The sequence below is a fragment of the Pezoporus flaviventris genome, unplaced genomic scaffold (genome assembly GCF_033815535.1).
Source record: "Pezoporus flaviventris isolate CSIRO_AGI_PZ_B2104156 unplaced genomic scaffold, CSIRO_AGI_Pfla_v1 ptg000029l, whole genome shotgun sequence".
Taxonomy (NCBI): domain Eukaryota; kingdom Metazoa; phylum Chordata; class Aves; order Psittaciformes; family Psittacidae; genus Pezoporus; species Pezoporus flaviventris.
In genome coordinates, this window is record NW_026892577.1 from 10,580,458 (window position 1) to 10,716,661 (window position 136,204).

The following is a 136,204-nucleotide window of genomic DNA, read 5'->3' on the forward strand; positions in this document are numbered from 1 at the left end:
TCCCTCTCATACCAAGCCATGATGACGCCATCCACAAGGCTTCTTCCCCACTGAAGTAACAACTGTGCAGTACTCTTCTTCTTCTAGGTGAAATGCTTGGTTCTGCAGACATTGCTGGTTACTAAAGAAGAAGTCCTTTAAAAAAGATTTGCTAGTACTTGCCACTTTTGATATACTGGCCTTCCATTTGTTCACTCACAGACATGGAACTTGGATAAAAATAGCAGCAAGTCAGTTTAAGGGGTTTCACTGACTGAGTGCATGTCTTGATTTTGAAATATAACAGTGTTTGCTCATTTTGGCCAGACATCAAATGTCCTGTCTCTGCTTACTTTTGATGGAGGCTGTGACTCTCAGTTCTCCTGTCCCAGCAGGCATTTCCCAATTAATTACTTTGAAGGCTGAACAACCTCCAGCTTCATTTGATCTCTGATTGCAAGAGAAAAATATTTGAGGCTAATGCAGGGATTCCCTCAGTCTTTGGAAAAGACTTTTTTAAGAGTTTGGTCACAGCAGAACATTGAGTGGAGGAAGGGCAGAGGGACCTGGTAACTTGATTAGCTAACTGGACTTACCAACTGAAATTTCTATGCATGTTATACTGAAAATAATGTGTTCATGTTGTGGAGAAAAAAGCCAGAGAAACATTGATAAGCTGTTGAAGAAAACATCTTTCCCTTGACTGGTGGCAGTTGAGGACTGCCCCTCAATGTTATTTGGTTTTGTTTGACCTTGTGTGATTAATCTTTGCAGAAACAATCAGCGATTAACAGGAGGTTTACAAGACTATAGCACTGCTCTTCTCCAAGAGGCAGCCTGCACAGAAAGGGATCAGCAAGGACAGGAATTTGCTTTGGTGAATGTTAACATGATAAATGCCTGCTGAAGAAGCCAAAGGTGAAGGCCACTTCCATTTTTAATTTGGTTAAGATGTAAACCAGGCTACTTCTAGTGGTGGTGACAGAGGAATTTTGTGTGTGTGGTTATATGGTTCTTGTCTATGCAGTTTGAGAGTCTTGGCACTCACAATTCTGGAAGGCTTGAATAATTAAAAGGTAGGGTATAGGAGAAGAATACGGGAAACTTAACTGACCTACACCGATTCAAAGTTTTCTTTGAAAATGATTGTGGGACTGGGTATGTATGTCAGGAAACTGGTTAGTGTGTGTTAAAGGTGATTATTAAATGTGTATTAATTTAGTAGAAATATTGACGTACACTTAGCCCTGACAGATGATACTTTCTGCACGTCCTCTCGACACATCAGTGCAATGCTTTGTCCAGTCAAAAGATGGAGCTAGTGTGTTAGGTGAGCTCCTGGTTAGGGATGCCAATTCCCTAGGTGAAACAGGCTTTGTAAGAGGAGCAGATACTTCCCAATCATGAAATGCGAAACCCCTCCACTGATGAAACTATAATTGCAGTTGAAACAGATACCATAAATGTTCTCTCCAGATGTTCACCTAAATGAAAATGCAGTCTACTCCTCCGTGAGCTGCATGACAAGATATTAGCGTCTGCTTGGTAAAGGAGGTGTAAATTAGTTCCTGGAATGCTCAGTAGGGATTTTGCTGAGCATCTGATCTGATAACACCTGGGAATTAGTGGGAAAGGGAGAGGTTCTCCAGAAAGATGGAAGAAAAGAAAACTGGGAATGCCAGGGAATGTCTGTATCTGAACTGTACTGTAATTTGTGGCTGTGCTGAAACCACACAGCAAATTGGTAGTGAAGGAAACAGAGCAGCCGAGGCAGGCAGAGAGAGGAAGCTGGGTGTGGAGGTGCCTGGAAAAGTAGTACATCAACTTGATGAGTTTACACAGGCTTAGCTCAGACATGCTTGTGTGAGCTGTAATGATGCTTCTAGCTATATGCTCAGGTATACAGCTCAGTCAGAGGAAGCCAGCCTAAATCTAAAGAAAACATTCTTGTTCTGTTTCCATGAACGAGTGGTTTTCTACTTGAAAAACAAACAAACAGTGTAGCACCCGGTGTAGTCCCCTTTACATTTTCAGTGCAAAAAGTAATAGCTGCCTATATCAGAACACTCCCACATCTGTGGGTTTTATCCCTTCCACCAGCTCCACAACTTTTTGCAGTATCTATGTTCTCCCAGGAAAATCAACGGAAAATCTTCTAAACTTTTCCTGTCTCTATCCATTCCTTGCCATATACACATTCAAATGTCATCTTTTTTTTCTGTTACTTCCTAGCTTTCCTTTTATCTGCCACATAAAATGATATATAAATGGATTCTGAGACAAAGCCAGTCTTCGCTTCCTGCACTTCCATCTCTGCTATTGCATGAGTAAAGCAAAGCAATGCTGTGAAGGACAGAAAAACTCATTATAGCTGTTAGCTGAAATAAGGTGAAGCTTGAAAGCATGACTAATAAACACCTAGGTAAGACTAGCTGTAGCCATCAAACATCACCTGTACAACATGTTGTACACCTGTACAACACCTGTGGTAGCATATGATGATAGTGTCTGGGATATAAAGCATGAACTGTTAGTAGCTAAGCATTAGGTATAGCTTGAAAGCATGATTAAAGCATGTGTAATGAAAATAATTGGTGGAAAAATGTTTGGTAGAAGAGGATCACAAGCAGGAAAATGCACCATGCAATGTGGAACGAATTGTTTAGATGTCTATAAAAGAAAATGATGGATGAGAATCATTTGGGTGCTGAGGAACTGAGGTTCCCCCCAGCGTGCATTATTATATTGCCAACACAGCCCATAGTAATTCCTGCTACTGAAATAAAACATGCATGAACAGAGTGGTGGCATGCTAATCTTTGTAGGGAAGCAGTGTTCTGGAAGATCCAGGTTTGGAGATGGATTTGGGAATCTATGCTGCAGATTGTGGCCAACTGTGTTCACAGTGGTTGGTGGGAGAGAGCTGCCTGTGCTGTGCATAGGAGGAACAGCCTACAGTGTACCTGGAGCATTTGTGTCTCAAATCCCCCTTGTGAATTGGAACAGGCTCTACAGGTACATCTAGATGCATATGAATGGAGAAATAGTTATCAGAAAGCAAGAAACTGGAAAGAGGAAAAATACATGCTGAGAGGTAATGTGCAAAAGTGTCTCAAAAAAGTGTCCCAATGTGCAAAAGTGGTAAGCTCCAGAGCCGGGAGATCCTGCTGAATCCACAGAAACTGATGATCCTAGGACATAGTCAGATGAATCTCTACAAGGCCACCAGCACACATGCATCAACAATGGTTTTGTAACCGGGGCACATCCAAGAAGAGGGTGGTGGTTAGATGCTGACAATGATTACAGGATTACATGTGCATCTGCAGAAACAGATGGACTTCCTGAGCATTGATCCTGGCTCATTGAGTATGAGCCTCTGTATCTGAGAAAACCATTCTGGTCAGCTTCTCCTTCCCTTCTTGGTAATGAAGGGTGTTTGCATGTGTGTGAATCATGAAGAATAATTAAATTTACTGTCTGGAGAGTGATCTGCTATTAATAAGTCTACTAAAACAACTTAATAAAATGAATGCTAAACAAATATTGGCTGATCTGTTTCTCCACTAACTTGATCCTGTCTCAGGGAAAAGGCAATTTACAACTCTTAAACTCCAAGGGGAGAAAACTTTTGATACCTGTCTTTGCCCTTACCTGTCACTCCCTGTGGTTCCTTAGACAAATCTTCCTTTTGCAGCCTCATTTACTTGTGTTGCTTCTGTTCTTGTACTTAATGTTCTAGGGGAGTTTCACAGTCCTCTGCCACTTCAAAAAACTATCTTCTATTTTCACTCTGATTCTCTTCAGGTAGCACAAGGTCAATGATTTTGAACGGCTTACACTTTTGCTGTGCTGTGGAAATGAACAGACATTATGAGATAGGAGGTCCCTAGAACTTAAAAAAAAATGTGGTCAGGGTATTTGATCTGGCGCTTTGCAACTGTCATGTTATAAAGTGGATGGAGGTTCATGGCTTATGATGGCCATCCATGGGCAATGTCCTGTGTGTCATATGCTGTGTGACTCCTTTGTTTAGGCCAGGGCTACAAATCACCCCGTGGAAAACTGTATTCTTATCACGACTTGTTTGAAGAAGAAGTTTGAGTTAATGGTTGAACACAGGTTATAGCCTCTTCTGGCAGCTGAGGGTGGTCTCATAGCTGTGAGTGTCTGATGTCCCATATACCCAAGCATACTTCTCCATGACTGATCTGCTGGTGTTTTGTGCATCAGCCGTGCACGGCCACTCCGGTTGTTCCTTTGCACCAGGGCAGAAAAGACTAACACAGGCGGTGGCTGCAGTCGCTGGGAGGGATGGAAACTGGAGTGTGTGTCTAAGAAGGTCATTTCTGCCAGAAGATCAGGTATCTATTATCTCCACAGAACCCCTTGGGTGAGGGATCTACAGGGGGAAGGAACAACCTTCTTCCTCTCCTAAAATCAAATCTGAGGTATTAACTATCTCTCGGGCTCCTGAAATTGAAAGCAAACCAAAACGGTTCAGGAAACTGATGTGTTGGGTTTTTTGTTCATCGGGTTAATTTTCCGGTATAATTTCAGCTGCCATTTCAAGACCTCAGAAATCCTTTGCTTTTAAAGTACAGTAATTCTGCAGTAATGGTGGTCTTCTAGAAGAAAAGCTGAAAGTAGTGATGTATTTAGATGAAAACTGGACAATCCTGAAGTCCAGCTGTGCTTTCAAAAGCCTAAAGACAATTTCTTAGAAATGGTGCTTTGATTTTGCTTCTTTTCTTTGACAAAAGCCTATATGCCCTTTCAGATTTGGGGCTTTTAACTCCATTTAAAACACTTAATTATTATAATAAAGATTACATGGTGGTGACTGATAAGTTTCAGATGGGCTGTGGCCAAATCACAGCTCTTCATCATGCTGTAGCTGTGCTGTGGGCAACCCGTTTCCCAGTGGATATTGCTTAAAAGCTCTGCACTCTGGGATGCTTCCTGCATTTGCTTGAAAGTGAAAGTATGAGTCATTCTGGAAGGCAATTAAGGAACATATGAAATAAATAGCAAAGAATGACTTGCATAAAATCCCAAGCATAATTCCAGATCTACTTGGAAAACTGTATCAAGTTTCCCAGATTTGTATTTTTTTCCAAGTTTCTGGTTATTTGTGGGTATTCAGACTGTGCAATGGAAAGACTGTTATGACTGAAAATCAGTAGCATAGAATTGAGCAGGAGGCAAATGGTTTTCCAACCTCTTTGAAGCAAAGCATGAGGTAAGTGTCTTCTAACTTTTGCTTCATTTTGACGAAGGGGATAATAAGCAGTGGAGTGCTTCCAAATTGCCAGGGAAAGTAAGATTTCCTCTTTCTTGGGCATAATTGGTATCTGTAGTGATAGGAATTATTCTAATTAAAATCACTTCAAAAAGTAGTTTGAGAGATATGATTACTTACTGATAGTTATACTTCTGGGCCTATTGATTCCTGTTGCCTATTTATTTGTAATTAGGGACTGCTGTAGGGCATGCATTAATTTAAACAGTAGTATGTGCACACAACAATCCTGCTGGGAGGTGTAGGGGTGGGAGAAATCAAACCACAAACAAGATGATACCATTACAGTTGTTGCACCTTTTTCTTACTTTCCCCACAGACCTCAGTGCCACAATACCTTACCTTCTGCAGTGATGTATTTCAGTCACTTACCATAAGCAGGTTATTACAACCAAATTATTACTTAGGTAATTACTACTTTTTTACCCTTGCTGTCTGCTCCAACTACTTCATCTTGACATCAACAGTGCTGGAACTGGCGTTTCTGTTGAAGCTGCCTGGTGTCTGCATTTTCTGCAAACTTACCAATGCATTCTGTATCTGACGCTTTTGTTGTCCTTTGTAACTGTTTACATCTCCAGGTCACATAACTGTAAAAATGCCTCTAGGTCTATTGAAATTGAAGTGTTAAAACCTTAACTGAAAGGTAAAGCACATGTTTCTATTACTTACATTTCATGTGCTCCTTCAATGTGACATAGCAATGTCTGGAATTTCTGGCTGACCCTGGGCATGAAACTTTGCTTTAACACTTACAGTAATTCAACTGCACACTTGTGTCTTTTCAAGCAAATCTATGTGACAGCAAGTCCAACTGTTCTTCATTGTTATTCAAGGAAGTTACACAACTGCTGTCCATATTTATGCTTGGTGGGTGGTGGGTTTTGAGGTGTGTTCTCAAGCAGTGAGATCCTCCCCTGGCAGGTTTCTTACAAACCTAAGGGTCAGAGACTGTCCCTGGTGCAGAGAGCTTGCAGCTGAGGACAGAATGTGTGCAAGATGGGTTAAAGCAAGAAAGATGAAAGGTACATGATGTGATAGCAGGCGATGTTGTACTCTTGAGGTTGGGTTTAAGACATCATAAACTACAGAGATGACAGCTTTTGACAAACAGACTGAGAAATAGGGCAGGATGAAAGGAGGTGGTTTGCGGTGCAAAGTACATCAGACTTGGACACTTCATGTGCTAAAATAGCTATTTCCTATTTTCACTTGTGCTTTCAGTTTTGTATTGCTGTCACTTCTGCTTTGCAGACTTTCCCTAGCCAGCCTACCACCGGTATGGCACAGAGAGAGACACCAGATGAGTCAGTCCTTTCCCTTTGAGTGAATTAGCTCCTGGTGTTTCTGGGTCCAGGTAAAACATCAGAAGAGTGGCCTTGGTCTTAGGCAAAGTGCTATGCAAAGCTTCAAACAAAATCCTTGCCAAACCCCAACAAAACCTGTTGTAGCATAAACTGTCCCAGATAACTTTCAGGGCACTGTTGTGTTATCTCTTTATTTCTGCAGACCAAGGGCAGGATGTAGCTTCTATCTGTGTACAGAGTCTGCTTTTAACTGTTACAGCAGCTAGTGTGGACACATTCTGATACCGCTAAGTTTTAGGCGACTAATTACCCAAGTATGCACAGCACATTGTGGGTAGCAGTACTGAGGTGCTCTAAACTTGCAGACCTGGTTCTTCAGGTTGTCTAGTCCAAGTTTTTGACCCGGGAGCACAATGTTTGAGACACAACAGTGGAAGCACACAGCGCAATTGCACAAAGGATATGTTTTGTGCGGGGGTTAACCTAAGGTATGCAGTTTGTGCAGCAGACTGAGTAGGAAGGCACAGGTCTGCGTGCTGTTTTGGTGGCAATGTGGGTGATTTCAGGCAAGTTACTCCTTCCTTAACTTTGCAAAGATGCAACTTTATCAAGCGGCCACGGTGACGGATGCGCGCTCCGGATTTCCTCACACCTGTACCACAAGCTCCACAGCCTGCAGCCCGCTGCCTGTCCCAGGCCGCTCTCCTCACAGGACACCTCTGCTCGTGGAGGAATCCCCTCCCTGACGCGAGGCTGCCCGGGTCGCGTCTAGCTCAGGCCCGACCGCCCCAGTCCGTTGGTCTCGGTGGAGCGGCTCAGCCGCGCCCATAAGGGACCCGGGCGGTGCCTCACGGTCGGGCGCGGGGTGGGGCCCACCCCTCACTCACCAATCAGAGAGCGCGAATGGGGTGGGAGGGGGCGAGCGGCACAAGACCAAGGCGCCAAAGAGCCGTTGCTCTACCGGCCGCAGAAGGACGTTCCCACCTCCCGCTCTCCTCGAGACCAATCACGGCCGCGCCCCGTCCACCGGTCCCGCCCCCCCGGGGAGAAAGAACCAATGGGAGGCTAGACTCCTTCAGCCGCTCAGCCAATCAGCGACGGAGCTCGGGGGAGGAAAAAAAAGCCACCGCAAAAAAACGGCCACAGCGGCCGCCTTCCGGTGCAGCCCCCGGAGGTGAGGGTCGCTCCGGCCGCCGGGCTTTGCTATGGTGCTGGAAGCCGTCGGTCTCGGCGTTCCTCTGAGCTCCGCGGGGCCAGCTGGGCGACCCGCGTCATGACCTGGCCGCTCGGTGTGGGCGTGCCCGTCATCAAGTCCCGACGCCATTTTACGCCAGAGGCCGCGACCAGAGAGACGTCTCAAGATTTAAGGTAGCGGCGGGGAGCGGCTGAGGGGCGGGCGGGACGGCGGGAGGCGGTGGCGGCCGCCGACAGGTACCGCGGCCGGAGGCAAATAACGTGCCCGCCCAGCGGGATGCCGCTGGGCTCCCGGCGTGCACCTCGCCGGCCGGAGCGCGAGGGGAGCTCCCGGCGTGCCCCGCGCCTCCAGCAGGGGGCGCCCCTCCGGGGGGGCTCCCGGCGTGCCCCGCGGAGTCGGCGGGGGTGTTACGGTCGGGGTCCGGGGCGCGTTGCTGGCGGTGGAGGAGCTCCCTGCTCCAGCCTTTCAGTCCCGGCCAAGCCTGGCAGGTGGGGTGTAAGACTGTCAGGGAGCACGGTGGTGTGCCAGCCGCGGGACGGCTGGTGCCCTCCTCCTCCGTTAGTGCGCGGCTGACTGTTATATCCCTGAGGTGGTTGCCCTTGTTTTTAGGTGGTGCCGGTAGTTTGTTGGCCGAGATGAAAGGGGTCTGATAGCCAGGCGGCCTGCAGCATGCAGAGAAACTGAAAAAAATCCCTGTCTGGCAGAGTACTGACAGACATCTTCCGCACATGTTTCAAAATATGTGTAGTATACATCTTCCTGTCTTACTTGTCGGTGTTTGTTAGCAGTCTGCTGTGGATCTCGGCAAGTTTCAGCAGTTCCGCTTTAAAGAGGGAACTTAAGTTGTCACTGATTCAGATTTCAAACTGGTTCCAGCTGTGAACTGTACTGATAACAATGCTAGAGGACAAGGTCAAAGGTCACCAGTGAAGGCAGTGGGAGGCAGTGTCATAATTTTCTTATGCCATTAGCGGTGTTTTATTCATTTCAGCTGATGCTCTTTTTTGATAGCACTGACATTTGAAGGAAGGTGGAAGTTCAGCTCCTCTTCTGTGTTGTTTCTCACCCGAGGAAGTGGAACTAATCTTTAGTTTTGCTGTGGTTGTATAAGAGTCTTGTGGTCTGAAAGACTGTGGTTTTGTGTGTGACTTTCTGTTCTGAGTTGTTTTGTTGTTTTTGTCTTTGGTTGTTTTGGTTTGTTGGTTTTTAATTCTGTGATGCTTTTCAAGATGCTCCATTTCATCAAAGATGTAGCAACATTTAGTAGTTCATTTCTTTGTTGCTTGCCTTTGCTTTCTCTGAGCTGTTTTAGTGTTTCTAGCACAGGTTTTTAAAAGTAGAGGTTTTATCCAAGCAGAGATAATCACTGATATGGGTGTAAATACTAATTACTATTAAAGTATACAAGGATGCTGGAGAAGGACTCTTCATTAGGGACTGTAGCAATAGGACAAGGGGTGATGGGCTCAAACTAAAGTAGGGGAAGTTCAGGTTAGATACAAGAAAGCTCTTTACAGTGAGGGTGGTGAGAAACTGGAATGGGTTGCCTAAGGAAGTTGTGAATGCTCCACCCCTGCAGTGTTCAAGGCTGAATTGGACGGAGCCATGGGTGACATAGTTTAGTGCGATGTGCTCCTACCTATGGCAGGGGGGTTGGAACTAAATGTTCTTCAGGTCCTTTTCAAATCTAACCATTCTATGATTTTATACTCAGGGATTTCTCTCTTTACACAAGTGGAAAAATTTCCTCCCTCCCTCTTTCATGCAGGTTGTGCCCTCAATTTTGAAAGATCTGGAAGGATCCTGCCATCTCCCAGCTAGGTAGCTTTTTCTTTTTTTTCCTCAAGTGAGATCATATTTATGGGTTTTGCCTTTTCTTCTCTGTGTTTTTTAAGTGTCCCTGGTGTCTCACTGAAAATGAGATTTCACAAAAAAACAGTTCACCAGTTTTTAGTGGGGATGAATATCTTTTGCTGAATTTATTTATTTTGCTAAAAAGTGCTAACCAGAGCTATGTAGTGGTTGACAAAGATATATGAAACAACTGTGACTTTCGTGTCAGGTTAAAAAGAGTGAAACCCGGTAATTGTTGTTGCTTCAGCAGTTCTTCATTCTTTTAGGGCTAATAATTTGACCTTTTATTGAAACAAGAGTGGAAATTCTTTCATGAATAGTTTGTGAACAGTTATGGTCCTGTTCACACGAAAATCACAGTTCTGTTTGTACTTTAATATATATGAAGAACAGGTTGGAAAGCCCAGTACTCTCATGTTCCTTCTTGTATTTTATTGCATACTTGCTTGCTTTTTTTCTTTGTCTTTGTTTGATTTTTCTAGTCCACTTCCTTGTCTGAGATTCAGTACAGCACTCGAGAAAATATTTTGCTTTAGCTGGATAGTTCCTATCCCTTGCACTCCCCAGAAGCAGAATTACAAATGCAAAGCAGAAAATGTCAATAGATAAGCACTTTAAAACAAATAATGTAAGACAAATCACTCTTCAGTCAAGTTAAACCTATCCCAGGAAGGGTACAAAAAAAACCCTTTTAGCATCAGTGTCTCCATCCTCTCAGTTACCTTATACAAGGCTTTGTATAATTATGGAAGAAATGTTAATTTTGTTAGAAAGCTCTTGCATTAGAATGCCAGACAACAATGAGGTAGTGGATGTGGGAGGGACATTAGCAGTCCTTCAAAATCGGTGGCTGTGCAAAGAAGGAAGAAGGTAGCTGAAAGCTTTGGTTTTGTTTTTTCTTCAAGAGAAACCAAAAGAAGAAGATTCCTCTTCTTCGGAGAGGAATCTGAGAGGTAACCAAAGGTGAGATTTGGACTGCCAGCAGTGTTTGGTATTGCAGATGGGGCTTTAACCTAGAAGGGAGAAGTACAGTTGCTTAATTAGGAAAATGGAAGAGTTTTGGAAAGATGTGCAATGTAGAAAGCTGTGGCATGGCATGGTTTTGCAGATGTGAGAGCAGTCACAAGTAAGCATCAGAGGAGTGTCCTGAGGAATGCAAGACTGAAAGAGCCTTGCTGTGAGAAGGTGAGGTCAGGGTGTCAGAGGTGGTAATAACAGGGAGACTAATCAGTCAGCAACAGCAGTAATAGCAAATAAACCTGCAATTCAGCCTTTTGATTCTTCTGTTGAACTGAAATTGGAGGATGCTGGTGCTTCGGCATATGGGAAGAACAGGCATCAGATTAAGTTGGGACAGGTTGAAGATAAGTAGTTTTTCTGTTCTCTTTGGTAAGATGAAGGGACACGTGTTCCAATTACAGATGTTTTTTCATTGAGTTACAGTATTCTCAACATCAGTGCTTGCCAGTAGCCTGATTAAAGAAGTATCAATGCATCATGAACAGCTTTTTGTATTTGGGCAGGTGCTAAAAATGCAGTAGCCATGTTAGGAAATGTGAAAGTGAAAGTAACAAGCTTAGGGAAGGATTGAAAATGAAATCCAAGTTTAGTTTGAACAGTTGAAGCAGTGGGTTCTTCTGGTCTGAACTTCAGAAATTATTACCAATTCTGTGAAAGCAGTCACTTAGGGGCGCTTAGAATCTGACATAAGTAAGTTTTGCCTTTGTAATCACCGTTACATAGACAGTAACGATAGATCTTTGTTTTGGAAGGCACAAATATTACAAAAGATGGAAAAAGTTCTTAAATCTGTATTATTCTTGATTTATCATACCTTTAACTGGAAAAGACACTTCCAAAACAGGCTTAAGTATAACCTTGAAGTTTTTAATGAACTTCCTTGCTATGTGGGAGAAGATAAAGTTTAGCAACTTCAGAGTTCATGCTGCATTTTAATGGTAAGATTTCTGAGTAACGTACAATGCCCATTTTTAGAAGTGCATTCTCTCACAGAGAAATGTCTTCATGTTCTCACATCCCACTTACCTCTTGCCGGAGAAAATACTTCTAATTTAAAGCTATTACTTATGTTGTGTATGTATAAAAGTAAGATGGTTGTAGACTGTAGTTTCTGTTGGAAGTCAGAAGGTGCCCTTAATGTGTGTGCTGAGAGGGAGGCTGCTAACATGTACTTTGTTAAGGGGCAGTGCTGGTACACGTTCTTGCTGAGGAGTCTGGTAATGGTGCAGGTAGGGATTTCCATCCGAGCCTGGCACCAGATGTGTGGAAAAAAAACAAAGGCTTTTGGACAACAGGGTATAACTTGCAGGTAGAACTATATGGTTAGACTTGATGGCAACTAATAATGCATTAAAGAGGGTTTGGTCACTGATGGTATTGATAAGGCTGCTTACCACTATTACACCTTGAGAAACAACCAGTAGGAGTTACCAGCTCGAAGTGTTGACAGTGGAGATGGGGAGGCAGTCAAAACCATCACGCAAGTGACTGGTGAGGTTTCCTGTGACATACTGGATATAAATGAGGTCAGTCCCATTTAAGAAAGCTTAATTTAAGCTGGAGGGGTGGTTAAGACTTACTAGGATGATAAAGGAAACGGTTTGAATGAGGAACTGACAGGTTGGCTTCATTAGCCAAGCAGAACAAGCTTAGAAGGTGATGAGGATGCTGATGCTTTCTCTGATCTATCCAGAACAGGAGCTGCTGGCATTAAAATCAAATCTGTAGAAATAAATTGCAGCATTTTAATTTTGTCAGTATTCACTGTATGGGTGTTTAGATTTTGTTCTTTTAAAATGATAGTTTTGTTTTCTCTTTAGAAACCAGACCATTACAGAGTTCTTCAAACCCATTTTAAACCAAGGTAAGTATGTTTTTTTTAAAACAGAGGCTATTATGTGAGGTTTTGTTATCCAAGTGTGCAGAAGTATAGTTTAATCTCATTCCAAATTGGAGCAGCAATGTAAGGAGTATAGCTTGCCAGCCATGTCAATATGTGCACATTGAATTTTTTTCTAATAATTCATTTTAAACCCGTTAATTTCCTAATAAAATGAATTTATTTAATGATGTAATTATTTAATAAGTTACTGTCTCAGGCTTGAGCTAGACTGTTTCTAACAACTGAAGATGTGACATAGATCATGCAGTTCTTTGATACGAAATAAATTGCATGGCACTAGCAAAACTAAATGATTAAGAAAATTAATTTAGAATTGCAGGTTTGAGAGAGATAAAATAGCAAGTAATACAGTCCAATAAGACTTCCTCCCCCCCACCCCAGTATTGCGATTGTGAATAATTTGTCTTGTCTTTTCTCTCTTAGACCTTGTCCATAAAGACAGAACTGTATTGTGCTCACCAGACAGTGGAAATGTAAAAGATGCAGCTTTGTGTGCTGAGCATTTTGAAAAGAAAGTGTCTTCTCCAAAAAAGGTCAGAAGAAAAAAGATGCCAGACCGAACACGAAACACAAGTCCTGTGTTAGATGCCTTTCGGAGGAGAATTAAAGAGAAAAAAGACAGTGCAAATGTTTCAGAGAATGGCAGAGCATGCAAGGCACTGGGTTCGTTGTACCCAAAAGTTGTGATTAAAAAACTCCTTGTTAATCCAGGGTCTCAAACCAGCCATTTCGTGGTGAAAAGGGATAAAACTGTCAAGTCAGATCAGGGAAGAAATGAGAAGTGTCTAGGAGTAACAAGAGCACCATTGTCTTGTGGAAATTGTTGGGAACAGAAAACTGACTGTATGGATCTAGAAGACACAAGTTCAGACTCTGACAAACGAGTTTCATCACCAGAAGCTGATACTCAAGCCTGTGATAGAAACAATGGCACTGTGAACAGCACAGCTCTGCGCCAAACCTCAGGGCTTCCCAGGAAACTGCCCTGCACACCAAATGACTCTGAAGTCACGATGTCACTGGGAGCTCTCTGCATAGAAAGGAAGTCATTCTCAGGAACAAGCGTATCACATCAGGTGTGTTTAAAAGGGTCATTAAAAGTGGAAAACAGTGATTTTTATCCTATCAGGATAGGGTTGCTAGTACTGCCTTTTTCAGCTGTAAAAAAGTTTATGCTCTTTGCTGTTCCTTCTTGATCTTTAGGTCATGCTTGGGTAAGCTGGTTCTTAACTATTTTACAATAAATGAGAAATCCTGGTTTAAAAGCAGGGGAGATACTCTGGATTAGATGTGAGCATGGAAATTGTAACTTTAAAATGTATTTTATAGAAAAAATGTCTTTATCTTAAATGTCTTACAACCTTATGTTTTCTAACAGTGTCATATAGAGAACGCATTTGGGGACCTCGTAGCAGCCTTCCGGTATCTGAAGGGGGCCTACAAGGGTGCTGGAGAGGGACTCTTCATCAGGGACTGTAGTGACAGGACAAGGGGTAATGGATTTAAACTTAAACAGAGGAAGCTCAGGTTAGATATAAGGAATAGGCTGCCAAAAAAGTGGTGAATGCTCCATCCCTGGCAGTGTTCAAGACCAGGTTGGACAGATCCTTGGGCGACATGGTCTAGTGTGAGCTGTCCCTGGCTGTGGCAGGGGGGTTGGAACTAGATGATCCTTTCCAACCCAACCCATTCTGTGATTCTATAATGCAATATGAATGGAGCAGAAAGAAAGATTTAGTTTGTGTTTCATTTTCTCCTTAGCAGCCCTTCCTCTGTATTTGCTTGTCTGTGCTTTCTGTCAGTTTGGTTTTTAAGTTCCTAATGACTTGTTTGAGGAAAGCCACATAGGGTATGTTGCCATATAACCCAGGCTTGCTGATGGCCCTGAATGTGGAGAGAGATAGAACCATAGGCCAATCTGAAGGAAAAGATACACAATTTGGGTTGTGGAGAGTCCTTGTGTTGAGATCTTTGCATTGTGTTTTAAGTTTTGAAATGAAGTATGTTGCCATGTTTCTGGGAGTGTGTGGAACTGCGGCTGTGCTGGATTTAACACTTGGCTCAAGATGTCAACATCCTGGTTTTAAAAAGTACTCAGTTAACTTTTCTATGTTCTCCATCTTTGTTTTTAGGGAAATGGATTTCCTTTAAGAAAAATACTGCATTCTGGTTCAAGGAAGATTGCCTCAGGTAGAAGCAGTGTTGATAATATGGACTTAATGAAACAATCAGGTTCATCACTTAGTGTCTGTGTTTATTGGCATTTTTTCTTGGAGTTATGTTTTTCTGTTTTCTCTCTCTTAAAAAAAAAAATAAAATGCTGTTGTATTGTCAAGATTATTTCCAATACATGGCAAGTCTGAAAAGGTGTTAATTTGGGGTTTTAGTGAAAACAGATTATTTCTAACTTAATTAGAAGTCATGATATTTCTTTGTTTTAAGCCCTTAGTACCTGACTATTTTTACAGTTTCTCTTGTATTTTGGAAAATCCACATTCCCTGTAGTGGTTAACAAATTTCAGCTTAATCCAGGAGGAACATTCTTGTTGAACCAAGCACTAAAATTTAGCTGGTATTCTTGTTGCTTGTTGTGTGTTTTTTTACCATGTAATTTTATTCTACAGTACGTGCAACTGAATAGAAAAAGCTCACATGAATAGAAACTTAGGCTTGGTCAGTAGGAGGATTTTAAAAAGGTGGAGGGGAGCAATGCTGCTCTGCTTCAGTTTCCACCTATGCTGCCACTGGGATTTGGCCAGCGGTGGGAGGAGGTGATCTGGCTGAAAATTGAGTTGGGAAGTTCTAAACCACATCAGCTCTATGAAGTAGCTTGGCGTGAAGTGGCTAAGGGCTGATGCCAGCTTAAGACAGGAAGCAGAAAAACATGATGAAGGTGGTGGGCTCTGGTGCCATGGAATAATAGCCTCAAAACAGATTTCTTTGTATTCTGAACGCTTTTTTTTGTGACTGCTGTTAAAATTATCCCAGAATACTTTTTGTACTGTTCATTCCTTATAAACATAATACATAATTACAGACGTTTTCTTCCAGTCGCATACCTCAACTGGGCTATCGTCTGTTTCCAAAGACTGACTGATTCTAGTATATAAGAAAAGTGTCGTACAGTGGCTACTCAGTTGCTTTAAAATAAAAGGATTTAATTTCATTTACAAGTTAGTTACAATAACATAATAACGTACAATAACGTAACAGTAAAGTATCAACTAAATCTTAACTGTGGTCTGCTGTGTTCAAGCAGAATGGAAGTATTTTTTCTGATAAAAAAAAAAATCAGTCATAGTTGATTTAAAACCAGTTATTTTTTAAGGGTAAGATGTTTTTTTGGAGGTTGTAATTATTTTTTTAAACATGACAACAGTGGTTTACCTTCTTAAAACACTTTTTAGATGACCCATCTCAACCAAAGCCAAAGCGGGTCTACAGACATGAGGCATCTTCTTCAAATGCACTGAGAACATCATCTGAGATGGCTGCTGGTGTGCAGAAGACCCAGTCTGTTCCTTCATGCTGCCTTAGAACTAAGATGTCTTCTGGGCGATCAAAACAAATAGACTTTCCTGGGAAAAGAAAACGTGCTGCCATGAGTGTGGATGCAGACAGTTCAAATCGGTCTGAAGTATCAAGTTTGAATGAACCTGCTTTTAGTAGATCACCTGCAAAATGCAAAAATAGAAAGTCTCACTTTGTTAAAAATATCCTTTTAAAGTCTACTTGTGGTGGTGTTCTGCAGCTGATGGAGGCTGCTGCTCTACCTAGACATGATTCTTCTCTCCCAGAGGAATACCTCAACTCAAGCCATGAAAATGAGAAAAATAACTGCTCCTCTGTTGGTTTGTCATCTTCATATTCTGCACACAATCCTGGTAAGAATAACCACATTTCAGTTGTGGATACCAAAGAGAATCAATTACAGGTGGCTAACTCATGCTTTTTCTTGGAAAAGTCCCCTCCTTTTTCTCAGGAAAAAAGTGCTGTGTTGCCTTCTCTCCATCACTTAACACATACAAAAGGGGTGAAATCTCATCCCCAGAACACTGGCTTATCTCAGGTATTGGATGCTAAGAAAGAGCAAGATGGGAAAATAACAGAAAGATGTGCTTATGGTATTCAATCCAGCAACAGGTTTTCACAAACAAAAGATGAGACTTCCGAAAGTGGTTCTGGTTCAGTGGAAGGATCTGGGAAACTGGCAGTCTCCAAAGGTACTGGTAAAAGTGTTCCCCATTCATTGTCTTTTAAGGAAGGGCCCATGGACAGTGGCTATAAGTCTTCACAACCCTCGAGGGATTTAAAAGTTGAAAGCACCTGTAAGTCCAAGTCCAAGCTGAGTGGAAAATCAAAAAGCAGCTTTGACAGCGAAGATGAAAGTTTGGAATGCAATCTAGATGACGATGATGATGAAGAACTTGTGCCACTGCAAGAAATCCTCTTTTCAAGTTCCAAGCCACAGGCAGGTAACCTGGAAGAATCTTCTGACAGTTTTTCTCCGGTCAATATGAGTCCATTACTGAAGCTTCATGTAAGTGGCTAAAAAAAAACCCAAACAAATCCCCAAGAAAGCATTGCATCAGATTTGTTCTGTTGTATTTTTTAGTGATTTTTTTTTTTTTCTCCTTTATTCATAATGCATGGAAAATTGGAGTTACTTGCCTGTAAAACTGGTTACTCAGCTGAAGGGTCCTATGCTGCACAGTGCAATGTAGTCAAAGAAAGGGAGAGTTCATTACTATGTATGTCCTTGGAATGGCTGAAAGATGGTTTGTGCAGCCAGATTACATTACCTGTATGCCGTCCAGTGGGTTTTAGGACTTCTGTTTTTGCTTTTCCCTCTAAAAAAAAAAAAAAGGCAGGAGGCTACATTTAGAAGTGTGGATTTTTGAGTTGAGATTAACTAGAGGAAATTGATTTAAATATTGAGAGACCTGTGTGCTAGACTCCAGTCCTATATCCTTGACCAGTCGGTGATTGTCAGAGCTCTGTGTGCAAGTTCTTGATCTGCGAGTGTGATGTTTTCTTTGAGGCTGAATTTCATGGGTATTGGAAGTATGTTAGTATTTCAAAAAGCCAAATGACTTCTGCTCACAAGGACCAGTGGTTCACAGCTTACAGGATATTTTGCTGATGAACTGATCTGTGTTTTTAAGACTTAACCTGTTTGTTCAGATAGCACCTTGTCAAATAGTGGGTTTGGAGTTTTACTGTAAAATAATGTTTTAATTAGGAAAGTACTGCAGTAGGACTGTGTGTGGCGTTCCTGACAAAGTTGGTACAGGTGGGAAATGGCTGTGTTTAAATAAAAGATTTAGTACTGAATGTGGCAGGGTTGGGGTTAATTTTGTTTAGAGCAGCTGTATGGTGCTGTGTGTTTTGGACAAAAATGCTGTTGATGAGAAACCAGTGTTCTGACTGCTGTGGAGCAGTATTTGTGCAGCATAGAGGCTTTCCCTTCTTCCCACTCTGCCTCTGCAGTGAGTAGGCTGGAGTGGTCGAAGAGTTAGGAGGGAGCAGAGCCCGGACAGCTGAGGAAAGGGATGTATGTATTCCATGCCACACAGTGTCATGCTCAGCAATAAAAACAAACCAGGAAGAGCTGGTCGGGCACATAGCCATTATTCAGAGCTGGGCATCCTTCTGCTTGTGGGATGTGCTGAGTGATTGCCTTTGTATTATTTTATTTTTCCCTGCTTATACTCTTTTTCTTCACTTATTAAACTTTGTCTTAACCCAGGAGTTTTCTTGCTTTTGCTCTTACTCATTCTCCTGCACCACTGGGTGGGGAAAGGAGCAAGCTGTGTGGTGCTGAGCTACTGGCTGGCGTCAGCCCACCACTATTTTCTAGAGTAGAAAACAAATAGCAGAATATCTGTATAAATACTGCCTTCCTCTCCTGTTTTTAAAATTCTGAAGTGGTTTACTTAAATTTTAAAAATGGAGGGAGATTTAGATTGGGTAGAAGAAAGAAATTCTTTACTGTGAGAGTGGTGAGGCACTGGAACAGGCTGCCTGAGGAAGTTGTGGCTTCCCAAAGAAGTTGTGGCTGCCCCATCCACAGCAGTGTTCAAGGCTAGGTTGGGCAGAGCCTTGAGCAATCTTGTCCAGTGTGAGGTGCCCTTGCCCGTGGCAGAGGGGTTGGAACTAGGTGATCTTAAGGTCCTTTCCAACCTTAACTATTCTACGATTATATTTGTTTACTAGGTACTGTTTCTGTAGGCAGATGTTGAACAGCCATAATTATTTTAACTGGCCTTATAATTCATTAAGCAAGCATGTCATAGATCAGAATTCTGTGGCTACATGCATATTCCACCGTATCAGCCAACATGTCCACATAATTAATGGTTAATACTGATAAACAGATGGAGACTAGATCAGATGTTTGTGAAACATATATGTGAACACAGCAGTTGGCCTATCCTGTTTCTGCATAATTAATGGCCAAGTAAGACAGCACAGTTAAGAACTGTCCCAAAATTTCCATGACCATGGGTTTGGCATATACTAACGTTCTTCCCTTGCCTTGTAAAAAGGGGCACATGTGCACATTGGAATAAAATCTTGATTTCTCAGTTGTTCACCAGTCATTTTAGACGTATTAACCAGATAGAAAGTAAGGTTAGAGGACTTCAGCTTTCCCACAAGATTTCCCACGCAAAGACATGCTGCTTGTTATGTATGAAAGCTATTTTCAAATACCAAAGTACGTGCTGTATTAAGTGGCTTTTTTTTATTAGCAGGTGACACTAGCTTTTGTTGCCTTCGAGTAATAGAAAATCCCCAGTTGAGAGGGAATGCTGTTATTGAATTGTGTTCTCCTAAAATGAATGAGCTCATAGGAAGAAGCTTTGTAACTGGTAAGAGGCTACCAATTTAAGAAGGTGTTGTCAGAATGGTTGTCCAAAGAACCAAATCATGGCCATAGAAGACTTAAAGTCTGTATTGTCTGCTACTGAATAAAACACTGGCTACTGAAAACCATACTAATTTTGTTAGTGGTTAAGACTTTCTTTGTGTGTTGTTTTGTTTTTTAATTCTATTTATTAGCTGCTTGATTTGGGTTTGTTTTAGGATTTAGGAAACTTTGTTTTGTCTGATTTTTGGTGATGATTTAGCCAACGCTGGTGCTTTGCCCTCTAGGGACTTCTGAAAGTAACAAAGGTACTGAATCATTTTTGGAGTTTTTTTGTCTCATGCACAAGAACGGGGATTCTCAGGGTCTTGGTGAATGATAATAAAGCAGTGAGATGAAAGGTGTGAAAAGCTTCTGATGCTGGTATTCCTTGTGAAGGTTAGCTGGAGGTCAGTCACAGGGAGAGAGGCAGGACTTGCTTTTCTGTTCCATTGTGAAACACAGTTTAATCACTGAGAGAGACTTGATAATTGTCAGGGGACCAAGAAACCTAAACTGTTAATTCTGCTGTTTTTAGGACCTCATGAAAAACTTCTTTGAGTTTTTATCTTCAAGTAAGATGTCATTAAAATTGGAGGCTTCTGTTTTGATCATGTTTATTGTCTAACACAGAATGAATTGATACCTTGTGGTACTTTCTAAATTTTTTTATTTCATTTGCAGTTGTCTCGGCCTCCTGTTGTTAGCCAAGTGTCATATGTGAACAGCCTAGAACACCTCTTGAAGGAGAAAGAAGAATCAAAAAGGTTTGTTTCTTAAAGCTGCTTTGAAAAATTTGGGCCAGAGTTGTAGAAGCTCAGAATTACCTTACCTCCCCAAAACTAACGGAGTTTTTGTAGCAGCAGGCTAAGCTTTGCCTGCTAATACCACCAGTATACGTCTGATGGGACCTACAAGTGTGGCTTAACTGTAAAAGCTGGATGACGTGCTCCTTCCAAGCAATAATGAGTGATTTGTTATACATCTGCTTACCCCTCAAAAGCCAGACTAAATTTACTGATGCCTTCATTGTAGGTCACTGAGCCAGCTAGCAGCTGCTGCACAGACATGAAATAGAAGGATTTTATGTAGACTGACTGTACTAATTTCTTCAAAGGCATTTGTAATTTAGTTGTGTTTTCCAAAGGTGTATAGACTCTTGGTATCTTGAGTAGCTACTGTTCACTGAACAGAGCTAATGAGTGTTCCTGCAAGAGATCTTTTGGGTAGAAAGTGTAATGTGCCTAATACCACTAATGGCAGGTGGTGGTGATGGGTATATATGTGTGTGATTAACTGTTTTTATTAAAGAATCTGACCCTATGACTAAGAATCTGAACTATGACTATGGAGTAGCAAATGCTCCTATAACTAATACTATTTAACAAATAAAATACTAGTATGATGCTGAAAAAAAAAAAACACCCCACAACAAGAAACAAACAAAGCCCCAAAATTTAAAAAAAAAACCCCGAGAAGTTTGAAAGTTTTGTGCAATTACAGCAAATTCTGTCAGAAGTTGGTTGAGTGTGTTTGTCTTTGACAAACTAGTGATTAATTGTGCTGTTGGAAATTTGTTAGGGTTTGGGAAACATCTAATTTGTATCTTGGAATAACAAGATGCTTAGCTTTTATACAAATATCTCACATGCTTTTGCCATACCTAATGCGCTACTGGCCCATTAGGGTTCATACTGGGTTCACATTCAGAGCTTCAATTTTGTTGATTTCTGTTGTAAATACGAAATGGTGATGATAAGTTCTGCTGCTGCTGTTATTTCAGGGTAGATGAACTAGAAAAGCGGTTGCAGGAAGACCTACAAGGAGAGGAAGCTGATTCTTCAGATGGAGAAAATGAGGAGAATACCACTGGAGATGAAGATCTCTCAGAAGAACACAGGTCCTTCTAGCTCCTAAACCAATTAAATCTAGTTCTTCACTTTCGTAGCCTTTTTTTCTAATCTCCTTCCATCAGTTCTTGGTATGTTTAATGTGAACCGTTTTTATTGCCTTCTAAGGTTGGGTGGGTTTTCTTGGACAGTGCTGTCTGAACAATTGAGCTTTCACATAAGGCTGATGTGTTCATCATCTGAAAATAACTGTCTCAACTTGCAGATAGCGTCTGGATATTTAAATTCATAAAAGCAATTCTGAATTTTACAGGGCATTTATAAAGAGGTTTTCAGTAGTAACTCATGCCATACCTGACTACCACCCTGGAGAAGATATATTTGATTTATCAACCTCTGGGAAAATCTTCAGTCAACACAACCTGGACTTCAGGAATTTTCATTTCATCCCTCAAAATCCTATAGAAAAGCTACTTTTTAAGTAAGAATATCTTCACTCTGTTGTGTTTACTTGCATGTTTTTTTCAGTGTTAGCAGCTTTTAAGATAAAATATTATCTCTGAAAGCAAATAAGCTCTGTCTTACTAAGTAGGCAAGATTGACTCCCTTTTCCTGGAAGTCTCCTTTCCAGGTTGGCTTTACAGAACAGTGAATTGTTACTTGAAGCTTCCTTCTTTCCTTCTCTGGAATTCTTGAGAAACATCTTAAGTGAGACATAAGAAAAAAAAGGTGTTCTCCCCTCTTCTATATTTCTGCTGTGTTGGGTTGTCATTGATAACCTGATGAGTTTGTGGAAGTGAAATGTTAAATGCACAAAAGCTCAACTGTCGCAAGATGGTGGTAAACTGATTTGTGGCCTACTAATGTTGCATTGTGTCTACTGAAAAACTCGGGTGTTTTCCTTCTGAATGGGCTTAGGACTTCAGGCCTCCTCCTCCACCTAATGAGGGCTGCAGGAGGTCATGGTTTCTGACATCTGTTAGATTTAGTCACTGAGCTAGCTGTGTGTCTGTGCGTATAGAAACAACAGTTCTGTAAGTCATAGGGATTTGAATTCAGTGTTTACAAGGCTGTCAGGCTCCAAATAGATGGACACATTCTTGCGTAATACCACAAGTGCAAATCCTGAAAAAAATCCAGTTATTTTGCTTGGGATTTTATTCCAAACTTGCATCAGTGGAAGAGAGAATTCATTTACTCTTAAAAGATTTTATGTACACATGTATGTGTTACTGTGGGTGTGAAGAGGAGGAGGGTGGCTTCTGATCTCTTGAGAAAACGATGTTTGTGATATACTCCTTTGGCTTCAGGCTTCTCTATTAACATGTTTTGAAGATCACAAAGGTATAAGCTTCAAAAGCATCTTATGACTGGAGGAATGAGAACTAAACAAATCATCCCTTCCAGAAGGCAATTACGATTTAATTGCTTTTCCATTCTGCCCGGTTGGCACATGGATGTCTTCCTAGCCACTTGCTCAGACAGGTCAAGGAGATGGGGGAAATTAGGACACAAATGTTTCAACAGAGCTACCTGTTCTAGTAGATACTGAGAACAGGGGAAACTGAAGGGTGTGTGGGAACCTGGATATCATTAATTCAGCTGCTTACGACATAACCTGACTCTCTAAAGGAGGCTAAAGCTAAAATAATTCAGGAATAAAAGTGATGTATTTTCTGTTCTTCTGACAGCTGGTTTTTTGTACCTCACAGACTTGCACAGTGAGTTTAGGCCGTTTTTGCTTTAGTTTGCCTTCAGACTTTATTTGAAAAGTTATTTTAAAAACTTCAAGCAAAGTCTTTTTTTCTCTTCTAGAAGTACTGGTAAAGGTCATTGGAGTTAAAAATCTCTAAAAATCTTTGTTTGCTGTTGATGATCTGAGGGGTGGGGAAGTGCTGAGTCAACCACTAGCTGATTTTTTTTCTTCTCTTTCCCCACCCCCATCTTTGTCTTACAGTTCCAGTGTAACACAGCAACTTTCTTTAGCTATTAATGGTTTTCTAAGTTCTGCTTACAGTTGTATCTTGTGTCCCATACCAATTCTGAAGTGGCTTTTCCAGGTAAGATTATACTATTTGTGCAGTTATACTCCGTTCAGGTATAATATTCTTCCTGGAAGCAGTAGTAGCAGGAATAATCAGAATAAGTTTGTGAATTTGTTGCATTATATTAACAACTCTTTTATATAAAGAAGTCTTTCTTTCTGGGTTCTGATTTGTTCTCCAGTCTGAAATACTTTGTCAGTAGGGGTAAAACGCTAGGGATGGATTTTTCTCCATGCTTCCAAATGACTGCAAAGCTCCACATCCCAGTCCATCTTCATATGTATTACTGCATTTAAAAAGGGCATAGTACGTGCTAGGTGAGAAGGGACTTCAGGATATAATAGCGTGGGACAAATCATAAGGAAATGTTAATCTTGCGTCCTTACATCCTTAAAAAAAAAAACAAAACAAACCCAGAAGGTACATACTGCAGTATACGGAAATGCAGAAGTACCGTTTCTACGTCTTTTGCCTTCTAAATCATCAGAGATAACTGTATTATCAGGTAATTTTCATGTGGAAAAGGTAGCTCAGGAGAAAGACTGGAGCTGTTGCCAAAGGAAATGTGTCTGTCTGCTTTTTAGATGTCTTTCTAGGTGTCTAAATCCTTAGGCATTTACATTGGTCTGTTACTCGCAAAAATGCCCCTCTCCAATCTCCATTCTATTATTATGTGTTCAAGGCCAGGTTGGACAGAGTCTTGGGTGATGTAGTCTAATGTGAGGCGTCCCTACCCATGGCAGGGCGTTGGAACTAAATGATCTTAAGGTCCTTTCCAACCCAAACCATTCTATGATTATTTACCACATTCCGACTGTGCCTGAAACAAAAAATAAAGCTGGACCACCTGTGAAACTGCAGCCTGGGTCTGACTGGCTTTCTGCTTTTGCCAAAAGGGAAATGCTTTGCTCCTCTGTGTCCTTCCCTCCAGCCAGTGAAAGAGTGCCTTCCACCCGTTCTGTGAGCCCTGGTGTTCCTCTCATGAGGAGGAAGTGTGAGCCAATTCAGCTCACAGAGCAGGAAACTATCCAGCACTTGTGGGAGATGAAGAAGGGTGTTTTGCTGGGCTAGTGAAGTGTTCAGGAAACTTGAGCTGTGCTTCATAGTCATGTTTTCGTAGTTAAGAGTTCTATGAAGAACTGAGAATTCATTGTTTGGGTTTAGTGTTGTATATGTTCAACTTGCTCGTGACTGGAAAAGGTTATAATTCACTCCATTGCCCCCATGTTTGATTGAGGAGTTCAGTTAGATCACAGATGCAGATGAGTTGCAAGGGGACATAGGATACTTTCCATTCTCTTAACTCTCAGTACCACCTTATGAAACAACAGACTCAACCTGCAGTTATGGCATTCCCATACTGCAAATACTCGGTTTTAATGTATTCAGAGCATCTTTGCACTGCAGATTGGGTTTTTGATTTTGGTTGTTGGGGCTTTTTGGGGGGTGGGGGTTTGTTGTTTTGTTGGGGTTTTCTTTCCTCCCTTCTGTTACTGTCTCTTTTTTTACCAAATAGTTGTTTGGTTTGTGGGTGGGTTTTTTTCCTTTTTGTTTTTGGCTTTCTTTTCATTTTATTTAAAAGCAGACTGATGCCATCATGCAGCTTGATGTTTGACATGTAGCATTTTTTTCTCTCCACAGGTGATGTCTGTTCATCCTGACTATTGTGTTTCCACCCAGGTTTTAGACAGATTGATGGAGATAACACTAAAAAATGGTGAGTGCTTGAAGAATTGAAACTGACCACCTGAATGAAGGCATTTCCCTTCTGTTAAGTGTAGAAGGTTTTTGGGGAGGAAGTAAAAGGCTCTGTCTCTGATTCTGGCATGAATTTAGTCTCTTTCTGTATGTTCTGCACAAATGCTAGAAGTTGGTTTTCACTGAGTGTGTGCAAGCTGGTACCACAGGATGTGGTGCTGGCATGTATTTGCAAAGCAGTGCATCTGATACAGCCTTTTAAACTCACTTCTGTTATTTCACAAATAGAGGTGACTTAAAAATGAGCCCAGTCTGCTCAGACGTTTGTTCCCCTTTCCATGTTTTACTTTGGAAAATCCAGACCTTAATTTCATAGCTTAAGGACTACAGGGTGTTTTTCACATAGTCAAACCCAGTATATAGCACTGCATAGTTTACTGCCCAGATAAATGGCAAAAGTGAAAAGAATCATACGCCTGCAAAAAAACCCAAAACATTTTCAAGGATCTGCTTCAGCCCGTGCTGCTGCTCATGTTTCGTGCATTTTGCATTCCTCCATCTGTACTCTTAAATACTTTTCAATACAAGTTCCTTCATATGTTCCTTATGTCTCCATTCAGATCCATGAAAAGTCACCAGTTCATTTAAGCCTGCCAGTTAACATTAGAAAAGTAATGGTCTCTCTTGAAGTGCTTGCTCAGGTCTATCCAAATTGCACCCCATATTTTGAATTTTGCTTGAAAACAGACTGTGAGCGTAGGAGGGAATGTAGCCTGCTTTATTTTGTACTTTACTGGCATTAAGCTTGGTTCTGAATGAACAGTTCAAACTGATGAAATCACATTCAAAGACTTAGGGCAAATTGTTAACTGTGTAATCTTTTAACCTGAGACATTCTATTCCAGTGCTTAACTGAGGAAGCATGTTCTTTGTTGTTGTTTTTACTAAATTAAACGTTGAGATGTGAACCTGCAGTGTCTTGCGTGTTATGTTCCTTTGTATTTGTTGTTTTCTTACAAACTTATCTCTAACACACAGAAATGATCCAATAATTCTGTAATTGTTTGGAAGACACTGCATCTAGTTCTGTTACTTGCTAGTTTAGTGTCCTGTAGAGAATCCTCTGTACAGTTTGCAGATTTTCAGGTACAAGTCATACAGATCAGCCCTTTTTGTCAGTGAGCATTGTTGCTATGAGGTGAGTGAATTCCACCTGTTCAGCACTTCTGTTCTAAAAACCTTGCCTGTTTTCAAACCTTAGTGAGCTCCATTTCCAGTCCCACTATGAAAATACTCAATGTTTCTCCAGCATAAAATACTATGTTAGACTACTCTGGTTTTTTTTCCACTCATCATTCTGAAAATAAGCATGTTGTTTGGTGTACCAACTCATCTGATACGAGAGCTGGTAGAATTGGTGCAGTCTGCTGAGCTTATTTGTTTCCCTGAAGAGGAACTTATGCTAAGAACTAAATTCAAAACTAATCCATTCCATGTCTTTTGCTTGTAGCTTCCATCAGTGATGAACAGTCTAAACCATGGATTCCTTCACTAGCCGATGTGTCAGCTGTTTTTGTCAATATGGGTGTTGCGTTTAGATCTCTCTTTCCATTGCAGCAGCTTCAGCCCAACTTTAACGAGTATGATATTTTGTAAGTGTCTTCCTTTTGATATTTATTGCTTAGATCCTGTGAAAGCAAGCCTTGTGCTTGGAATGTAGAATCAGAAGGTTCTTTTATTTCCCGTCCCTTCCACCAAGCCATACTCTTCTTTAAATTCTCAGCTCAGGTTTTATTAAGAGTAAATAAGCCAGTACTTCAAACAGTGCCTTCTAGGTAAGGATTCAGCAAACCCCACAGCATTGTCCTTTGTCCTGCATCTTCGTAATGGAGGTTTACAAGAATTGTTGCCAAATAGCTGAGCAGAATTACAATTAATTGCTTACAAGCTGGGATAGATGTGTGTGCTCTGTAACTGGGGAGTGGTTTGATTTGAAGGCGTTCTGAAACATGTAGGGGTTGTTTTTTTTCCCTTCAGTTTGATGCAGATAAGCCTTTGTGGACTTTTAAATTGTTGATTTACTGCTCAATTAGTGTCTCTTTTCTTAGAAGTCAGATGCAAGAAACAATGAGTAAACACCAGCCAGGAGGAGAGCTAACCTCTGCCAGTCCAGCCTTTTCCAGTCTACCAGAGAACAATTTAATCAATGTGATTAAGGTGAGAGAACTCCAGTTAGTGTGGAAGGGGTTTGGCTTTCGGGGGGTGGCTTTGCTTTGGTTTTTTAGCAAAACTCCTGATGTCCTAATCTAGGTCTGGGCATGTTTGGTGAGTAGATGCTATCCTGGGGTTTCAGCTTCACATTCAGCAGAGATTACTGAAGGCTTGTTGCAGACTTCAGAGCTTCCTGACTTCCACTGGCTTCACATACAACTGCACAGTTCTGCTACCTCCCTTTTCTAGCTGTGACATCTTTATCAGAGTTCGTTGCTCCCTCATGTAGAAGTGCATTTCTGTGTTCCAGTGAAAATGGGGAGTTGATGTTTGTGCTATGATTTATGCTACCTCATTGTGTTAGTGCAGCTCATGGAGGTATGCAATCAGTCTGTGGCAGCCTAGTGTGAATGAAAGTGGGAGCTCCTGCGGGGCAGGTGGAGCTGTGACTTGCTGTTCTGTGGAAGTGAGCTGTTGGATCCATGCATTAAGTCCTGTGGAACCATAGGCTGAATGAATGCTGGTCATACTTCACAGGCTACTTCTCTGTGATTAAAGGTTGTATGGTAAAAATACTGGCTTTGTAACTGATTTCAGTTCCTTGTGGAAGTATTTGAGGCATCCTAAAATACTTTTTTCTGGAAATTTTTAACTATAAAATCACTTGGTTCAAGAGGAGGCACTTGAAGCATCTCCACTCGAGGCAGAATACACATTTCTCGAGTAATTTTTGTTCTCATTTATGCAGGTGTCCCAGATTGTAAGTAACCCATGTGATAGTACTTGGGTGGGGGAAAATCTCTTGATATATCGTTTTCAGTATTGCATATTTAGTATATGCGGTATACTGCTATGTCAGTCTTTGATTCAGTTAGACAAGAATTACCTGCAGTGGAGAAAAATTGTTCCTACCCCTGTAATATCCAGGGAATATTGACACTGTTCAAAACACAAGCCTCCACAGAGTGCAGTTACTGGGAGATGGGGACATGTTAGTACACAGGTGTTGCAATTTGAGGTATGCTTTAATGTGAGGGTGGAAAACTTAGTAACTTGTCTTCATACTTTAAAATAAACTAAACTGATTTCAGATTTTAATGGTTTTTTTTCCTTCTAAAGTTTCTAGGTTTCTGTACAACAGTAATTCAAGGTGGATATACTGATCAAGAAATAATGCTGCTGCTTCTATTGCTATTTAAAATAAGCTTGGAGAAACAGTTAAAGCATGTTCCTTTGATAGATTTTCAGTGCCTTTTCCTGAAGCTTCTGATAAGAATAGAAGACTGGGATACAAAGGTAACTTCATAAATAATTTTCTTCTACTGGATTTATGAAACTGCAGTTTAATTTTCAAGAAACTTCTGCTTTGAAGTTTTGTTTGTTTTGGGGGTTTTTGTTGGGTTTTGGTTTTGTTTTTTTTTCCATATCAGAAAAATGCTGCTTGAAAATCTAAGCTGAACAAATTGGGAGCTTTGGATTTGTGCAAAGTTTAGGAGGAGGGTGGGTATACCGAGTTGGTTTTGTTGCCTGACATTTGCCTGTCCCCTTCTGCAAGGGGACTGTATTGAACTTGCTGCTATTTTAGCTAAGACAAGATTATGCTTAAAATGGCTCTGAAAGAATGACAAAATGATTGCATTAAGCTAACAAAACGTAATGAAAAGCTGATTTCAACTAACCTTTTTCAAAATGGTATTTAGCAGACTTAACTATAGGTGCAATGCAGAAATAATCTTTATGCACATCATCTCTTGTTAGCTCAATTTCTTTTAATATTCATGCTGCATATGTTTCTAGGGAGTAGATGTGTGCTTCTTTACAAATAAAACAAATGCCCACCATATGCATTCTTCATTGTTCTTTTAAAGATGCCTGAGCTCTGCCTGGCTCTGAGTGAACTCTCCAGTCATCACCATAATCTCCTATGGCTGGTTCAGCTGGTGCCTAGCTGGGTAACACGTGGACGGTAATGACACTGTAACAGCACAAATATGTAATAGTGGTAACAGCTGATCTATCTGTATAAGCTCAAAGTCTGGTAAATGCAATAGGTATTACATGCTGCTTTAAAAAATGTACGTGGGTTTTCTCATATGTTACAGAGGTATATGCAGTCAGTAGTGTGTGTGTGTATATAGCTTTTTGATCACCTCTGCTGTGGAAGTTCTTTTACATTTTATGTGTAGTTTTCTAGGCTGCAAACTTCCTGGTACCCTACAGCAAAGATAGACTTTAACTTCAGGTTCTGACATAGAATCATAGAATAAGGGTTGGAAAGGACCTTAAGATCATCCAACTCCAACCCCCCTGACATGGGCAGGGACACCTCACACTAAACCCGGCCACCCAAGGCTCTGTCCAACCTGGCCTTGAACACTGCCAGGGACTGGAGCATTCACAACTTCCCTGGGCAACCCATTGCAGTGCCTCACCACCCTTACAGTAAAGAACTTCCTCCTTATATCCAATCTAAACTTCCCCTGGTTAAGTTTTAACCCGTTACCCCTTTTCGTGTCACTACAGTCCCTAATGAACAGTCCCTCCCCAGCATCCCTATAGCCCCCCTTCAGATCCATCACCTACTCTAGTTCTCTCCTGAATGACCAAAAGTTAAATTTTTGGGGGGGTGATTCATATCTGCATTTAAGTGTCAATGTGTGACGAGTTCTGTGTCTTTGAAATGAATACATTATAATGTATCTGAGCAAGGAGAATGAATTTGGCCCTCGGTTTTCGGCTTGGATGCAAGCATCTTGTACTGTTTATTTGTGCAGAAGAAAAGCTGCCATGAGATAAGGGTACTTATATTTCACTAGTCTCTTTACTAGTCTAATAGCACTTATATTCAGAAAATCCAATTTAATAGTTGTAGGCAAGTTTATGTCTAGGGAAGCCATCCATAGACTCCTATACTATGTAGAAACAGTTTGGATTAAAGAAATTCTCTGGGAAAGAAAGGTCTTTGAATTGTGTTTCAGGGAATTAAGAAGACGTCTTAGCCTGGTGATAATTTCAAAGCTTCTCAAAAAGGATGTGGAAATACCTGAGGACAGTGACAAACAGGTACTGCATGTATGTGGTGTGTCCCAAGTTGAAAGTTTAGAAAACATGAATATTATTGTTTTACATTTTAACACTGTAAGCCTATTTTCAAGAACCTTGCAAAGTTACCATTACTAATTTTTAGTTTAGTATTAGAAGCATATTTGCATGTGTGTGTAACCTGCATGTTCTGCAGTTTTTTAAGCTCAGTATTGTTCATGTGCCTAAGCATTCATTTTGGATGTTGGAAAGAGGTCTACACTTTCAGTTTTCCTTTTATGCTCATGTAGAGTTGCTCTTTGTTTCTGTAGCATTGATCTTTTATTGAGGCAACATACTGACACTTTTTCTGTGAATAGTCAAAAATTACCCAAAGCATGAAAATTTTCCATTTTAATTAAAAATCCCTTTTATGTCCTGTTCTTGGGGGACACATATATGGTAGTGGCATTCGGTTCCCAAACCAACTGCCAGTAAACCAGTCCAATTTGTTAACATTTGTGTCTGTAGATGTCTCTTCTGCTTCAGTTTCTTGTCTACATGAAACCTTCTAATCTACTAAAGAAGATGAGGGAAAGACTGGAGCAGCAGGATGCTGATGGAGACCAGTGTCATGCAGAACTAGAACAGGAGGTACAGAGCTGGAAGTGGGGTTTTGCATTTGTCTTTTACATATTTTTATATAAATATTTAATTATTATTATATAATTGCATCTTCTATAATTTTGAGAATGCTTCTTTTAATTCCTGTTAAGTGAAGACAGTTCTGTACGTGGAACTGTACACACACTATTTTGTTGCTGCGTTCATCTGCATAATTCAATCTTATATCCTATTTTGGTTATAGTCATGGAGGAAGGAAAGAAGTAGCATGTGACGGAGGAAGCTGTACTAGGCTGTTTAACAAACGGGGAAAGGGTCAGATTTTCTGAATGTCTCAGTCACATGGATGTTTTGAGTTCTGTCTTCTGTAATCAGAGGACTGTCCTTCTTCCCTTCTCATGTAATCGGTGGGAACTGTTTGATGCTGAACCAGACCTTCATCTGCAGACTTCTGAAAGAGTTTTATGAATCTTTTATGAATCTTTTCTCATAAACAGGTATTAGAAAGAATTTCCATCCATACAAAAATTGAATATTGGTTTGGTTCTTTCAGTCTGCCATGGAATCTCTTAGCAAGTATTTAGATCTAGATGTAGATGATGGGAAAATAAAGCCAATGCCTGAATTTAATTTTTGGTAATTAAAACTACAGAAACTGTTGTAGGTTACTTAAGTAACTTAAACCAGTGTAATAGTGGTTAAAAATGTTTCTGATACATGAATGTACTATTTTAAATTAGATAAGCAAATGTGTAGGCATACTTGTCCATTGATATGGCTATTGGAGGAATTACTCCAAAAGCAAAAATTGTGCTGGATCTAGATGTGAAGAGTTATGAATGTGTTTTGACTGCTAAAGCTCTTTTGATTTCTCTCCAGGCATACTACCTAATCTACATCCTCCTTCATCTAGTCAGTGAAGCTAGTATCTTTGATCGTGTAAATTCTAATCAAAGGGTAAGTAACTTAAGTAACTCCTAAAAATCTTTGGGTTTTTATCAGTAGCTGTCATCTGATAGATCACCAGTGGAAGCTAGCACTGGGGGGAAACTTGTTCTGGGGCAAAGTAAATGCGGAAGAGCTTTCTCTGCACTTTTTGCGGAGAAATAAACCTCTTCTGCATTTCTGCAAATGGAGCAACCTCAGAACACAAAGCTATGGATCAGCAGATGATTATTTTGTTAATCTTTCTCAGAAAGTAACCGTAAGTTAACTCAAACAGACATTCTAAGAAGCCAAATGATTCTGTGAACTCTTGCAGTACAGCTGAAATGTTTCAGTATAAAAAGTATCTAAAAGTACTTTGAAAGTATCCAGTCAGATGTGTTCAAACACCCCATGGTTTTCACGTTGGAGTGCAGCCATGCAGCAAGTGAAAACTAGGACTGTATCTCTTCTGTTCTCTGTGGTGATAGTTCCTCTGTGCCATGTGATGCGATGTAAGCATCTGTTAAGTAATACCTTCTGCTTAGACTTACAGTAATCCTGTTCAGATTTCTGTGATCACTTGCTCTAGTTGCTCGCGGCAGGGTGTCTATATACATCCTCTATCATGTGGAATCACTGTTGGCTTTTAAGGAATCTGTCAAATGAACTGTTTGAGAGAGGTAAAGCAGTAATGTTTGGTTAACTTTTGGGGCTTAAGTGTCTCAATTTCCTGCTCAAAGCAAAAAAGATGATCGCAGAGTGTAATCTGAAACAATTTGGTAAAGAATTATATTGTAATGGTGTTTTGAGATTTGGGGTAGGGTTGGTTTCTTTGGGTTTTTTTTTGTTTTGCTTTTTTTTTTTTTTACATTGCCTTCCTGAAGATTGTGGAGAACTTGATCTTTTTTAATATAATTTTTAATGTTTCTGTATTTCTTAATGAAGAAAGAGTCTATTATTCACTGACCTGTTATAACCATCAAGTGGCAAGAGGGGTATGGCTGATTACTGTGCAGGCTGGGCTTTGTGTAAAATCAGTATAACTGTTTCATTCCTGGTCCTCTTCCAGTGAGATGAGGTAAATTGTCATGGTCTTGAGACACCAGCAAATGTTTATATTTAGAGTTTTGGGATGTCTCACCTGCTGTGCAGAGCAGAGCCTATTAGAAGCTCTTCGGTGAGAGATTGAAAACAGGAATCTTATAAAGGAGTTCACAGAATGGGAAAGATCTTGGGAGCCCATTATCAAGAGATTATGAAGTTACAAAACTGCTTTATTAAGTAATGAGGAATTTTGAGATAAATCAGAGGTCAGTGCAAAAACCTTGGCTATGTTTTACCTGCTTAGTTAATTCCTACAAAAGAAAATGACCGGAGTCATTGCTGAAAAGGTTATTTTTTAGCTATTGTAACTTCTGAACTTTTTTTGCTGATAAATGGCACTGCACTTGCTGCCTTGGGAACAGACAGGACTTACAAATTAGCTGGTAGAAACTGTAGCAGGCTACACATCACAAATTTTATACTTCTAAACTCTTTTTTTAAAGCTCTTACATCTGCTGTACCAGGGCCATGCCAGCAACCGACAGAGGATCTTATGGTCTTGTTTTCTTTCTTTCTTTCTTTTCTTCCTTCCTTACTGTATATTTCTGAGGAAAAAATCAACTTGATGCATATTGTTTTTAAATTGCAGTAATGTCTGAAGGAAGCTTTTAGTTTTGACATGGAGGATTTAAAGAGCTGTACACTTTTGTCTTTATTTAGCAACACTTACTGAAGCTTTGTGGTGCCTTAGATAAGCACATAAAATGTGATATTAGGGAAGATGCAAGGCTGTTTTATCGAACTAAGGTAAGACAAGAAAGTTGGAGAGGGGGTGTTTTGGGATGGTTTTTAGTGTTCTTGATGTGTGGTGTTCCCCTATCTCAGCCCTGTTTTCTCTGTCTGCATCCTGTCTTTGCATGTACATAAATATATGCCCAAAATACTCTTTTTGCTAACAACAGGACTATTAACAACTGCAAAACGTTAGCTTGTCATCCTTTTAACCAGGCATCTCAACTTTTAGAACTGCAGAGTTGCCCTGTTTCTTTTCCTGTCAGTCATTGGTAGCTGGCTCCAAAGAGCAGAGGCTACATGCCGAGCAGGATACAGAAGCCTGGAATACTAGCCTATCTTGCCATGTGTCTCTGGTTTATTTTCAAATTAATGAATTAGGTGAAACTGTTGCAGATTTAAGCCAAAGGTGTATGTGATGTAGCATCAAGCTTGGATAATTGACTTTCATTTGCTTTGTGGTGTGGGGTTTACTGATGAAATTGTAATTTTATGACTTTCGTGCTTTGCATGCTGTTGTAGCAGGCCAAATCAGAGCAGTGATAAGTGACCAACCTCAGCTTTGAAAAGCCTTGGCTTCTTCAGCTTTAAATCAGACATTTGCAGTTGTGTGCATCCTTACATTTGCATCCTCAAGATTGTTCTGTTTTATTCAGCCAGATGAGTAGAGCATGGATCCTTTTACCAAGTTAAATGTTCTTGCCTTGATTTTTGTGTCTGGGGTCTCATTCACTTTAGTTTTTATTTCCCTTGCACTGAGAAGGGAAAATCTTTCTCTGTTTTTTTCCTATCACTTCATTTGTGTAATCATACAGTAACTTCTAGAGGACTCCACTGTGCTGGGTTTTAACACAGCATATGAAGCAAATCTCAGTTCTGAATGGCTTGGATTAAACACCTGCTTGTGATTGGTTATGAAAAAGCACAGTTTTACATATAAGGAGTTAATTTTGGAAGCAGGCAGTGCTTGAATTGCTTTTGTGATTGCAGTTGCAGGCACCTTTTCTAGATACAGTCAGACTTGTGTAACAAACTGAACTCACCCGAAGGATGAGGTGGGTGTTTGGAAGCCAGAGGCTTGCATGCTGATTCCAAACACTTAACGTGGGGAGTCATGTGCCTGTAATGTGTTTGTGTGGAGTACATTACTTTGCATTAAGAGTCCCAAATTACAGGGGTCTGGTTGGAATTGAGGTGGTGATACTTTGGGCTGACTATAACATTGTCCCAGTAGACCTTGGGTGTTGGGTTTATCTGGGGTTTGGGGTGAGATGGGGTATGATCTTGGCTTTCTTAGCATAAATGCCTAAAGTAATCTGTCTGAACTTGCAGGTGAAAGACTTGGTTGCCAGGATATATGGCAAATGGCAAGATGTGATACAAACCACTCGGCCTACTCAGGTACTGTAATGAAACTTTCTTCTCTCTTTTCATATTGCAGGGTGCATTTAACTCATGATTTTAGCATTTGAAAACAGCATATTCTTTTAAAGAGTATTTTTTTCTTCGTAAATGGCATGGCTGCGGCATGCAATTAAATGTATTAGAATAGAGTTTAATTAAAATTATTACCTTGTTGGCTTCAGTAAAACCAAGATTTCATCTTTATCCTTAAAAGTGCTGCTTTTGTAAAGGGCTTGTATAATACACTAAAATGTTAGTACTGAGTCAAGTCACAGGGCCTGTGTCTGATTATAGTTATTAGCAGACACTTTGAGAAGGACATTGGGGCATGAACACAATGATGCACTTCCTGCTGTGGTCTGGCAGCGTGTGACTTGGAGCCTACTTGAGTCCAGGGCTCTATCAACATATGTTTAACAGCCCTTGATAACTCCCTCCCCTTCAAATGTGTTGAATTTCATACAGTGACTAGGAAAAGCCTTTTGTGCTCTATGAAAGCACCAGTAGTAATGATGTCCTGATTAGTCTCGCATTAATATTTGCCTTCATGATGCCTAGCTGTCTTTGGTGGAATAGGTGGATAATTTCTGCTGGTACCCAGAGTTCAGAGCTGTTTCTTCCACTCTAGGGTTGTAAGATTTCTTTTCTAATGTGATCAGGCCATCTGATTGAGTCCTGTCTTGGAAAAACATTAACTTTCTAGTAATGTAGTGATACACTTCTATAAAAATGAAATTATACGTATATGCTTAGTATTGATTTCAGTTAAAAATTGTGTCATTGACCATTTGTCTGTAAAAACTATTAGTGACTCCCAGCAATGCGCAATAGAGACATAGTTGTATGTGTGACATTTCTTCTTCTAGAGGGGGAAGGAAATTAGTAACACATGGCTGCAGAAGCAACTTGCAGCTTACTAACTGATGTAAGTTGATAATGATGCAGCTCTTTCAGAGATACGTGGGGTTGATTCACATATGTGAAAACTGGCAAGTGTTTCTGAATAAAATTCTAGGCACTTGCAACACATCATGGTGATCTCTGGCTAAACACTTGCCTACTTTACACTACTATCACTGTTTTTTTGACTTGTTTACTATTTTGTTTTTGCTCTTTAGGGAAAACTGCATGATTTCTGGGAGCCAGATTCATGAAATCTTGCCTAGTTCAGGGAAAAATAACAGAAAAACTCTTAAGGAAGATACAGAATGAATGGAGCTTCACCTTGATCAGAACAGAAGAAATCAGTCACCTGAGTTGGAACATGAGCTTGATACAGGCAAATATTAGAAACACGAGGATCTGATTTGATTAACATTGCTTTTCCTACAAATACACTATTTCTGAAAAATTGAAGTGGGTAAACTGAAAGAAAAAATCAGTTATTTGTTGGGGTTTTTGGTTTTTACAGTTAAAACTCCCCAACAAACCCAACCAGCTCTTTCTGTAGTCCTGTCTGAATTAGCTAGATATATTTTATCCTATTTAGAGCTGAGGAAAGTTTTCTCATTTCTGTTGTTAATCACAAGACATATTGGAAGCTGTATGACTTAGATTTCTTGCCAGCACACACCATCAAACATCCGTGTAGGATAGCTGTGAAAGAATTGCCCCATGACATGGAATGCAAGTTCAGAAACAGTGTTAGGCCTCCCCTGTTGTGATCTGGTAAGGAAGTGGTTCAGAACTGGGCTGGATAAACACCATTGCCTGCACATGTTAATCTGCAAAGCAGAATTGGTATGAGCATCCAGTGTTTCTAAAAAACTACAAAATACAGCAGTTGCATGTGAACAAGTGACTGCTGTTGTATTCACTTGACGGTGGAAGCAGACCTTAAGCATGGTTGTGCCCAAACAGGTTAAGTGGATGCTTCTTTGCTCTGTGGTTGTGTTTTATCAAACAACAAAATGGAATTTGTTATGTTAGTGATACATTAATTTAACTTTCTCATCTTCGGGTATTTATTTATGCAGTGAATGTGACTGCAAGGGAAGTGTTTCTGTAAGACCAAGTTATAGGTGAGATCTTATTACACCAGTAGTATTGTACTACTCTTTATAAAAGAGTATGTTTGTTTCTTACATACAAACATACATATTTGTTATCTGGCTTCAGCACTGTCCTAAATGGAGAACATACTAATCCTACAGTCTCAGCTCGGTGGAGATTTGGGGAGATGAGCATTTGGTCCGCCTATGTGAAAACTGTGCAAGCCACAGGAGGTCTGAATTCCTTTGTGTGAAGTCCTGCTGCACACACAGTGTGGTCACAAAGCTCCAAGAGCTGTTTGTGAAGTAGTCAGGTGGTGATCTCCTTTTGTGCTCTCCATGCAAATGCCATCGCTTAAATCTTACGCTGTGATTAGTCTGTAGGATCTGTGTATGTATGAAGAGAAAGTTAAGGTATTGGGTAGAAGCACCAACTGAGATTCCCTCAAGTGAGATTTTTAACAGTATCAACATGTGCGTTTTATAATACTGTTTCCTTTTTAAGTTTTGTAGATTGCTCTGTCTTGTATCATAAATCCCCTATAACTTTCCAAGATTAGAATGTATAAGGCTAAAAAACTCCCCAAAACACCACCAACCTTCACATTTAAGTATGTATATTACCCATAAAGGAACTGCTATAGAATGGACACATGTCTTGTGGGAAGGTATTTTAGTTGTGAATTCATGCTAAATGTTTTGTCTTTCATTTCAAGTGTTAGTTAGCCTAAGACTGCAGCTTCTCTGTGCCCTTCACAGGATAATCAGCTTAGCTTTGTTCAAACAGAAGTTATGCTCGTGGCATTGTTGGGAGGGAGTGGAGAGGAAGAAAATCCCTTTTTTAAAAATCTCAACATGTTATTTAAGAATTGGAAGAATCTACCTCAAAGGGTATCTTTGTTTGGCAAAAGAACGGCTTTAGGCTAAACAGAATTACTGTTGTATAGGAATAGCAACATCATCCTTTGCTCCTCCGCCTTTGATAGTGTGTCAGCCTTCCCTCTGATAGCAGTTGCTTACCCTGTTTAATATATTGTATGTAATTTTCTTAATGTTTATATTTTTTTTCTCACTAATGTTGTATAAATTGCAGAGTAAGTTTACTTATGTATGTAGTGTGTATATATTTTCTTACCCTGTAAAGTTGAAGTTGCTGTCTTGTATATTTTGGAGAAGAAAAGGGGAGGGGTTTAGATTAACAGCTTTTGTATTGCAGTTCAAAGCACACTGAAACTGCTGAGGTCTTTTTCCAGATAAATTAACCACTTTGATATTTACTTTTATTTAACACAATGACATAAAGAACCAGACATGCTTTTCTAGTTACGTGGCCCTGGATACAATGGGCACGCCTCGGCTCTGTTTCACAAGAAATGGCTGCAGGGCCTATTTTGGTCTTAGGGCGCACGTTGTAATTCTTAAGTTCACAGCTGATTAGCTTACTATAAATGGAGAAAGTCCTGAAATCGTTTTTGGCTCAGCCAGTCCTGTGTTTTCATGCTTAATGCCTGTGTATACATTCTGGCATTTTCTCTGTCTTCCCCTCCTGCTTTGTCAGGACTTCTCCTCCATCTGTTTTGTAGCTGTAGTAATTCCCCAGTTGCTAAAGTCTAGACATGGGTTAAATTGGAGCTCATGGTAGCCTTGCAGAGATGATCCCAAAGCACTGCTGCAGAGCCTTGACAAGGGACTGCTGAGCTGAGACCTGCTTCAGGACGTCGGGAAGCAAAATGGCAAACCCGCTGCCCGTTATGTTTTGCCAACTCATTTACTGGCCCCCAGCCAGAAGTTACATGTGTTGGAAAAGGCTGTTTGCACAGTAAATGTCTTAACTGCTTTGGTTGTCTTCAGATAAGCATTTTGCACTGAGGTTTATCTTTTGATGTTATGTTGGCTGTATTAAGAGCCATGTTATCTCATTTCATGTGAAATTAGGTGCACTTTATTGCAGTCATCACAGGCAAAAAATTAAAGGCTGACTATAAAATGTACATTTGTGGCTCTTGCCTTTTTCCCCTCCCCCCCCCCCCCCCCCCTTGTCCTCACAAGGTTCTGCATGGCTTAAAAAAAAAACAAATGCACTCAACAGCTTCTGGCTTTAAATTGAAGAAACCTGCCAGCAAAACTGTTTGCACTTCTCCTGTTCTCGCTGTTCCTGTTGTGGAACTTGGTAATGGATGGGGATTTCAGAAGTGATTAATGACTTGCAGGTAGGTCTGGCTGAAGGTCAGTAGGACAGGTACGCTCCATTGATGCAGTGGCTGCAGGAACTCTCTGAAGTCCCCAGAGTTGATAGTTTAGTTGAGAATATTGTTGGGAAAAGCAGATGACTGGAACAAGTAGGTGAACTGCACCATTACTGCTCGGGGACCAGCTGGTGAGATTGCTGTGTGATGGGATTTTAGAGGTAGCATTTCAGTGTGGAAAAATGCCTTTTTTTAACGACGAGGCATGGGTACTGCAGTGTTAATGTCCTGAGCGCTGACGAGGCAGGTCTGTCTGCATCAAAGGTGACTGTGACTGGGTAGCATTGTCTGGCAGCCAGCTCTGGGCCTGGGAGGTGGCCTGCCCCAGGAGAGGACAGCAGGAGTATGGTATCTGGGGGGGGATTCAGACAAGCACTTCTGGGTGGTTGGGATACAAAGAGGATTCTACTGACCTTGTTACTAGCAGAGGACTTTAAGCCACAATTATTAATGGTGGTCTTGTGTGTTTGGTTTTCTTTCCCAGGAGAACCCTATGTATAGCATAGCATCCCTGGCTTGGGTTTGTATCTCGCTTGGTTTTCTTCTGCTGATTGTGTGACTTTGTGTTCCACAGCAAATGAGAAAGGGTGCTGCTGGAGATGAGCCTCCTAATTCTAGGGGGTCAGTCCTTGGGCTTATGAGCTCTTGAGCAACTTCTTGTGAGAGTTCCCCCACAGGAAGCAGCCCGCCGTGCCAGAGGGGCAGTTGTTGGCACTGTGACCTATTAATGCTTGTTTCTGCATCCTGAGGAAGAGAAAAGGCTCCCGGGACTGGCCGATGTGAGGAAAGGAAGAGGCTCAGTGAGCTTGCAGGAGCCAAGGCAGCTGCTGTGGGATCCTCCAAAGGAGCTGCCCGGAGAGGGCAGACAATCATTAGTGGATTTAGCTCATTCCTTGTGGTTTAAGTTATCAGAACGTTCTTAATGATGTTCAAATTGCCATTTTCCCATCTTCCCCCCGGGCTGTGAAATACCTTGATGTTTTGCCTTGTGGATGTTTTGCCAGCTTTACTGGTGGGGCCCCTTCTTATCTAGTGTTGAAAAGGGCTTTCAGTGGTGTGGGCTGATGATGGGGAGGATCCTGGAGAAAGTAAATTCCTCAGAGGACTTCTTGCAGAGGTGCTTTTAGTTTTGCCTGGCTGCTGCTTTTTTCAGCCAGTGCTTCCTTGCCTTTGCAGTAAGGAATTTGAAAGGGAATATTTTATCTGGTATTCGAAGTAGGGCTGAGTGGTGAGAGAAGAAAAACATTCACATCTTCCTGTCTTGATATTTCAGTGTGGATGCTGAAAGCTGGTCCCCATACTTGAGGCTGCTGGTTAAGATGTATTTTCAGGTGACTTTCAAGTGGCATTCGGGTATGTTGAACTTCTCTGAATGCCTCCCCTGTTGCTGTGTGGCGAGTTGCTGCTGATGTTTCATCTCCTTCAGGTTGTCTCCCTGTTTCTGTAGGGAGGTTACAGGGGAGGAGATGGAAACTCCAGGATTGTTCCCCTTGTTGTCATCAAGGCGTCTTTGCCATCAGCCTGAGGGTAGACCCGAAGCTTTTCAAGGCAGGTTTGGCCTGTGTGGTGTGTAGGGGAGGGTTCCTGGCCCTTCTGCCAGCGCTTCCCTTTGGGTTTGTGCTCACTGCTGCAGCTCCCTGAAGCCGGACGAGTGATGCTCCTTCCCTCTCGCAGAGCAAGGCAGAAAGGGTAAATAGATTATTTTTTGCTGTGTTTGTGCTACCAGGCATGTCCTTCACTAGGGCAGCGAGTGCTGTGAGCTGGGCTTGCAGGCTCCATGGCTTTACCTCTGGGTCTGAGGCTCTCTTCTCCTAAAGCCTGTTTGCAGGTGAAAGCCCTGGCTTGTCACAGCACAGGCAGGAGCAGGGGGTCCCCTTCCTTTCCAGGCTGACCACCAGGCTGCAGCTGGAATAATAATAGCTTAAAGCTGCCAGGCTCAGCTGCAGGGAGAGGATGGCTGGGCATTAAGTTTCATGCTTTATTCACACTTTAGGCTTTTATAAAGGCAGCGTAAATCATGCAGGGCGGCTGTGGGCTCTTCAGACAGCACCATTTGGGCTCTCAAACACACTGGTCTGTGTGCTGGAATCAGAACTATAGAAGGGTTCTGAATCTGAACCTGTCCCCTTTGCCCTGACCCAAGCTGGGGAGAGAGACCTCCAGATGATGGTGCCGAGATGCTGTGCTGCACACCGTCTCTCCTCCATGTTTGTGGAGCACTGCCTACTTCCCCTGTGCACTAACCTATTTTTTCCCAGTATTTTGGGCTCCAGCATTGTCGCTGTGTCAGGTTTGTACAGCACAACGTGGCTTCTTCCCTCCAGTTGATTTTTCTCTTATTAGCCCATTTTTCCTCTTGCCCTCATTCTGTTTTCCCCTGCAGTACGTGAATGCCGTTTGCTGAGAATCTGTGTCAGCCTTCTTCGTAATTAAGAGTCTGGCAGGAGCCAACGCAACAGTCATTTTGGAGATGACGCCTCCAGTTTGGAGCTGACAGGGAGCCGGGCTGCAGCAGCAAGGGCTCGGCGCTGGGGACGCGGGGATGTTCTCTGGCTGAACGGGGCAGGGGAACCCACAAGGAGCCTGGCGCAGGAGCAGTGAGTACCCTGGGTACATCTCAGCTGGGTGTTTAAACTCTGTCCTCTTGAAAAGCAGCTCCAGGCATGTGAAATTTCAGGTTACGCCACAGGTTTAGCCCTTTGGGAGAGAATCTGCGTGTGTGTGTACAGGACAGGTATAAATTGCAGCGGCCCGAAGCCGGCTGTGTCTCTCCAGCTCGGAAATAGTTGTAGTGTTGGAAAGTAAGATGGTGAGCTTGACAATCAAATGGCCTAAAAAGGGGTAAATAGAAAGAAGTTATTCAATGGTGCTCTGTAATTCTGCTTCAGACTCTCTAGTTCTTTTATTAGCAGGAAGGCTCAAAGCAAACAAACGGAGACAGGAGCTGGGGATCTGCTTGCCTCAGGATGTTGTGGATGCTAAAAGCGTAGAGGTTCAAAGAGCATTTTGCAGCAGAAATATCCATCAGGGTCTGTGAAACCATCCCTGGCTGCAAAAGCTTCATCCTGCTGATCCATGTAACATGTGCTGGGGAGGTAGCCCTCGTGTCCATCATGGTCCTGTTCCCCTGGCAAGATGCTAGGATCTTGGTTCAGCTCATGTGCTGCGTGTGTGCTCGATGTGCATGACTGAGGGGGTTCATGGCCTGTCATCAACTGGTTTCCAAACTGTCTGTTGTGTCTGTGATTGCATCTCTCCTTCCACTCCTGAGACAGGAGATGCTGCTGAAGGTGCTGCCAGCCCTTGCTCTGAAGGAGCCTAGGGAGGTGTATGGCATCGAATCATCAATCTGAGCAACCTGGGCTAGTGGGAGGTGTCCCTGCCTATGGCAGGGGGCTGGAACTGGATGATCCTTAAGGTCCCTTCCAACCCAAACCATTCTGTGATTCTATGAAATGTCTTGTGTGACTGAAGAAAACCCAGTGACTTCTTTTTTATCTTTCTAATGACACTGCAAACGAGACTAGGAAAACAAGTCGTGTGGTTCAGGAGCTCCAGCAGAACACAGGAACACCCAACCAGCCACACACCAAAGCTCTTACTCTCTGCTCCTACCCCATCCACAGATGTTTTGAACTAGGGAGAACTGAAAATAAGAGTACATGAGGAGACTTAAAAATCCTTCCTATGCGGTCCCTTCAGAACAGAATTGAGCATTTTCCCTCTCTAGTTCGTCAGATTTGCCTCTTGGGGGCAACCTCACCCTGCTCCAGCTGGGAGCATGGCTCCTGCTACTGCTAAAACGGAGTTCAACATGCTTCGAGAGGATGACTCACTGCATATCTCCCCCTGCCTTTGCATTATCAGATCCCTTTTGGCAATCGAGGTCATTATTTGCTGAAAGGATTTAAGGAAAGCCCTCGAGGTTGAATGTTCAAGGCTTTTCAGAAGTGACGGGATTGGTTCTTGAATGTCCCTTTCCAGCCTCCGGGTCCTTCAAAGCTTTTCCTGCCCTGCTGTCCTTCGTAGAGAGGTGGGTGGCATGGAAGGACATGTGCTTTGCAGCTCTGGTTTAATGGACACAGCAGAAATCTGTTTGAGGGAGATTTACAGTGGTGCCCCTGCTCTTTAGGCTACGTTGGATGGGGCTGTGAGAAACCTGGTCTAGTGGAAGGTGTCCCTGCTCATGGCAGAGAGTTGGAACTGGATGAGCTTTAAGGTCCCTTGCAACCCAAACCATTTTATGATTCTTTTGCCTGGGATCCCTTGGCCCGTCACTAAGCCTGTCAGTCAGTGCTGTGGTTGCTCTGACTTGTACATAAGCGAGAGAGCAAACTTACTGCTCCAGCTCCATTTTAGCCCCGTGTTCCTGAGCAGGTGTCTCATACAAACCCTGTCCATAAATAATCATTTGCCTTTATTTAAAGGGCATTGAGGTATACAGTGGAATAAAGGAGGTATTATTCATGCTTCGTGCTGTGGTTCCTAATGGTACTTTACAGGCTGATATGACCTACAAAGCTTGTTGTTTTGTGCCTGCAGTGCTCTGATGTTCTTCTTACCCCGAGGGTCAGAAATGACAAGAATAAACTATCATGACGGGTGTCTTACAAATTCCCACTCCCTCGCCTTGGAAGTGTCCTTGCCAGGGAGCAGCTCGGTGATGTTGCTGATGCAGGCAGAGGAGGAAGCAATGGGTTTACCCAGTGTGAGATGCGAGGGCAGATCGATTCCTGGTTCACCTTCTCCTTGAAGCACAGGGATGCAGCTGGGGCTGGATACTGGGGTTGGACCAAGCCCAGTGGACACAGGAGCCCCCAGGGAAAACACTGGTGGAGGAGGCTGGAGTGAGTGGGTTTAACCACGGACCCCAGAGAGCAGGAACTACCCAAAAGAGGGATGTGGGATGTTGTTCCTGCTTGATGAAGGACTGAGTCAGCCCTGCTGGGACAGCAGCTCCTGGCTCCAGCCAGCCTGGGTGCTTGGGCAGCAGCGCAGCTCATTAACCTGGCCCTCCAGCACTCACTCTGCTGGCCTTGACACTGTCCTTCTTAATAGCTCCGTCTTCTGGTTTATTTTTAATAAAGGTAAATTACCTGTATGGATATGCAGGAACATGAATCAGAGGAATTCAGCTGACTCTCGAAGGTACCATTTGTACAGAGATGTGCTAAAGCACCAGGTCGTGATGGATGCAGCCTTCTCAGAAAGCACCTAAGGACAGAAACTGCGTGTAAGGCATTGCACTGCAGCTTCCCAAAATCTGATTATGTAGGGGGAAAAAAAATAAAATCCAGTTTTGGAATACATTAACTCGGTTGCACTGTACAGGGAGAAGGCACCAGCAAGAAGCAAATCCATTCCTGAAAGCTGTGGAGAAATTGCACTGACTTGGAGCTTCCAAGCGAGGCTGGCTGCACTTAGAACTGAGTTATGTTTCCCCTGAAATATTTAACACTGGGCATTTGAAATGCTCCGTGTATCTAAAGAGCCCACCAAAAGTCTGCTTCAGAGGGGATTTTTGAGGACCCTTGCATCATGCTTTTGATGGGGTTAACCCAGAAGTTTGGGTTTGGGTTTTTTTAATTAAAGCATGGAAAGGATCAGAGTCTGGCCTCTGTCACAGGGAAGCAAAAATTACCATGTAATGGATGCCAGGCTGCTTTTAGGACATGTGCTGATAGATCTGTTGTTAGGAGGGAGATGTTTCCATGGCAAACCCATGATCCTAAATGGCACTGTAACTCAGCAGAGATGCGGCGCTGGCCCTGGGGACTGTCTTCCCAGTCCGTTCCGAGCATCCTTCCAGGGAAGGTTGGAGCATGATGGCAGAAGGGATCAGCTCGCAGGGATGCTCCTTGCACCATGCTGCTGCAGCAGAACCAGGGTTCTGCCAGCCAGGCTGTTGGCTCAGCGTTTTTCAGTCCTTTCTGACTTTAAAAGAAAATACAACAAAAGGCAAGCTCGGAATAGCTCCTTTTATCTCAGCAGACAAATAATTTGCTTTGAGCGTCATTGTCACTCAGGCTAAATTACTTTTAGCTGTTTTTAATGACTGGGTAACATTTTTCAGCTGTTCATTCTGAGGTACCCTGCTGGGGGACAGTCCATCTGTAAAGACCCAGGACTCTGATATCATGGTTATTCTTCCTGACACTCATTTGGCTTTATTATTTGATATGTGATTCCCTGTGGTAGAGATGTTTTCAGCTAAATTCACAGCTACGAGCTCTTTTCTTTGCATAAGGGGATCTATTTCTAAATGGGGCTGAGAGGCTGCTTATGCGTGGAGCACTGGGAGGTCATGGATGCAGAGGAGAAACTCTGGGAGATTGAAGGTGACAGTCCAAATCCTGTGTGCGCTAAGGTTGACATTACCTTAGGGATTTTAACCTGTCATTTGTTGCCTCTACCTTCATTTCACTTGTAATGCACAGCACGGAGAGCTGTTGCTTGTCAAACGATCCCAGTGGGGACACGGTTTGCGCCATCGTCGGCGCAGGTCTCCCAGATCCCTCTTCCCAAGGCAGGCACAGCTTTTCACATTCATTCCCGAAGGCAGCTTTTAAGCCATTCGCCTTCGCCAGCTCCGGGTTTTGCAGTGCTTCCAGGAGATGTATTTTTAAATCCAAGCTCATAAATTTTGGAAGCTCCTTTCCTTCCCCCACCCCCTCGTCCCTATCAAAGTGTCAGAGCTGAAGAAAAACTGTGAGAGTGATGGATGCGCCTGGCTCTGCTCTGCCAGTGCTGTGCCTGTGTGCGGGGGGTTATTTACTGTGCTGCTCCGGTTGTTTCTTCGTCGGTGGCAGCATTGAGGTTCAGAGCCTGCAAAGCAGGGGCAGGCTGCCCATGTGTCAGCCCAGCTTTGGGCTGGAGCAGGCAGGGCTGGCAGAGGTCACTTGAGCACCAGGGCTCGGATGGTGAAGGTGAAGCCATGGGGATGCGGATCCTGGCTGGAGGCTTGGCTCAGGGGGGTGGATGCTGGGGCCTTTGCACCTCCTGGCTTTAGCTCTGGGGTGTGCAGGTTAGGTCACACAAAAGAGAAGCCCTTAAAAGACGCTGGTGTTGGCCCAGCCCCTGTGCAAGCCCAGGGACGTGTGTTGCTGCTCTCTGCAGTGTGCGGCAGGGAGCTGGCCACAGGAGGAAAGGCTGAGAGAGCCAAGCTTGTTCAGCCTAGGGAAAAGAAGACTCAGGGGAGACCTCATCACTATGTTCCAGTATTGAAAGAGTGGTTATAAAGAAGATGGAGACTCCCTTTTCAAAAGATGTTACATGGAAAAGGGTAATGGGCACAAGTTATTCCCAGCGACATTCCAGCTGGACACAAGAGGGAAAATTCTCACAATGAGAGCAATCAGCCTTTGGAATAATCTCCCCAGGGAAGTGGTGGATTCCCCAACACTGGGCATTGTTAAGATTTGTCTGGACAGGGTGTTGGGACATCTAGTCTAGGTCATGCTTTGCTTTCTTGGGCCACATGATCATTAAGGTCCCTTCCAACCTGGTCTCCTATGATTCTATGAGTCTGCCACTTCACTGCTTTTAACCACCTTAGTCCTGCTTCTGCCCCAGAGCCAGGATGAGACCTTGTGTCAAGCCTGGAAACACCCCTCTTGCCTCTCCCACAGGATTCCCAATGCCTGCTGGTGTTTGCCCCCTGCTGCAGGAGCATCCCGAAGCAGCTCTGCCTGGTTGAAAGGCAGGTCAGGAGCTTGCCCTCCTGCAGTCTACAAACCCTTCCCCGCAGGTGCGGTGCTGACAGATCCTGAGCCAGGGCGATGCTTTCCGCTGGCTCGGATCGGTTTGCAGACGAGCAGCCCGAACCCCGGCGGCTCCCCGTTCGAGCTCCTGTCCTCCGTGAACTCCCGCACATCTCGCAGCCAGGCTTGTGGGAACACATCGGAGGCTGCTCTGACTCAGCGGCTTCTCCCCTGAGAAAATCCACCCTGGCACCACGCTCAGCTCTGCGGCTGGGGCTGGCAGCCTTCATCAACAAATGGCCTTGGGCAAAACACCCCGATTTCCACTGCCAAACACTTACAGGGGAGCAACCAGCATCTGATCTTGTGGGATGCTGGAGCAGCAACTCCGCTGCTGTACTGAGCTGGGGGTAAAATCCTGTCCCTACCCAAAACCAACCCCCGGGGTAGTGTGGCAGCAGCATGGGTTGGCTGTTCTGCTGCCTTCTGGCCTGCCCCTGCCTTTTTCCAGCTCTTTACAACTTTCTCAGACAAATTCTTCTGCAATTGTAATTTTCCCTTCTGGCTCCCAGCCCAAAGAAACAGTGGTTTGGAAAGCTTGCTCAGTGACTCCAAGGGAAGAGGCTCCGAGCCTTTCATGCTCTGTGCCCACTGGAAGATGTTTTTTCCCGGGGCTAATCTGCAGAGCATCGTGGTTGATTTGATGAGTCCATGACGCTCTCAAGAAACAAAGCCAAGCCTGGCTAGCATGCACTTAGCTGCTGGGAAGCCCTGGGTGCCATTGCCAGGCTCCAGGCATCACCAGTGGGTACTTTTCTGCTCCTCTGCTTCATGCAGCACTTCTGGCCCAGGGCTGGGGCTGGTTGTGGGATGGGCAGAGAGGACCACATAGATGCTGGAGCAGTGAAGCCAACCCCATGGTGTGGGGTGGTGTGCTTCCCATTGGGCTTTTCTTCCATGGAGGCAGGCGAAGCAACAATGCCAGTCTCACAGCGTAACTGAGGGATGGAGGTGCCCAGGGAAAGGCTGGTTTGCTCGTTGCTGCTTTTTCATGTCAAAAGGGAAAGGTACCCATTTTTCTGCTAGTGGTTCTGATATTATAACATGCCCCTTGGCACGGTGAGGGCTGGCACAGCTTCAGCATGTGTTACACAACTCCTCTGTGGGTTTCATAAATCCCCAGCTGCTGGAGTGCTGTGATTTTGTAACTCCAAGGTGGCCAGTTTGCAGAGCAGCTTGAAACAGTCACTGCCTGCTGCCCCTCGGACAGCAGAGGCTGGCAAACAAAATCCCACATGCTGAGGTTTTATCTCACTGCTCTTGCTGTGGGCAATGGAAAGGCAGGTTGCAGGCACTGCTGGGGAGGACCAGAGCTGCCCCAGGAAGCAGTTTCCTACCAAAGGCTGCAGATTGTGGTTGGCTCCATGGGTGTTATAGGCACCAACACACTGTCAGCACTACAACCCTAAAACTAGGTGCTTTGTGACATGCTGCTGCCATGGTGTGCGCTCCTCCCAGCTTATATCCAGTTTAATGCTGGCTGATATTTGATCCTGCTAAGTTGTATTTATGTTGCTGTGATCCGTAATGAAACCCTCTTCCTGGCCAAACCTTGTTCTCACAGTGGGAGCAGGGACACACAATGGCCAGGAGGGTGAGGGTCTTCTGCCAGTCACCCAGGATACACCTGTGCATGGGGCATTCCCTATGCTCCATGCAGAATGAATGAGAGATGGGGTTGGAAGAGACGAAGCCTGGGGGCTGGCATGTTTCAGGGCTGCAGGGTGGGGGTCCCTTGGGGCGCAGGGTGGCAGTGAGTGCAGAGCTGCAACCAAACCAGACAACTCTTCATCCCAGCAGACCTGTGTCATGCATTAAGCAACTTGATGCACATCTTGTGCTGCAATAGGGTCTCACATGTCCCTCCAGAAGGCAGCAGGCTGGTGGTGGCTGGAGACGTGTCTCTGTCAGGAAGCATCCAGCGCACTGCTGCCCCAGGCACTGAGCTGCAATACGAGTGCACGCAGGTCTCGGGCTCACGGGCCCAGGGCGAGCACAGCACGTGTGCTGGGAGAGCTGATCCGCGCTAATCCCATCAATATTTCACGGTGCTGCAGCCCTGTTATAATTCCTCACATCATCTGGTGTGCCAGCTGGGACGGTGGTGCAGTGCCAAGTGAAACACGCCGGCTTTGCCATGGCTTCTTGGGTGTCGGAGGGGTGAAAGGGGCTGGCTGTGGGCATTTCTACCCATTGCCATGGGTAGGGGTATCTGGCAGAGAGGGGTGAACCCAAACATGCCGCTGAGAGTGGGCATCCGCCTGGCTTTGCCGTGTGCCGAGTGGTGGCGCGGTGCTGCGAGGGGCAGCTGCCAGCACAGGCAAAGGGCAGCTGGCCCTGCTGTGATGTGGGACAAGCTCTGCCCAGTCCTCTCTCCCTGTGACACCATGTTTAAGTGACAACAAGGAGAAATTAAACAGTAACCAGCCCCTGGGCTGGGCACTTGAGCATCTCCCTTCCCTAAAGGCCGTTTGGATTAATGGGGAAAGAGCATTAGGGAGTGTGGTTTCCCGAGGCTGCCCCTGGGCTGGGCTGGGGGCTGCAGGGCTGCTCCAGTGGGAAGCTCCCCTTCCAACACCTTGCAGGCTCTGGGCTGAGGTTGGAGCACAAGCCAGATCTCCCCATTCCACAGCACCACTCTGTGGGGCAGATGGATGCAGGAGCAGGACAGGTCTGGTTCGGCTGATGCCTGCTGCTGCCTGCATCCCACTCTGGCTGTTGGGGAAGCAGCGCAAATAAGAGCAAGGCCGTGGCCTTCAACCTCGTGGGGCCCTAAATTCCTCCAGTTTAATCTCGGGGGGCAGCAGAGCAGGCGGAGGCTCTGAGCACAGCTCTGCTTCCAGCTGCCCATGACTCGTGTTCATTAATTAAAGCCTCGCAAGCTCGGGCCTGTAACTGCACCGTGCCAGGCTCCGCTCGCTCGTTGCTCATGCACTAATTACCCCACCGCGAGGCCAGGAGCTAATGCAGCTCCACTGTGTGCTGCTTGGGCCGGCAGCCACGTGGGAGGACGCCTGCCTGTGCTGCCCATGCGGGCAGGGAGCATTGCTGCAGGACTGGATGTACACAGTGCCCTGGAGAGGGAGGGAGGGAGCCTTGGGCCTTCCCCAGTGCTTATGGACCAGTTCTACCCATAACCAACCCCTCCAGCGAGGCAGGGGATGGGGTTTGGAGTGGATGAGGGGGAGCATCCACCTCACAGCACCTGAACCCCTCGTCCCTGGGTAAGATAGGCTGGCCAAAAGCATCCTTGCCTCGCAGGAAGTGCCTGCTGCTCTGCCTACCCTCCTGCTGCCGGGTGAGCCTGGCTCTCGGTGTGCGGACATCCCACTTCTGCAGGGTGGGTGGAGAGGTGCGGCGAGGCGAGGCGTGGAGGAGGCGCTGTGGCTCTGCCCAAGGACAGGAGGAAATGGTAATCAGGCGCTGGAGCATACAGGAGGAGAGGGCAGGAGGACGGGGAGCACTGGAGGAGGTGGGTAGTGTCCCTGCTGGGGTCCCCTGGGAGTGGGAATAGGGAGTGGGTCCCAGCACCTCATGCAAGGCGATGGTGGCTGCTTGGTGCATGTGAGGGTGACAGGAGCCATCCCGTCCACAGGAGCACCCAGATGGGTCCCTCCTTGGCTGAGACCCATCAGTGCATGAGGGCTGGGGTGATTCAAGTCTCTGCTGCTCTCCCTCCCATCCATGGTACTTTTAAGAGGCAGCATCCTGGCAGAGGCCTTAAGGTTGGCATATTAGCCATGCTCCCCATGAGAGCACCCTGCCCCTGCCACCCTTACTGACCCTGAAAGGTCCAGGCGGTGATGAGCGTTCAGAAGGGGCTGACCTTCATCCCCAGCTGATGTGCAGCAACAACCTGCTCAGCTAAGCCCTGCCATGGGTTTGGCTCCAGGTCTGCAGGGTGTGGGGTCAGGGTGGCCCTTGTCCCCTTCTTGAAGGCCTCACCCCTCATGGGGCTTGGTGTGGAGCAGAGGGGATGAGACATGGAGGGTGCTGGTGCTGGGCATCACATGGATTTGTAACCACAGGCTGGCAGCACCCGGCTTCGGGAGCTGTAAGCCGGTGTGTGCAGGTACAGCATCTCCCCACCTCCCGCTCCAGCTGATTTCCAGGTGCCCTAGATCCAACCTGCTGATTACACACAGCACTCGGGGTTTGCTCTGGGAGGCCTGCGCTGTGACGGGTGAGCAGGGAGGGTTGGCCGGGAGCTGGAAGCTTGCGAAAGGAAAGCAAACACAGGCCTGAACCTGGCAGCTGCTGCCCGTGGGGAGGAGCCGCAGAAGCCACCCAGGACAAAAAGGCTCCACACACAGGGCCCTAGAGAAACCACTACCTGCCATGTCTCCAAACAAGCTTCCATCAGGTGTGAGGGCAGGCTCAGTGCTAACAGAGGGAGAAGATGGGGTACGGGCCCAGCTCAGGTGTGCGGTGAGGGATGTAAGTAGCCAGGGTGGGTATGGGGAGTGAGGAGGCTCAGTGGGCGCTGTGGCACCGGCCGTGGTGTGGTGGCACCGTGTGTGGTGTGTTGGCAGAGCTGGATGACGCCTATTGAGCTCGGTGATGCTTTTTTTATTGTTACAAGCCCAAGTTAGCTGCATTTCACCTTGCCAAAGGGCTTGAACACAGACCACTCTACCAGAGGCCCTTTTGGCGCTGAAGCAGAGCGTCCCTGGCCTTCACTCTGCAGCACCTCTGCGGCTCTGCATAGGAGAATGCTGCCTCCTGCCCCCCCCCCCCCCCCCCACGTGCTGCAGGGGCAGCCCCAGCTCCTGCCCTCTGCGGGCCCCACTGCGGGCGGCCAACGGGGCTCCAGGCCGGGGCTGGGCACCGCGGCCTCGGCCTGCGCCTCCACGCACGGCGGCGGCCGCCAGGGGGCGGTGCGATGCGGGGCGGCGCGGTGCGGGCGGCGCGGCTCGGAACGGCTCGGTGCGGCAGGGCCACGCACGGTAGGGCTGCGAGCGCCGGGGCTGCGCCGAACCGAGCCGAGCCGCCCGCACCTGCTGCGCCGCCGAGCAGAGCCGCGCCGCACCGCACCAGGCAAGTGCCGGGGACACGCGAGTGGGGACAGCCGCCGGCCGGGTCCGCGGTGCGGGTCCGGGAGGGCTGGGGCTGGGTGTGCGTCTGCTCGCAGGATCCGGAAAACTGGATCTGGTTGCGGGATCCGAGTGCTGGATGCAGGGGCTGGATGCTGAATTCGGAGGCAGGGTCGGGGGTGCTGGGTTGGGGGTGCTGGGTCTCGGTCCAGGTCCCCAGGCAGGATTGGGGCTGCTGGGTCTGGATGCCGAGTCCCCAGGCAGTGTCTGGGGTGCTGGATTTGGTGTTGAGTCCCTTTGATAGGGCCTGAGGTGCTTAGTGTGGGTCCAGGTCTGAGTCTGCAGGAGGGGTTTGGGGTGCTGGGTCCCCAGGCAGGATCTGGGGTGGTGAGTGCACGGGCAGGGTCCACCGGAGGAGGAGTAGGGGTCTGAACTGCTGGGGTGGAAATACAGGGAATGGTGTCTTGGGGAAACAGGGGGACAGAGTCTTGGGGACAGGATGGAGACCAGGGGAGGTCTGATCCAGACATGGATTTGAGGTGACATGTGGAGGGGAGGTGGTGATATACAGGATCTGGAGGCAGTGCAGGTCGCTTTCTTTGGGCTATGTGGTGAGGTGAGGCTGGGGTAGCTGGGCAGGAGTGACATGGGGACATGCAGAGGGTGCAAGGGAAGATGACGGTGGGAACTGCAGCCAGACAGGGCAGCAGCTCCGGGGGGGGGGGGCTACATCCAGCCCCTTCCTTCCCCTGGGGATGGGGGAGCTCTGAGGGCTGTGGGGATGAAGGCTGCTGGTGGTATTTGGGGAGGCTGAGTGTTACCTGGGTTTCAGCTGGTGTTTCATCTGGCTGGGACGAGACACTAAACCAATGCAGGTGGTGCAGTGAAATCCCTGCCTCCCCCCATCCCCTCGGGACGCAGGGGCACGCGGGATGTGGCTTGTCTGAGCCCTGGCTCCTTAGGGTTCATCTCCTTGGGATGCGTTGCTGTGGGAGCTCTGGATGCCCCTGGGCAGAGGGGACCGGCTTGTACTGGGGGCTTGTCTGTGTTTGGGGTTGAGCTGCACGTCCCTCCTGATCCAAGGGTAGAAGAGACCTGCCATGCAGTCGGGCAGCACTGAGATTCGGGGGTCTCTTTGCCCTCCCCATCAGTGCCCAGGTGAGCCAGTGCCTTGTGCCTGGCCTTTAAAACTGAGAGCATGATGTGTGGGGGGGAACCATGAAAGGGCTCTTCAGGTGCCAAGAAAAGCAGTCTCCAAAGACAAAGAGACTGCCCAAAATGGATGAGGAGTGCAGATTCCCCCAGAGGCAGGGAAATTATTAATAACAGCGATGGCATTTTTGTGCTCGCTGGCCTACCACGATGGGCTCCGGCTGCTTTGCCTCCCTCTGTGGTGGGCACAGGCTGGGACCCCCCATCAGAACCCCAAACCCGTGTGGGATAGCTGTGGTGATGCTGTGTGCGTGTCCTGCAGGACACGTCTCTGCTTCATCTGGGTTTGGCCAGGCTCACTCTGCCTGGAGGGACAAGGCCAGGGAGCTGCCCCCCCACCCCAGCACGCTGAGATCCCTATCTTGGCTTTGTTTTTGTGTTGCAACCGGAGGGGAAAGAAAACCAAAACCCCAACAACCCTTTCGGTTCCTGCAGATGAGGGCTTTGTGTCATAGGCTTGTTTCTCCCCCCTGCCTTTTCCAACATCCATTTGAACCTTTCACCACTTTCCCCACCAGGAATGCAGTGGGTTTGCCGGAGCCGGGAGGTTTATTCAGCAAATCTGGCAGGTTGTGTGCTGGGATAAAGCATCCAGGTGTGCTCGGCAGGGCTGGCGAGGGGGGTCTGCAGGCACTTTGTGCATTGGGCAGCAGTGTCTGCGATGGAGATGTGGTGCCAGCCTCGCCTGGCGTGTGCGGGGAATTTCCCTCCCTGCGCTTGCCTTCTGGCTCCGCTTGGCATCTTGATGGGACTTGTTGGGAAGCGGCTCATGGGTGATTTGGTGGGGGGAAACCGGTCCCAGGGATCCACTGGCTCTCAGGGATTGAGGGAATGATGCCCCCACAGTTTCTGATGTTCCCCTGTGAAAGGCAGTGCTTGGCTGCTAGGCTGATGACTGTTCCTGATCAAAGGTGAGAGCTCCCTGCCGCGCTGGCGCTTCAGGAGGAAATGCTGTCGTGTCCCTCCTTGCCCAGCTCCCGGTGATTTACAAGCACGAGGGCTTTGCTGTACCAAGGTCATCACCAAACCCACCCCTCCTTCCTCCCGGGGCACAAGTTCCACCATTCGGAGACGAAGGAAGACGAAGATTCCAGGCACTGTGTTACTGACCAGGGGCCAGGAGGCAGCTTGGCCATTCAGGGTGGCCAAGGGCTCTGGGTTCTGCTTTTCTTGTTGCTTAAAAGCTCCCCCGAGCAACAACCCCACCTCCCGTTACCTGATGGAGGGCTCTCGTTTGCCTGTTGCAAAGCCCAGCCCATGCAAATAAGGCGGGGAGCTGATTTTGGGGCAGCAAAGCTGGTGGTATGCAAACGACTGTGGGAAAGGCCAGGTGCTGCTCCTGGCGCTGTGCAGGTTTGAACGCGAAGCTGAACATGAAATCGGGTTTGACCCCAAATTTGAAGCTTTGTCAGAGGGAATGCAAAGGAAACAGGAGGTTGTTAAAGCTGGAAGCTATAAAAGCTGCTCCCATCATCTGGGTTTGCTGGACTTTGTGAAAGAAAACAGTTTATCTTTGGAATAAATAAAAGGGAGAGGGCCAGGATTGCGGCAGGAAGCCCCACGTTCGCACCAGGCAAGCTGGGCTGTGCTGCAGCTCTTGCCCCTGCTTCCAAGAGGACGCCAGGTCTTGCATGGTTTCTGAGCCTCAGTTTCCCCTCAGGGAAGTCCCGCGCCATGGCAATGGTGGGAACTCCAGGCATTGCCAGGAAACGTCTTTGAAACTCAAACCTGGCTTTGGAAAAAGAACTGGAAGACAAACCGGCTCTGAACAAACACCCGAGTTAATGCCTTGTCTTGCATTGTATGAGCCCAGTGAAATGAAACACGGTGCAACCACGAGGACGAGTAAATGGATTCAAATGCGTCAAAAAGTCCCCAAATCTGCTGGCTCTGAAGTAGCCCTTTACACGTAGGGCTGGGATTTTTTTTTCTCATTTTCCTTCTAATTGTTCCTGGGAATTTAATTCTACAATTATTTTCCTGCTTCTCCTGAGAAGACAATGTGCTTCAGCCACAAAGCCTTTGAAGGCTGAATTGCAGAGCCCATCCAGCACTGAGCTACTTGGATATGAACACCCCCTTTGCTGGGAAAATCCATTGTGATGTGGAGGGCAGTCTGTCCAGCTCTCTATCTGTCCATCCAGCCACCAAGGGGCTGCAGGCAAGCGGCAAAGCTTGGCATGCTGCAGATGGAAAGGATGGAAAAGGTTGGGGTTTGGGGGTGGTGTCGCTAGCACCGAGCATGCTGCTTCTGTGCGATGGAGGAGATGGGAGCCCCGGGGTCTGCACTCCGCATCCTGGGGCTTGGTGACTGCACTCTGCCTCCCCAGCGGCCTGGGGCTGGTGATAGGTGAAGTCAGAGTCAGGTCAACGTCTCAGCATCATCCAGTTCCACTTCCCAGTTCCTGCATGGCTCCTGGCTGGGCTCTCTGGTGCTCCCAGGCTGCAGGGTCAGCCTGGGGCTGCTCCGGTGGGGTTTCGGCAGGAGTAGACGTGCTGCATGGGAGGGAAAAGCCGCAGGGACCGTATCCTCACTGAGAGCTTGCAAGAGCCAAATGGCCTCTGGCACACAGGGAATTGCTTCTGCGAGGGGAGATTTGCTGTGTTGCCTGTGGGTGCCAGGTCTGGGCTGTCTGGGACATCCCTTAGAGCTCTTGATCCCGTCATGGGATGCCTTCAGCCTCCCCTCCTTGCACCCTTCGCTCCAGGGGCCAGTTCTGAGCAAGGCTTTGGGGCGATGGAGCCAGGCGAGGAACTGTTTCATTCATCAGCTGGTGTTGGTGGGTTTTCCATACAGACAGGGAGCAGAGGAGTGCTCTGTCCTACCATCCTGGGCACCGTGCTCTCACCGTCTGCTTGTGGCATGCCGGGAGCTGCTGGAGCAGAGCCATCCTTATGCCTGGCAGGCGGCTGCAGGCAGGTGATGGTTGCCCATGGCACAGGCCAGAGCAGCTTTCCTTATTTTCCCAGTTGGGTTTTTTGGGTGGGTTTGGATGGGAATGGCAGGAGAGCTCTCCCTAGGACTTGGCAGTGAGCTCCGTTACTGCCTGACAGCCCCTTTGAACCTCCTGCTCCACATCAGACCTGCCCAGATGGAGGAGAGGAACGAGTTCTTGTAAGATCAGTGAAAACAGGAAGCTGGGGAGAGGCTAAAGCATCCCGATCCCTGCAGCTATGCAAGGGGACACCCTGGCTGGTCCCTGCCCCTTGCTGGGCAGGTGGCATTCCCCAGGGATGCTGCAGGGGGATGGAAATAAAGGCATGGCACTGGAGGCAGTGGCGTGAATCTGTCAGAAATTGGGCTGTTGTTAGTTTCATTGCTGACAGATGTTTGTATTTTTGGGATGTTTAGATGTCTGGCTCCTGCCGGCAGTAGTGCCCCTTAAGTCAGCCCACGTCCCCAACTGGCTCCTGTTGCTCTCCCATCCATCACTTTGCTCCATCATGCATGTCCTCCCTGCCATGACCCTTGTGGGACCAGGGCTGGGTGCTCTCTTGTGCTGGAGGTGCAAGGGCTCTGCTGATGGTGGATGAGGCTGTGTCATGCCAGAGAGAATAAGAGACCATTCCCATGGCCCGCCTGGCTCCACAGTGGCTGTGCTGCGAGCAGGGGCTTTGTGGCGGGAACAGGGCAGGATGCTCTTTGGGAGGAGGCAGTGTTGCTGCTCCCCCTCTCCTCCTTTGTGCTTGAATCCCAAATTTGGGTAAAAGACAGATATATCTGCTTCCTGAATCGCTGAAGCCCTTGTGCGTGTCTGCTGAAGCGCCCCAGGGTCAAGCATGGTTTTGTTTAAAGAGAGCAACTAAAATAAACTCGATGAGGGGCTCCCAGGAGGTCACTGTGCTCCTTCCCTCCCCGGCCCCCAAACCCAGCGCGGGTCCCCTCTGCCCTGAGGGCTTCCAGCAAGTTTGGGGATTTTTTTTTTTGCTGTTGTTGACAAAAGTCCTGGCTGGTTGGGAAATATCCGTGCGGCAGCGCCAGCCCAGTCCCACGGGTCAGATCCTGCCCTGCAAACCTCTGCTGAGAAGGGCAGCTTGTCCTGGGCTGGCCTCTGGGGATGCTGCTGGGGGGCAAAGGGGAGGCACCCATTGCCTTGCAGGGCAACCTGGGCTTGTGGCCATGAGCAAGCCCGTGGGATAGATGGATTCATGGATGGGTGGATGGATACCATGAGCTCCAGGGGGACCTGATGTTTTATCATTTGCTGATTGGGCTCTGCGGCAAAAGCAAAGTGCTGGAAGTTCATCAAGGACTGAATTAAAGTTGCCTGGCAACCTCCATCCCGGCTCTTCTTCCCACATCTCGCAGGATTTCCCACTCAAGGTCTGTTGGCTCCTGGGAAGGGGAGCCTGAAGCACACTGTGCTCGCAGCCATGCAGGGGCCAGGCTTGCCTCTCACTGGATATCTCATTTCCTGTAATTCCTTGGCTCATTCCCACGCCTGGGAGCTCTCCCCACCTCATCCCCCAGGGCAAGCACCTTTCCCCCTCTTCCTGCACCAGGAACGGGTCTGGCTGTTTCAGCTGAACCCGAGGGCAACTCACACAGGTCCTTGGAGATGTAAAATGGTGCCGGGCCAGTGGGAACACGGTGGGGGAGCTGAAGGGACTGGGGGGGTGGGGGTCACCTGCCAGGTTTGGTCCTGAATTGGCTGCACAGGGTTTGGGGTGCTTAGGCTGGGCTGTTGTGATAAAGCAAGGTGTAAACCGTGCCTCCCAGTGCAGTCCTGCCAGGAGTTCTATTGAGGCTGTTTTGCAGCCCCGTAACCCAGAGGAGATCCACTGGAAATCCTGCCCCCACTGGGAAGCCAGCAGTTCTTGCTGGTAGGGGTGCGTGATGCCGAGGGAGGGCAACCCATGAGGAGGGGAGAAGGGTCCAGGAGCCTGCTTGGGCTTTACTAGAGCCTGGTGGAGCAACCACAAGCTGTCCCTGGAGTAGCGGGATGGGGAAATGTCCCATCCCACTCTGCAGATCTCTGTTCTGCCATGCAGGGTGGATGCTGGGGGTGAGCCAGAGAAGGGCAGCTCCCACCCAGCATTTCCATTTTTTCTCCTTTAAATTAAACAACCAGCATCATTTTTGGCTGTGCTGCCAAGGAAACAGCCATGGGAGGCCCATAAGATCCTGGCTGAGGTCCCTCCGTGTTTGCCAGCCCCACTGACAGCGCAGCTTCCCTGCACTGCAGCATGCAGTGGCTCTGGCTGCCAGGGCTCCCTGCCTCGTGGCTTTGAGGACCATGGGGCAGCAGGAAGGGGCCACCATGGGCAGCAGAAGCTCCTGGCACAGCAGCTGCTGAGGGGTGCGGCGGCTTTGGCCGGATCCAGGTTGTCGGGACCTGCCGCCGGGAAGTTCACTCATCAAAAGCCTTTTGCGCCTCCAGAGACGCTGGTCGCAGGGATTTTAAGGAGGTGCCGCCTGGGCCGGCTCGGTTGGGTGTGCTGTGCTGTGCTGTGCTGTGCCGTGAGCCTGGCTGCTGGTGGGAGGCTGGGGCCGGCACAGTCATGCTCACACAGCTTCCGCCGTGACCCAGTAAACCCAGTCAGACCTGACCGGGGCTCGCTCGCTCCCCTGCACGCTCACGCACGCCTGCCTGCCTCTGCTGCCGCACTGCTTTCCTCGTGCTCCGCGGAGGCCAGCAAACCCATTCTGCCGGCGGGAGACAGCGCCGGGAGCCGCGGCCACATCCTGCAGGATCACCAATCGCCGGCGGTAGGAGAGGGGCTTTGGCCTCCATGGATGTTGCACGTTGAGATCAGAGTGGTTGGTTCCTCGTGGTGACCGTCAGCCCTGCAGCCGGGTCCTGCCTCCACCACCCTTCTCCTTCAGCGTTGCTGGATTGCAGGTCTTATGTCGGTCCCCCCTACGCTGGGAAGTAGGTGAGGTGCTGAGGGGCTCAGGAACTTGCTCCTGGGGGTGGGATGGGCTTTCCTGGGTGTTTTTTCTCTTAAACCTCAGGTTCCATTGGAGCTGCTGCTGCTTTTCAGCCTCTTTTCTCCACCCGTTTGTGTTCCTCCCACAGGGAAAAACTCTCTGTGGCGTTTCTCCTGCCTTTTTCCTGTTTCCCATGGGAGTGCTGGGCTTGAGCAACCCACCTGACCCCAACCCTACCAGTGGGTCCCACGGACCGAGACCTCCTCTACCTCCCTCCCCAGCCCTTGCTTTGAACTTGCACCCATCCAAGGGGGAATGATGGGTTTGGGGGTGTTTGGTATGGCAGCAGCCTGGCGTGACAATCTGAGCGGGGTCAAGGATGATTTCATTTCCTCCTTGCTCTTTCTCCCCCCATCCTAGGTATAAAAAATGCAAGCAGAGAACCTCACAGCAGCCCTTCCCTTCAAGTAAAAGATTAACTGGCTCTTAGATTAACTGACTAAACGTCCTGTAGGACAAAGTTACATCTGATCTCAAGCAAAGGAGCCTTTGGAAATTCCAGAGTGTAGCTTCTCCCCTTTTAAAACCAGAGGATCCCAGCCCTGGCAGCAGGGGAGGCTGTTTCCTGCTGCCCCTGCCTGCCTGGGAACCCTGTACAGCCCCACACCTTAATTCACTATTTTTATTCCCCCCACTCCATGGTGGCTTGGTGCTGACTCTGGTTAAACGTTAGCCAGGGCTGGCTGGCATCGTGGTGCTTGCCCTGTGAAAAGCACCATCCCTGCCTCCCTGCCCAGCCACACTCCCAGCTCCAATCTCTGTCGCGTCTGGAGCCAAGCAGCAGGCAAAGTTCAGTGCTTGTTCAAGGGAGATAAGGTGAGGATGCATGGCAGCGTGCAGGCAGCTCGCAGGGCTGTTACTCATTTATTAGAGATCGTTGTTTGCCTGGTTGTAAGGAGGTTTCTCCTCCCCTCTGCTTTCCCAGCAAGAGTGTATGGCAGCTTTTGTGGCTTGTGCATGATTCTGGCTCGTGTCCCCACACAGAGGCCTGGGGAAGGTCCCTGCAGCAGAGTGGCCCTGGTCCCACTGGCAGTATGGAGAGGTGTCAGCATGGGGCTGGCTGGAGTGCTTTTGGGTGCTTTGGTGCTCCACATGTGACCCCACCACTTGCTTTGCCCTAATAGCTTGGTGGGTTTGGCTCATGGTGCCATCAAAGCAACTACTTTTTCTGTGACCTCCATCCCCATTCACTCACCTTGCATCATCTTGCCAGGCCCATCATTCACTAGCAAACCCTTGGTCTGGACAGGGCTTGTCCTGGGATCAGAAGTTACTTGGTGGGATGATGCTCTGGATCATCGTCCTCTGTTTGCCAGGGAGCTCAGCTCTGTGGGCAGCACCCTGCCTGCAGCCAGGGTTGGGTGCTCTATGGATGCTCTATGTTGGGCTGGTGTCTGGGGTGCAGTGAGGCAGGAGGGAGCAGCAGGGGGATCATCTCACCTCTGCCCCATTCCTGGGATGCTCCAGGGCAGCAGCCAATACAGATGTGAGGTCTGTGGCTGAATTCCCCCAAAGGAAACAGCGGTTTAACACAGGATCCAGGACTGCAGCTGGATCACACATCCAGCTCCTCACTTCTCCTTTTGAGCCCTAAAGCCCTTTTCGCTTCTGTTTCACTTTGGTTTTATCTCCCCTCTGCCTGAGACCCGGTGAGGTATTTGCTTCAGGGAAACTGCAGCAAGCGTGTTTGGGCAGCTTCTCTACAGGGCCAGGTATTTGCTTTATATAGATAAAAAACCCCCAACAACTAAGCAAACGTATAGGTGCTGGTTGCTTATGGAAAGCTCTCCTGCTCTAGATAACCAGGCAGCTTCTTCGTCCTTAGTGCCTGTAAAATGAACCAGTGGCTTTGCTCAGTGCAGCCAGGAGAGGCAGAGGATTATTTGGGAGGGACTGAATTCATGAAAGTGAGAGCTGAGGTAGATGCTGAGCTTCAAGGCAGCTTGGGATGAAAGAGGAACTGAAAACTCATGGATAAACACTGGGGAGAAAAAACCGTTCTCACCTGGAAAGACTTGATGAAGATGCCAAGTGGTTCCTGTATGGGTTTTCCTTCACCTTGCATCACTGCATGCCTGTAGCATACTTCCCCCTGCTTCTGTCCTCAGGAATCTCGTTTCAGGAGGGGCAAAACTGTGGGGACAAGTATCTTTCATGTGAGGAGCCACGAACTCTGGCCATCCTATCCCTGCTTATCCTCCCACTTGCCATCAGCTGTGCTTCCAGGGGAGGAGCAGAGCCTTTGGGCTCCCCAGGAGCCCTCCTGCCGCAGCTGGGAGCAGTGCTTGGGGTATCCCAGTGTGCCAAGAGACCTTCAGAGGGGCTCAGCCCTGAGCCCTGCACTCTGCTTTTGGGGGTAACTGTGCCTGCATTTTGGGTGTGAAAATGCAGTGGGGGATCAGCTGTCTGTGCCGAAGTATATCCTTCAGTCGGGGGGAGGATGGCTGGGAGGGAAGGAGGGAAGAGCCTGGAGCAAACTTGAAGGAAAATGAACCTCCAAGCAACCCAGTCAAGCACTCAGCAAGTGGACACTGAGCCAGGGGCTCTGCTCGGACTTGGCTCCCTGCCCTGTGCTAGCTGCAGGTTCGATGCCTTGCACTGTGCCTCAGTTTCCCCGTTGGCAAACAAGGGTTTGCTTTTCCCTGAAGCTGTCCCTGGGCTGAGGCCATGCCCAGTCAATCATCCATGCGTGAGTGCAGCCAGCTCCTTCCCGAGCCCATTGCTGGTGAGGTGCTGGGGGCAGCAGGAGCATCTGACCCGGTGCTCTGTGTTTCAGGAGGCTTTGGTGACCATCCCCATCCCAGGGAGCTGGGGAGCGTGTCCCAAGGATTGGCTCTGCCAGCCCGGCAGCCTCGAGATGGGCAGCTGCCCTCAGCGGGGCAGCGGGAAGATGAGCAGAGGCATAGCCCATCTCCTGACGGCTCTCTTCATGGCGGTGACGGCAGTGATAGGCTACCCGTCACGGCGCTCTGCCACTGACCTGGATGCCACCCCCAGGACAACAGTCACCTTTGAGGGTAAGGGGGTGTGGGTCTTGGTGGTGGTGGTGCAGATCTTGCCGTCACTGAATTTGTTGCATTGTGACTGCATTCAGACTTCCCTGGCCCCTGGAGTGGGAAGTTTGGCATGGTGGGTGGCTACAGGGGGTCCCCTGGGCTCCAGTGATCAGAGCCCGCATGGCTTGCTGTTGCTGGATGCCTGGAGTTGATGTACCCTGAGGGACGGATCAGTGGAGATGCAAAGGGCTCTCCCCAATAGCCAGTTCAGGAGGACAAAGATGTGCAGGGAGCCAGCCTTGGCCAGACCCTGGCTTTGCCCAGCTGCCCTTGAAGAGTGTCCTGAGCTGGGCATCACACCCAAATAGTCAGCAGGGAGCTTCCTTCCATGGTTTTCTCTAATTGCCACTAGGCTGTTGGCCTCCAACCTCAGCCAGCCCCATAGTGTCATTGTGCCCTGGGCATCCACGTGACTTCACTGACCTCTTTAGTGAAGCCCAGCTCAGCAGTTGACAGTGGTTCATTTGCAACTAGGGTGCCCTTTCGTTCTTCCAGACAGTGCCTCCTTTTACAGGTCATTCCCCTCCAGCTGCCTCCAGGGTCCCAAGCCCCATGGGACTTTCCCCTCCTGTGGCAGGAGGGTCTGAGCCTCCTGGCTTGGGGTTCCTCTGGCCAGGGCACTTCTCAGCAGCCGAGATTGAACGGTTTCTCTAGCTCAGTGGGCAGGGAGCACCCAGCCTGGCTGCAGAAGCCCTCCCCTTGCACAGCAGTTTCGGTTCAGGTTTTGTGCATCCTTTTGAACTGGCTGGGTTCGGTTCAGAGCTGGGTCACTGCTGGTGTGGTTTCGCTTCCTCCGACTGCTCTCCAGACAGTGTGGCAGGCCCATGCTGGACCACTGGCAGGCAGTACCACCAGCCCAATAACCTCAGGTGGTGCTTTTCCACCCGCTCCCAGCTCCGTTCTCTGTCTTTTCCTGTGGCTCTCGCCATGCCTGCCCCAGGGTCCTCCCTCAGCCCCCTGTTCCCTTTGCAGAGCTGTTGGGCGTCCGGCGCTTCAGAGCGCGCACCCTCAACTACAGCACCCTGCTGCTGGAGGATGACCGTGGCATCCTCTACGTGGGGGCCAGGGGAGCCATCTTCGCCCTCAACTCCAGCGACGTGGCTGACGGCTCCCACCGCACGGTGAGCCTGGCCCCTACTTGCCATTAGCTGCTCGTCCTCCCCTGTCCCACTCTGCCCGCTCCCTGCACGAATTCTGGCCACCCTGCTCATCCTCCCTCTCCCCACCTCAGGTCTTGCCTGGAGGTGCTGTCCCCAGGTCCCCTGTGGACATCTGGACCTTCTCCCTAGCTAGGCAGTGTGGGGACAGTGGTGGGAGGTGCCCCCAGGCTCAGAGCTGCCTGCTTCAGGGACACCCTCTCAGGACAAAGGGCAGGGGAGAAGCATTACACCTTTGCTCCCACTGGGAAGGATACCCCAAAATTCCTCCAGGCGCCTGTTGGTTAGGGTCTGGAATCACTCTCACCCTGGGGTGGGGATGTGGGGAGGGATGCCATCTCGTGCGGAGGATTTTAGCATCTCTGAAGGCTCTGGCAGAGGCTGGAGCCTGCAGTGATGGCGGAACCATGTGGTGATGGGGGAAGTTCCTCTTTCCATTGCAGATCCAGTGGGAAGCCTCCCCAGAGAAGCAGATGGACTGCCTGCAGAAGGGCAAAAACAACAAGGTAGAGCCGGTGGGTGGGTGCTGGGGGGGCTGCTGCCGCCTCCCCAGACTCTAACGCCTGCCCTCCCCCTCTGCAGACCGAGTGCTTCAACCACGTGCGGTTTCTGCAGAGGCTGAACAGCACCCATCTCTATGCCTGCGGGACCTACGCCTTCCACCCGCTCTGCGCTGCCATCGTGAGTCCTGCTCAGCCCCACGGCTGTCCCCTGTCCCCTGCCACCATGTCACCCCGGTGTGGTGCAGCCCCTGCACTCACACCATCTTCCCCTACAGCCTAATTCCCTTTCTGCCCCTGTCCTACCAGCTCAGGGGGGAGGCGAGTGACCCCCAGGCTGGGGTGGGTAGATTTGGGGATGCAGCACCGTGCATCCACAGCACTGGGGCTGGACTCAGACCCCATGGCAAGATGGCTGGGGGTGGATCGGTGACGGGGGTGGGGCATGTGGGCTCAGTGAGACCAGTGGGGTGGGATGTGCCAGCACTGGAGCTGGTCCCCAGCTCCTGCTGTTGCAGGGTCCCTTCCCAGATCAGGGGCTGCAGTCTGGCTGGTGGCCAGTGGCAAGCATGCCTGGAAGGGTGGTAATGGCAGGAGGGGTGACGGTGGCAGGGCTGACTCAGCAGCCCATCCCTAGGGATTTCCCAGGCCAGGACAGGGGTCCTTGTGTGGCCATGACTCAGGGCAGATGCCAGGGGCAGCCACGTTCCCGGCAGTGGGACTTTCACCCCTGTGTGGAGGCTCTTCGATGACTCAGCCGCCCTTTGCCCACCTCCCTCCCGGACCAAAGGGACTTCCTGGGACCATGTCCGCAGCACGGCCAGGGAATCCCGGGGGAGCCGTGCCCATTCCCACAACCGTGTCGCCGGTCCGGTTTGGCTGTCGCACGCCCTGGGAGTCAGGCGGAGCAGCGGCTGAGCTGGAAGGGCCCGGTCATTATTTGACGTGCTTTGAACTACAAACCCCACAGAAAATAACTCCTGCTGTGACAGGGACATCCCCCGGGGGGAGCCAGCCGGGCTGGACAGCGTCTGCTGGCCAGGCACAGCCTGGGAACGTGGGTTGCGCTGGCCAGATCCTGCCTGGTGCCCACACGATGCCAAAGTGGGGTGCTGAGGCTCCTTCTGAGCCCTCTGCCCTTCTCTTGGCTGTGGGCTGTGGCTGTCCATGTGGTTTCCGACCAGCTAGAGGGTGCAGGGAGCGTTTGTCTTGCCTGCACAAGGACGTGGGCATGGCTTTGTCCCCACTAGCAGCAGAGAGCTTGGGGCTACCAGGCAAGGCAGGTCTGTCGCCTCCTGTGTAACCCAGTCCCCTGTCCCCGTCAAGGATGCCAACAGATTTACGTTGCCATCATACTTTGAGGAGGGCAAGGAGAAGTGCCCGTACGACCCTGCTCGTGGCTACACTGGCCTCATCGTGGGTAAGCAGCACCCTTGCCAGGGCTGGTGGGGACATGTGGTATGCCACTGACCCTGGCCCCATCCCCAGTGCCCCCATGGGGTTCCCCCAGCTGGGTGGGCTCTGTATGCAGGGGCCTTAGCAAGCCAGGCCTTGGTCCTCTTCCTCCTTTTCCACTTGGGGCATGGGGATGCTGGTGGCTTTTGGGGCTATCCCTGAGGAGCAGCACCATGCTGATGGTGCCTGCCCTGCCCAGATGGTGGATTGTACACGGCCACACGCTACGAATTTCGGAGCCTCCCTGACATCCGGAGGAACCTGCACCAGCGGCCGCTGAAGACAGAGGAATCCCCACTGCACTGGCTGAACGGTGAGACTGCTATGGTCCCCTGGGGCCAGTGTCGTGGGCTGTGGGATGCTGTGCATTGCCTTGGGGAGCGTGGACCTGGACTGGGGTACCACTGGGGTCCTGTATGGTTTGCCATGAAGAAACTGAGGCAGGGAGCAATCCTCCATCCTGTGGTGGGTCCCCAGCCTCCAGCTTTCACTCTGTGCTCCTCAGATGCTGAGTTCGTGGCCTCTGTGCTGGTCCGGGAGAGCAAGGACAGCCCTGTGGGTGACGATGACAAAATCTACTACTTCTTCACGGAGTGGGCTGGCGAGGAGACCACATCCTTCTTCGACAAGAGCCAGGTGGCCCGAGTAGCCCGGGTGGCCCGTGTCTGCAAGGTAGGCATGTCTGCAGCCACGGGGAGCCAAGCACTGGGACAGAGGCTTGCGGGAAAGCGAGGCATGGGCAGAGGGACATGCACCCCCACCAGCCTGTGCAGAAATGCTCCCTGCACCCTCCCAGAGCGACGTGGGGGGGAAGAAGATCCTGCAGCGCAAGTGGACATCCTTCATGAAGGCACGCCTGGTCTGCTACATCCCCTACTACGAGGTGCTGCGCAGCGTCTGCAGCCTGGATGGAGGCAGCTGGGCCAGCACCGTTTTCTATGCTGCCTTCACGCTTTCGGCGCAGTGGTGAGCAGGGCAGCAGCCAAAATGGCTGGAGTTAAAAGTCATGGGGGGAGACCAGAGATGCTCAAGGGGACACGCAGGCAGGTGCTGAGCACCTGGGGGTGCAGTGGTGGGGAGCACCCCTATGTCTGCCTGGGCTCAGGTGGGGTTTTATCCCCCAGGAGGACCATGGAGGCTTCGGCCGTGTGCCGCTACAGCATCTCAGCAGTACAGCGTGCCTTCGAGGGCCCCTACATGGAGTACCAGGACTCGGCTCACAAGTGGTCCCGCTATGACGGTGCAGTGCCTGAGCCCCGACCTGGCTCTGTGAGTGCTTGTGGGTGTGGAGATGGGGGCACACAGGGCAGCTGCATCCCCTCCTGACCCGCGTCTCCCCTGCACAGTGCATCACGGACCGCTCCCGCAGGAAGGGCTACAACTCCTCGCAGGACCTGCCCAACAGCGTCCTGGACTTTGTGAAGCTGCACCCGCTCATGTTTGAGGAGGTGAAACCGGCTGGCGGGGAGCCGCTGCTGGTAAAGAAGAGCGTGGTGTACAGCCAGCTGGCCGTGGACAGGGTGCAGGCCCTTGATGGCCGCTCCTACGATGTGCTCTTCATGGGGACGGGTGAGCACGGGTTGAGTTTGTTGGGTCTCTGCAGGCAGGGAGCACACCCCACACTCCTTCCTGACCTCCTGCTCTGCTCTCCAGGGGATGGCTGGATCCACAAGGCTGTGGTGGTGGGCTCCGGCATCCACATCGTGGAGGAGGTGCAGGTGTTTAGGGACCCGCAGCCTGTGGAGAGCCTGGTGATCTCCCATGCCCAGGTGAGGGGTGGAAGAAGTGGGGGGACACCACATATGGGGCATGTTTGTGCTGCAGCCTTTGGGCTGTTTGTGGAATGGGGGAAACATGACTCCTGGGTCACCCCAGCTCGGGACACATGCCAGAGCCTAAGGAAAGGGAGCAGTATGGCCTCCTGCTGCAGCCATTCAGCACCGACTGGAGCTGGGGTCCCTCCCCCATGCACCACACCAAGGGAGAGCTGGATCTCTGGGCAGCATGGGGCACCCCATAGCCCAGTTGCACCATGCCAGGTCAGTGCTGAGCCAGTCCTTTTCCCCCAGAGAAGCCTGTACGTGGGGGGAGCCACTGGGATCCTGCAGGTGCCCCTGGCCTCCTGCAGTAGGTACACCTCCTGCTATGACTGCATCCTCGCCCGGGACCCCTACTGCGCCTGGGATGGCAGGTCCTGCTGCGCCACTGCCACCACAGACAGGTAGGGACAGGCTGCCCATCCCCAGTGAGGTCCCCATGAGCCTTCCACCTGCCCACATCACCCCATGGCACAGTCACCCCAATGCCACCTCAAGGGTCTGGCATCCCCCAGGTGGCTGTGACCCCATAAGGGTGGGCTCAGTCAGGGCTGTATGGCTGAAACCCTGGTGTCTTGCAGGGCAGGGCTGGTGCAGGACATTCAGAGTGGCAACGAGGGATGCCGGAGCAGCTCTGGGCGGGGTGAGTCTGTGCAGCCCCTTGCGACCACAGGGGATGCTGGTGTCTGGCATCCCTTAGGGTGACTGGGAATGGTGCAAGGCAGTGCTTGTCCCCACAGGCTCTCTGCCATGGAAGAACCGGACGGTGCTGCAGGGGGACGACGTGCTGTTGCCCTGCGACCAGCGCTCCAACTTGGCACGAGCCGTCTGGCTGCTGAACGGCAGCGAGGCGCTGGACGCGGGGCAGGACCGGCTGCGCATCGGGGTGGACGGGCTGCTGGTGACAGACACGCTGCCGCAGCACAGCGGCGAGTACCGCTGCTATGGCGAGGAGCGTGGTCTCCGGACGCTGCTGGCTGCCTACAGCCTCACCGTGCTGACTGAGCTGCCCCGCATCCCCACGGCCGCCTCACGGCCCCATGCTATCAGCCAGGCTGCCAGCGACATGAAGGTGGCTTATGTCTCTGCCATCATCGCCTTGGTGGTGCTGTGCGCCGTGCTCAGCACCGTCCTCCTCTATGTGTCCTGCCTGGAGAAGCGCAAAGGCAAGTATGTGCTGGGGGATCCGCGGCCAGCCAGTGTGGAGCTGCAGACCGTCTCAGCCAACTGCCTGCGCAAGGGCCACCGGGAAGAGGAGGAGGAGGAAGAGCTCGCCTACCCCGATGGCCGCCTGCGGATCATCCCTGGTGAGGCACCCACGGCTGCCACATCCCCAGTGAAGGAGCTGCCGGCTGCTGTGCCCCCGCTGCCGCCACCGCTGCCGGCCGAGCTCACCAATGGCGTGGGGTCTCTGCCCAATGTGCTCCGCAAGATGAATGGCAACAGCTACATGCTGCTGCAGCAGCAGGAGGAGCCGCTGGTCTCGCCGCTCTACAGCGCATCCTTCACCGAGGAGCTCAGCAAGATCCTGGAGAAGCGGAAACACACGCAGCTGGTGGAGAAGCTGGACGAGAGCTCCGTGTAGGGGCTGGGGGGGGTCCTGCCAGCGGGACCCTCCACCCCTCCAGCCCCTTCTCCCACCCCCTGCCAGCAGTGTTACAAGACTCAGGCAAAACTACCTCCTGGATGGCACAGCCGGGCCAGGCCTGGGCTCGGCCATTCCTGTGGCTTTTCTCTGACTTTTGAGACTCGCTATACAGAAAAAAAGAATCTATTTAAATTTGGAGCTCTATTTATGTATAAAAACCCACTGACGGTGGCCACAAGCTGGAGGCAGGAGCTGGCACCTGGCTGAAGGTGGACCCTGGGGGGAGGGAGAGTTTCTGTCTGTCCGTCTGTCCAGGTGTGAGAGAGATGCTGTTGTGGACGCATGGACTTGGCCTGCCCTGCTGGGTGTCCCTTGGCTGCTGAGAGGTGGGTGAGGAGCAGGGAGCGGGGCTGGGGGCTCCTCAGCTTTCTGCTCACAGGAGAGGGGCTGTGGACACAAGTCACACTGTTGGGGGTGGCCTTGCTGGCTGCCAGCCCCTGCCCGCTCTCCCACATCTGCCCCCAGGGATGGCTCCAGGAAGAGGACTGTTCAGTGAGTGTTGGGGCTGGGTGAGGAAGCTGACGTCCACAATGTCCTGGAGCAGCTGGTGGAGCAATGTGTGCCTGCCGTGAGGAGGATACAGGTAAAACACAGGGCTGGGTGACTGGGGGAGGTGGCACCTCTGGGACCTCTGACCCTGACGGTGCTCTGCCCTCTCTCCCCAGGGCGCTGCAGAGGAAGAGCAGGATGCAGCAGCAGGACACACTGGCAGCAGGACTGGCAGCCGTGCCCTGTGGTGTAGCAGGGGACTTATTGCAGCACCAGCATTCCCCACAGCGTCTGCAGTGCCTCTGCAGTGCCTCTGCAGCCCCATGTTTCTGCCCTCCTGTGTGGTGCTGCTGGAGAACTGGGGTTCAGGCACAGCCCTGTCCACCACGGAACAACATGTGGGAAGGGAAACATCCTCAAAGAGCAAGGAGTCCTGGACATGGCATCTCCCACTGGGGCCTCCTGCCCTTCAAGGCACTTTCAAGGGGCAGCCTCTGTCCCTAAATCCCCCCAACTACCTCTCCTGCCACCTCCTGGGCGAACCTGAGGAACTGGAGTGACAAAAGCATGTCCCGTTGTGGGGACAGGTCTGTGACATTGGAGAAGCTGCGAAGGGAGAGACTTGTTGAGGTGCCTGACCTCCCTTCTGTGTTCCTTGCTGGCACTTCCAGGATCAGGACATCACCCGGAGCTCAGCCCAGCAGGGGGGGCAGGAACAGCGTGGCAGCCCTTGGCATCCCCAGCAGGCTGAAGCCCAGGCCTCCCTGCCCCAGCAGGGTGAGGTGCAGTGGGAAAAGGCAAGAGCCAAACGCCTGCATTCCCCCATCCTGCCCCAACCCTTGGTTTTGCTGCAAGGTGGGACCAAGCCACCCCCAAGCACCCACCCTCTGCAAGGAGGTACATCACCCTCTGTGTCTGGCACCCCTCATACACAGCCCCATGTGCCCCCTGGCAATAAACACGGCTCTGTCTGGAAGTGATGTTTTCTCTGTGGGCAGGAGAGGTGGATGCAGAGGCACAGGGTGTGGGGTTGAGGTTTTATTGGGCTTGGAGCCGTGGGCCCCGCACAGTGAGGATGGAGGGTTTGTTGGTGAGGGGGTGCCACTGGCCCTGGATGCTGGGGTTGTCGGTGTGGAAGGGCTTGCGGATGCGGATGATGTCCAGGCCGGACTGGCCAGCCAGCTTGGTGGCCAGCTGCAGGATCTCTTCGCTTGTCTTGCTGGTGATGAGCTCCTCCCGCACTGTCCCATTCACTGTGGCAGAGCAGGAAGGGAGCACAGAATCATTAGGGTTGGAAGGGACCTCTGGAGGTCATCCAGTCCAACCCCCCTGCCACAGCAGGACCACCCGGAGCAGCTTACACAGGAACACATCCAGGCGGGTTTTGAATGGCTCCAGAGAAGGAGACTTCACAACCCCCCCGGGCAGCCTGTTCAGTGCTCTGCCACCTTCAGCATAAAGAAGTCCTTCCTCATGAAGAGGTGAAACTTCCCGTGTTTTAGTTTATGGCCATTGCTCCTCAGCCTGTCACTGGGCACCACTGAAGAGGCTGGCACCATCCTCCTGGCACCTGCTTTTGAGATATTTATATGCATTGATGAGATCCCCTCTCAGCCTTCTCTTCTCTAGACTGAACAGGCCCAGCTCCTGCAGTCTCTCCTCATAAGAGAGATGCTCCAGACCTCTGAGCATCTTCGTGGTCCTCCACTGGAACAGGCCAAGGCGCATTCCCCTCCTTCCTCCCCAACACTCCCCCTGGGGGGTGGCTGCTGTTCCCCTGCCCCACAGAGCAGCCATCCCCAGTGCTGTCCACAGCAGGGCAGAGGTGGGGGAGCACCAGCACAGGAGGGACTCCATCATCCTGCCCCACATCCCCCTATTTCCAACTGCACTCACAGTACTCAGCCACCAGCACCGGTGTCGGGTTGGAGCAGGGCCTGACGTAGAGGACGACATCGGGGTGCTGCCGCGCGAAGTCCAGTGCCTCCTCCTCCACGAACTGCCTGTAGGGGGAGAGGGGGTCTGGTGTGGTCAGAGGTCACTGCAGCCCCACTCATGGTGAAGGGCAGACATCACCACCAGCCTGCCTGTGTGCTGAGGGTCAGCAGTGACCCCCACCTCTGTGGGTCAGAGCTCAGCAGCACCCTCTCCCTTCCCCATTGCCCTGGCTTCAGCTGTAATGGTTTTCAGTGGTTTTCTCCTTCTTAGTAGCTGGTGCAGTGCTGTAGTTTGGCTTTGGTCTGAGAACAATGCTGATAACACCCATGTTTTAGTTGTTGCTTAGTAATGTTTACTCTGATCAAGGACTTACGTCTCATGCTCTGCCAGTGAGGAGGGGCACGGGAGGCCCAGAGAAAGCAGAGACAGGACACCTGACCCAAACTAGCCGAAGGGATAGCTGTGGTATATTATTCCATACCACAGCACGTCATGCCCGCTATATAAACTGGGGGCAGTTACCCGGAAGGGCTGGATCGCTGCTGGGGTCGGGCTTTGGGTATCGGTCGGCAGGTGGTTAGCGGTTGTATTCTGTCCCCTTGTTATTCCCCTTACCGTTGTTATTACCACCATCAGCTCTGTATTACACACACACACACAGGCTCTCACCAGCCCCTCCCCACCAGGTCAGAGATCAGGGGTCACCAAGCCTTCCTCTTCCTCTCCTTCCCAATACACACACCCCACACACCCCCCACCCCGGCGCTCAGGGGCAGCGGTGCGGTGCCCCCGGGGCGGTACCTGGCGCCGCGGGCATCGGCCGCGGTGGGGCTGAAGAGGAGCTGGAGGCGCTGGAGCTGCCGCACGTAGCGGCCCACGCCGTTGTGCAGGACGGACGTGAGGAACCGGCTGGGCGACCCGCGGCCCGTCATGGCGCCTCTTCCCCGGGAACCGGAACCGCGCCGGGAGCGCAGGACATCCGCATCCGGCCCTTGGGGAAGTGGCGCGCTGAACGCGGCGGGGCGGGCAATGGCGGCGACCGCGGAGCTCCACGTGGGGGGGGCGGCGTGAGCGGCGCCGGAACCGGGGGGAACCGGGAGGGGACCGTGGGGCAGCGGCCGATGCGGATCGGCAGCCGTCCGGGGCGGGCAGGATGGCGGTGGTGCCCCTGCGGCCCTGCAGAGCCGCCGGCCGCCTCCTGCCGCTGCTGTGCTGCGGGGCGAGGAGCAAGGGAGCCTCCCTGAGCCCCGGCGTGCCGGGCCGCCTCACCCAGCGGCGCTACAAGAAGGACGTGCTGCCTTTGCCCGAGGGGCCCGTGCCCTCCGTCACCATCACCGAGATCCGGCAGTACCTGCGCGCCCAGGGCATCCCCTTCCGCGACGGGTACAGCTGCCTGCACACCCCCAGCTTCTTCACCGCCGGCCGGGAGGAGCAGCCGCCGGCCGCCAGCACCCCTTACACGCTTTTCATTGACAAGACGACGGGCAGCTTCCTGTGCACGGCCACCCTGGCCGAGGGCACCTGGCAGGACTTCCAGGCCAACGTGGAGCTGCAGCACCGCGGCGCTTCCCCCTACAGCTCGGAGGAGGCAGAGGAGGACATGCGGCGGGCTCGTGAGGATGCCCGCTGCATCTGGGAGCGGGCGCTGCCGCTCTCTGATCTGTTGGATAAGGATGAGACCAAGGAGACCAAGGCCATGTTCGGTATCAACCCGGTAACGGATGCCACCCTGAAACGCTTTGGGGTGCGTTATCTGAGGACTGCTAAGTCCCTTGTCTTCCCCTGGTTTAGTCCCCGTGATGCCACCCTAAAAGGCCTGAAGCTTCTGCGGGTGGAGAAGAAGGGGGATACGATAGTTTATGTGGAAGAGACTTTACCCCGCTTTGATTCGTATCGCAATCTCTTTGGTCTGCCCTTGATCAGCTGCCGAGACACAGAGCTGGTGTTAACGGGGTGGGAGCTGGATGCCCTGGCCCTGCACCAAGCCACAGGGGTGGCCAGCCTGGCCCTGCCACGGGGGTCCACCTGCCTGCCCCCCGCCCTCCTCCCCTACCTGGAGCAGTTCAAGCGCATCACACTGTGGCTGGGCGAGGACCTGCGCTCCTGGGAAGCCGCCAAGCTCTTTGCCCGCAAGCTGAGCCTCAAGCGCTGCTCCCTGGTGCGCCCCGGCAACCTGCAGCCCCGGCCCTTGGAGGCTCTGAACCAGGGCCTGAACCTCACCAAGATCCTGCGTGCCGCCCTGCCCGCCAGCCACAAATCCATCGTGTCCTTCCGGCAGCTGCGTGAGGAGGTGTTTGGGGAGCTGGTCAACAGCGAGCAGGTGGCTGGCGTCAAGTGGGTACGCTTTCCCGAGCTCAACAAGCTCCTCAAAGGGCACCGCAGAGGGGAGCTCACTGTCTTCACAGGTGATGGGCAAACTGCTGGTGGATGGGGAGAGCAGAAGGCTCTTTGGTGCTTCACCTCTTGGGGGTGATGCCTTGCAAATCTTTCAGGTCCCTTTATGCCTGTGGCTTCGGCTGAGTCTGTCCTGAGTGCAGTGGGGCTGGATCCATCCACCAGTGTGGTGATGGGCTCACTGCTTGAGGCAGCATAGGAAATCCTGGGGTGTCCCTCACCCCTGCTTCCACCTGCCACCTCTTCTCTGAGCCCTTCGTGTGCCAGCCCTTCATCACACCCTACAGGGACCTTCTGGCTGCTGGAAGCAACATGTGTGTGTCCAGAGATGCAGCCAAGCAGGAGATGCTGCTTGTATATGGTGGGAGTGCTGTGGATAGGTTGCTCTTATCCCGCTCCTTGGCACTTCCACCTCTGAACAGCCCCAAAACGCATTCAGGATGGGTCAGATAATTTCCCCTGGCTAATTCCTCCTGTCATTGTCCTTGTACCAGGCCCGACGGGCAGTGGGAAGACAACCTTTATCAGTGAGTACGCGCTGGACCTGTGCATGCAGGGGGTGTGCACGCTGTGGGGCAGCTTTGAGATCAACAACATCCGCCTGGCCAAGATCATGCTGACACAGTTTGCCACCCAGTGCCTGGATGACAAGCTGGAGCTGTATGATGAGTGGGCTGATCGCTTTGAGGACCTCCCGCTCTACTTCATGACTTTCCATGGCCAACAGAACATCAAGTATGGTCCCACACCTTCATCCCCAGTAGCAGTTATCCCTCACAGCATGTGCTGTGGGGCACTGGGGAGCTGGGGCTCTTCCTCTGCAGGTTTGGGGCTGGCAGGAGGCATGTTGTTGCTGTTCTAGTACCAGGGCTGGCATGTGGGGACTCTCACAGCCTTCTTCTGGGGTGGGGGTGAAGGGAGAGGGCCTGTTCCTGTGCTGGGTGGCTGCTCTAAAATCAGCCTCTGCCCGTGGCAGGATGTGTCCCCCACACACCCTGCTCACTGGCAGCACTGCTGTTTGCTGGGGAGCAGGACAGGCACCTCTGGCTGCTTTTATTCACCAGGTGCTGTTGCACCTGCACACATCCCGTGTGGGCTGGGGGAGGATCACAGGGTGGTGGGTAGGGGCTGGGTTCTCCTGATCCTGCTGCCCTCACCTATGGGGTGAAGCATGGGGATGAGGCTTGTGCCTGTCCTGCAACGGAGGAAATGTGGAGGTGGGATGCGCCAGGAGCCAGCTCAGCCTCTCCGCATCCCCATGCCTGGCTCAGCATCCCCATCCCTGCCTCCGCTGATCTCCGGGGCTGATCCCAGTCTCCCCCTACCCAGGGCTGTGATTGACACCATGCAACACGCTGTCTACATGTACGACATCACCCACGTGGTCGTTGACAACCTCCAGTTCATGATGGGATATGAGCACCTCTCTGTGGACAGGTAGCCCTTCTCCAAGCTGCCCCCTCCTTCCTCTGCCACTGTCGTTGCTGGAGCTGGCCCTGCTGTGTGCCACGACAGGGGCTGTGCGCTTTAGTCCTGTCTGGCAGCCCAGTTTCCTTGAAGGGCGATCACTGCCTTGGGGAGGAGGAGGTGGGGAAAGCATGAGCCGGTTACCATGATCCCTGTCATGTCCCATCCCTTTTCCTACATGGGCCCAAGAGCCTCATGGAGAGTGAGCCCCTGACCCTGTTCTCACTGCCATGGCAGGCTCGCTGCACAGGACTACATCGTTGGTGCCTTCCGCAAGTTTGCCACGGACAATAACTGTCACATCACACTGGTCATCCATCCCCGCAAGGAGGATGATGAGAAGGAGCTGCAGACAGCTTCCATCTTTGGCTCTGCCAAGGTGAGCTGGGCTGGGGTGGCCTATCCTGTCCCTCAGGCACAGTGTGTTCCTAGGTGGGGCAGGGATACGTTGGGCAGCTGTCCCCCGCTCCCACCAGCACCATGGGTCATCACTGGGGAAACAGAGTGCCGTGAGGGGCAGGATGTCCCCAGGATTCCTGTCGTTCACTGCAGATGTGTGGAGTCCCAATTTGGCCAGGGAGATGCAGGCAGAGAGCAAATCCTTTGCCAGCTAAAGCGCTGATGGGGCTTTACGTGCAGTTAATTAACGCTCATTGAATATGAGTGGGATGTAGGAGAAGGTAATTAAAGAAGGAGCCAGGGAGGGTGGAGGGATGAGCTCTAAGTGCCCCAGTCTCTGCTGGGATGCTGAGTAACCTTGCAGCTGTGGGCAGGAGGTGCTCTGTGAATGTGCACAGTGCTCCCTTGATTCCCAGGGTGTGCTGCTCAAGCTGTCTGCCCAACAGGTCACTGAGGTGTCCCTGGGGGAGACGAGGGGTTGGTGTCAGGGAAGTGCTGGAGTTGCCATGGCCTGGGACGCCCCGTACCAGGGCTCGAAGGAGCCCCTGCCTCTGGCTGCATCCCCAGCATCATCCTGGAGATGTTTTCCTTCCCGCAGGCCAGCCAGGAGGCCGACAATGTCCTCATCCTGCAGGACCGTAAGCTGGCGTCAGGGCCAGGGAAGCGCTACCTGCAGGTGTCCAAGAACCGCTTTGACGGGGACGTGGGTGTCTTCCCCCTGGAGTTCAGCAAGACCTCGCTCACCTTCTCCAGCAAAAGCAAGGCCAAGGTGAAGAAGGTGAAGGAGGAGAAGGCGCCTTTAGCTGCAAAGGCACCTTCAGCCAAGAAAGCTCCAGAGGGAAGCTCAGGAGCCTCTAAGAAGCTGTGAGCCCATCAGGTCTCTTCCTCAGCCTGTCAGAAGGAACGAGGACTGGTGCTAGGAGCATGGGGCTGGGGTACACCAGTCCCTCTCCCAAGGGAGCAGCAGCCACACACTGCTGTGGCCCTTTCTCCTGCAAGAACAAGCCTGTTGGCCACCGCCATGGTGTCTGTGAGACGTGGGGCCACCAAGAAACAAGGTTGGCCTCATCCCAGAGAAGAGCAGCCAGGCAAGGGTGCTTTGGCAAATACTGACTGTGCTGTACTGGTGCTGAGTGTTGGGAGCATGGTGGGGAGTGGAGGCAGCATGGGCAGTATGGAGGGGGGATCTCCAGACCTGGCACAGGTATTTAAATTGTGGCTATAACGGAGCTGAAATCATGGACTGTCACTGGGGGAGGTTGGGGTCCTGCAGACAGACACATGGCTGAATCCCCTGTCACAGATGGGGGTCTTTGGGATGGATCCTGGCTGGGTTGGAGCCAGTGAGAGGAAGGTGATAGATGGAAGTGTGGGAGGTTGTGAATGGCTGTTGCTGTCCGTGGGACGTGGTGGGAGCTGGACCCCCAGGATATCACTCCTGACGGGTGGCAGGCATTGCTGAGAGCTCTGCCCACAATTCAGCCCCTTTGCTCAGAGTCTCCACCAGCTCCTTTCTTCAGGGACATCACCAGCAGTAAAACCTCAGGAGGAGCAGTCCTGCCTCGCTCTGCTGGGCTAGGGGGTGGCCATCCCCATGCCCTCGGGCTCTGTGCAGCAAATGCTGTGACCTACCTGTGGTAGGACAAGTCCATGGCCAGATCTTGGTCTAATCCTTCAGTTCTTTCTAGTTTTAATAAAGCAGAAAGGTGATAGCTGTTTCTGTGCTGCTGTTGCTGTGACTGGGGGACCCTGGGGTTGGAGGGGCACCACAGAGGCTGTCCCCGCTGTGCAAAGCATCCTGCCCCTGCCCAGTTATTGCCAACCTGTGCACTGGGCATAGTTTTATCCTGAGCCATAATGAGGGGCTGGGGCGTGCGGGAGGTACACACCCAGCCCCGGGTTTCCGGGGTGCACCGGCTCTCCCGAGAGCACCTGTGGGTGCAGGTGTGAGCCCCCCATTCCGCCAGGGCAGGCTGAGGGTGATGGCAGAGGAAGCAGAGGTAAGGGGGAAGGGGGTGGTGGTGGCAGTGGGAGCCAGGCCCCCGGGGACTGGGTGTTCTCTACCCCCTCAGTCCCCTCTGGCTCCCTGATCCCCATTTCCCCAGTCTTGCTGTCATGGAGCTGTGGGTTGGAAGTGGGGCAGTGGGAAACCCTGGGACCCTCACCTCTCACCCATCCCTCCCTGGAGTTGAGAGGGGGTGATGGAGCTGAGCCTGGGGGGGGGACCCTGTGTGATCCCAGACCCTGGGGAGGTGCCAGGGGGTACCCGCAGCTCCCCGGGCTGCAGGTGTGCTGATGGGTTGTTGTGTCTCCCGTTCTCACCAGTTAGGGGTTCTCGGAGTGCTGGGGGGTGGCAGTAACACATCTCACGGGGGAGGGATGGGGAGGCGAATGTCAGGCGAGGCAGAACCTTCCTGCCCCTTGGCGGGGTGCTGAGCTCCCGGAGTAATCTGGGGGGGCCGTATCCGGCACAGCCTTCATCCTGTAGGTTTGGGGGGGGAGACCCCCGAGGTGGGGGGGCTCGGCTGGTGCAAAAAAGGGGGCAAGCCCCGTGTGTGTCGTGTGTGTGTGCCCCCCAGCTCGGAAATCACCCCGAATGGATGTGACTGGGGGTGACCCCTGCGAGCCCCCCCCCAGCCCCTGCCCTCTTTCCTGTGAGGGGGCGTGGCTTCGCGGGAGGGGCGTGGGCTAACGAGGGGCGGGGTCACGTCTAGGGGCGGGGCTTAGGGCGGGGGCGGGGTGGCGGGGCGCGGCGCGGCGCGGGAGGGCGGCAGCGGGGCCGCGGTGAGTGAGGGGATCGGGGCCGGGCCGGGGAGGTCTCGGGGGGCTGCGGGAGACGGCTGGGGCGCGGGGGTCCCGGGGGGCACCTCGGAGGAGAGGGTTGGGGGGCGCTCTGGGGGCGCTGCCGGGGGTTGGGGGCTTGGGGGGGCCGCTTTGAGGGGGGTCCTGGGAGCAGTGGCGACTGTGGGGCGCTTTGGGGTGTTTCGGGGTATTTTGGTGGTACTCTGGAGATACAGAGGCTCAGGGCTCTATGGGGCAGTTTAGGGGGTCGTGGGGCACTTTCGGGGTGCTTTAGGGGCACTCTGGGGAAGCTGTGAGGCAGTGCAGGCCCAGGGATGCTGTGGGGCAATTTGGGGGTGTTTTGCAACACTTTAGGGGTGCTTTAAGGGCACTTTAAGGGAGCTGTGGGGCAGCAGAGTCCCTGGGGCTCTGCGGGACACTTTGAAGATGTTTTAGGGGGATATGGGGGGAGCTGTGGGGCAGCAGAAACCCAGGCTGTCTGTGAAGCACTTTGGGGGTGTTATGGGGCACTTCGCGGTATTGTGGGGCTGTACAGGCCCCTGGGCTCTGTAGGGCACTTTGGTGGTGTCATGGAGAACTTTAGGTATGTTGTAGGACTCTTGTGGGGAGCTGTGGGGCAGTGGGGCCCTGAGATGCCATGGAGCACTTATAGGCGCTGTGCAGCCGGGCAGGGTGGAAGCACTATGGGGCAGGCTGGGTGTTGTGGGGCTATAAGGGGCAGTGTGGTGGGGGGGAGGGCAAGGGGGAAACATGGGGCAGTCAAGGGGGCCAGCACCACCCAGGGTGCCTCGGAATGGTGGGGGGGCACAGCTAAGCATAGGGAGGGTACCCACCCCACAGGTACCGGGTGCGTGTGGGGAGGGATGAGGGACCGATCCTTCCTACCCCTGGGGGGGTCCTGCGGTGCCACCGAGGCCCGAGAGCCCCCGGAACACCCATCAGCTCAGGGTGCGGGTCTGGCCGAGCAGGGGCCGAGTCTCGCGTTGCCGTTCCGGGGTCGGAACGGTGGGATGCGGCTCCGCGGTGCTCCGGCCGGAGCAGCTGGCTGTGACGCCGCCCCAGTTGCTGACTGGTTTTACTGGGTGGCTGGAGGATGTTTTGCCGAGCGCTGCCTGCTGAGCTGCCCCCCCCCCCCCCCGGGCCCCTTGCCCCCTCCCTCTCGGGCAGCGCTGGGACCCTGTCTGCGGGCCGAGGGGGCTTGCGGGAAGGAGAAAACGGGTTCCCTTCCCCCCGCCGCCCAGCGCGGGGCCCCGGCGGTGGCGGTGTCCCCCCCGGTGTCCATATGGGGACCCGGCTGTCCCTAGGGGTGCCCTGACGTGCACGTCCCGGAGCAGTCTCGCTGGGATGCGGTGCTGCGCACATCTCTGGCTGCGGCTCCGGTGCCCCGAGATGTCCCTTTGGGGGTTCCGTGTCCGTGATCCCTGCTCGTGCCCCTCCAGCAGTGCCCCTCCATGCTGAGGGCTGTTGTCCCCACCGCCCCTCCCGGGGTGGCCACAGCAATCCCTGGGTGCTTGGAGCAGCGCGCCCACTGCCAGGCTCCCCTGCCACCCTCCGTGCCACGCTGGCACTGCTCCCCCTGTTCCTGCCGGGGGGGGGGGCTGCGTGCGGCTCAGGGACCCCCGTTGCCCTTCAGCACCCTGACCCCCTCCTCTTGCTCCTTCCCACTTCAGCGGCCGGTAGAGCTGTGTTCTTGGTGTGGGGACCCGAGTGGACCGGACGGATGGGCAGCAGCTGGCGAGGTGAGTGGAGCCGGGGTGGGGGTCACCCACCTTCCCACCCTGGGGTGACATGGGCATGCTGCTGTGGTAAGGGTGCTGGTGGCTGGGTGGGCTCTGGCTCGCCGGCGTCTCTCCCGTGGTCGTCCCCACCCCGGGCACTGGCAGGCAGATTGATTTCAGGTGACAGCTCTGCGGGCGGTGCCCCCCCGCCTACACCCCGTGCCAGCCGCAGCCATGTGCACGATACGATGAGGCAGCAGGGGACGGATCCGGCCCATCGGCTGGCGCCTGTCACGCGGGCGTATGGCCTGGGTTGGGGTATGGGGGCACTGGCAGAGCTGGAGGGGAGTGTGTGGGGTGGGAACAGGGGACACCCATGCATTGGGGTGGGGGCTGTGGGGCAGGGAAGTGGCTGTCCCCAGTGTGTATGGCTGCCCCCACTCTCTGTGGGGGCTGTGCTGGTGGGTGCTGTGGGGCAGGCAGTGCCGTGGAGCTGGTGGGCAGGCTGCCCAGGAGCTGGCTGTCCGTGGGCCTCTTGGGATTTGCCTCCAGCCCTGGCACACTTCCTGCAGCAGGGTCATGCCAGGGCACGGCGGGGGCAGGACGACTGCATGCCACTGCGTCACGGTGCCACCAGCACCCCACAGCCCCAGGATGCTCCACTGGGGTGCTGAGCCCAGCTTGGGGGGTGCTGCTGCCACCCTCCTGGGCTAATCCTGGTTTTATTCTGGTTCATTTGGCATCTCCTTCTGCCAGCCCCTCCTCGGGTCAGCCTGCAACCACAGGACTGGGGATGGTGGTAGCCAGTGGGGCATGTCCAGCAGTGCTCACAGCTCTGATGCCCTCTCTCCCTTGCCTGCAGGCTGCCCATGTGCCCCTGCCCGCCGGGGCTCCCCGCGTCATGGCCATCGTGCAGACACTGCCGGTGCCCCTCGAGGCCGTCGATGAGGGGGCTGCACAGCTCCGTGCTGCTGTCCATTCGCCCCCTGCCACCATGGGCAGCGTCGGCAGCCTCCTGCCTGGCCGGCCCCGCCACGACTGCACCAGCCAGCCCTGCAATGGGGACCCTCCCACCGCCTCCTTCCGCAAGCAGGAGGGGCTGCTCAGGGCCACCCAGCGGGACCCCCCATCTCCCGAGGAGTCCCACCCAGCCATGCCTGGTGTCACCCATGCCTATGCCAATGGAGGCTTCTGTGGTGACTGGCTCGACGTCCCGTCTCCCACCAGCCTCTGCAGTGACTCAGATGAGCCCCACGATGACCAAGCCCCAAGTGGTCACCTCCGGGCCCCCCCCCCCAAGCTTGTCCCTGTCTCTGGCAAGCTGGAGGAGGTAGGGAGGGGAGAGCAGCAGGGTGGGTGGATGTGTGCTGGGTTGTGGCTTTGCTCCCTATGCCGCACTGGGGCTGTCGGCTAACTGGGGCCATGTTGCTACCTATTTGGTGTCTCTGGGCAGGTGGTGGTCCCATGCCCATGATGTTCCTTCTTTCATGTAAGGGTTGTGTGAGGGGGAGCCCACCTGAGTACCCCATGAAGGGGGGATGGAGCAGGCAGCAGCTGGCCCTTGTCTGGGGTGGGAAGGCATTGCGGCACCCCCTTGGGAGAGTGATGGGTGTTCCCTAGCCCCCCCCTGCACTCTTCCCCTCTTCCTTGGCAGAACGTGGAGAAGACCCTGATCCGCCCCATGGCCTTCAAGCCGGTGGTGCCCAAGCTCCGGAGCGCCCAGACAGTGGTGCGCCCTGGGCTCTCGGAGAGCCAGGTGAGCCTCACCCACTTGCTGGGTGCCGAGAAGCCTGGCTCCCTGAGCTGCCGCGCCAGCACCCTCTCGGACTCGGGGCGCAACTCCCTCTCCAGCCTGCCCACCTACAGCACGGGCTGCAGCCAGCACCCCGAGGTGGGAGCCCTGCCACCCACCCCCCATGGTCCCCCCGACCAGCCGGGGGGCTGCCGCCCCTCCAACTCAGACAGCGGGCGCTCATCCTCCAGCAAGAGCACGGGCTCGCTGAGCGGCCGTGGCCGGCCCTCCTCCGAGAGCGGCTCCTGCGGGCGCTCACCTCTGCCCGGTGAGGAAGCCATGCTGGTGCGGGAGCTGGAGGACAAGCTGCGGGAGAGGGAGGCCGAGCTGCAGCTCCTGCGTGACAGCCTGGATGAGAATGAGGTGGCCATCTGCCAGGTATGCCTCTGGTGTCCCCCTGTCCTCTCCCTGTTCGCCTCCTCTGAGTGAATTTCCCCCCTGGTTGGAAGGCAGGGACACCCTTGGGAACCCTCTCCAGACCCTTATATGAGGATGCTTTTTTCTGTGTGTCAGTGGCTTTTTCCTGATGTTGGGTAGTCTTACGTAGTCCCTGGGCTGCTGGGGACCAGTTGCACAGACTGGGATGCTCCATTTTGGAGCGCCCTTTTTGAATATGCCTGAGACCTGCAGCTTCTCCCTGCTTGTGGTGGAGCTGAGGGAGCCCTATAGATTCTGGGGGTGCTGACATGGGGGAGCCAGCATGCAGAGGGATGTGGGAGAGCACAAAGAGGCAGGCATCACTACATTGCAGCCTTCCTGTACCCCTCCTTCCTTTGGGGGCATGTGCCATGGGGAGGGGGGTGCCCATCCTGCAGCAGCCGGAAGTTGAATGTGTCGTGCGTGTGTCCCTTGTCCCCCACCCTAGGTGTACGAGGAGAAGCAGCGGCGCTGTGAGCAGGAGCTAGAGGGTCTCCGGCAGCGCTGTGCGGCCCAGGCACGGCAGGCAGCCCAGGCAGCACAGCGGGGGCAGCAGGTCCTGCAGCTCCAGGTGCTGCAGCTGCAGCAGGAGAAGAAGCAGCTGCAGGAGGACTTTGCCCAGCTGCTGCAGGAGCGGGAGCTGCTGGAGCGCCGCTGCGCCTCCTTCCAGCGTGAGCGCACCGAGCTGGCACCCCGGCTGGAGGAGACCAAGTGGGAGGTGAGCTGCCTGACAGTGCCAGGCAAGTCAGGGGTGCAGGCGTGGGGGTCCCAGCCGGCACCTGAGCCCCATTGTCCCCCTGCAGGTGTGCCAGAAGTCAGGTGAGATCTCCCTGCTGAAGCAGCAGCTGAAGGAGGCGCAGGCAGAGCTGGCGCAGCGCAGCACAGAGCTGCTGGGGCTGCGGGCGCAGCTGCGGGAGGCGCGGGCGCAGCTGCAGGCGGGCGAGCGGCGGGCGCAGGGGCTGCAGGAGGCCGCCCGCCTCAAGGCGCTGGAGCTGGAGGTCTGTGCCAACGAACTGCAGCGTCGCAAGAGCGAGGCCGACCTCTTCCGCGCCAAAGCCGGGCGGCTGGAGCAGGAGCTGGCAGGGCTGCGGGAAGCTGCCCATGCGAGGTGCCCTCCACCCGGTGAGGGGTGCCCACCACCCGGTGAGGGGTGTCCCCAGCCTGGTGAGGAGCCCCGGGGCAGCGCGGGGCTGCGGCGGCAGCTGGAGCGGCTGCGTGCAGAGGTGGCCCTGGAGCGGAGGCGCGGGCAGGAGCAGCGGGATGCCTTCGAGCAGGAGCGCGGCACATGGCAGGGTGAGAAGGAGCGGGTTATCCGCTACCAGAAGCAGCTGCAGTACAGCTACATCCAGATGTACCGCCGCAACCGGCGGCTTGAGCAGAGGCTCCAGCATCTCCGGCTCCAGGGCGAGGAACCCCCACCTGAGCACTGTGACCCCCCTGGCCCTGACCCACCCTTCGAGGAGATCACAGCCACAGAGATTTGAGACACTGCCTTCCCTCACCCTGTGCTCGGAGGGGTGAGGGGGTTCCAGCTCCTGGGATTTGGGGAGCTTGGGTGATCCCTGCTCTCCCTCTGGCTCTGCAGAGACTGCTGATACTGGGAGGGGACAAAGGGGACCGAAGGAGCTGCCCCCTTCCCACATGGAGGTGTTGGGGTGAGGGTGGGTTGGTACCCACTGCATTGAGGGGGTGCCCGTGAGATGTGGAACCAGGTGGGTGCTGAGTCCTGGCATTGGGGCCATCGGGAGCTGGTTGCTGCTGATCCTCTTAGTGCACAGGGATTAGCAGTGCTGGCTTCAGCCAGGGTCACCTTGGGCAGAGGGAGGGCTGACTTGCCCCCTCCCTCTCATCCCTACTGGCACTGCCACCCAGCCACTTCCAGAGGAGATCGTGTGTGCTCCATCCCTGCCCATGCCAGCCTCCCCCTCACCTCCTGTGTGTGTGTGTGTCAGGGGAGTCATTTCTGTGCCATTTTAAATAACTCTATTTTTATAGGCCCTACCAAAACGTATCACCCTTTCCTAGCTCACACCCCACCTGTCTGTGCCCCCATCACCCCTGCCACAGGGAACCTTGCCCTCAGTGCCTTTCCCATACCCTCACCCCCAGCATCCCCCTGTTCTTCCTCCACCCAGAATAAGCTGGGCCCATGCCCCTGCAATGCCCAGCCTGCCAGGGAGAGGGGCACAGTACTAGGGTGAGCAGAGTTGGGGGTCCCAGCTGGCCACCCAGCAGGGTCAAACCAAAGGAAAAGCCTGGCTGTGCCCAGCTCTAGCTTGGTCACCCCTGGCTCCGGTGGTGGTGGTGGGGGGTGTTGTACTTTATTTCAGTGGTGTGCTGCTCCCAGAGCCCGGCTCACCCGTGTACCACCCGGGAACGCTGATTAAAAACAAGCCCCTGGCTGTGTTTTTTTCAGGGCTGTGTCTTTGTGTCCAGAGCAGGGTCAGGGGCTGTTTGTCCTCCTTCTATGTCACCAGTTGTGCCCCACCTCAGGTCCTGCTGCGAGCAGCTTCCCCATGCCTGTGGGGTAGGTCTGGCTCTTGCACCCTCTCGTTGCATTGAGACTGGCCTCTGGAGCACAGGATGGTTTCTTGAAGAGGGGGATATGTACAGCATCACTCTGGGGCACCTCCAGGCACCCGCACCACTAGCTCCATGGGCTCCTTGGCCTTGTTGCGGTAGGCCTGGCGGATGATGTCCACAGCCCGCTGGTGGGTGACGTTCTGCAGGCTCTGTCCATCCACTGACACCAGCTCCTGACCGGCCTGGACCCCGTAAGGAAAGACAGTGGAGTGAAGCACAGCTGCTTTTGGAGTGCCAGGGCACTGCCAACACCCAGCAGCGCCATGGGATGGGGGTGTTTGGGTGCTCTCAAGTGCCCCCCATACCTTGAGGATGCCGCTGAGGAAGGCAGCTCCCCCAGGGAAGATCTTCTCAATCTTCACTACGGGCTGTGCCCGTGACTCGATGCCTCCAGAGATGCTGATCCCTGCAAAGGAGCCAAGAGGCCCTCACACCAGGTAGACTGCAACCCACTCCCGGGCATGGGACACCCTCCCCTGGGCACGAATGAGGGGCTGGGGCAGAGGCACCTCCTCATCTTCTATTTTGGAGGAGGGCTTGGGGCTTTGCCCCCTAAATGGGGTGCCTGGCAAGCCAGTGATGCTGGTACCAGGAGGAGAGTCCCACACCTAGGCTCCTACCCATGTGCCACCTACCCAGCGAGTGCTTCAGCTTGGAGAGGGTGACTGTAAGCAGCTGATACTCCTCCTCTTCCTCCTCTTCCTCTCTGCCAGCATCCCCAGGGCCATTGGTGGCTACCCCAGCTTCTGCCTCACCCCCTGGCCCTCCAAAGAGAGGTGCAAGGGGGGGGCGTGCTCTCCGAGCCTTCCCCAGCAGCTCGAGCCCCCCATCGGGCACCATGCTGGAGGCCTCCTTGTGCCGGGAGCTGCGTGAGTGCCCATGTCCCTCGCCCAGGGGGGCCTCAGCCAGCAGCCAGTTGGGGGGCCTGGGGGCAGTGGGGGCCAGGGGCCGGCTGGTGCTGGCGTAGGCATCCACTGGCACGTCAGGGAGCGGGGTGTAGGTGCATGGGTGAAGCCGACGGGGGCTGGCAGAGGCCCGTGGCCGGCCCGGGCTCGCCTGTAGCCCCTCGGCTCCCTCCAGATCTGGGGCCCCCACTGGCTTCAGCAGGAACCCGCCGCGATAGTCTGCAACAAGAGGGGCTCAGACCTTCCCCCAAGACCCCATAGACCAGCTTTATGGGACCCCTGCCATCCCCTGGGAACGCCAAAGCCTGGGGACCTCTGCCACCTACGGACCTCCTTGGTGTAAAGGGCCCCAGATCTTCCTCCTCCAGGGACATTCAGACACCCCAGCTCCCCTCCCTAGGACCTCTGACACCTCAGAGCCCCCAGACACCCCATCTCTCTCCAGGGACTGTGTCTCCTTCCCCCTGGTACCCAGGAACCAGAGATCCTGCTACTCTGGGGCCTCCCAGCATCTAGGGACACCAAATGCCCTCTCCCCTGCAACCCCCTGCACTCAAGCATCCCAGCTCCCTTTCTCCCACCGCAGACTGCCCCTGTACCCCCCCCTCCAGCCTGCAGACCCCACCACAGGCCAGGCAGACCCCATGGGGTGGCACTCACCAGGCACTGGTGTAATGAGGTGTCTCCTGGGAGGGACATCGTGGTGAGCTGGGCGCAGGGCAGGCGAGCGCACTGCACTCAAGGAGAGACACCAGTCACGCCCCCAGCGGTACCCACCTCTGCCTGCTGCCCCCAGCCAAGGTCCCTTGGGGACCAGGCTGTACCTGAGCGGCTCTTCAGGGCATCAAAGGCTTCCAGCTCCAGGGGCATCACCATGCTGTCAAACCGGCCCAGGTCTGTGGGAGCCACCACACTCCTGCCGGGGTAAAGAGGGCAGACAGGTTGTGGGAACCTCTCAGATGGGGTGTGATCAGGGCTGGACTGTATGGGAAACTGGGTCAATCACCCAGCTGGCAGCACCGGGTACCCCAGGATACACCCACAGCACACCCACCTCACATCCCGCAGCAGCAGGACCTTCTCAGGCCGATCCAGGATAGCCAGCAGTGGCCGCACCAAATCCTCCACGCTGCCCTCATGCAGGTACTGTGGGTGCAGGAAGGGTGTCAGCAGACAGGTGCCCACCCCTCCCATGCTTCAGTTTAACCCCAAGAGCTTAACGTGGGCACATAGTGCTGATGGCAACGCCCCCGGGATGCAGGAGCTGCCTGGGGATGATCCTGGGATTCTGGCACTGCACTGCTCATTCTGCCCGCGGTGCCATACCCTGGAGCAGTGGCGAAGCACGGCCGTCACCTCGTCAGGGCTCAGGAGGCGTGCAGCAGTGTCCTGGATGTGTGTGAGTCGTGCCTCGGGGTCGCTGCCATTGGGCTGCAGGGCAGCAATGCCTGTGGGGCCTAGGATGCTGGCACGCCGGCTTTTCTCTAAGGGGGCACAGCAAAGAGGGATGGCCAGAGGGGCAGGGACCACCCTGGTCACCCCACAAAGCCCTCCACCCCAATGGCTTGCTCCACACCAGTCAGGCACATGCAGCACAGGGGCAGGCACATGCAGAGCCTGCCCCACAGCACCCCTGGGCACACAGGCACCCCGTTACCCCGCTTCAGGCTCCGGATGACAAACTTCTGCACAGCGCCTACTGCAAGGGAGATGGAGAGGGGTGAGTGCCGAGGGGGAGCAGCATCGCTGCCCATTGCCAAAGCTGCATGAATGGACATATCCTCCCCGTGCCCCCCCTCCGTGCCAAGGATGCCACAGTAAGGCTACAGTGCCCACAGAAGGCAGAACCAGTCCATGGTTGGGTCCCTTTCCATCCTGTCCCCCAGTCTGGTACCTCTGTCCCCGTCGGAGCGCCCCGGGGACTTGGCGCGTGCCCTGCGTTCGGAAGCGGGCTGCTCCTGGCTGGGAGGGGCCCAGCTCTGGCTGGTGGCACGGCCCCCCTTGAAGAAGAGGTTGACGAGGGTTTTGGAGCGGTGCAGCCCTGGGGCCCCTGCCCGGGCCCCTTGTCCCTCTGGCTTCTCCTTTTTCCGCTTCTCCTCTGGGAACAGAGACGAAGAGGGCTGGAATAGGGAGGCCGGGGGATGCCAACCCTAACGGGAACTTGGGGGGGACGTTTGGAGGGGCTACTGGGGGCATTGACTGGAAGAGAGTCCTGCTGTGGGGTGCAGCGGGTCTTCAGGGCTGGACTGCTAAGCCCCAGGGGCAGCGCTGGGGCTACTCAGAACTATAGGATGGCCAGGGCTGGTGGCCAGAGATCAATATGGGCTGGGGGAGGTATTGAGTGCCCAGGAGCAGGAGCCAGGTGTCTGTGCATCAGGGGCTACAGGATGGTCAAGCAGGAACAGGGTCTGAGCTGTGGGACTCCCAGGGCTGTGGGTGCAGGGTTGGAGGGGACCCCAGCTAGGGGCAAGACTCATACATAGGGCCATGGCCTGGCACCTACCAGCGACGGTGAGATCACTCTGTGAGCGTGTGATGGGCTGCCGGGGCCGGCTCAGTGCCAGCAGCAGGGCTGTCTTGGGCGAGTGGGCAAAGGTCCGTCGTGGATGGGTACCGGGGGGCTCGCGGGCACCCTGGCCCCGGATGGCTGTGTCCCGCAGCAGCTCGGGGGGCCGCACCGTGCGCCGCATCTCTGGCAGCACCTCGGCGGCTGGCTCGGTCTGCATGGCCCGCTCAGCACGGTCCCGCACCCAGCTCCGCCGCGGGCCGTCCTCCGTGGAGATGGCCACGTCCACGGTGCGGGCAGGGGGCCCTGGGGCGGCTGTCCCCATCCCGTTCACCACCCCTGGCACTGGCCCCGAGGAGTAGGAAGAGATGGAGGAGCTGGTCTCTGAGGTCTGAGAGAGCTGCTGCAGCTGCCCGTTGGTCACTGCGAAGGCACAGCAGGGACATGGGGTGACATGCTGTGGGGTCACAGGGAGCTCTGCATCCCAGCACAGCGGGTATGTGGGGACCTGTAGGGCCACAGGGTCTCCTGTGACCCCTACAATGGACACGTGGAATCCCACAGAGTTATGGGAACCAGCAGGCTCCAGGCACAGGGAACATGCAGGACCCTGAAGGATCACCAGGACCACAGGGTTGCTGTCCATGGCTGTCCACATGGACGGAGGACAGGGGCCCTGCAAGCCCATGAGAAGTGTGGGATGCTAACCATACCACAGGGAGCTTCATGCCCCCTCCAAGGCTGTGGGACCCCATGGCATGTGGACCTTCTCCCTCCCCGTGGTGGCCAGACGCCATTTGTATGGGGCCCCCAGTCCGGTACCCCTGCCAGTACCCGCACAGTGTTGCCCTTACAGCGACTGAGCCAGCAGTACTCGGCCACCAACTCCTTGTAGGCAGGGAACCGGCCTGTCTCCTAGGCACAAGGGGAGAGAACGAGGGGTCAGCACACACCAGCCGTCCCGGGCAAACCCGATCCGGTGCCAGCCATGAATAATGCATCCCCCTGCCTTCCCACCCGCCTGAAACCCAACCAGCTGGCAGCCACACCAGCCCCACAGGCGCCTGACTGAGCTGGGGAAGTGCCAGCATGGGGACACACCAACCCCCCACCTCACCTGGGGGTTCCATGGGGCCAGGCAGAGGTACCTTGATGGTTAGCATGATGTGGGTCTGCCCCTTGAGCACCTCCACTGCCTTGCTATGGCTTATGTCTTCAAACTTGACTCCATTGGCTGCAAGGACTTGGTCTCCCACCCGAATGCCATTCTGCTCTGCAAGCCCCCCAGGGTCCACCCTAGGGCAGTGAAGGGGGAACAGGATGGGTCCAAGCCCTCACAGGAGCCCTGCTCCTGTCCCACACCTCCAGGCTCCATGCTTCAACACCCATTGAGCTGATAGCCACAGTCTTATGAGGATGGGTGTGGTAGCCAGGGAGGGGGGCAGAGCCCCAGCATGGGTACAGTGGGGAACAGAGCATCACATCCCCCTTGTGCCCTCCAGGGTGGCCGTACTTGGAGACGTAGATGCCGAGGCCAAACTCCCTGCCACCGCGGATGTTGAAGCCCAGGCAGTAGTCATCAGAGGTGGTGTAGAGGTGGACGATGCGCCGCAGCCCATCCTCAGAGCCACTCTCCGATGGAGTTGAGCCACTTTTCTCCACCACCAGGCGCCTGTTCACCACGTCCACCCTGGAGCACAGGCACAGTGTTGTGGGGGAGCTCAGGCGCCAGACTCTTGTCCTCCAGCAGGATGGGTTCATTGGTGTCACCCAGTGGAGGAGAGCGATGGGAATGGGGGATGTTAAGGATGGGGCTTGCACTTACCCTGCCTGCTCCAGACCTTTCTATCCCATCCATCCCTCACCCTGGGCTATCTCCATCTTTGTCAGATACCTTTAATGCCCTCCCACCCTGAGGGTCCCCCAGCTCTGGGATCCTCCCTGTCCCTCACCATCCCTCACCAAGCCTCCCCACGATGCCCTCCATGGGGCTGGGCTTTGGATTGCTGGCATGGGGTTTGCCCTGCTCACCACGCCGTCTTCTCCTTGGAGAACTTGATGCCCGGCACACGGCCCATCCGCCGGACCACCATACGGAGGCGGTTGTTGCCAGTAAGGACCTTGACGGCACTGCTCATGGTGATGTTCTCCAGGCTCACGCTGTTCACCTCTGTGATCTTGTCACCAACACACAGCCCAGCCTGCTCTGTGAGGGACACACAGCTCAGCTGGACACCTGACCCCACGCTGATGCCCCTGTTTGGTGTCCTCTCCCTCAATGTGTCCCAAACCTGATCCGGACCCCAAGAGAACAGAGTTGGGGATGCCTGTCAATTGCACTGAGGCCATGCTAGGCATGGGGGGCTAACACCTTGCTGTGGCTCGGGGATGGAGTTCAAAGCCATCAGCATGGTGCTGCTCTCTCCTGTCCTGTTCCCTCTGGGAAGCCTGAAAATCCCATGGACAGGGGCAGCAGGAGCAAACAGGGGCTTGTCACTGTGAAGGGTGGCATCACCACTGTGGCACCATGTCCCTGGGAGCTCCCTAGGAGGGTCTTGCTGGCACATGCCTGTCCCCACCAGTGCCCCTCACCCTGTCCTGCTTACCAGCAGCGCTGCCCTCCTCCACTTTGCTGACAAAGATGCCCAGCCCGTGCTCGGAGCCACCCCGGACACTGAAGCCAAGCTTGCCATCCACACTCTTTTCCACCGTGATGGCGTTGATGATGTCACTCTCGTTGCTGCTGGCTGTGAGGACAGGATGGGTCACCCAAGCAGCAGCAGGAGGTGGTTTCTCTTGCTGGGGATGTCCCCAGTCCCAGGTCACCTCTCCCTGCCCACAGACCCAGGAACCTCAGGTGTCCAGGCCCTCTGGCCATACAGTGGGCAGAGGGCTGGGACACCCCACTCACCTTCTATGGGGGTGTTGATGAGGATGACACGGCCCATGGGGGAGGCGGTGCGGCTGCCCCGGGTGGTCCCGTTGAGCAGGCGGCTCTGCTTGCTGAGGAGGTAGCGGGGCGCCAGGCTGGCCTCGCTACTGGAGCTCCATGACCGGCTGCCCGCCGTCATCCCCGACAGTTCCGCATCCCAGCCCTGGGCCATGGCGGCGCTGGGCACCCCGGTGTCCCGGTGTCCGGCTCGGGGCTGGCTGTGTCCTCACGGGGCTGGGGCTGCCCGCCGGCCGGGGAGGGACATGGCATATTCCAGCAGCACATGCCCGGGCTCGGGACTGCTCCCTCCTAGCAGCGCGATAGCGGGGACGGCTGGCGTGGGTGCCCGGAGCTGGCAGGACCGGTCCCGGGAGCAGCGGCACAGCCTGGGGAGACAAGGAGCTTCGTGACCCCCTCTCCAGCCTTGTCCCCTCCCGCGCTAGGACCCTGCTGCAGGGCTCCTGGGTACCGCCATCGATGGGGCAAGGACCGGCCCTCCCTGCGGAGGGGTTGCAGCAGGAGCAGGGGAGGGGGAACCGCATCCCTGAGCTGCTGCGGGGAAGGGGATGCTGTTCCCGATGGGATTTTCCAGGCGTGGGGTGGAAGAAACTCCACCACGGCCCCTCCACCGTCCTCCCCGCCCCGTCCCCTGCTCGCCCCAGCCTGACCTCAATAAATAAGTGATGGCCCGGCCAGCGAGATACGTTCGTGTCCCCGCCGCCTGCCAGCCCCCGACGGCGACCCCGCCGCTGTCCCCCTTCCCCAGCACCATCCGGCACTGACCCTCCCCGGAGGGGGGCTGCGGACCCCGCCACGGCCGCCGGTTCCCCCGCCCCGTGCCCTCCTCACCTGTCCCCATGGTGCCACCGGTGAAAGAGACACCTGCGAGCGGGGGGGACGGAGAGGACGGGGGCAGACAGCGCCGCTTCCCGCCCCCCGCCCGCGGGGATTGGCTGTCCCTGCGGGACCGGTGCGGTCATCGAGAGCGGGAGCTGTCAATCAAGGGCGGCAGGGGCTGGCCTCGCAACGGGGAGGGGGAGCCCTGTGCGTGTCTTCCCCAGCGGGGACGACGTGGGGAGGTCCCGGGGGGTGCATCCCCAGCGATGCTGTTGTGGGGCGCAGGACGCGGTGCCCCCCCCCCAGACCCTTCTGCATCCCGAGGCACACGGGGGAAACTGAGGCACGGCCGGGGAGGGGACACACATACACGACGGGTCACCCCTCCTGCTCACCCCGCTACTCAAGCCGGTGTCCCCCCGTGCCCCTCTCTCCGGGGGGCATCGTGCCCACCCTGGGCTGCCCTTGACCCCCTATCCGGGCCCGGCGCCGCGAACCCGACACCGCTGCGGTTTCAGGTGATGCGCGGTGGCAGGAGGAGGGGAGGCGGGGACGGGGGCGGGGGAAGCCCCCCCCCCCCCAACCTACCGGGGCAGGTCCCGCCCTACGGCACCCCCCCGGCGCACACCGGCACTGGGGGGTTGCGGGGGGGCAGATGCCGCGTGTGCCCGGGCACGTACCGGTTCCCCCCCCCCGCGGCTGCCCCGGTCCAGCGCAACCCCTGCCGATCCCCTCCGCAGGGCCGCCCTCCCCATCCCGTGACGGCTGCGTACGTCAGCGCGCCGGGCCGGAGCGGGGCGGTGGCGGCGCGGGCGCGTCCCGGAAAGCCGTGAGTGGCTGTGGGGGGGTTCCGTGGCCGGGGTCGCTCGGTTGGGGAGGGGGGGATTGGGAGCAGAGGGGGGTGGGAGCAGAGGCCTCCTTCTCGCGGGGAAGGGCGTGGAAATGGGGCCGAGCGGTGTTCCGGTGCCTTCCGGGGGGTACTTCTCCTTCCCGAGCTCTTCCGAGCGCCCCCGCGGGTCCCCGGCAGCGTGCGGGTCCCCGTCCCTCACCCGTGGCCCGGGGGCCCTTGAGGAGTGGGGGCGTGCCGGGCTGGGTGGTGTGCGCGGACCTGGGGGTCCCCGCTGCCGGGTTGCAGGGTGAGGGCGGTGCATGATGGGGTCACCGCACCAACGAGCTGCTCCGGGTGCTGGGGCGGTTCCCACTGAGCTCCACTGAAAAGGGGGTCTCCATTCCCTGCCCCGTGTCCCCGCGGACTGGCGGAGCTCCGGTAGGAATGCACTGGGGGAACACGCATGGGTACCACGTCCCACATAAGCGCTGCCCCTCCAACCCCAGAAGATGCCACCGTCCCTGCCTGCCACCATCAACATCCGTGAGCCCCGCTGGGACCAGAGCACCTTCCAGGGCCGGGCCAAGCACTTCTTCATGGTGACCGACCCCCGAAACCTGCTGCTCTCGGGGACCACGCTGGAGGAGGCCCGCCGGGTGGTGGAGGACTACAGGTACCAAATGGGGGCTATGACTCACACGCACCCCCCACACGTAGGCTCCACACCACTCCCAGGCTCTCTGACAGAATACAGCCCTGGGGCCATTCCTCGGGGTGGAAACGGGAGTGATGCTGTCCCACCCTTTCCAAAGCCAGCTCCCCAGGTTGCCTGACTGGTCCCTAAGGCATCTCCCAGCTGCCCTGCGTGGGGCGGGAGGGCAGGCAGGAGGTGGGTGCTGGCAGAGGGTCTCCCAACAGGTGCTACCCTTACCTGGCAGGGCGGGCAGGATACCCCCAGGGCTGACAGAGGACCAGCTTTGGAAGGCAAAGTACATCTACGACTCAGCTTTCCACCCGGACACGGGCGAAAAGATGCTCCTCGTGGGACGCATGTCTGCCCAGGTCCCCATGAACATGACCATTACTGGCTGCATGTTGACCTTCTACAGGTAGGGTGGAGGGGTTCCCCCTACCCCTGGCCCTTGCACGAGATGGGGACACACATCCCATGTAGGAGCATGGGTGGCATCCTCCAGTGCCACCAGCACCCTCCTCTCTCTGGTAGGACCACGCCGGCCGTGCTGTTCTGGCAGTGGGTCAACCAGTCCTTCAACGCTGTTGTCAATTACACCAACCGCAGCGGGGATGCACCCATCACCCCCAGGTAAGTATCTTCTGAGCAGTGCCTTGGGGCCCCCAAAATGACATAGCTTCTTGAATGGTGGGGATTGTGAGATGGGATGATGGGGACCTGGTACAGTCAGAGATGGACACCAGTGGGGCTGCCAGGGTTAGTGGTGTACTGATGCTGTTGAAGGGCATGCTGTCCCTTCCTCTGTGTGTGGGGGGTTATAGGTGGGATGTGGGGACCCTGGCTCGTCAGTGTCACCTCCTCCTCTTGCAGCCAGCTGGGGACAGCTTATGTGAGTGCTACCACGGGGGCAGTTGTCACAGCACTGGGACTCAAATCTCTCACCAAGGTAAGGTGGCCCTTGGCCATCCCTGGCTGGGGCACTGGGACCCTCCCTGTGGGGTCTCCCTGAGCTCTGAGATGAGCAGGGATTCATCCCAACACCTGGGGCAGGGGAGAATATGGAGGAAAGGGGTTTCCTGGGGCCATCCACACAAGGCAGCCCCTCTCCCCAGCAATGGCTCTGGAGGTGGCCTGTCCCTCCAACCCCTCTTCATCCCCAGCAGGGTCTCTCCAGGCTTCTTTCATCCCTTGGCTTCCCTCCCGGGCTGGGAGGGGACATGGGACACCCTGGATCCCCTGAGCTGTGCAGCTTTTACCATCTGGGACTTGCAGGGGAGGAGGGAACAGTTTTCTCCACTGGTCTTGAAGGGGGATGGTGGCAGACCTGGGGACAGCCAGCTCTGCCCCCAGACCCTCTGTGTGACATGCTCCCTGCTTGCCCCCCCAGCACTTGCCAGCCATCATCGGCCGGTACGTGCCTTTTGCAGCTGTGGCTGCTGCCAACTGCATCAACATCCCACTGATGAGGCAGAGGTGAGCCCCTGGGCTGGGCTGGGGTGCTTGGGCTCACATTGGGGTTCACCAGGCACTGTTGGAGGATGTGGGAAGCAGTGCCCTGGGCTTGCAGGGGCACCCCATCTTCCTTCCTGGCCCTGCTGGCATCCCTCACCTTGGGGCATTGGATTGAGGATGAAAGCAGTCAGTTGCATCGCAAGGGGTTATTGGCTGAGCTGGCTGTGAATTCCCTGTCCAGCCCTGTTGAGGACCCCTCAAGTGGGAATGTGGGATCAGCTGAGGCCCTCCCAACTTACTATGCAGGCAGTGAATGGGGAATACAGGAGGATGTCAACCTCTCCTTGGAGACGTGCTGTATCCCTGCCCTGTCCCTTGATCCCCCACCCACTTACACTGGGCTCCACTCACTCCCTCTGTCCCTGCAGGGAGCTCAAGCTGGGGATCCCAGTCACGGATGAGAACGGGAACCGCCTGGGTGAGTCCACGGCCGCAGCCCAGAAGGCCATTTTCCAGGTGGTGGTGTCCCGGATCGGTATGGCAGCCCCGGCCATGGGTGAGTGTCCCCTGTCTACCTGTGTCTGGAAGCTGCAGCCAGCCCCTGGCACCATGGGAAAGCTTTGAGCACTGGAGCTCATCTTCTTCCTCTCTGCCTCAGCCATTCCCCCGGTGATCATGAACGTGCTGGAGAAGAGAGCTTTCCTGAAGGTACCTGGTGGTCCCAGGGGGTACCCCTTGCCTGCCACAGTGCTGGCACCCTGTCCATCCCACTGACACAACCTCTCCCTGTCCCTGGCAGCGGTACCCGTACCTGAACGCTCCGCTGCAGGTTGGCCTGGTGGGATTCTGGTAAGTCTTCCTCTGCTGATGGGCATTGCTGCCCACAGACTGAGCATGGTTTTGGGGGCAGTGCTGCTGGGGATCTGCTTGGCAGGGGAGGTGAGAGCCATCACAAAGCTCCTCGGGGAGATGCCAAGGTGGTGCCCCCGAGGCAGATGAGATGGGATACAAGGTCCTAGGGCTGAGAGCTGTTTTGCTCCATCTCAGTGTCTCTCAAGCCTGCCATGGGCTCCTGCTCAGCATTGCTGTTCTCCCACACTGATGGGCACGGGCTTTGCAGGTGATTTACACAGCCCCACTTCTCTCCGTGTGTTTCCCTTGCAGCTTGGTGTTCGCGACCCCACTGTGCTGTGCCCTCTTCCCTCAGAAAAGGTAAGGTCAGCACCTTGCCCATGTATATGGCTCCCATGGGGCAGGGCATGGGGTGCAGGCAAAGGATGTGTGATCTCCTTGTGCTCACTGACTCCCAGGAGATGTTTTTGCTCCTTTGAGCAGTCAGAGGCTTGAAACTGTGTGCACAAATGTCCCTGTGCACACACGTCCCTGTGCACCCACAGTGGTGCAGACCCAAAGGTCTGTGCTGGGCCATGGGAATGTCCCCATGGGGTGCTGCAGTTCTTCAATTTGAGGCCACTGATGGGTATCCCCCCTCAATCCTCTGTATCCATGTCTTTTTGGCAGCTCGATGCTGGTGAGTCGCCTGGAGCCTGAAGTCCAAGCTCGGATACGGGAGAAAGACCCACAGCTGGAGACCGTCTATTTCAACAAAGGGCTCTGAACCAGGGTCCCAGGGTGTCTGAGATGCGTGCCATGGAGCTGCCAGGCCAGCGCATCGCTGAGCTTCACCCTTCAGATCCCTCTGGGGCCAAAGCTGCTTTCCCTTGTCCATCGCGTGTCCATAGGTCCCTGCTTCCTGGGGTGCCCACAGCACTGGACCCAACCCTATTCCCATACCCAGGCTTAGCGCTGCTTTGAAGATGTCCTGGTTGTCACCCTGGTGTGCTTCTCCCATGCTCACCCTGTGTGTGCCCATAGCTGTGTGTGGTACATGGGGGAACATAGGCAGCTGCACCTTGTAAGCAGGGATGTGGAGTGGAGAAGAAAAAGGTGCTCTCCAGCTTTAGGAGGTAGCAGACAATTACAGCCTTCAGAGGGTGAACCCTTCTGCAGGCACCCCACGTTGCCCAGCGGTTCAACAGCTGGCGCCTGGGGATGGCAGAGCAGTGTTTGGAGAGGAAAGCTCCCCATTCCCAAAATAGCCATGGGTGAGTGATTTCAAGTGCACGCAGTGGCTCAAACCCAGGGCGGGGGGGCTCTCCCTGCCCTGCTTCGTGCTCTCAGCTCACCCTCTGCTCTCTTCCTGGCTGCTCCACGGATTTAGTCTGGATTTCTGCTCTTTCCATCCCCAGAACAAATGGCACATTTTAATCCCAGCAGAAAGTCCTCTTTTTATTCTCATTTTAATGCCATCTCTGTTCAGGGCTGGGCTCCCCCGGAGGGGTCACTCTACCTGTTCCTGGAGTGCTTTGCTTTCAGGTGGACCTTCTCAAATAGCTTTAAGTGCACTGTGGTTTCCTCTAGTTATTTTTTATATACATATCATATACCTGTATGTACCAAATAATAAAGGCAGGTTGTTCATATAAAACCAAAAGCAAAGAGAAGCATGGTGCTTGCCAGTTTGTATATGGTGGAAAAGGGGCTGCTGTTGGGATGAGGATGGGAGCGGGAGGGAGGGGAAGCAGGGCTGCCAGGGTGCCCCTGTTCTCCCTAGGGCTGGGCTCTGCTCCCTGTTTTCCACCCTGCTGCTTTTGCAGCGGCTTGGGCAGGCTTGGTGTGTGCTTAAGCTTATCCAGCTGTCAGGAGGGCTTTTTTTAGCACAGTCAGCTTTGTACCTCACTGCCGCTCAGAGGGCTCTGCTAAGCTGCTGCCCTGCATGCTGCTGATTTGGAGAGTCCGGAGCATCCCCCTGGCTCTGCCCGTGCTCCCGCCCCTTCTCTCAGCCTGATCACAGGACACTCAGCTTCAACCCTGGCCTTGGGCCTGTGCCTGTCTCTCCAGTGGGGTTATTTTTATCCAGCTTTCTATGCATGGCTGTCAGAGAGCACATTGCTGTGTTGTGGCACCCTGGCAAACCTGGGTCAGGCTTGCCAGGTCCTGACTATCCTGGCCAGGGTAGTCAGGAGCGATGGATATCCACGGAGGGAGAGGAGGGATGAAGGCAACCATGCTCCGATGACCCCTGTGCCAAAGGATGGAGGAGGAAGAGCTGCTGCAAAACCCAAGATGGGCAGACGCAGCAGCTCAGAGCCACCCTGTGCCGCAGCTTCCCGATGGGCAGGAGCTGTGGGTGCTCCCCCAGGAGAACATCTGCACCCAGCACCCACCCAGGGTGGGGGAGAGGACTGGGACGAGCACATCAGGGATCTGTCCCCCTCCTCCTGCCAGCCCCGGCATATTGCAAATATCTCCCCTGAGCCAGCCATTGGTGGCTTATAAATAATGCAGCCCCTCGCCGCGCAATAAGGGCTTGTCAGTAGCTATTCTGCTCTCATAAATTAAAGATGAAAAGGTACAAGGCTCTTGCCAGAAAAATGAAGACAAATTTTTAATAGCTTGCCAAGACACAGGGAGATGGAGCGCTCGGGAAAAATGAATTACGTTTTTATTATGTGTTTTATTGTGGTGTAATTGAACGGGATTAGCTGAGAATACAATATATATCCAGGGCAGTGCAAAGAAAACAAAAATAATGATGACACCTGCCTCCCCCCACACCACCAGCCTGTGCAGGGACATCCTCCATACGTGCACTGGCTGGGAGCTGGCCCTGGCTCCTGGTTGAGGCAGAGATGGGGATGGGAAGGACTCTGGATGGAATAGAGACTCTGGACTGGAGACACAGAGGCTCAGGGTGGCAGAGCCTGGGCTAACCCCAGTAGCTCCCACTATTGTGGGACTGGGGTGCACAGCAGGGTGGCATGGCAGCACTCAGCCACACAGAGCCACTGGGTGTCTTTTGCCTGTCCCCATGTCCCCAGCTGCTTCATGCTATCCCTGGGATCTCCTTTGGTCTGTCCCTAGCCCACACAAGCTGGCACTGCTAAGCTGAGACCTGACAAACTCATCTCTGGTGGGGAGAGAAAGATGACCCCCGGCCAGAGAGTTTTGGGGGGCTGACAAGCCCAAAGGCAATATGGCTGCCTCTGCGGAGGAGCCCATTAGCACGGATGCTCAGTCCCTTCCTGAGCTGGCACATCCCAGAGGTCATGGGCCAGTCCCCAGAAGGCAGCAGCTGGGTGTCCCCAGAGATTCTGGGCAGCGCTGGGCTGGGGACATCGATTGGTCCTGGCATTTTTAATGAGCTGCCTGACCGCAAGCTTTAACCTTGCCCATAATGAGGGCGAGCGGCAGCAATTCCTACCGCCGCAGCCGGCTCCCCCAGCCTTAATGAGCTAATCAATACTTGTTCTCAGCTTAATTTCCAGCTAATTGCTCTTTAATGACGCCTGGAAATGGGTAGCCTCTTGCGGGGGGGGGGGGGGGGGGGGGGGGGGGTAGGCAGGCTCCCCCTCCCCAGCTCCCATCCTTGGTGGCAGCGGGTGCTGGGGCACTGGCGGTGGGTCACCTTCTCTGGCTGTGTCCCAGCCCCGCTGACGCTAGAGGAGGATGAGAAAAGGGATGTGGCGAAGGGGACGGTGTACCACTGAGCTGGCATCACCCTCTGGAGCAAATACCCCATGTGGGGGGCTATGCATTCTATGCACCAAGGGCAGGCTGAGCAGAGAGCCCCTAAGCCCTTCAGGACACTACACTGCGGTGGGGGCTTCCAAGATGGGTTCGTTGCGGGGGGACGGATTGCTTTAGGGTGCAGGGACATACAAGGAAGGGGAGCTGAGGTGGCCGTGCATTGCTCCAGGGCAGTGTCACGGCAAGGGGACAGCGACGAGGCCAGCAGTGCCCTGGAGGTGGCAGCAGAGACCCCGCAGCCTGCTGCCTGCACCGCATGCCTGCACATCCTGCCCGCACCTCCTGCCCTCTCCTCTCTACAGGGTCAGCCCCGCAGACGGTGAGGGGGCAGGCAAGGACGTTTAGGGGGTGCTCCCGTTTGCTGCGGGTCAGAGATGTGGGGGGAGCCCGGCATGTCGCAGGGCGGTGGGAACCGAGGTGTCAAAGTTAACATAGCCATGTCAGGCGGGGGCCAGGCAGAGAGGGGGCATCCCTGGGAATGCCGCCCCTGCTGCCTGTTTGGTTCCCGATCCCAGGTTATACGAGCTGTTCTTGGATGAGGCTGCTGGAAAAATCCCAGCAGGGAAGGAGAAGGGAAGCATCCGGTCCTGCCAGACCCTGGCTCCTGCGGGAGAAGAGGCCCGGCAGGCTGTGGTTGGGGACACCATGGCAGCCCGGGGGCTGCAGCATCCCTTGCCACCCAACCACTGCTCCTCGGGGCTGGCTGAGAGCCCCCCATCCCTCCTGCACGCAGCTGCAACCGTTTCCCTAAGAATTTGCTGACGGGTTTGTTCTTGGGAGGAATTTGCTCTGGAAAAGCTTGGAGAAACCTGAGCCTGGCTGTTTCCCAGTGCGGGTTCTGCCTGGCACGAAGCTGGGAGGGACCTTGTCCCCTCAGCAGACTCTCGGGATGTGGCTGAGACCCCCTCAAGAGCTGCACAGGCTTGGGGTGGGCTGGTGGATCCCAGCCGTGTCAGGCTGCTCCAAACAGCAAGAGAGAGGAGCAGCAGTGTGTTTGAGGTGAAATGAAGGTGACTTAGTTTATTACCGGAATGAGACCCCCACAGCCCCAGGCAGTGTGCTGGCATCACCCCTGCCCCAGCATCTCCCAGTGATGCTTCTGCTATGACATAACCTGCATTTCTGTCTCGGCCAGCCCTCCCTGATACGAAGTGCACTAAGCCACTTGGCACAGACCTTTTTTCCAGGGTGGGTTTTTCACTTCGTCTCATCTGCCATAAGTCCCAGATCCCCCTGGAGTGATTTCGGAGATCAGCCTGGGGCCTGGGGTGGGGTTAGTGGGGCCAGGAGTAGGGGGGCATGGCAACCCAGCTGTTATGGTTCTGCCATCAGGAGCACATCCTGATGACAGAGCTCTGGAGGGATGCCATGACTGTGGGTTTACCCAGAGCATCCACAGACTCCTGGCTTGCAATGGGACCAGCATGGAATGGGGGATATGGTGATGGAGAGCAGCCCACCAGGGAGGGAAGAGGGGGATTTGGTGCTTGGGGTTTGCTGAGCCTTTAAAGCCAAATTTCAGGAGCTTCACTGAGCTCAGGGCAAATGAAGAGAAAAGAGGGATAACTGTCCAACACAAGCAGGGAAAGGAAGTGATTTACTCCAGTGTCAGGCCATGCCGGGCTGCGACCACCCTTTTCCCCCTAAATCTGCTCCCACCAACTGGAGCTGCAAGCCATGGGTGCAGCTGGTGGGTCACACTGATTGAATCAAGGTGTGATTGAGCACAGCTCCTTGTTAAGGATAGGTCTTCCACCCCTCAGTCATAGCTGCTGCTATTCATTAGCACATTCAACAGTCTCATTAAGCAAGAGGTTTAATTACCTGCCAGGTTTGAGTTCCATCTTTTTAAGCTGACCTGCCCATGGCTTCCAGGTGCTGCATTATGTTGTACCACGGCTGGGGCTTTCCCTGATCAGATCTGTGGCTGGATTTCACCTCTGGCCATGGATCTCCATCTGGAGATGTGGCTTCTCCCTACCTTGCAAGTGGCAGATGCTGCAGCAATGCTTGGATAAATCCAGTCACCCAGAGCCCATGGTAACCCCATGGGGGACATACCATGGCCTGGGCCATGGTGCATGGGAGAAGGAGCCAGGTCTGGGTCCTCCTGTATGGGGAAGACAGCAGCATCGAGGCCTGTCCCTCTTTATTTCCCCTGTCAGAGACAAGAGAAGCAAATAACCATGGACCATCACTGGCCACACTTTTCAGCAGTGCCTGGGATTTAAGTTTTGGCTCTATTTCTGTGCTGGCCAGGAGATGTGTGGGCTGCAGGTGGCATGTAGGGCCAGGCTTGCCTTACTGCTTTGCCCTTTGTGTGGGGCAATGACAGATGGGGGTGTGCTTGGTGCAGGGATGCCTGAACATGCAGGCAACACTTTGTCCAAAGGTGGGGAAGCAGGGCACCCCTGGCTGGGTCACTTATAGCTTGTGCCCTTTCTGCTCAGGCTCTGATCCAACTCTGGGGGTGCATGTAGAAAAATCTCAGTACCTCCTGACTTATTCCTGCTCCCAAAGCAGCTGCAGCCCCAGCTGCTCATGGATGTGGGGCCCAAAAACCTGTGGCACGCTGGGACCGCGCTCAATGGGCTGGGCGAGGGGAGCAGGGGAGGGAGACAGCCCTGAGCCAAGGGGCCAGGGGCCACGGAGGGGGAGCAGGATGCAAGGCTGAAGGCAGAGCCAGCAGGAAACCCCCCTCTCCAGTGAGGGGCTGGAGGGGGGGGGGGGGGGGGGGCAGTTGGCCAGCAAAGGCTGGTTTAAGGAGGCTGAAGCCTGGAGCATTTTCTGAACCACGGCTGGATTCACGATGTGAACGTGCGAAAGCCCCGGAGCCCAGAATGAACTTGCAGGAGGGTGCTGGAAAGCAAAAGCAGACTTCTGCAGTGCACTGAAGGAAACCAGATCCTCTGAGGGGTCCTGCAATGGCTTGGCTTTGCCTGGGCTTCACCAGGGAAGCAAATCCCAAAAATTCCTTGCCTGGAGGAGGGGAACGGGCTGTGGGATCCCCGCCAGCACAGCAGCAGCATGAGCAAGATGCAGATGCAAACCCAGTCCCCTGCTTCTTGGAGCCAGGGAAACTGAGGCAGGGAGCAGTGAGGCAGCCTTGGAGCCCCAGCCCTGCGCACGCAGGTTTTCCACTGCTGTGGCCTGAAGCAGCCCCACCACCACTCCCAACGGCTCTACTCCAGCCAAGGTAATGCCATTTCTAGCACCCAATACCCCCTTTGTAGCTGGCTCCAGGGGTGGGATGAGCACTGGCACCCTACAGGGATTATCCCGCTGTTTAATTCCAGCAGCAGCTCAGTGTTTCAGACTGTGTTTCCTATCGAAATTCCCAGCCAAACAGGCTGAGAAACTTCCCCAGCCGTGCTCATCCCTGGCTTTATCCCTTCCATTCACTTGATCCCATGGAGCCCCGCAAAGATGGGTCTGTGCCCCTCAGCCTGGTCCCCTCCTGTCCATGGAAGGAGCTGAGCATCAGCCCAGGTCCCGACACACGGCTTGGGGCGACTCCGGTGCCGGGAAGCCGGAGTGGCAGAGCCCCGGCACGGAAGGGGTGCCGGCCAGCCCGGGTCCCGGTCCAGGGCTGGGCCGCGGGCCCGGGGAGGGGAGGGGCGGGGGGATTCACGTTTCGCTGACATCACGGCGGGTGCCGGAGCCGCCGGGGACCAGCAGCCCCGCTGCCACCGCCGCTGCCCGGCACCGCACCTCCGGTAAGTGGCGGCTTACGACGGGGTGGCTCCCGGGGAACCCCTCCCCAGGGCTCAGCCAGGATCCCCAGCGCCTGCACCCGGACTCGGAGAAGCACAGAACAACTTTGCGCTCACCCTCCGTCCCCCCACATCCATCGGAGGCTGGAGCCTTGCTCCGCACAGCCCGGGGTGGGGGCTCCGGCACCCCGTGCCCTTTCCAGCCCGCCGGTTCGGTGGCCTCCGGTAAACGGGTCAAAGCTTCGCAGTTTGTTATCGGGGAGGTGGGGGTGTGTGTAACCCGCTGACCTGGCCGTCCCCAGCGCTTACCCCAGCTCTGGGCTGCGTTAGTCCCACAGGCTGGGAGGGGCTGTGGGGTGCCTTTGGGTAGCAGGAGAGGAGGGGGCAGCCTGGGTCCCTTCCCCAGCCCCGCTCGCTCCTGCTGGGTGGCCCTGGGGCAGGGACCATAATTTCACTTCACCTCAGGGAAGGCAGCCAGGGTGTAACCGGAGGCCATGGGGTTCATTAAGGGGTTTGGTTCATTATCACCCCTCTGGAGACAGCCTGTGGGCCCCCGTGTGTTCCTCCCAGCAGAGAAAGCCTGAGGTTGATCAGCTTCCCAAACCTAGGGTTGGGGGTAATGCAGGCTTGGGGTCTGGGGACAGGGACCCTACTGTGCTCATGCAGGCTGACAACAGTGGGCCTGCTGCCAGTCCACTGATTGTCCACTTGAGTGCTGAGTTTCCCTGTGCTCAGTCTCTGTTGCCTGTGTGTCAACTGAGGGGGTCACAGAGCTTTCTCATGGGGGTGTTTTTTTCCCTTCTTATCTGGGTGGTGTCTTAAAAGAGGGGTTATGGCACAGGGAGGAGAGGAGGACAAAAGCCAGCCAACAGCAGGAGCATCCTTCTGGCTCAGCTCCTCTACGCTGGCTGCCTTCAGCTTGGAAAGAACCTCTTGTCTGCAGGATGAGCCACTCCACTGCTCTTGTTTGGATGAAGAGGGAGGAAAAAAGGCCTTCTGACTCTTGCATATTGATGGGGAGAGGAAAGGGGCACCTGGGTTGAGAGCAGCTTCCTGAGAGGAGATGACAAACAGGGTACAAACTGGTTCAGCCATGACAATGTAGAGCAGCCTCTTTGCCCCCTGCAAGCCCTGTGGTCCCTCAGGCCATGGTGGGGTCAGAGCAGGGTGGGCTCTACCCAACCAGCACGTCTGGGGTCAGCTGCCCTGTCCCACCAGAGCACACTTGGTGTCTTGGGGCAGGAGCTGGCTGGGGAGCCCCAGCACGGGAAAGATGTGGCTTCAGGACTGGGGGTGAAAGGGGCCGGGACCGACTTTACCCTGCACATCATGCAGTGCTGCTGCTCAGGGCAAGCCAGACAGGAGCCAGAGGGGTGGGAGATGTGTCCTGCACTGGTAACACCCATCCTCTCTCCTCACAGGCCAGGATGTCTCCTCGGATCTAGCCAGGGAGGGCAGAGCAGTGCTGGAGATCCCTGTCCCAAGTGACAGTGGGACTGAGGTAGAGGAGCTGCTGCGAGGATGTCTGAAGCCAAGACCCTGATCTCCTCTTGCCTCATGCTTTCCTTGCTCTCCTTGCACTGGGCTTTGCTCCAGCTGGGCCAGGCTTTTCCCAGCACCTCTGACTACCTCCAGCGGGGCTGGCAACGGCTGCTGGAGGAAGGGGAGGGCTGCGCCGAGTGCCAGCCGGAGGAGTGCCCGACACCGCGCGGGTGTCTGGCTGGCACGGTGCAGGATGCCTGCGACTGCTGCTGGGAGTGCGCCAACCTGGAGGGGCAGATCTGCGACCTGGACAACACCAACCACTTCTATGGCAAGTGCGGGGAGCACCTGGAGTGCCGGCTGGATGCCGGGGACCTGCGGCATGGAGAGGTTCCTGAGCCCCAGTGCGCCTGCCTCTCCCACATGGCTCTCTGTGGCTCCGATGGCAAAACCTACGCCCAGATCTGCAGGTTCCTGGAGGTCGCCCGAGCACACCCTGATGCCAACCTCACCGTGGCCCATGAGGGTCCCTGCGAGTCAGGTAGAGCCCCAGGAGCAGCTGTGTGAGCAGCAGGATGGAGGCTGTGGTTCTTGGGAAGGGGGTCTGGTTTAAGTATTTCATCTGGCAGCAACCCCACAGTGTCCGCCGGGACACATTAGCACGGGGGGCTGCTCCTTGCAGTGGCAGGTCCCTCACCCTGTTCCCCCACACTGCTGCTCTGTGGCAGCCCCTGCAGATCCAGCTCCTGGAGAAGTCTGGGAGCAGCCTTGCCAAGTGGGAGTGGGGTTTATGGGAAGCAGCAGATCCTGGTGGAGCATATGGGGAAGTTCCAGGGAACTGTTAGCAAATTCTTGGCTGCGGTGCTGGGTTCACGCTGGCCTGGTGCTCCCAAGAAATGTGCTGCTTCCTGCAAATGGAAACCTGGGTCGGTTTGACTTCTCTATGTGATTTACCTCTCCCATCTGAAACCTGGCTGGCTGGGCAGGCAGTGATGGGGAGGCCATGCTCCAGCCTGTCCAGCCCAGCACAGGTCACCCAAGGCTGCCACCGCAACCCAAGGGATATTGACTTTATGTTCTGTAGATCATCAAATCCTTGAGGCTTTGCCCCATATGTATTTGGAGGTGGAGGCCTTCTCTTAACCTCACGGTTTGGGACAGATCCTGGAGTGGTGTGTGTAGGAACCATAGTCCTCACTCCATCCCTCCAGGAAAGGGATGTGAGACCTGGAGGTATCAGCTCCATACAGTAGCCGGGGACCTGCTGGCTCCCTTGATCAGTGGCACGAGCCCTGTGCCAGAACAGAGACCTTGTTTGGCTTGGAAGGTCATCCACCTCAGCCATTCTCACCAGCCTTGGGCTGCATAAGTGTTTCTCTGCCTTTTCCCTCCAGGAAGAGCATGCTCTGAATGTGCAGGAGAGCTTTGCTTTGTAGTGTTGCTGCGTAGCTCTGACCATCACTGCACAGGCAGGGAAAGTAAGGCCAGGAGGGGTGGTAACCCCTGTGGACTGGGGGGGCTGGGGAGGGAGTCCCCGGTGTTGGCTGCAAGGAGGGACCATGTCCTAGCTCCAAGGTGAGGGTCTGCCATGGGTGGGAGAAGAGAGGGGCATGGGAAAGATCCCAGCATCTCTGCATGAGCCAAATGCTGCCACCTCAGAGGGGACCAGCCCAGGAGAGCCCATGGGACCTGCTGAGGGTGGGACCTCTTCTGAGCCCACCTTGCTCTCCTGTCCCTGTTCCCCAGAACCCCAGATCACCTCTCCTCCATATGACACGTGGAACATCACCGGGCAGGACGTCATCTTTGGCTGTGAGGTCTTTGCCTACCCCATGGCATCCATTGAGTGGAGGAAGGATGGCACGGAGATGCTGCTGCCTGGAGATGATCCCCACATCTCTGTCCAGGTGAGCAGTGTGCCTAGGGTGTTAGACATGGTCCCCGGGTGACCCAGCCCTTGCCAGAGCTTGTGGGCTATCAGACCTGAGGGTGGTCAGGTAACCAAGCCTGACTGCCTGGCCATGAGAAGTGTTGATTGAAGCCTGCACACCATGGGGACTGGCTGAGTGTCTGGATGGTAGGAGCTATCAGCATAGCTCTTGTCTGCAATTTTTCTCTACTAGTTTTTGAACTTCATAACTCTTAGGACCTGCAGAGTCCTGCAGCAGGGAGTTTCCCACCTTCCTGCCTTCAGTTTGCTCTGCCTGCTGGCTCCATTCACCAGGGGTCAGCATCCAAATATAGTGCCCAGACGGTGTACCCAGCTATTAGAGGGTATGGGCAGAGGCACACATGAATGGTAGCCAGGCATCACTGGGGAGGAAACTGGTGGAATGGATGTGGGGAGCCAGGGGAGCAGGTGGGACCTGGCACTGTTGCTGGTAATGTGCTGGTCCCCTTCCATCTTTCTGCCCTTCATACTGTCACAGGGTCTGGTCAAGGACCCCACGCAGGACAACCCTGCATGGCTGGAGGAGACTCAGCTGTCCTCCACCCCTGGCCACCACAGCATAATAGCAGCCTGCAAACACAGCAGCAGCTGGGTCAGGAGGTTATTTCTTGCTGGGGACATGGAAAATAGCATGGTTGGTGCCAGAGCAATCCTGGGACCACACTGCCTGCCAGAACAGGCGATATGCGGCTCCTCTGATCCATCCTCAGCTAGCTTTTCCCATGGCACAGATGCCCCCTCACTTCTGCCACCCTGCAGAGCATCCATCAGTGCCGACGTCCTCCTGCTGTTTGGGGACCACAGGGGGACAGCTGAGAGTCCAGTCACGTCTGCAGAGTCCTGCTCCAAGCAGGGTCCTAGGCCCTCCTGAGGGCAAGAAGATGCCCATTACCATCTCCTCCCCTGGGTAGTGAGAAAATGGGGGACCGGCATCCAGGGAATCTGTGCTTGTCACCGAAATGGTACTTCCGGAGGTGGGGCCAGGAGTTTCCCTGTGTTCACTTCCCGCTTCCCGTCCGTCCCAGCCCCGTGTGGGGTTTTCCTGGCCCCAGCACTAACCAGAATCCCCCCTTTTGCAGTTCAGAGGCGGCCCCCAGAAATACGAAGTGACAGGCTGGCTGCAGATCCAGGGCGTGCGAGAGACAGACGAAGGCACCTACCGCTGCTTCGCCAGGAACAGGGTCGGGGAGGCGATGGCGTTAGCCAGCCTGACCGTCCTCACGCCGGGTGAGCACCATGTCCCTGTCCCTGTGCTCTCACAGGCATGGGAGAGAGGATGCTTTGGCAGGGTGCGCTGGTGTGGTGGGAGCTGCTGGAGCACAGGGCTGTGCGTGGTTTGGGTTTGGTTCTGGTGGGAATGGGGACGGGCACTGCAGGGGTCAATGTCACATTGTCCCATGTTGCCGTTTCAGACCAGCTCAACCTGACACGCTTTTCCCTGCCGAAGCCTCACACCACCCCAGAGGACTATGGAGAGAGCGAGGAGGACTATTACTAGCCCAGAGGTGGATGTCTGGCTGCAGAGATCACCTTGCCCATAGTGGCCATTCCCAGGGGCGGGGACATCTCCAGAGCAAGCGCATCTCAGCCCAAAACTCCTCTGAACAGTCCTGGCACAGCAGCCTCTTTTGCTGGGGTGGGGACAGGGTGACACAGCCCTTTGCTGGGGTGCTCAGGGAGGGGACACTGGCTGGTTGGTGGCACAGGGCTTGGACCAGGGGTGGGTCTGTCCTCCAGCACTGAGCGGGGACAGGGTGGCAGGTGGGATGCTGTGGCGACAGCCATGCTGTGTGTGATGAGGACTTGGTGCTGGGGGTAGAGGCACCCCCCATGAGAGAGGGAAGCCAGGGCGATGGAGTTTCTGCCCTGCGTGGAGCATTTTGGGGAAACCAGAGCGGAGGGATGGGACCTGGCTGGGACACCCAGTGCTTCAGCCCTATGTCCCCCAAGCACAGGGACAGCCAGGCATCTCCCCTGGATCCAGGGAACCTGCTGCCAAAACATCCTTCTCTTCTGTTTTGTTTTTAGCCAGAAAAATAGTGATTTGAGGAAGCCAGACACTTGTGGTTTTCAGTGCTGTCTTTTCTCCAGCCCAGCTGCCCATGTGGTCAGAAACACACTGGCCTTTTTCAACTGACTTTGTTCTTTCCCTTCCACATAGCTCTCTATTTTGCTATTTCAGTTGTTAGTTAAATACACATGTGAGTCAAAGCCAGCACAGACCAGCTGACAGTCCCCTGCATCCCCAAAGATTATTCTGGAGCTGGGGCATGGTGCAAACACTGTGGATGATACCTTGTCCATTGTGGGGGTGCTTGGGTTGAGGAGCCCTCCTGCCCATCCTGGTGCTCACAGCTGGTCCCAGTGTGGCTCCTGCCCCTTTTGCCCCACATGGGTATCCCCAGCAGTCCATCCCCTGTGCCATGGGGATGCATCAAGCTGGCTCATTGCACCCCCATCAGTTTGGGTCCCATCCCACCTTGGTCCATCTTCATCTTGGAGTCCTGTACCCCATGACACCAGGCCTCCACCCGGGTGGCCACAGCATGGATGGGGCAGAGCAGCTCTGTGCCTGGCCTGGTGATTTGGAACAAACTGTTATCGTGGGAAGGAAGCCCGAAGATGCTCCATGCTGGAGAGGGCTGTCAGGACCCCTTCCCATGCACATCCCAGGGCTGAGAGCTCACACTCAAGGGGAGCTTTGCCCCCCCCCCCCCCCCCCCCAAACCAGTAGTGTTTACAAGACTTCTGGGACTCAAAACTTCCCTGTGGATTAAACTGCTCCTGGTCCCAGCTCCAGGGAGGTCCAGAGCTGTGGCAAGGAGCCAGACCCTTGGAGGAAGAAGCTGGCCAGTCCCAAGGCAGGAGCAGGCAGGATGCAACGAGGCTGGCGGCTTGGGTGCCGGGCTGTTCTTCTTCCCTTGTCTTTGCTTTTCTTCTCTTCCTCCTTCTCTGGAGAGCTGGCTCAGATGGTGCAATTACAGCATCAAAACCTGCACAAGCAAATAAAAGGGATTTGTCTGGAGTTGGCAGCAGAGCAGAATTCCTGCAGCCAGTGAGGCTGGGCCAGCCCGGGCCCCTGTGTTGCTGCTTGATGGGGCACAGCCGGCAGCACTGCTGCCCTGCCTGCCTGTTCTCTTCGGGAGCAAACCCACTCTCAGCTGTGGAAACGCACAAGCCACCAATGCCTCAGTTTCTCTTTCCATCTAACAGCGCAATAGCATCCTCCTAGGGCTGCTACGTCAGAGGGCGTTCAGGAGCAACCAGGGACAGAAACGTGCTTTTATTGTGCCTTTTGGGGGGCTCAAAATCTGCTTTGGGGAGAGCCAGAGCATTTTCACCCATTCTGATTCCCCTCCCTGTTTCACACATAAACGGGTTGGTGGAACTGGGCCATGATGAGGCTGCCACGGGGAAACCTGAGAGTGTCCGGGAGCTTCAGCATAGAGAGCTGCTCGCTGGGCTCCCTGCTGGTGCCCAGGGCTGGCTCCCGGCCAGGGCTGCCATGCCAACCCTCCCCAGAGCCAGGCTCACCCTGCTTGCATCGGCATGAAGCCAGGTTGTGACGGATGTGGGTGCAGTGCTGGGCTGGCTGGGGGATGTTGCACCCCCAAACCTGGCTCTCCATGTGCTCTGCAGCACGATGCCCTACCTGGGCATGTGTGGGCATCTGCATTTTGGTCTCAGTCCTCTCCTCCTCTAAGCTCCACACACAGTCCCTGTGGTACCCCACAGGTACCTGGCAGGGGATGCTGTTGGCTCGTGTTCCTGCCCTGTAGGGAGGGCAGTGGGGACATGGTGGTTGAGAGAGTGGGGAATTTGAGCAAGAGCCTTTGGCCAAAATTAAGCAAGCTGGGGGTTATGTCACCCAGTTTGCTCAGATCCTGGTGCACCAGGGCGCTGTTTGAGTTGCAGGCTTGCAGATTGGCCAGTATTGGGACTTTAATCCCCCCAAAACAAGGGGCAGCAGAATGGCCCCTGGGTCAAGGTGGGGGCTGGTGTTCCTCCACCCCAGCTCCCAGTCTTGCCATTTCCAGCCACTTAAAAATTAAAGGAGCCAATATTGCTGCACAGCTGGAATCGGTCACTGCCACAGAGCTTAATTGAGGTTATTTGTTGGCTCAAAAAATGTTTGGTCAGCTCTGCTGCCAGCTGCTCTGATGCTTCCCACAGCCCCTGCCCTGAGGAAAGCATCCCCCCAGGCTCTGCACATGCTCTTCTCAGCTCCAGGCACATGGAGGGTCCCAAGACCCAGCCAAACCTCGTGTAAGTGTGGGGATAGAGTGCCCTGATGACATGCAGCACCAAGTCCCTTTGCCAGCCAGTCTTTGGGGTCGTTGCTTTCTGCTGGTGGAGGGGATCAAGCAGACCCTGCCAGCCCAGCTGCCCACGTTCAGAGCAGCCCCTCAGCCTAGATATTGAGTTGACTTCAGGGATGGAGGCAGCTGGACTATGCAGCATCAATGTGACCACCAGCCATGGGCACACACCGGCCACGGCACCTCCCAGCTGCCGAGGTGTAGGGCAGGGTGCAGGTACCTCCCCAGGTACTGATGGTCACCACGGGGCTGGGGACAAAGAAAGTGGGGATTGTCCTGACAGCACCCAAAAGACCCTGAAGACACGCTAATGGACCCAAAACCGAGGTTAAAAACCCACCAGACCCCAGTCTCCAGGAGTACATGCACAAGGCTGGCACTGCCTTGCCACCATAAAGCACTTGGACCACCCCCTTGTGTGCTTACAGCTCTGGGTGCTAGAGGAGGAATTCAGGTAACACAGCCTCCACACCCAACACACCCCACACCCCACACCCCCCCCGCGGTTCCGAAACAGCTGCTTTCTGCCCCAAATCTGCTGATGGGATCTTGGCTCTTTCCATTGCACTTCAGTGATGGGGCAGCATCCTGGTCCCCAGACCACCCCAGGGACCACTGTGAGCCAGGAGGCCACCGAGTTGGTCAGCGGCTGACCCAACGATGACACCAGGGTGCCCTGCTCCCCTGAACAGCCGACCTGGCATCCCCGGTGCCTCCCTCATCCTTGCAGTCCCCGGTGCTGCCCAGAGCAGCCGGCACCCCGAGCAGTCGCCAAGCCACAGGTTCTATGGTCTGCAGGGAAACCCCACCAGGTCTGGCAGGTAAATACGACCCAGCAGCAAAAACACGTCCCCAGTCCTTTCCTGCTCACGGGCCGCATCTGCACGTCCATCCTCCCTGTCCAGATTTGGGCCACCGGCGTGATTAGCCGCTAAACAGTGCCATCTCCTGGCAAGGCCACCGGCCACGCAGAGCCCTGCCACCGTGTTGGGCACATGGGCCTCTGGGCACCCCTGGAGCACCCCGATTTCCCCAGATTCATCCCCGCCTGCCCCATGCCCGCCCGTGCCCCTAGCAACAGCTCTGCCTTGCTGGGAAGGGCGATGTCACTGCAAGGGACATGGGTGCTAAACTGTGCCTCGGGATGATCACAGGAGCCAGAGCATCCTCTTGACACCAGCTTTGGGTGGCTGTGGCAAGCTGGGATGGGGCAGAGCTTGGAGATGTTCAGCTGCTGTCCTTTGGGGGTGTGCTTTAAACCGGGGTTGCAAAAGGGTCAGTACCCTCGTGGCCACACTGCCGGTGCTGTGGGTACCCACCATGGGAGTTTGATTGCTTCTGGCAGGGGTCTGGGTTGGCCTGAGATGGATGCTGGTCATACCTGCATAGAAAATTTGCATTAATCTCACTCTTCTATCAGGTAAACTGAGGCACAGAACAACCAGGCATTGAGAATTCAACCAGAGCCAGAGAGACAAGCAGGGCAGAGCAGTCAGCTGCACCCAGGACTTTGCCCCCAACCTGACCCCATCCTGAGGTGGGGGGATATTTCCCTTTGCATGGCACGTCTTCATCCTGCTGTGCCGGCTCAGGGAGAAAATAAAAGGAGCAAGACTGCTTCCCTTCCTCCACCCAGCACTTATGCCATCTGATAAACAAAATGGAAATAAATCCTCCTGCATTTGCAGCAAATAGGTCTCCATGGGGGGTTGCTTTCAATAATTCAAATGCTGTTGCAGAGCAGAGCCCACGCCAATGGGTTTTAATAAACACAGCCATAATGTGACATGCAATTTATTATTAAGCTTAAAACAGGAAGCAAACAGTTTAATAAAAGCACCAGGTTCCCCATATCAGTCACAGCAAGTGGCGGGGTGCTATCTGTGGGGGGAGGCTGGCTGAGATGGCTGAAGGGACATGCAGAGCTGGGTTTGTTTTGCCATCTGCCCCCCAAGCTAGGGCCACAGGGACCACAGGCAGGGCATGGTGATGTGACCTAGACCGGGGGAAATGGGGATTATCACATGGACAGGGGTAAGGCATGACATGCTGCCTGCACCCTGCCTGCTGCACATCCTACAGCTGCCCAGCCACCCAGGGCAGCTTTGGCAGAGCTCAGCCCTGGTATCATAGCGTGCTTTCAAGGGCAGATTAAAGCCTTTATTTTAGTCCCTCTTCCCCAGGACATTCTCACCCATATCCTAACTCCATCTGGGTAGCCCTGCCCTGCTCCACCCTTGCTGCCCCTGGGCTGTCTCTAAAAGCAGGCAGAGGGGGCAGCTGAGTCTCCTGTGGATACTGTGGCTGTGCAAGGTGAGGTGCTGTAAGGTGTGGGGTACAGGAGATGGTGACTGGTGCTGAAGCAAGCATGCATGCTGCTCACTGGGATGCATGGGTGTATTTCAAGACATGGTTCTGCCTAATGCCTGGTGAAAAGCAGGATGTGGGAAGGTGGCTCAGCTGAAGGATAGAGCTGGGTGTGAGGTAGCTGGTCCAGCTACCTCTGAAGGCACCTCTGTGCAGAGATGAGGGGAGAAGGAGGTGCAGCATCCCACATTCATCACCCAGCAGGAGCTCGGCACTGCTTTCCCACTGTCCCTGCTGTAGGCCTCCCTGGGTACTTGAATGCTGAAGTTTTCACGAGGGATGTGGCTTTTTGACCTCCTTTCCTTGGTCTTGCATCCTAGCAGCATCCTTTCTGTTTGGAATGGGTCCTGGTAAACCCCACTACCCACTCCTGCAGAGACCAGCACAGCAGCTGTAAGGGAGGTGAAAAGTGGTGCAGGGACTGCCCATGTGGGTTCCCAATGGAAACTGGGATTGTATGACTGCCCTGTGCTCTGGCTTGGGGAAATGGCCTCAAGGAGAGGCAGTTCCCAGTATGCAAGCTTTGCTCATATTATATCAGACATCAGAGAGTCCCTTCTGCACCAAGACTGTGGGAGATACGGGCTTTGTCCCAGTCCAGCCAAATGACAGCTTGGGGGGGCTGAGCCAGGGGCACCAAGGCACCTGCAGCTCCTGCCAGCAGTGAGTAGCCTCCTATCTTAAGGAGGGCTTTCCAGCCAGATAAAGCCACACAGGCAGCTCTCTGAGGTCCTCCAGCCTGGCTGAAGTGCTGGCAGGGCTGTGTGTGGGGCAGTTTTGTGGGCTCTTTAGCTGGTGTTGACAGCAGAGGGTTCATGCTGGGATTGATTCTGGGATAACACACTCTGGCTTCTGCCAGCACTGGTGCCTGATGGAGTCTGTGAAATGCTCTCACCTGATACTGCTCTTTTTCTCACCTGTGTTTGCTGAAAGCTCCACTAGCTCTGCCCTTAAAATCCCAAGGGCTGCCAATGTGACTTGATGTGTGTCCACTACTGAGGCTGTGAGTGGGATGTTGAACCTGGACTCAGTGAAGGGACATGGTATCTTGCCTGTCCCCTTGAGGTGATGATCCCTGTGCAGGGGAATCAGGATGCATCAGGCACCATCCCAAGGAGGGCTGGCGGGCCCCCACAGCTCTCCACATGGAATGGAGTCTCCTTGCAGTGCAGGTGGCTTTTTGACTTTCACCCATGGTCAGCTGGAGGAAAAGACCTGCCCCATACCGTGGGGATGGTATGGACACAATCCTGGTGGTATCTCAGGTCTTATGTGCATCAGATGTCCTGGGTCTGCTCCCCATGCCCAGCACCACTCCCTTTGGGCTGGGCTTTCCCCTCTGCATGAGGCTGAAGTGTGGGACTGGGGTCTGACCCCCTGGGGAGAGGAGGATTAGCTGGAGCAGTCAAATAACCTGTGCCAGGGCACAACCTGCAGATCGCACAGGTACGCTTCAGAGAGCGCCTGGGGCGTGTTATCTCGGAAGCAAGGAGGTGCTCAGCAGGGACCTGCCTTATCGGAGCACTGGTTGCTGTCTCTCCTCGCAGCCCTTTCTGCCCCAGGGCTGCTCTCTGTCACTTCTCTGCTCTATAACAGCCGGAGGCAGGCGGAAATGGGAGCCCCTGTGCCTGGTCCCTGCCAGAGCGCACTGTTTCGGAAGGGGGGGGGGGGGTATCTGGCTTGCAATTACTGTGCCTTTGGCTTGGCAGGCATGGAAGTGTGAGTGATGGGGTCTCTGCGGAGCAGCCCCTGAGCCCCAGTGGGTTGGGGAGTGCTCGGGCCCATCAGCAGCTTCCCCAACTGCCTGCACTCAGTGGTTTGGGAAGAGCAGTTTTATGCTACTGGTGAGAACCCGAAAAAGTCACCCGGCTGGATGTCTGCATCCAAAGCACAGCTACTGAGCCTTCTCCTTTAATAACCTCTCTCTTCCAGCCATGGCTGGGAGGAGAGGCAGAAGCAGTGGGACACTCACGTCTCCCATTCCCATCCATTCTTTCCACTTTGCAGCTGCATGTTGCTGTATATGGTGCAGGGCTGGGGCAGCAGTTCAGCATTTCTCCAGGACACCTGCTAGAGCCAGACCTTCCCTACCAGGAGAGCTCAGGTAGGGAGGAAAAAACCCCAACCCTATTATTGCATCTTGGCTAGGGAGTGGGATCACTTGAGACCCCTGGTCTGGTGTGTCCTGCAGGTATAGCTGTAGCCAGTGGATTGAAGCCCCTGTGTCTGTAGATAGCAAACCATCAGCACTGGGCTGCTTCTGCTGCAAGATGCAAGTGGCAGCTCCCCTACAGGCACTTTGGGAAGGAGGATGCTGCCTGTCCTGCCCAAGGATGGAGGAGCCAGAAAGGAGTGCTGTTGATTCCAGTTTAACAGAGCTCACTTTTAACAGTGGGGAGAGGGCCAAAACCACCAAGCACATTAGGATGGTGTCCCCAGGAGTCATCCCAAGATCTGGGTCTCTCCCACTGCCAGCTTGCCTTGGCCTTGGGAAAGGAAGGGTTAAGCTGCAGGTCTCAGCAAAGCAAGTGCTCTCCAAAAAGCCAGCCAAGCTACCCAAATGATGGCCTCCCCTCTGCCCCCACCCTTATCCATCTCTCTTATCTGCCCTGGGCAAGAGCAGGGCATTTCCCCTCCTCAGCCTGACAAGGACCAGAGCTGGGACAGGCGGAAGCTGGCAATGGCTGTGCACAGGGCTCAGGGAGGCCATGGCCATAGCATCCTGGCTGGGGGGTGGCCACTGTAGCTGCAGATCAGATGTGGAGGGGTGGTATGGTCCGCTATGAAGCTGGACTGAGTGAGGGGGTCCGCTGTCCCTGGCTCTCTCATACCCCGGTGACCTCCAGAGGAACCTCGTTTCTGCAGTATGCATGTAATGAGCTGCTGGGTCTCAGCTCCTCTGGGGAGCAGGGCTCACATTGCAGGGGATGGCAGCTCTGCAAGGTATCCTCTGAGCACTGATAGATATCAGTACTGATCTCAATAGTACTGATACCAGTATCCTTTGGGCAGTGATACCTGAAGGCATGGCAGCCTGGTTTGGGGTGGCACTGTGCAGTCCATGGGCTTGGCTCTGCCTGTGCTGGAGCAGGGCTTCCAAGCAGCCTAGACAGGAGTGTTTCACCCAGTGAGGGCTGCAGGGTGAGCAAGGTGCCAGGGCATCTCCAGCAGCGTGGTGAGCTCTGCCGACGTGAGGCAGGCTGGGATGGGCTGTTTAATTAAATGTGAAGGGCACTTGTACTTCACAAGCTGCGGCCCTCACCACAGCCTGAGCGACTTTGGGAAAGAGGCCTTTTATTAAAAGAGAGAGAAGCTCCGGCTCTGCCAGGCAGCCATCAAATGGCACATTTAATTGTCTCGGCTCGTTTAGCTGTCGCATAGGGAGGGACACGCTCTGAGCTCTCCAGCCTTCCCTATACATCCTCCCAGGCAGGCACATGTGCTGCCTGCATCTCAGGTGCTCCTACCGCCCTCCGGGAAGGCTGGGGACGAGGAGGTGGAAGATGAGCCTCCATTCAAGACAAGCACTGGGAGCTTGCCAGGGAGTTGGCAGAGCCCTGGCCAGCTCAATGCACTGATGACCCAGCCTGCCTGGGGCTGAGCCCTTGGAAAAGCAGCTGGGGAAGTAGGAGCCTCCTGGGTTCATGGGAGCCGTCTGGAAGGCAGGGGGTAACTAAATGGCAGCTTTAAAGTATCTTCTCATTTATTCCCATGGTATAAATGAGGCAGAACACGTCTGGCTCTGAAGAGGTTATCCTGCCTTGGTTGCAATGAGGCAACCTCAGTGTGTAAGCCACAGGGTAGGCTGGCAGAGGGTTAGGATAATTGTGCTGCTCCTCTCCTCTAGGAACTTAAGCCCCTGGAAGTACCTTCTGAGCTCTGAACTATCCCAGTAGAGGCAAGCTGGCCTGCTGAGGGTACACATGGAGGGAGAAAGAACCTTTGTGTGGCTTTGCTTTAAGTCTGCTGGATTATGGTGGAAAGACTGAACTTGGGTTCAGATGCTGGTACCAAGCCCATTGCCCTGGGGGAGAGGCTGTTTGGCTGAGTGAGGAGAGATGCCCCTTGGGGGAGTCACAGCCTTTCCCTTGGCTGTGAGGGAGCATCCATACTAAAGCTCACCATTTGGAGATGGGCAAGAAAAAAAGATGAAGAGAGGGAGGAAATACAGGCTTTTATCAAAACCTCCTACTTCAAAGTTGTCCAGCTGAAGTGCTCCCCTTTGGTTTAATTTAAAGTGATGTTTCCTTCAGCAACTGCAGCTAAATGGCATCAAACGAGGCTGAAACAGTCGGAAAGCCTGGAAAAGAAAAGCACCATTTGGGAACGGCTCAAGGCAGACCTTCCCATTGGGGTCATCCTGAAAGCCATTCCATGGGGAAGAAAACTGCCAATGCTGGCATTTCTCCATCCCTCAGCTCACGGCATGGGATAAAAATCCACACCCTTTCAGGAATGGGAATGTGGGTAATTGCCCTGCTGGCCTGCAGCTCTACCCTCTGAGCTGGCCACAGTGTCTGTGCTCATGAGCAAGAAGAAGGCAGGAGATGGGGACCCCAGTGCTGCTCTGCCCCAAGGAGTCAGCACATCTCCCAGGCCTGTGGTTCCCAGCCTTCAGCCCCCACCAAAGCCAGATGCTGAGCACTGCTTGGGCAGCCCCTCCGCACGGGTGAGAGCTAAACCAGATCGCAGGGAGCACCAGGGGAAGGGGCATGAATCCATCTTCCTGATGAACCCCTCCAAGCCCTCCTGGAGCGGAAGAGGCCAGCCTCTGCTCCTGGCGCCTGGGGAGTTCCTGTATGGGGGCAGTGGGGAAAACCAGCAACAGCAGGACACGTGCTCCCCTGTCACAGCATCCCTTAACTACTAAAAAACTGCCTGGGAGGCAAAGCAGCTGGTTTTTCCTGAGAGCGCCCGATGGGCTCCTGTCTGCTGCATAGGAACCGATTTTCTCCATCTGGCTGGAATATGGAGAGAAGTTACTTTGAAGGCAGCTCTGTCCTGTCCCTGCTGGGGACAGGGGGCCAGGTGCCTCCCAGGTGCTAGGTCTGGTCACTGGGAGGACAAAAGTGGTCAACACAGGCCAGCAAATCTGAAAGCCTCTCTGGAGAAAGGGATGAGTCCTGGGAACTGGAGTGAAAGGTTGTGGTCATCTCTTCCACCTCCAGCAGTGGAAGCAAGGTTTTAATGGCAATGATTATGCTGTACTGAAGCCGCTGTCCAGAGAGGAAAGTGAAGGACAAGTCACCTGTCACTGCACATGGAGGAGGGATGCTCAGAGCTGTCTGTCTGCGGGGGACTTCTTGTAACAGCGCCTCCAAACCTTCTTCCACCCAAAAGAATTCAGAGCTGTTCCAGCCAGAGGCCGCCTTATGGAACGGGGCTTCAAAGACCTGTGATGGTGCAGAGCTGGGACCCTGATCCCAGATTTTCCTACATGAAATCTCAAGGGGAAGATGCTCAAATACACGTTTGTGCTTGCAGTGATGGGAGGTCCACGGAGTAGAAGACATTTGACCACGTGCTCCTTCTCATGCTCTCCCTGATGTGTGGTGAAAGGGTTCTGCCTGTCTTACGTGAAGTCCTAAAGCCGCATGAAGAGACAAGGAGGGGAAAAAAATCCTACTCCCATAAAAGTGGGGTGAAAGGAGTTGCAATTTCTCTTGTCCCAGCCCCGCAACCCTATGTCCCCCACAGCAGATCCATTCCAGCACTGGTAGGGTTGCTGCTTTCTCAACTCTCCCCCTTCCTCTGCCTCCCCCCAGCTCCTCTCCATGTGCTCCCAGCTGCTGTAGGATGATACAGGCAGGCGCAGAGTTCATGGGAGCCGTACCTGTGCTTTGTCTTCATCTGTCACCCCTCCTGACAGTCAGATCCATCTTAAACTGGGAGCGAGAGGGGAAGAGAAGGAAGCAATAATTAACCTCTGTGCAGGCCGCTCCCGAAATGCTGCAGTCTGGTGATGCACGAGGAGACATCCCTGACACTTTTATTGCTACTCCAGCGCTGTGCTGTAGGAGGTGATTTGCCTGGGCTGGGATACCTGAGACTTTCATTATCGTTGAAGAGTCACTGGCATCTGCAGTCCTTCCCTGCTGGGTGCATTAGTGTGGGCTCCACACCACCCTTGCTTGCAGAGCTGGGGGGGAAAGCTTGTTCAGGGTTTGCAGGCAGGCTGGGCTGGTGTTTTCGTGGCACACTCCCTGAGCGATGGTCTTAGATTTAGGGGTTGAAGTTGTCTCTGGCGTGGGTAGAATACAAGCATGCAGGAGCAGAACTGGTGGGGTGATCTGGGATTGAGAGTCCCAGCCCCAGAGTAAACTGCCAGGGTGTGCCTGAGGTCTAGGGAGGAGTCCAGGTATTATGGAGCCTGAGCTCCCATTACCTGTAACAGATCCTTGGTGACAACCTTGTCCTGGACTGGGAAGTTTCCTTAACAGGGTCATGAAATGGGGAGAGAGGGTGGGGCCTTTTGGTCCCACTTGTGATGCTGTGCTGGACTGAAATGCCACCATGGCAAGAGACAGTGCTGAACATCATCCAGGATGCAGCTCCCTCCCTAGGTGCCTGTGGGTCCCTGTGCTGGCACCTTTGGGATGATGTGCCCCCACAGCCACCTCCCAGCAAGGCTGGGACAGCAGTGACACTGCACAGCTAACAAAGCCAGCTGCACACCTTCCTCCCTGGGGCCTGGAAGCAAGGAGACCAGCAATTAAAGCAGCACTAATGGCCAAACACCATGAGATGCAAACACAACGTTTGTTCTTGAGAGCCCAATGGAGATCAGGGACAAACACAGCCTGACCCTGCATGGAAATCGGGAAGAGCCATTCAGGGGTTAGTATTTGGCTTGGCTGTCTGCTCCTTGGCTCTTCAGCAGGATTGCTGGGCTGTCAGTTGCAGCAGTGGCTGTGTTTCATTACATGCCGATGCCCATTCAGCAGATATTGCAGCCTCATCTCACATAAGCGTGAGAGAAAATCAGTGCCAAAAGCACTTGGCATCTAAACCCTGGGTCATGCCAATCCAAAGTGTCTCGTGGTCAGGCTGGTGATGTACCAAACTCCTGGTCCTCCATGGGGGGGTGTGAGGCTGGAGGAGGATGGGGCAGCACTGACTAGAGCTGGGGACTGAGTGCAGGACCAGATCCTGGTGTGAGATGTGCTATTGCGCAGTGTCTTGCGGTGCTCTGGACATGGAAGGTCCTGTGTCTGGGGAGGGGAGCGGAAAAGACTCTGGGATATATCTCTGGGATAGCACTGGCATGTCATGCTTGGCCATGGGATGGATTGCAGCAGCTGTTCCTCCCCAGAAATGGTCCCAGGAAACCAGGACTGTGAGCGGGCAAGAGCCTGGCATCAGATCCCAGTACTGTTCTCAGGGTCCACAGCAAGGTGTGGCCATCCAAGGGCTGCGAGCTTCCCGAGATGGAAGATGGTGGGTCAGTGCCATCTCCTGCTTAAGGGGATAGAGATGCCAATGGAGCTGGCAGAGGGAAGAGCCAGGCTGGGATCTCAGTTCCAGAGGAAGTACCTTGTAATGTCTGGTGGAGTGATCACTCTGTAAGGAGGAATTACCAAGTGCTGAAGGACTGGCTCATGAGACTGAGTAAGGGAAACGTTAATCTGGACCCGAGTTCAAACCAAGAGGAAAACACAAAAGCAAGATCCATTTTGTTTTCCAGTTGTTTTAGCAGTGAGAGGGGCTGTGAAAAAAGCCCATCCACCAAGATTAGAGGTCTTGGCTTAAGCTGCTCTTGTCTGCAGAACAAACTGGATCCATTTCCGTGTGCTTTTGTCATAGAAATGCTTTAAGTAAACCCAAGTTACAGCTGTTGGTCTTTGGAGGCAGGCTGATAAGACCTGGCCTGGATAACTTCCAAGGCAACTGTGGAGGATCCTGGCATCTCTCCTAGCCTTGAATTCTCTAGTTGTAGCCTCAGTCCTGGCAGGTTTGTTACTCCATGTCCGGGCACCTACGTCTTACGAGCTGTCAGACCCATTCCAACTTCAAGGGGGAGTTTGAGGCATGGGGGAAAATGCTCCTGAACACCCGAAATGTCCTGGCAGGCTGCAGACGAGGCCTTACACAAGTGCTGCCAGCTCCCTGGCTTCTGAGCAGTGGCAAGACTCGGCCTTTCCCTGCACAGATGGGGGTTTAATCAGGCACAGTTTAAGCACATGGATGTTCAGCACTAATCCAATTTTCTTCCATTCATTAGGGTGGTTATTCATCACTCAGGAATGATGAAAGGCTGCAAGTCCATGTGGATGCTGGAGAGCAGCAGCACTACTCAATGCTGGTATGCGGCCGTGAGCCCTTCCCTTGCTGTTGAGCCTGATGGCCAGTGGGATGGCAAGGGAGGTGCTGGATGATCCCAATCTCTTTACAACACCAAATTGCAAGCTAAGCTTGCTCCACCAAGCTCTGGATATCAAGTCATCTTAGGCTAGTCCAGCAATCAGATGGGAAACTGGCTGAAGCACCAGGTAATGCATGCAGAGAGGTGCTGGGTTAGGAGAGAACCTGAAGGGATGGAATCCTGTGGCCCCACTCTGCTCCATCAAACTCTTACATTGCTCCTGAGGTTAACTCTATGGTAACCTTGTGGGGCAAAGCCAATCTCCCACTGCTCTGTGAGCCCACAAACCTCTGTGTTCAACAAGCTGATCCCCACCCTGCAGAAATAAACCAGTCTGTGAGAGTAGAGCTATGGGGAAACAACAAAGTTTGCACAAATGTCTAAGATTTTCCTTCCCGTCTCTCAGTTCCTGTCTTCAGCGCAAATATTTTGGCCATTAAAGGCAAAAAACATAAATCACCCTCCATGGTTGGTGTAAATTCTTGTATGTGGTGACTGAAAGGGGCTGTAAACACTGTGCAGGAAGAATCAAAGGCTGTTTAGCAGATGCAAGTGTGAGCGTTTCCCTGCTGCATTTGTTCCCTTGGCCCTAGTAAAAGGTCCCTGTGGCGTGTCTCATGGGGATGGGAATTACTGCCCTGCCCCAGGGAGCTAAAGGGTAACTACCAATTAGTGGCTGGAGAATTGCTGGATAATTCTCATTATCATGAGGTGTCTGGGGAGCTCCGGGTCATCACCGCACAGCACCTGGGCTGTGAGCAGGTATTTAACAGTGTTCTTGAGTGGGCCACGGTGACTTTCACACCCTGGCCAGGGCTTGGTCTCTGCAGACCCCATGTGGGGGTCCCAGCAGAGAGCCCAGGAGGGGCAGCGGGTGAAAGCTGCTTACTACCACCTATGGACCTGAGCTCCCGAGTTCCTGGCCGGTCTGTCTGCTCATCCTGTGCCTTCCTTGGCTGGGAGCTGTGTACTAACACATCTGAGATGCTGTCTGTCCAGACCTGGAAGCTGAACACACCTCTGATACCCTGAAATAGCCTTCAGGCTGCTTGCTGGCATGGGATCTCCTTTGCCTCCTCCCTTTCCCCCTTTTCTTTCCTCTCCTCTGCAGGATTTCTCCTCCAAAGCACTGACCGCTCATGCAACCAGCCTCCAGCTCATGCCATCTTCCACCCCCACCCAACATCCTCACAGCCCCCTGCCCACCCTGAGCCCATCTCCCCTCTCTCCTCAGCACCACGCTTCCCAAACCCCAGCCAAGCAGCAAGGCACTAACACCAGCACCCCTCTACCTTCCGAAAGGGGCTGGTGGTTGTGTTTGATGGAGCAATCCATCTCCATCATTGTAATGACCGTTCCCATTAATCGGCCATAAACTAATAAAGTAAGCACTTTCCCCTCCATCCCCACCAACCCCCCCAAACTTCATTAAGTCTTTAGTACATTAATATGTCTTACTTAGTGTCTGCTTCGGCCTCTCTTTGGTTTGGTGGGGTTTTTTGCTTGGGTTTTTTCTCTTTTTCCTGTTTTTGCTATGGGTAGCAAGGGTTTACCTGATGATGTTATTCCCTGCAGCCCTGAGGCCTGACAGCTCAGGTCATCCCTACAGCAGCAGGAGCATCACGCATGCTGGTGAGCCCAAAAGAAAGGGACAGGGATGAGGAGGGGGGGCAGAGGGAGGAATAAAAGATCCCGTACACCTCCAAATTAAATTTGTGATGCCTGGCATCAGATGGGCCCGCAGCCAGAGATTAATTCGACTGATCAAGTTATAAAGAGCGCTGAGGCGGGTAATCAATCTTGGAGCTGTCAGGCGAATAGGCAGCAGTATTAACCTGGCAGGACTCGCACACACATACACACACACAAACACAGAAGCCTTTTTAATTCCTTTCACATTGCCTATTATTTCCCAGGCCTGTTTATTTTGGAAAGGCTGGGGGGAGGTGAGGGGTAGCAGCGCTTTACTCTCTCCTCCTCCATCCCCGGCAGCAATGGCCCCATCCAAGCAGAGCATCACTCTCCCCCTCTTGTGCCCACCACCTCCATGTGCAAAGGAGAAGCTCTTGGCCATGAAGTTAAAAGCCTTTAGGGTCAGTTTTCCAAGGGACAACACTGCCTGATACTGAGAAGACTCAGGCTGGATTTCCTCCTCTTCCCAGTGGCAGTGGTGTTCCTCTTCCCTGCCATTCCCCAGACTGGGACTGTCCTCAGGCTTGTGATGCTCGGCCCAGGACACCACCCAGGCAGGCACAGTCCCCACGTGACCCCAGAGGGTCACAGAACTACTGAGATGCTCCAGGCTGGCTTCAATCTGTAACTTCTTGGAGCTCAATCTGCAGAACCCATAGTGGATGAAGGCCAGGAGCCCTCCTTGGTCAGGAGTGAAATGCAAACAAAGCAGATTGGAAGTGATGTGAGCAAGGTAGCTACCTCTTTGACCTGAGCCTTGTGAGTGACAACCTGGAAGGCAGCCCCTTGTATAGGCTGGGTACCTCTGTGCTGGCTGGGTGCTGTGCAGAGACCTTGTCTGGTCCAGCCTTGGAAGCAGATGAGGCATGTCCTACAAGCCCAAGGGCTGGAAGTCCGAAGAGTCCAGAGATCTGCTCCACAGAGACAAGGAGGCTCTCGGGGAAGGGCAGGGGCAAATCCAGCTAAGAACCCACAATGGGCTGTTTCAGGAGGGAGCTAAACTTGGACCAGTTGGAAGGATAACAGAAACAGCAGGAGTTTGGGGTGCTCAGACAGCACTGTGGTCTATCTGGAAGATGCCCCATGTCCCACAGGATCATTGTAAATGTGGACCCAGTGGTTGGCTGTTCACAGCAAACCACCTGTGACAATTAGGAGACAGTGGACCTCCTTCTATGAAGACAGCAGGATACCATCCCCTGCTAACTTCTCTCTGGCTGGGAATGTCTTCTCAGGAGATGTAGTCAAGGAGCGATGTCTGCATTCAGAAGTCACTGAGAGCAGCCACCACAGGCTGTTGTTTTCTTGGGTTTGTTTGCTTTTTTTGTTCCAGGCCAAACACAGAGTGCTCCATCTGACATCCTTTAGGAGCTGGGAGAGGACCTGGCCAGGTCTAGCTCGTACTGGTCCTAGCTTTGAACCCAAGTGCTGGGTATGGCCCAAATGCATGGGGACTGGGAGCTGGCTCCCCGGGATGGTCATCATGTGGACCCCATCTGAGTGTGCTTGTTTAATGAAAAGGCTCTGACACATACCCTGTGTGGTAGCCCTTCTGGTTGTCCTGGCTGGCCAAGGGGGCTGGAGCCTGGGCTTGGAGTCCTTTGTCTCAGAGCTGTGCTGCCCCATGCCCAGGCAGACTGCAGTTTCACAGTGGTCCCGAAGTCCTTTCCAAGTGCCAAAGCTGCAAGCCATCAGTGTAACACAAGCAGGACATGTGGCTGGTGCTGCTGGGAACGTTGTGGCCTTTCTGGGATGCTTAAGTGGGACCTCTGAGGCTGGAACAAACTGTGAGGGCAGCTGAGGGGACTCTGAGAAATGCTCCGGGTGGGAGCCAGCATCCCTGCCAGAGGAGATGCTTTCCAAGTCCTCTGGTCAAACATTTCAAAATCCTTTTGCTCCCACAGTTTCCCTACACATTCCTTTCAGGAGCTGTCAGTCAGGCTGCAATGGCCTAGCTGTGAGTCAGGGCATCCAGCACAGCTGGAGCTTGCAGCCAGCACCCATATCTGTGCATCCAGCTTAGTATCGACTGGGTTGGAAAAGACTTTTAGGATCCAGTCCAAACTTTACCCCAGGACTGCCAAGACCACCACTAAACCATGTCACTGAGGGCCTCATCTACATGGGTTCTGAATACTTCCAGGGACGGTGACTCCACCGCTGCCCTCGACAGCCTGTGTCAATGCCTGACCACCCTTTTGGTGAAGAATTTTTCACTAATATCCAGTCTAAACTCTCCTGGCACAGCTTGAGGCCTTTACCTCTTGTCCTATCACTGGTTACCTGGGAGAAGAGACCAGCCACCTCCTTTCTCTGTCCTCCTTCCAGGTAGTTGTAGAGAGAACATGCAACTGTGTGAGGGCTGTACCAAGGACTGAGGGAGGTACTCACCTTCACGGTGCTTGGGGTGGGACTTTGGGGAAGGATTGTTGGATGATGTGCTCAACACCAACACTCATCCCCTGTGTCACTCCCTTTCTGAAGGGGATGTGGGGCTCCCCACAGCCTTCCTGTGATGGCTGATGTGTCCCAGGGGTATCCCCATCCTCCCTCACCTTCCCCATAGAGCACAGCAGAGGTGCTGGGACTGCTCTTGCCCTCATGGAGGGCAGGCATCCTCTCCCCTCTGCTCAGAGCACATGGCTGCAGCCATTTCTCCACTCCTGTCCCCACGCTGTCCCGCAGAGCTCTGATGGATGCCACAGCTCCTTCCTCCGGACCTGCTGACAAAACACCTGTATCCTCTGCTGGCTGTGCCGACCCTGCCAACTCACAGGGCTGCAGGCAAGAGGGCTGCATCCCGCTGCCAAGCCGTTCCTGCTCAGCCGGCAGGTTCTGGAGCTGTTCACTGCCAAAATCTGCTCCAATTAATCTTCCCCCTCTCTGGCTCCCTCCCCTCTCACTGGGCCACGTCTTCAGAAGGAGCCATCGATCTCGAAAGTGCCCAACAAAGCATCTGGAGCTCAGGCTAGGCTGCATTGCCCAGCACCTTCTCCAGGTTGCTGGGTACTGGTGCGGATGCTGTCTTCATATTTGATGGGATTATTAGCACAGGGAGAGGAGGGGAAAGAAAGCACTAATTGATCTGGTAATAAAGTTAATAGAAGCTCTTATGAGCTTGCCCATTAAGAATAATTAAGGAAGGGTGAGTGAGGGGAGGAGGGTGAAGGGAAGCCTGCTGAGGCTGAGGAGGGCTTGCTTGGTGAGGGTTTGCAGAGGCTCTTCCACCCGACACCCTCTGTCCTTGGCCTTTCAACCCCAAATCCTCTCCTGTTCCTCTCCCAAGGTCCCAGGCAGGCCCAGCTTCTCCTGCTGGGACTGATGCAGCCACAAGCACAGGTCACCCAGACTTGGGAGGAGTGAGGCTTGGACCCTCCCAATCTGCACCCAGGCAAGGCGGGGGGCCCAGGGTAACTCAGTGGGGACAGTGACTGGAGAGGATGGGGGACTTGTTCCAAAGATCTTGCAGCAAAAGAGCACCAGCTTTAGCCAGGCTTTCCAGGGATGCCAGGACTGCTCTGGCTCTCCGGCTGGCTTGGCAAGAGCAGCATCCCTGTGTTGCGCTGTGGACCCTTCAAGCTGGGAAGGGCCAGGAAGTAGCCTGCGCTGGAGACAGGATGGCTGAGCTCTGGATTGGACTGAAAAGCCAACCTCCAAGCACTTGGTAAACACAATTGTCAAAAGAAGAAAAGAAAAGCTCAGTGGGGTCAGGGGTTAATATGGACAGGGCAGCTACTACAAATGGCAGGGAAAACAGGTGGGATTTAGGTGACTGACAATAGGAGGCAACCAGGACAGGCATGTGGTTGGGCTGTGAGCCGGCAGGGGCAGGACCAGCCTGGCTGTGGGGCAAGCGACTGCTGGTACCTGGGGACAGTGGAGAGTAAATCCCCTGTTCCTTCCTTGTCCCTGGGACTCCAGACAGCAGGGCACAGGCTGCCCACAGCATGTCCTTTCCAAAATCCTGGAGACACTATCCCCTACTTTCCCCTCCTTGCAGGGCTCATTGTAGATGTGTGCCCAGCTTGGTCAATGCTGCAAACTACCAGCACTGAGCTGGATTCCAGGGAGCTGGGTGGAATATGCCAAATCAACAAGGAATTCAGAGGATGAGCACGCTGCAGCTCTCTCTGCAGCAAACAGCCATTGCCCAGCCACTGGGCACTGAGAGCACATGGGAATCTTCAGCAGTGCTGCCCCTGGTTGCTTCCCAGCCTTGACGTGAGGCTGGAGGCAGATAGCAAGCACCTGCCTTCTCCTGCAGCTCTGCCCCTACAGTGGCACTGGGTTCACTCTGCCTGCGAGCAGCCTCAAAGAGGGATAAAGCTCCTGATGCCTTCTAGCTCCTCTGCCTGCTCCTGGCCTGCTCCCAGCCCTTCCGTTTTCAACCAGCCGAGACATGCTGCCGGAGCAGGGCTGCGGGGCAGGCGGATGCAGGGTTGCTTTGAGTGGCAGGTGGATTTTACCGCGGGCGCCAAAATGCAGACGTGAGACCGGCTTCCCCATCACTGCTGCACATCAACACTGCCAGCATTCCCCCACAGCCTGGACTCCTCCACATCCCCCTGCCCTTGGCTCTGTAGCTCAGATCTGATCCTCTCTGCCCATCCCTCAAGTACCCTGTGGCTGCAGTGTTGTGCCCATCTCCCGACAGCCCTGCCACACGTGGCATTATCTTCTGTCCTGCTTGTACCATACAAAAGGTGGGTATATCCTTGTGTGAGTGGCACAGCAGTCCCAGCAGACCCTTGCCATGGGGAAAGATGGGATGGCTTCTCCCATCAGTGGAATGCAAGGAGGAGCTGATACCTGGGCCAAGAAGGGAGACGTAATGTGTGCAGCCTGGGGCACCCAACCCAGTATGCAGCATCCCATGGGAGGACGAATCCTGCCCACCTGTCCTGGTGCCCCCCTGGCCAATGCAGCAGGCAGTGCTGTCTGTGTTTGTTTGCTTTGATGAAAGGAGTGAAATCAGATCCAGCCTTGTTGCTGTTTGTGGTGAGGCCTCAGCCCAAACACAGGGGACATGGTAAACAGAGGCAGGAGGACAGCACCCACCACAGAGACCATGTCTCTCCTGTGAGTGCCTTGGCCACAGGGAAGTGTCCACACAATGCTTCCCAGGGTATCCGCCTCTGTCCCTCCTATCCCTACCTGCAGCCTCTCAGTGTCCTGTCTGGAGCAGAAAATCCCATTTGCTGGTGATTTCATACCATTGCCGTGTGATGTGCTGGGTAGCAACGTGGGCATGGGGACCAGGATAGTGATGTGACCATGCAGAGGTCCCTGGACTCTCCCACTGTTTCAGCCTACGTGACTGGCAGAAGGTCCCTGTGAAGAGATCGGTGACATCTTAAAAGCTTCTGCAATACTATCCAGTGGTTTGGAAACACCCATATGCTCTGCCAGGCCCTGGGGAGGGCAGCCAGGGCCAGCAGGCTCCAAATATTGATCATGGCCAGGATGCTCATGGAGCATCTTCCAAGCCCTGCCATCACGGAGATCCACAGCCAGATGTCACCACTTTAAACACCCTGTGAGTACAAAGAAGTGGTGTCTGCTCCTTGGAGCCCAGACAACTCGGATCGTCCCTTGTGTCTGTCATTGCCCATGGGTGACAGAGCCACAGCAGATCAGGCATGTCCTGTGTGACTGTGGAACACCTCTACACACAGGTGACACTCTTTCTCCCCTGTGAATACAGGCTAACTAGTGGGGCTTGGGATCCTTTGTAGTAATCCCAAGAAATGATTTACATTTAATTAGCCAAATGAATATGAAAATAAACTCTGCCCAGGAGCCTGTTAATAACTTTCTATGTTAATAGCTTGGGGTAATATAACTCCTCTCTGGCAGATCATTGTGCCATGTGGTGGGGAACAAGTGCCTGGCCAGGCTGCACAGGGAACTGGAGCTGCGCACACTGGTGAGCAGGGCAGGGGGCTTTGCCACTGAGAGATCTGTGACAACAGCCTTGCCCCTTCTTTTCAATGGGTGTTGCAGGTGTTATGCAATTAAGGCTTTAAAACACGTAGTTATAACCTAACCGCACAAAGGTGTCTCAGCAATGGCTTTCCTGGTCCTAAATTTGGCGTTGCATTGATTTGAAAAATCTAGATCTGAATAAACAGGCATTTTGTTACTGGGGCCAATGATACAAGAGGGAGTCAGGTATCAAACAGCAAAACACAGTCACTATGCAGAGCCAGCCCAGGAGGTGGATCCAAACTGCATCACATCACATCTGACACCTGTGAGCGTGGTAAAGGCTTGCCTACAAACCCCCAGAGCTTCCCCTCTTTGTGTCCTCTAGCAGATACAGAAGCATCTCTGTAAGGCTGCTGGCCATCAGAAACTGATCTGCTGGCACCCACAGGGCAGAAGAGGGATCCTGCCCCAAAAGACCAAAGGTCCCATGAGTGTTGGCCTGGCAACAAGTGCATCACAAGAGGCAGCCCTTAGCAAGGAATTAAAATAACATACAACTTGTTAATTAATTAATGTTAATAATTTGATATTTAGTTAATTATTGTTAACCAAGCCAGAGGTTGCATATTTTTAGTTTTTCAAACAGCCTCTGCACCCCAGGCTCGTCTGCTCATAGGGCTGCCTTGATAAACCTGCAAACTGTGTGATGGATGTGGCCTAAGAACCAGCTTTGATGGCTTTGCACTAAATCACAAATGCACGGGGTTGTCAGAGCGTGCCTGATTTGTGTGTGTGTGTGTGTGTGGTTTCTTAACCTGTCTGAACCCCATTAAACCTGATTAAGGCTAATATGGGGCGGATCCACTCAAAATCCTTTACAGTGGCCTGGGGTCTCCCCAGTCACCCTCGTCTCTGATTTCTTGCTGCCTGGGAGCCCCCAGCATCTGTAATTGAATGTAAGCGCTTCTGTCCAGGGGAGTGGCACTGCATTAATCACTGCAACCTGGCAGAGCCAGGCCGATAGATCTTCCCAGCACGTAAAATAACTCATGTTAATCACTGCTTGTGATTTATCCTCTTCTCTGTCTCGTACATGAATTATTCAGGGTAATGCTGGGGGAAGCTGGGGCAATGAAAGCCATGAGAAAGTCCTGTGGTTAGTGCAGGCAGCCCCAGCCCCACAGCTGAGAGGGCAGAGTGGGACACGGTGGGGTTCTCTCTCTAGCCCTAGGCACATCCAGGCTGCAGGAGGGGCTTGGCTGGGGTCTTTTCTCTCACAGGGGCTGCTGAAAGTTAATTGCACGGTCAACAGCCACGTGTTGAACTCTCTGGGCATCTCCACCTGGGCTTCTCAGGACAGGCTCTCCTCCCATCTGTCTTCGTGCTGGCTGCAGGGCTGTGTCCATCATTGGCGCCGCATTTGTTTTGCTGTGGGTATTTTTCTTTAGTCCCAATTACGCTCAGGCTTACACCAAAACAAACAAGCCCTGGGACCTGGAGGTACCTGCCTGGCTCAGACAGGCTGGTGCCACGGCTGGCCCCGGGGCTGATAAAGGACCTGCAGTGTCGCTGCGCTGGAGTCTGGGCTTGCAAAATGTGACATGGTTTCTCTTGACAATTAATCACTGGGGAGCAAGCGGCATCAATTAATGGGTAATTGGCCTTGGTTTAGGTCAGGGTTTCCGGGCTCGGTTCCTTTTGGCTCTCGCTGTGCTGCAAGGATGGGCATCCCCGGAGCACTGCCTGGATGCAAAGCCCTGAGGAAGATGGTGAATGGAGGTGAGGGCTGATTCCCCAGTGGTGGCATCCAAGGGGCTTATTTCCCTAAGCAAATGGGAATATCAGCAGCAAACCCTGACATGGGGAAAACGGAAGCAGTTGGTGTGACCAGCCCTGCACTCATTACTGCCGTCTGTGCCCCAGCCAGGCTGGCAGCATGTATCCATTTCAAGCCATGGGGTGTTTTGGGACCTGGATGCTTTCAGTAGTTCAGCTCCCTGTGTGGCCCCATGGTGGGGCAGAAGCAAGAGCTGCTGGCTTTGGACTTGGGGGTGAACTGAGATGCCTCTAATGCTGCAAAATGCAAACATTTCTAGTCCACACTTGCTTTAGCAAAGGCAGCAATGAGGCAGCTGCTTGCAACACTTAGTGGGTAAACTGAGGCACTGAAGCAGCTTTCTTAAGACTAAAAACCCCCTCTTGAAATGGTGCTTTCCCAGCCACACCGTGTGGTATGGGGCGTAGCTCCCCAGGGCATCCTCATCCAGGGAAGCTGCTGGGTTGAAGGACAGAGATGCACATTGGGTTTCCATCGGCAAGAGCCCTTCCCTGCTCATCCACGGACCACATCCTGCTGCAGGGTCCGGCATCTCTGGTGAGCACCCATCTGGAAGCTCAGAAACAGTTCAGAGGATGAATAGGGGATGGGAGAGTAATTCGATGCTCTGAGTGTCCAGAAGAGATCCTGCTAGACATACCCATCTGACACTGCTTGAGATAAAGCAGGGGAGGCGGCTTTACTTTAGCTTATCAGACACATTTCCTCTAGAGAGATCTCCATCAGCTCGGGGAGGAAACTATTGAATTTTTGTGTTTTGGCGGCTTTTTTCCTTTCAAATTTTTTAAGATGAACAAAGATGGTTGGGGGGGGGGAAGTTTCACTTCGTTCTTATTTTGTTGTTGAGAAAGTTTTAAATTGGGAAGTTTTTGCTTCTGTTTTGTTTTGGTACCAGAAATAGAAGATTTAATACTTTTTTTCCCACAGTTGAGATGAAGTAAAAAATACTGCCTGGAGAATGAGGTAGAAAAGAAAGTTTTAAGTTGAAAAAAAAGAACAAGTAATGCACTTGGAAAGCTGTATTTTTCATAATTATCCAATGGAGATAAAGCGAAGTGCAAGCACAACATGGGAATTTCCCTCACTACTTCAAAGCGGATTTAATGAAATTCCATTTTTCAGGGAAGGAAGTAGCTCATCAGAAAGCATTTGCAGACATCCCCATCCCTGGGACCTGACCCTCTGCTTCCCACACGGACCCTGCATGGGCTGAGGAGGTGCAAAAGGGCATTGTGAATGCTCTCACCCCATGAAGAGCCGTGGAGGGCTTTCCTTGGCATTGCCTGCTGTGCATGTTGTTTCATTCCCTGTGTTTGCTGTCAGTAGTCCTTGCTTGGCAAGTATTGGGGTTTCAGTGCCCCCCAGACCCATTGCTGCAGGAGAGCGGTGGCTACCTGAGCCTCTTCCCCAGGGCCATATCCAGGCACTGGGACTCCCAGCAGGGACCTCCCCTTCAGGGCATCTCTTCCTGGGGAAATGGGGACCACCATGTGCCCACCATCCAGCACACTCCTGCCCTTTCCAGGTCCAGATGTGCACACAGTGGGGCATGTGAATGGGATGCTGCAGTGCCAGGCAGGATGGCTGCACACCTGGCACAAGCCCAGGGAGCTGTCGTCTCACTGCTACCATGCTGCTAAGCATGAAGCATTCAGCATCACCGCCCCAAAACCTATCAGCAGCTTCAGGGAATCCACCTTGCAAGCTGCAAGCATGAGAAGCTGTGTCATGATGCACCACTGACTCATAAAGACTTCTGCAAGGCTGTGAGCACACTAAGTACCAGTTCTGGTACAGAAGCATGTGGGGACCAGATGCTGGGGAGCACAGCCAGCCCTTAGAAGCTGAAGTCCCTTTGTCCATTTGACTTTCCTGCTCCTTTTAACAGGATGTCTGAAAACTGCAAGTTTTGCAAGCGCCTCTTTTTGCCCTTGGCCTGGGAAACACAGCCCTGGGACAATGTTCTCCCCACTGATGTATCCTTGAAGCACTTTCATTCATTTTCTTTCTTGTTTTTTCTTCCACTAATTCCTGGTCTGTTTCAGTGAGGAGACACTTTTCCACCTTCCCAGGTTTTCTGCTCTCATTTTCAGCTCTGTGCTAACCTGTCCCAGCCATTGCTGAACATAAGGTTTGAGTTTGCTGGTAGTCATACGGTATTTCCCTATGGCTCCAGCACTTGAGACCATTATGGCTTCAGGGGTTCCTATGGGCAACAGGCAGGGAAAACAGGCACTGATCAGACACAGCAGCCAGGAGGAAGGCATCAGCAAGAGAAACAGCCATTGCTATGGTGTGGGCAGGGCTGGGATGTGCTGTTCCAGTGGTGATCTGGGCCCTTTGCTGGTCTGGCATTAGGTCCACAGAAAGTGAAATGTCCTGGATCTCCGTGACCTCCAATGCCTGGGCAGTGTTGGGTGTGTATGGCCAGGATGGGTAGTGCATCAGGTAGCTGATAGGGGTGGTGATGGATGGGCAAGGTGTTTGGGGCTCATTAATTTCCTGGCAGGAATCCACTTGTCACATCCCATAATGCAATCATAGGGGGTACACATCTCAGGGAACACAACGAGCATTCAATCAGGAGGCAGAGCACCGCCTTGCATCAACCTCCTGCTGATAGAACATCCCCACCACTAAGAGTTTAATCTTGCTAAATGCTGAGTACCTGGGGCAGGGCTCAGCCTTGGCCCTGTGGCCTTCAGTGGGCGCACTGCTCCCATTTGCCTGATTACTCCTGGCTACCAGGCGAAAGATAGCTGTGTAGGGGAAGCTTAGTGTTGCTTTGAAACTGCATCACCCACAGGCTGCAGGTGTCCTGGGAAGCCCTCATCCTCTGGAAGTCTGGACGGGCTGGACCACAGACCCCAGCACAGGCTGTGGTCACCTTTCTCTTCCCTGATCCCAGCTACAGCCGGCACTGGGGCTTGCCAGGACCCCTAGAGCAGGGGCTTGGTTGTTTAGCAGAGGTTCCTCTCAATCCAGATGTATGCTGGGTTCTCAGGAGCATATGCTGGGCTACAGGCGGCACTGCCTGAGGATGCTGTGGGACAGGGCTGTGGTGGGGGGTCGAGATGGATGTGCTTAAGCTCCCTCCCAGCCTGAAACTCCCCAAATCCCCAGCCTCCTCCCCAAGAAGAAGCTGCTGCTTCCTGCCCTCTGAAGGAATGGGAGAGCGCGGAAACAAAAAGGTTTTAAAAGGAAAAAGAAACAAAACAAAAGCCCCTGTGGTGACAAACATGAGCAGCATGGCTGTGAGCCAAAGCACTGCTCACCCACCCTGGGGACAAGCTCAAGACACACACACAGAGCCCTGTGGAGAGCAGGGGGGCAGTTTTTCCGGCTAAAGCATTGTTCTGCAGGACCTGAATAAACACCCATCTCGGGGCACCCAGGCAAAGAGCACGTTTCCCTTCCAGTGCCTGGAGCCTTCAAAGAAACCCTGTTTGTGTCTGCCTTCAGCTGACACTCAGAAACCACCTCTGCTCCTTGCAGCCAGCGGATGGGATGGGACTGTCCTCCAGCTCCTGCACAGACATCTGGTGCGTGTTCTCCTCTGAAACAGTCAATATCCCTCATCTGTTTTCTCAAAGCCTAAACCCTACACAAATGTGGGTGTGATTGAGAAGTACCTAAATTTACCCTTTTGATATGAGTATTATTCAACAGTAATGATTTTATAACTATTTAGTTATTAATACTGTTTGTTATTACTGATTGCTTTGATGTTACTTGGAGAGAAGGGGGAGCTTAGGGCAGACTCAGCCACCCTACAGCAAGCTGCAGCATCCCAAACTGGGGAGAGATGCTCAGCAACGGCAGTCCAAAGATAGGACAGGACTGGGAAAATACCACTCCCTTGTCGAGGTTTGAAACCTGCTGGTTTTGTGGTCAACCTCAGCGCAGGGGCTATGGCTGCGCTACTGAGCTGCACCTCTCTGCTTTTGTGTGCTTTCTGTCTCTGAGCACACCCATCAGCCATTCCAGGGGTCCAAGGCTCGGCTGGGACCCCTGGGCTCTCACATCCTGGGATGCTCTAAAAGCAGAGAGGGCACTAAGGGTGAGCTGGCTGCTTGCAGTGGGCACAGGGCCTGGAGCTGGCACATTTCCAGCTCAGCACAGGGCTCTGCCTTTGCCTGCTGAGGCTCTCACAAGTGCAGCAGTACCTGATGAGCCCAGGACAGGCTCTGGGTCACTCCAGGAGGGCAGTGGCACAAGGATGCTGCAATGCCCATGGATGCTGCTGTTCCACAGGGCAGTGAAGGATTTGGAGCAACCAGCTCCAGAGGAACCAGAAATTAGGACCTGCGAGGCAAGAAGTAATGTCACGGATAAAATCTTCCCATGCCATTCATGATTTTAACCTGAGCATGTCAGTGTTTGGAAGCATAATTTCGTTCAGTGCTGAATCAGATCATGCTCCTGGGTAGGAAAGAGCTACTGCCCACCCAGCCTGCTTCACTGTGCTGTACTAGTATCTCCCAGAGAAGACAGTGCTCTTCTCCCTGGTACAGGAGTTGGGGACCGCAGGCTCCTGGCCAGGGAGCAGGTTAGCAGCCCACTTTGTGTCTGTTATCCAAAGCACTGAAAGGGCTGCAGATGAACTAAGTGAGGGACTAAGTAAATAAAGGATTGACCTTCCACCCTGGGGGCCAGAGGGCAGCTACAAACTAGTGCTAATGTGAAATAGAGATCCAAACTTTGCAGGCTCTGAAGGAATTTACCCTGGAAGCATCAAAGAAGGCAAAGAACTTGTGTATTCCCCTGTTTGTATCAACACGGGGATGATGGCCCTGCCACACAGAGGACCAAGCTCCGGCCAGCGGCTCTGCGAGGGACATTGTGTCGGCTCAAGGGCTGAAGCAAGGAAAGGCTGCAGGGAAACCCTTGACTTGGAGGCTGGGGCTGCTCACTCATGC

General features: G+C 53.1%; 8 protein-coding genes across 21 annotated transcripts; 6 read left to right on the forward strand and 2 right to left on the reverse strand.

Annotated features, from left to right (window-relative positions):
• Positions 1-4,957: 4,957 nt before the first annotated feature.
• SLF2 (SMC5-SMC6 complex localization factor 2) lies at positions 4,958-36,449 on the forward strand. Of its 7 annotated transcripts, XM_061458889.1 has the most exons (21): positions 7,577-7,956; positions 10,746-10,822; positions 12,478-12,521; positions 12,984-13,636; positions 14,693-14,792; positions 15,968-17,100; positions 20,152-20,234; positions 21,251-21,367; positions 21,631-21,798; positions 23,275-23,377; positions 25,004-25,079; positions 26,571-26,712; positions 27,169-27,277; positions 28,391-28,567; positions 29,140-29,237; positions 30,250-30,334; positions 30,824-30,946; positions 31,796-31,873; positions 33,608-33,694; positions 35,012-35,080; positions 36,202-36,449. In XM_061458889.1, the coding sequence occupies exons 4-21, from the start codon at positions 13,109-13,111 to the stop codon at positions 36,235-36,237; spliced, it is 3,312 nt and encodes a 1,103-aa protein (XP_061314873.1). In that variant the 5' UTR covers positions 7,577-7,956; positions 10,746-10,822; positions 12,478-12,521; positions 12,984-13,108; the 3' UTR covers positions 36,238-36,449. The 7 variants fall into 7 exon arrangements, with proteins under 7 accessions (XP_061314870.1, XP_061314869.1, XP_061314871.1 ...); XM_061458886.1 differs by lacking the exons at positions 7,577-7,956; positions 10,746-10,822 and adding an exon at positions 4,958-5,221; XM_061458883.1 differs by lacking the exon at positions 10,746-10,822 and having other exon boundaries at positions 7,574-7,956.
• A 5,113-nt stretch (positions 36,450-41,562) lies between these two features.
• On the forward strand, positions 41,563-69,039 carry SEMA4G (semaphorin 4G). Of its 6 annotated transcripts, none has more exons than XM_061458893.1 (15): positions 41,563-41,917; positions 62,034-62,274; positions 63,286-63,434; positions 63,914-63,976; positions 64,053-64,151; positions 65,297-65,390; positions 65,625-65,738; positions 65,931-66,097; positions 66,222-66,391; positions 66,550-66,694; positions 66,772-66,994; positions 67,079-67,194; positions 67,495-67,646; positions 67,824-67,885; positions 67,968-69,039. In XM_061458893.1, the coding sequence occupies exons 2-15, from the start codon at positions 62,115-62,117 to the stop codon at positions 68,825-68,827; spliced, it is 2,574 nt and encodes an 857-aa protein (XP_061314877.1). In that variant the 5' UTR covers positions 41,563-41,917; positions 62,034-62,114; the 3' UTR covers positions 68,828-69,039. The 6 variants fall into 6 exon arrangements, with proteins under 6 accessions (XP_061314877.1, XP_061314876.1, XP_061314878.1 ...); XM_061458892.1 differs by lacking the exon at positions 41,563-41,917 and adding an exon at positions 50,474-50,552; XM_061458894.1 differs by lacking the exon at positions 41,563-41,917 and adding an exon at positions 51,467-51,501.
• A 1,365-nt stretch (positions 69,040-70,404) lies between these two features.
• MRPL43 (mitochondrial ribosomal protein L43) lies at positions 70,405-72,303 on the reverse strand. Its single transcript, XM_061458903.1, has 3 exons — positions 72,119-72,303; positions 71,276-71,382; positions 70,405-70,632 (listed from the first exon to the last, which is right to left on the reverse strand). The coding sequence occupies exons 1-3, from the start codon at positions 72,247-72,249 to the stop codon at positions 70,418-70,420; spliced, it is 453 nt and encodes a 150-aa protein (XP_061314887.1). The 5' UTR covers positions 72,250-72,303; the 3' UTR covers positions 70,405-70,417.
• Positions 72,304-72,332: 29 nt separating this feature from the next.
• Positions 72,333-76,841, forward strand: TWNK (twinkle mtDNA helicase). The gene is made up of 5 exons (XM_061458896.1): positions 72,333-73,722; positions 74,206-74,446; positions 75,041-75,148; positions 75,416-75,557; positions 76,176-76,841. The coding sequence occupies exons 1-5, from the start codon at positions 72,471-72,473 to the stop codon at positions 76,443-76,445; spliced, it is 2,013 nt and encodes a 670-aa protein (XP_061314880.1). The 5' UTR covers positions 72,333-72,470; the 3' UTR covers positions 76,446-76,841.
• A 718-nt stretch (positions 76,842-77,559) lies between these two features.
• LZTS2 (leucine zipper tumor suppressor 2) lies at positions 77,560-84,721 on the forward strand. Its single transcript, XM_061459557.1, has 7 exons — positions 77,560-77,577; positions 78,305-78,361; positions 80,050-80,118; positions 80,960-81,427; positions 81,752-82,267; positions 82,755-83,024; positions 83,110-84,721. Exons 1-7 carry the CDS (start codon positions 77,560-77,562, stop codon positions 83,788-83,790), a joined length of 2,079 nt encoding a protein of 692 aa, XP_061315541.1. The 3' UTR covers positions 83,791-84,721.
• A 159-nt stretch (positions 84,722-84,880) lies between these two features.
• PDZD7 (PDZ domain containing 7) lies at positions 84,881-92,188 on the reverse strand. Of its 3 annotated transcripts, XM_061458877.1 has the most exons (17): positions 92,082-92,188; positions 91,212-91,618; positions 90,907-91,047; positions 90,332-90,506; positions 89,814-89,990; positions 89,449-89,596; positions 89,155-89,215; positions 88,298-88,723; positions 87,689-87,892; positions 87,452-87,493; positions 87,121-87,278; positions 86,849-86,940; positions 86,619-86,710; positions 86,455-86,526; positions 85,525-86,013; positions 85,195-85,295; positions 84,881-85,071 (listed from the first exon to the last, which is right to left on the reverse strand). In XM_061458877.1, exons 2-17 carry the CDS (start codon positions 91,402-91,404, stop codon positions 84,922-84,924), a joined length of 2,721 nt encoding a protein of 906 aa, XP_061314861.1. In that variant the 5' UTR covers positions 91,405-91,618; positions 92,082-92,188; the 3' UTR covers positions 84,881-84,921. The 3 variants fall into 3 exon arrangements, with proteins under 3 accessions (XP_061314861.1, XP_061314862.1, XP_061314863.1); XM_061458878.1 differs by lacking the exon at positions 87,452-87,493; XM_061458879.1 differs by lacking the exon at positions 92,082-92,188 and having other exon boundaries at positions 90,332-90,501; positions 91,212-91,349.
• Positions 92,189-92,676: 488 nt separating this feature from the next.
• SFXN3 (sideroflexin 3) lies at positions 92,677-97,497 on the forward strand. The gene is made up of 11 exons (XM_061458880.1): positions 92,677-92,898; positions 93,405-93,571; positions 93,837-94,007; positions 94,124-94,222; positions 94,463-94,538; positions 94,980-95,065; positions 95,473-95,600; positions 95,703-95,752; positions 95,844-95,893; positions 96,209-96,256; positions 96,566-97,497. Exons 1-11 carry the CDS (start codon positions 92,725-92,727, stop codon positions 96,660-96,662), a joined length of 1,146 nt encoding a protein of 381 aa, XP_061314864.1. The 5' UTR covers positions 92,677-92,724; the 3' UTR covers positions 96,663-97,497.
• Positions 97,498-104,750: 7,253 nt separating this feature from the next.
• On the forward strand, positions 104,751-108,838 carry KAZALD1 (Kazal type serine peptidase inhibitor domain 1). The gene is made up of 4 exons (XM_061458881.1): positions 104,751-105,370; positions 106,576-106,736; positions 107,860-108,007; positions 108,193-108,838. The coding sequence occupies exons 1-4, from the start codon at positions 104,869-104,871 to the stop codon at positions 108,276-108,278; spliced, it is 897 nt and encodes a 298-aa protein (XP_061314865.1). The 5' UTR covers positions 104,751-104,868; the 3' UTR covers positions 108,279-108,838.
• Positions 108,839-136,204: the final 27,366 nt, after the last annotated feature.

Bases quoted from the DNA above. Each gene is read 5' to 3' on its own strand.
- MRPL43 (XM_061458903.1), bottom strand. From the start codon at position 72,249: ATGACGGGCCGCGGGTCGCCCAGCCGGTTCCTCACGTCCGTCCTGCAC. The intron at 71,383-72,118 runs GTACCGCCCCGG...CTCCCCCTACAG, and splicing joins GCCGATGCCCGCGGCGCCAG to GCAGTTCGTGGAGGAGGAGG. The intron at 70,633-71,275 runs GTGAGTGCAGTT...GCTCTGCCACAG, and splicing joins GGTGCTGGTGGCTGAGTACT to TGAATGGGACAGTGCGGGAG.
- TWNK (XM_061458896.1), top strand. From the start codon at position 72,471: ATGGCGGTGGTGCCCCTGCGGCCCTGCAGAGCCGCCGGCCGCCTCCTG. The intron at 74,447-75,040 runs GTATGGTCCCAC...CCCCCTACCCAG, and splicing joins CATGGCCAACAGAACATCAA to GGCTGTGATTGACACCATGC. The intron at 75,149-75,415 runs GTAGCCCTTCTC...CTGCCATGGCAG, and splicing joins GAGCACCTCTCTGTGGACAG to GCTCGCTGCACAGGACTACA.
- LZTS2 (XM_061459557.1), top strand. The intron at 80,119-80,959 runs GTGAGTGGAGCC...CCTTGCCTGCAG, and splicing joins GATGGGCAGCAGCTGGCGAG to GCTGCCCATGTGCCCCTGCC. The intron at 81,428-81,751 runs GTAGGGAGGGGA...CTTCCTTGGCAG, and splicing joins TCTCTGGCAAGCTGGAGGAG to AACGTGGAGAAGACCCTGAT.
- SFXN3 (XM_061458880.1), top strand. From the start codon at position 92,725: ATGCCGCGTGTGCCCGGGCACGTACCGGTTCCCCCCCCCCGCGGCTGC. The intron at 95,601-95,702 runs GTGAGTGTCCCC...TCTCTGCCTCAG, and splicing joins TATGGCAGCCCCGGCCATGG to CCATTCCCCCGGTGATCATG. The intron at 95,894-96,208 runs GTAAGTCTTCCT...TTTCCCTTGCAG, and splicing joins GTTGGCCTGGTGGGATTCTG to CTTGGTGTTCGCGACCCCAC.
- PDZD7 (XM_061458877.1), bottom strand. From the start codon at position 91,404: ATGGCCCAGGGCTGGGATGCGGAACTGTCGGGGATGACGGCGGGCAGC. The intron at 88,724-89,154 runs GTAAGGGCAACA...GTGCCTTCGCAG, and splicing joins GTACTGCTGGCTCAGTCGCT to TGACCAACGGGCAGCTGCAG. The intron at 86,527-86,618 runs GTACAGCCTGGT...CCTTGAGTGCAG, and splicing joins TGCCCTGAAGAGCCGCTCAG to TGCGCTCGCCTGCCCTGCGC.
- SEMA4G (XM_061458890.1), top strand. From the start codon at position 61,746: ATGAACCTCCAAGCAACCCAGTCAAGCACTCAGCAAGTGGACACTGAG. The intron at 63,435-63,913 runs GTGAGCCTGGCC...TTTCCATTGCAG, and splicing joins CTGACGGCTCCCACCGCACG to ATCCAGTGGGAAGCCTCCCC. The intron at 67,647-67,823 runs GTAGGGACAGGC...GGTGTCTTGCAG, and splicing joins GCCACTGCCACCACAGACAG to GGCAGGGCTGGTGCAGGACA.
- KAZALD1 (XM_061458881.1), top strand. From the start codon at position 104,869: ATGTCTGAAGCCAAGACCCTGATCTCCTCTTGCCTCATGCTTTCCTTG. The intron at 105,371-106,575 runs GTAGAGCCCCAG...CCTGTTCCCCAG, and splicing joins TGAGGGTCCCTGCGAGTCAG to AACCCCAGATCACCTCTCCT. The intron at 106,737-107,859 runs GTGAGCAGTGTG...CCCCTTTTGCAG, and splicing joins ATCCCCACATCTCTGTCCAG to TTCAGAGGCGGCCCCCAGAA.
- SLF2 (XM_061458883.1), top strand. From the start codon at position 7,862: ATGACCTGGCCGCTCGGTGTGGGCGTGCCCGTCATCAAGTCCCGACGC. The intron at 7,957-12,477 runs GTAGCGGCGGGG...TTTTCTCTTTAG, and splicing joins GAGACGTCTCAAGATTTAAG to AAACCAGACCATTACAGAGT. The intron at 23,378-25,003 runs GTAAGATTATAC...TTCTCTCCACAG, and splicing joins TTCTGAAGTGGCTTTTCCAG to GTGATGTCTGTTCATCCTGA.